Below are 143,317 nucleotides of genomic sequence, written 5' to 3'. Positions count from 1 at the left end.
GCTCTATTATAGCTTGAACTTCTTGTCCCCTGCAGTCCCTTGGGAGAGCTGTGTGATGCCCCTCAGGATGAAGGACTACCACATCCAGAGCCTGTCTTCGGTATGTGTCATAGAACAAGTGGCCAGGCCAGTCACGTGCTCCCCCAGGCCACCCTCAAAGACGGCGATGACTCTCATTCCTGCTTAGCTTCCACAGCTCCTGCGACAGAGACCTGTGACACAGAAAACCAGCCAGGACATCCAACTCCAGTCACTCCACCCGGGCCTTTACCACTGGACCCCTCCAATCTCTCCCCTAACCACTTTGCTCACTTGGAAAGCTGGCTTTCTTCCCTACCGCCAGAGGCAATGTCCTCCTTGAGAGCTAGATTTCAACAGGACCCTATCCCACCCCACACACTTACCTCTTTTACTCCTCCAACAGAGGGAGCAAGAGAGGCAGAAGTGGTCTACCCACTGGAAACCACTAGGTCTCCAGTCAGCGGCCCTAGTGAGGTATCTGTTAATGTCCCAGACACCAAAGGCACTGGCTATATAAGCCGGCCATTGCCAGACCCTTCCCGGCAGCAGCCTGCTGCCCACAACCTGTTATCTTCAGATTTGGCACATTCCATTAACCAACATCTCCCAGACCCCCATGCTTCTCAAGCCGCTTTGCAGGAGGACCTTCCAGAGCCTGGAAACCTCTTGCCTCCCAACTCTGATGCTCTGGTGCAACTCAAAAGGCAAGACAAAAAAGAGGGTGATTTCCTCACAAAGGATAAGGAGAAAAAAGAATATTTTATAAAGTCAGCCTATTCTTCGGAGAAGCTGTCCTCAGCAGAAACATTGGCTAAGTCACAGGAGCTGGCTGCCTCTCATTCAGCAAGCAGCAAAGGCAAACCCACGCACCAGCAGGCCCCTCACTCCAAGACCTCTGAAGATGATGCAGAAGCTAAACCCGCCCAGCTCTTCTGGGGTCTCCCCTCTCTGCACAGTGAGGCCTTGCACCCTGACACCACCACTGCTTCACATGACCATACCACAACATTTAACAGCATGGCTGAAGCCCCCACAGCTGACGATTCCCCATCTGTTACTCTCCCCACACCTCTGTCTGTGACTAAGAGTCAGCCGCAGACCCGGATCGAGACCCCGTCACAATCTCATTCCCAACGTGACCCTTCTGCTGAGTCTCAGGCTCAGGGTCAGAACACTTCCCCAGTCTCTGTCTTGACAATGTCTCCTCAGTCCCAGATTAGGATCTGTGGGGTGCATTTTCACAGACCCCAGGATGAAGCAAAGCCTCTTGGTCCATGTGAAACACAGCACCTGGAATACAATGTCTTGAAAAAAGAGCAGGAGAGAGTGTGGGGTTTACCCTCTGTGGTCCAAAAATCTCGGGACACATTTTGTCCTTCCCCTCCCAAGATCTCTCTGGTGAACCAGTCCTTCAAGGCCCACACTCCCAGGCCCATCCTTCTTGGAGACTTCCCCCTCACCGATGAGCTTCGGAAGAAACTTGAGCACCATCTCCGAAAGAGGCTCATCCAGCACCGCTGGGGGCTGCCGCACAGGATCAATGAGTCCTTGTCACTCATGTGTCCTCATTCAGAGCTGGTGGATTTCCCTGAGTCGGGGAGGAGTCACGGTCTCTCATGGCTCACACTCTTTAAGCTTCAGGGCAGCAAAGACTCACACTCCATTGTACTCAGCGGATCTGGAAAATTTAACAACGGGATCTGGGAGAAACGTGCCAGAGAAGAGACTGAGGTAAAAGCAAAGACGGACAGTCAAGGTATTGGCCAAAAACACCGTCTCCAGAGGGACCGGAAGGGCAGTCTGCAATCTGACTTGAAGACAGACCAGGAGCCTCAAGTAGCAAGTCAGTCAGGACAACTTTCAAGCCTCCCAAAGGTGAGCCCGTGTCAGAAAAAGATTGAAAATGAACTAGAGCAACACCTCAACAGGAAAATGAAGGAGATCCATGAGGGCCAGATCCCTAGCACTGTGGGGAGGTCATGGCATTCCATCAGCGAGCTTCAGCCCCCACCCCAGACACCGCACGGCCAGGTAAGACGTCTGGCCCCTTTGGCAGGTGAGAAGGACACATTGAAAACCCAACAGAGTTTATCACTCAGTCCTAGCAAAGAAAAGATGTTGGAAGAACACATTAAAACCTTTGGCAGGAGGTTGACATTTGGTCTTCCCCAAAGAGTTGAGGAATCCTTAGAGTCCTACAAGACAAAAGTGGAGCCATCACATTCTCTCTCTCAGTTCCGCCTTCCCCCGGACGCCGCCGTTTCTGCCGTGGATTCTGCCCAGCCCTCCAGGTTCCTGCAAAGCAACACTAGTAGAAACAGGATGGGGACACTGAATTTCATGCCCATCCAAGAAACGCCCCTCCCTGTTTCCAGGCCTGTGAGACAGATGAGGCCGGCCTCCAAGAACAAGCTGTTTGTAGACAAAGACCTTAGCACAGCTCAAAGTGGCAGAGAGCCTACCCAGCCCTGGACACCCGGTGTGGTGGACAAAGGCAGCCGGCAGCAGTCTGGATCAGACAATAGACATAGCTCAGAGCTGCCCATGAGGCCAGATGGGCCAACAGATGAGAGACTGGCTTCCAGAACCAGCACCCAGGGGCCTCAGGGGGAAAGGATAAGCAGGAAAGATGGTTCCATGGCTGAGGGGTCCACGGAGCTACTCAAGAGAGAGCAGCTCCGTGGTCTTCACCCACAGTCCACTGAGACCTTGACAGCCACCCAAGACACATGTCAACCCCTGCAGAGAATGTCAGTTCCCCACAACCCTGGAACATCTGTCTATAAAAGTCAGGTGTCCAGAGGAGCCGTATTGCGCTCAGAGAGCAGGCTACCCAGGCAGGCAGCAGGCCAGCCTGATGTGGCCCCAGCCTCAGGAGAAATGACTTCCAAACGCCAGGGCCCCTCCGGTGGGGACATGGTGTCTTCTCAGGTGCTGCGGGTGCACTTGCCCACTGCGGGAGTCAGCATGGAGCCAAGGCAGGGTCCCTGGCTCCCTGTACATGTGTCAGGCAAGTGTCAGAACAAGGAGTGTCCCCCGGCTGCCAGGAGAGTGTCTCCCCTGGCAGCTGAGGCAGGAAAATTTGGTGGAGGGGATGCAGGCTTAGGGACATCCCAAACCAGAGGGAAGAGGCACTCTGTTCAGGCCAGGGCACCAGAGGAAACACGTGGACACACATCTTCGCCGGCACTGTCACGTAAGGGGCAGCCTCCGCAGGACCAATTCAGCAGCCCGGCGAAGTGCTTCTTGCAGTGGATGTCCCCTGGAAGAAAACACAAAGGGCAGGAAAGGTCCCTGGCCAAGGCCAGCTCCCCCTCACCATCTGTGAAGGGCACAAGCCTCGTCAAAAAGAGATGTGAGTTTTATGGGAACATTGAAGCTTCAAAGAGTGTGAGAGACCCTGGGGTGATCCTCAGGAAACCACTGGGGCACAGGCATGGGACAGTCACCCCCTGTCCCCAGACACCTGTGCCTCCTCCCCTCCTGGGGTCTGCAGAAACTCAGCAGGAGGTGCAACAGCTGGCTCAGGTAAAGGCTGTCCAGAGGTATCACTCCCGCTGCCAATCTGCCCGCTCTCAAGTGCAAAGGGCTGAGTCCTGCAGCCCAGGACAAGGGCAGAGCGCCCCTAAGAGGTGTGGCGTTGCAGGAAGAGCGGAGATGATGGGGATCTCCCCCAGCGGTGCTTCACAGGGAGCCCGAGTCCCGCCCAAGTCCTATCTGTAGGCATCAAGCTGGCCAGGGTGTCCCAACTGCCCTTCTCTGTGTGGAAGGCAATGTTGGGAGATCTGTTTCCATTACCCATGCAAAACGCTTTTCTAGATTTCCTGCGGAATATGTTTTCTACCCAACAGTAATTTTCCTTTGCTGTCAGTATTGATTTACCCAATAAATTTACTTAAAGTGTGTGTGTGTGTGTGTGTGTGTGTGTGTGTGTGTGTGTGTGTGTGTGATGTGTGGCATGTGTTACTTCTAGAGAAAGGACCTAGTCAGTTAAGCTTTGCTCTCTGTGTCCTTCTTCTCAAAGATGAACTATTTCCCAATTCTTGTTAAAGGACGGATGCCATATATCTAAAGGATGGATGGTTTCATGTACCAAGAAGAGATTCTTCCCTCCCTCGTGATCAGGGAAGGTAGCTTTCCTTTCAACCCTGACCCTTAGCTTAGTCCTCATCTCAGACTGTCTATATTCTTGAGACCAGCTGTCCCTTAGCATGAAGTCATCATCATTTGACGTGGGCAGGTTAGTTTCTTAGGAGAGATGGACTTGGCCAAGCCCAAGAACCAGTTACCAGTGATCAGATGCCGTATGCGACTCTCCCTTCAACATCCGCATCCATTCCTGCAGAGCATCCTGCATTTATTGATTATTAGGTTGGAGTCCCGGAAGACTGTCTAGAGGTGCTTACACCAAGTCATGAGGTCACTGGATTACTGGCGGCCCAAGGAAAGGTGCTCTGAAAGGGATGGAGTGCGTTGCATAGGGCTGGGTAAAGAGAGGACATTTGGTTGAAGTAGATAAGGTAGGACACACGGACAACTGGAGGACCAGGGAGGACTGGGAGGCAGGAAGGAGTGTGTACCGGGGAGAGGTGAGTTTGCCATTCTGCGTGAACTATGGTAAGGTGCACAGGGTGGCCTGACACGATTGGCAGTGTACTGTAGGAAGGATCGAAGTGCTATTTGATGGCAGTCTAGAGTGAGCCCAGGCATGGCTTGGGCTGCCCCGGCCAGTAGTTAACAGACACGATTTGAGAAACACAGTAGACTGGTTACACGAGACTGAGTTAGGAGACTGCAGACAGGAGGCAGCCATGCTCTTCAAGATGGTAGAATTTCCACACGCTAATTGAAAGTAGCTTATCTGGAGAGGTTCAAACAGGAAAAAGGGACTAAAGCCGGTACGGGGGAGGTTAGCTCTTCCTCAGACCCTGTCTCTTACGACAGGACAAACTATCAAAGTGTGACCTCAGTAGGGTAAGTCCAAGGCCCGAAGGTATGCAGAAACTGGAGGCAGATGGGCGAGGGAGCAGGCGAGGCGGCTGGCAACCTTGCTGAAAGCAAGGGGCCGCCTTGGCCCAGCAGCCTCTTGTCGAGTTAAGCCCGAGTTCTGAGGCCAGCTGAGCCTGAGATCTCACAGAGGCCGTTCTGGGTCAGCCCTCTGCGTACACCCACGGCTGACACCTTCTGCCTCACTGTGCACAGGTGTGCGCTGAAGGCACCGCCACCTAGGGTGACATTTAATCAGCTGGGTGGGCTCAAGCCAAACCCTGCTCACTAGGAAAGTGGGCTCTGTCTGGAAGGGGACCAGGTCAGAGCCCGACTCTCCTGCAAAGCATCTGCGTCAAGACCTTTTCTCCAGAAGATGGATTGACAACCATTTTGGTTTTGAAAGTCATTTTAAGCTCAATGCTTCTGAGCTCTAGGTTTCCTGCATAGGGCTTCACAGGCCCATTTTCTTTCTCTCTCAGTTGTCTTGAGATGGTCTCACAAGGCAGCCCCAGCTGTCCTGGAACACTATGTAGACCAGGCTGGCCTCAAATCCTCAGACACCCACCCACCTCTGCCTCCTACGCTGAGATTAATGCGTGTGCCACCACCACCTGACAGGCCCATTTTTAGGGAAATGATCATGACTCAAATCTGACAATTCTTTGCTTTTTCTGCCAAAATAAATGGCTTTTAGGGCACTAGAAATAAAAGCTGATACATTGTGTGTGTGTGTGTGAAAGTGAGTTGGGTAACTGGTCTGGGTGTCAGTGTATACTACAGTCTGACAGGCCAGGTGGCTGTGGACTAGGGTAAGTTGGTAACCAGTCACTATGTTGTCACTAGTGGGAGACAGGAGACTAGACAGGTCAGCTGGCCCCAAATAGGGAATGTGAGCTTGGCTGTCAGGCTGCCATGAGCCAGGGAACATGGGGGGGGGGATGGGGATGGAGGAATGGCGGTTGACTGGGAAGAGTCTGGAGACAAGGGCTTCTGGGAGTCAAGCCAGCCAGGTACTAGAATCAACTGCAGGGCCAGCCAAGCGGGCTACTTTAGGGGAAGACAGGCAGCCACGCGAGCATGTGATGGATAGAACGGGACACATTTGGTGGAATAGGGTCAGGTAGGCAAATGGCAGGCTAATGGGCCCAAAGATGAGGAATAGGGTAAGCTGAGGAATGGAGGGGTCATAAGCCAAGCACTGCTGTGGATGGGGACACTCGTGGGCTGGAGGTCCTGGGTTCTGTAAGAGAGCAGGCTGGCCAAGTCATGAGGAGCAAGCCTGTGAGCGGTCCTGTGCGTGGGCTCCGCATCAGCTCCTGCCTCCCTCCAGGGTCCACTTGGTTTAAGTCCCAGGCTTGGCTTCCTGCACTGGGCTGTGGTTTGGAGTGTGTAAGCCAAATGAACACCGCCCTCCCCGGGCCGGCTTTGGCTGCTTTCATCCCGGCAATAGGAACCAGGACAATGGAGAATGGCGGTTAGTTGGGGAAAGGCTTGATAGGAAGGGCAGCACAAACCTCACGCAGCTCTAGGTGGCAACAGCTCGCATATTCCACACCCCAAGGGCAATGACTCACGTGCCGTGGAGAATGGGTGGGCGAAGGGAGGCAGCACGCCATGCCAGACAGCGATCTTACACACGGACCGTCATGTGTAAGCTCTAACATGACAGCAATGACCTACACGGTACCAAAATCAGCCCAAGATGGGCAGGGAGGTGCGCAACAGCAGAGGGATGTGGGGGCCATCGGGGTGTGACCCCCTTTGAGTAGTAGTCTTCATGTGTCGTATATTCCTAGAGAACTTGAAAGGAAGGCGACATCGCAGGACATGTTTCTAACACTGACAGCAGGGAGATGATTTCCTCGGAAAGCATCGCTCTAGACGGGCTAAAGAAACGGCCGGGGGAGGGGGAGAACTATTCCGCCGGGCGATTTTTCTAGTGGACACAACTCGGTGGCAAGAACAAAATGGCAAGGCATCTGACAGCCATTGAGAAGCACCTGTCAGAGCCTGTGTAAGCAGGGTCTACTGCTGTGAATACTTCCTGACCAGCCATTCGTAGCAAGAGCTCCACACATAGCTTACTGGAGACTGTCAAAAGTGCCCCGTCCTCATGGAATTAACTGTCCTTTGTAGGTAACACATCTTATGGTAAGGCGACCTCGGCTTTCAGGGACATAAAAGTGAGGGGCATGTGTGGGCTGCCCCACCCTGGCAACGTCTCAGTCGAGAGCTAAGCAGCACCCAAAGTTCTTTCTGAGGGACTCCACACCCATTCTTAAGAGCCAAGGGAGCCGGGCAGTGATGATGAATGCCCTTAATCCCAGCACTCAGGAGGCAGAGGCAGGCGGATGTCTGAGTCCAAGGCCAGCCTGGCCTACAGAGGGAGTTACAGGACAGCTAAGGCTACACAGAGAAACCCTGTCTCAGAAAACCAAAATACCAAATCAAAACAAACATACAAAAACAAGAGCCCAGAGAACCAGGTCACCTCTCAGAGCATACAGGAGCCTCAGTGCAAGTTGGATTAACGCAGCCATTTCCCTGAACACTAGGTGTCACCTAAAATCCTCACCATGCACACACACACAGACACGGCTTCATCAGAACATTTATTGGGGGCAATCAGTACCACTAATAAGAGATTATTTCTGGGGAAGAAAACTTTTTCCACTGCAATTCTGAGTCAGAATTTTCTGTTCACATAGTCGGGACAAGTCTGTCAACACAGTCCCAACAGCCAAGGATGGTACTGCCCGAGGAACCTGCCCAAATCTCGAGAGGAGGCTTCGGTGCACCTCCGGCCCTACACAGGATGCAGGTGGGCCAGGCTGTGAGACCACACCTTTGTGGGGCTGCCTGTCCCTGTCTTCCCCCTGTCTCCTTTGACCAACAAAAGTGGTGGACCGGCTGTAGGAGCTGGGACTTGGCACTTTAGGGTAGGCTACTTGGTGGTAGAGCGATCGCGCCTGGACCGGCTGTGCTGAGACCCGACTCTCTTTCTTTGGCTTAGTTTTCACAGGCTTGGTAGGGGGAGATAAGGGCACACGGGGGCGTGTGGTATCTGCTGCACCATACCTATGCCCCAGTTGTTCCCTGGAGACCTTTCTGGGGTCTCTCATGGGTTTCTGAGCTATGGTGTTCCCAGGAAAGATAACTCTCCCCTTAAGTAGCTCTGGGTCCTGCACTGGGGATGGGGGAGAGCCTTTTCTTAGCAACATTTCCGGCCCTTTGCATTTCCTGTCAGGCGAAAGCCGTTGCAGAAGTTGTTTGAAGTGCTTTCTGAACTGGTGTTCAGGGGGGCTCTGTGCCTTCGCTGGCAGGGGTTGGATGGCCTTCTCCCCATGATTCCCCTGGATTGGAGCGTCCTGTGCTTGGCGGCTCTTCCCGTTGGCCTGTAATGATGTCCCAGACGTTGCAACCCCTGCCCAAAGCTCTTCCGTTTTCCATGGTGGAGGCCGTATTTTCTTGGCAGGTGGAGGGATGTCCTTGTTGTGGTCTAAGACATGAGGAGCCATCCAGGTCTCCTGTCGCAGTCCCTGAGAAGCATTCATGGAGCCCCTCGAAGGGCTCTGGTCATGCACGGGGAAAGGTTTATAAGAGAATTCATCTGAGGCAGGGAGCTTGTCATTTGGGTGCCTTAGAACTTGGATGGGCAGCCTACTTTCTGACTTTAATTTCTGTTCCCTGGATACCTGACTATTACAGTCATATATCTGACTTTCCTGGGGACCTGATGTTTCTTTCAGGGCCCTTCCAGCTACCAGAGTACTTTGTACTTTTGTTATATTCCCATCTGCCCCTTGGGTACTCTTGCACCGGCTGGTATTCATGATCTTGGTAGGTTGTGGTTGAAGACCACTGAGCTGCCCTCCTTTGACTGTATTACTGACCTTGTTGGATACAAATATGTTTGTGTCATTCACCTTTGAGTCTTGAGTCCCCCGGACTGTTTTGCTGAAATACAGTCTCTTACTCCATGGCACAGGGTCAGGCTCATTGGATATTCTGGGCACATCTGGGCTGTGTTTATTGCTCTCTGACTCTTCCTGGCTGGTGTTGTCTAAGATAATGGGTGTCCGTTGCAGCATTTTATACTTGCTCATGACATGTCCATCCTTGTTATCAGAAGCCTCATGTTCTTTCTTGCCCATGCATGAGGTAGAAGGGAGAGGACAATGCCCTGATCTGGGCATAGCGCCAGATAGCTGGCCCTCCCTGGTTTCTTTGAGATGCCTGATCAAACGCTTTTTCAGGACAGTTTCAAGTTTTTTCTGACATTGGCTCACCTGCGAGCTCCCTGAAGGTTTGCCTGACAGACTGCCTGGGCGGCCCTGTGGGTTTGTCTCACAGTCAGACTGCAGGCCGTTATCTACAGCGCCCTCAGAGTTACCCCGCAGATGTCTGTGGACGGTCTCCGAGCTCTGTTCCAGCGTCTGTGCAACTGTTCCCTCTAGAGAGACTCTCTCTGGGCACCTCTCCTGGGAGCTTCCAGGTTGGTTCGACACAGAGTCGTGTGGGTCTTTGCTGTCCTGGTGCTGAAAGACAGAGACCCCTGAGAGCCTACAGTCGCCCATAGGTGACTCTGCAAGGTCAGGACTCACCCACGGCTGAGACTTGAAGACCCTGTGGGACAGGCCCTGGTGCTGCAGGATGAGCCTCTTTCGAAGGTGGTACTCGAGTTTCTTCCGGAACGCATCAGTCAAGGGGAAGTTTCCAGGAGGAACCGACTTGGGAGTGTGGGTCTTAGGGGACTGCCTGACAAATGAGGGTTTGGAAGGTGGGAGGCAAAACTTTTCCTGAGAATTTTGGACCGTCGAGGGTAAACCCCACACCCTCTCTGGTTCCTTTGTTAGGGCGCTGCAGTCTGCGGGGTGCACTTTAGGTTGCAGTAGAGCTCTTGTCTCGTCTTTGGGTCTATGAAAATACACCCCACAGATCCTGAGCGGGGACTGAGGGGAAGATGGTGGCACCGGGATCGGAGGTTGAAGCTGGTTCTGGGACGTGGCAAGCAGAAAACTCTGAGATTGACTCTCGGGCAAGGACAGAGGTCTGGGGCAAGTCAGGAGTGAGGAGTCTGGGACTCTGTTGAACCAGATGCATGCTGAGGAACAGTGGGTGGACAGTGTGGTGATGGTGTGCATGGACTCGCTGTGGAGATACGGGAGACCCCAGAAGTGCTGTATCAGTTTGGGTTCTGACTGGTCTTCAGATACTTGAGCCTGACCAAGCCCCTGGTGCTCAACCAGCTCACCGACCCTGCCTTTGATGTCCTCCAGAGGAAGGGAGCCTCCTGAGTCCTGCAACTTGGACTTGGGGATTCCCTCCCAAGCTGTCAGTAATCTTTGGAAAGATTCTGCGTTTCCTTTCCCATCCTCCAGTGTGAGGAAGTCAGCCTGACCTTTGCCTTGTCTCTCAAATGGTTCCAGGACTTGGGGACTGGGAAAAGAGGGTTTTCCAGGCACTGTGAAATAGACTGTGGTTGCCCCCCCCAAAAAAGCTTCAGAAGAGTGGGGGTTAACGACGCATCCCGACTGTGGCGTGGAGAGCCCTGATACGTCACCACGAGCTTCCTTGTGTGTTCTGGCATTGACGAACTGCGCACTCAGGCTGTCCACCATGGATGGGATGGTTGCCAGCTGTGAAGACCCTTCCGTTTGAGGAGCCGTGGGCTCTGCCTCAGAAGGAACTGTGGGAGGTGGGTGAGGTGGAATGTGGTCCAGTGGGAAGCCAGTGCTTTCGAGGACAGGCTCTGATGGCAGGGAGTCGCCTTGCGGTGTACACAAAAGTGTGTCTTCCAAGGGGGTGACCTCGTTAGTTGAGACAATGGAGGGAGGAGGAGGAGGGGGAGGGGGAGGGAGAGAAGGGGAAGGGGAAGGAGAGAGAGGAGGAAAAGGTGAAGGAGATGAAATCTGACATCCTGGAGGGCTTGGTGAGAGGGGAGGGGACAGAGTAAATGAGGTCTCAGTCGCAGAAGCCGTGGAAACCACGCTGGATGCAGACACAGCACCTTCTTCCAGGGTGGCCCGCAAGAGCAGACGACTGACCTTAGCCGTTGCTCCGTTGCACACATCGCAGCAGGGATCCGGGCAAAGCACTTGTCGAAAGTGGGAGGCGTCGTACAGCTGTCCAAAAGGGCTGCAGAAGGCAGTTCGGATGTGTGGTCAGGACCTGTGTTCTAGTTTGTGTCAGCTGTCAACACGGCACAATCTACTGTGGCCTGATAGGCCAGCCTCAGTGGAGGGATTGCCAGGAGGGAGGCCTGGAGCCATGCCTATAGAAAGCTGTCTTGGTTGTTAATTCACGTAGGAAGGCCCAGCCCAGCCCATTGAGAAGCACCACCCCTAGACAGATGGTCCAGACGTGTTAAAAAAAAAAAAAAAAACCCAACTGAACCCGAGGGTATTTACGCACTAGCTAGCAAGCAGCATTCTGCACAGTTACCACTTGCTTCTTGGCTATGAAGCGAGTTCCTTGGTTGGAGTCCCTGTCATGACTTCCCCTCAAAAACTAACTGTGATCTGAGGTCTGGGTGTATAGGCTCAAATAAACCCTGCTCCTTGAAGGCACTTTTGGATGTGCCGTTTTATCACAGCAACAGACACAAGACTAGGACAACCAGCACGCTTCGAAAGAGGGCTACAGGCCCATGTGGAGTGTGGGCACTCGAAGCCTGTGCACATATTCCTCTTGCTCTGTCCTTGGATACCAGAGAGGCTGCACCGTCTCCCCACAACTTCAGCCTACACACGTGTCCCTTTGGGTAACCCTCCCATGACAACCGCAGGCTATGCTAAGTTCCCAGGATGCATTGACCTTGGTGTGGGGGTGGGGACGGGACCTGAAAGAGAGGGAAAATTGTTACCTTTGCATAACAGACAGCAGCTTCCTCCTCTCCTGCACTTCTCTGTGGAAGACTCTAAATTCTGGAAGGCGTGGGGGGGGTTGTATGGAACAAAGGACACATGAGTGTCCCACAGTTCCTCTACGGGAAACACCTAGGCTATTGTAGTCCGAAATCATCAAGAAACAGCAGACGTGGTGAAGCTGCCTTCATTTATGAGGTCCCTTCCCATCATCGCACTATGTACACCACAGACGCTCAGTCTTGGCTTCCTGAGTGGTGTCTGAGCCGCAGGGGTTAAGTATGGACAATGACACCAGGAGGCAGGAGCTGTGGTTCTGAAACCCGCCCCCAGGACTCCTCCCACAATCCTCCCCGGACCCCTCCTGGGCTGGCTGTGAGTACTTCTGCAGGAGTGCAGGGCTGGTTCTGAGACTCCTATGAGGGAAGCAGTGTGTCTAGGGACATGATGTCCTCAGATCATGGACCCGGGCTCCTACGGGAATTACAGGAAGGAAAGATTGAGGGTTAGCGCCCTGGAGGTGGGAGCCTACCTTTCAGTGGAGCTCTCCTCCCTTTCTTAGCTTTGCCTTGTTGCTGTGAACAAAAAGAAAAAAAAAAAAAAAAAAAAAAAAAAAAACAAACAAACCAAAATGATGTCTTTTCTGTTGCTTTTTCCTTGAATGCCTAAGAATTCATTTAACCAAGAATATGGTGACTTCCAGTGACGTCAGATTAATTCCTATCTTCACTGTTTGCTTTCAAAAGTGATGGAGGATTTTCAGTCCTTCCTTCTTTGAGAAACCAGAGGAGGACTTTTGTCTGCAAGAGTCACAGCTAGGACTATCATAAAGGAGTTCCATGCTGAGCAGCACAGACAGAGACCGGAGCCACAGTGGAGCTCCCTCCCTCTGAGACGCTGTGTCCTGCAGACAGCTCTGCTGAGGATCTGCTCAGAGGCCATGCGTGGTCAGCGGTCAGCGCCGCTTGCCCCCAACACAAGGCTGAAGTGAAGCTGAGGGGACATGAAAGGTGGGGTAGGACCAAGTGTCAGGAGACACTGTCCTTCAGAACACCTGACGTCTGGAACTGAGCCCGTCAGACGAGGCCATGGACACCCAGGGAGGTAGGCTACAGATGCAGGTGGAAAGTTCAGTCCCCTCCACCTCAGGCTCAGGCGTTCTGTCCCCTCGCCACACCGCCTCACCTTTCCGGTGTCTTGGTTGCTCCATGTGGGTAGGAATGGTTTCAGTATCGGGTACCTCAGGTACAAAAGAAGCACCCCTACTGCACTCAGAAAGATGCACTTGGGGTAAATGTCTACGAAGGCTGAGGATAAACGTCCAAAGCTCAGCCAGGGTTCTGTAGCGCTACTCAGAAAGGAGAGGACCTTCTCCATACTGTGAATCGCACGGCTGCCTGAGGCAGCTGAGTCCTGAGGCTGCGTGGGCCTCGCTGTGGAGTCAGGCCTGCATCACAGAGCCAGGGAGAGTCATAGAGGGTTTGGGAGGGTGGGGAGGAGGATGAGCGCACCTCCACCCAGCAGATCTCTCTGCCGGAGCCTGCTTCCCAGTTCCCACGTAGCTGTCCTCACATCATGTTCTGCAGGGTTTATTCTGTGACCAACTTCGCCTCATTTACTGTTTGCAGCTCTCAACTTGGACCTTTGCAGTTCTCCTGTCTAGAGTTTGACTCGGCATCTTCCTGGAAATTTTTGCTGTTGTTTAGCTGGTCTCACCTGAACCAATGTCCTTCAACATATCTTATCCACAGGGCTCCATTTTCCCCTCTCACCAAATTAGCTAAGATGAAATTTCCTTTCCATGTAATTACTGTGTGAATGCCCACATGGCCCTTCTTAGTGTTCGAATCAGCTTGCAGGGTCTTCAGAGGCACAGACTAAAAACATAAAGCTATTGTAAATATGGCATGTACAACCTTTCTTTTGTGTGTGATTACACATTTTTTTTTTTTTTTTTTTTTTTTGGTGGTGATGTAGCTGGAAAGCCAGATGAGAAAGGGAGTAGGCTAGTCATGGAATGGAGTGTGCTTGGTGCTGTAGGGGAAAGTGGGTAACAATGGGCAGGCCAGTCATCTGGAAAATCTTGGGGAACCCAGCTGGCTGTGTGGTGTATGGATAGCTGGGAATTAAAATGTGCCACTGAGACCAGAACGAGGTAGGGACCCTGGTAGGCAAGCTGAATAGAAACTGGAGCCCTTGTGTGAGCTGCGGGGAGGGGTAGGCTGGGCAGTTGGTCGCACTGGTTAGAGCTGAGCAAAGTGCGGATGGAGATGGCCAGGTGGGAGGGAAGCTGAGGGACAGGGACAGTGTGGGTCAGATCCTGGAAGAGCACACAACTACCGGATGGCTGGGTGGGCTGGAGGCCAGCAGGAAGCAGACCAGGGTGAACGGGGAGCAGGCTCACCGTCACTAAGCTGAGTTGGGGTACTGGGTCGAACCGGGTGAGAGAGAAGCCAAGGCTGCTGGGAAGCATAGACCAGTGTGCGGAATGGCAGGGTAGGGAAGCAGGGCATGCTGGTAACGGGACACCCTGTGTGGAATAGGACAAGCTGGAGAGCACAGGCTGGCAAGCTAGGATGTGGCTGGTGCTCAGGTGGCAAAAGGTGCCATGGGTGTAGGTTTAGGGACAAGGTAGGGTGGCATTCGAGGGGCCATTGGGCAGGGTGAGTCGGGCGTGTAAGCATGCGGGGGCAGGCCTGACTTTCCTGGAAGGCTCAGTAGCACAGGGTGCATGTGAGGTGGGTTTGGCACTTGTGCACAGGTGGGTGGGGGGGTGGGGGCCGCTGGGCAGCCTGAGGTGAGGGGGGTAGCCGGCTGAGTTAGCGGCCACCGCGTAGCAGCACTGAACTGTGTCAGGGAACAGGGGAGGCTGTGGAGACCACAGAAGTATGTAGTGAGGGCAGAAACTGTTGCTAGAAGTCGAGGGACAGGGCAGGCAGGTGTCAGGGCTGCAGGAGGCATGCCACCGTGAGTCTGGGCATAGTGGGGGCCCCCTGTCCACGCAGCAGGGGCAATTACAGACCGGAATGAGGTTGGGAAAGGGGCTGCATGTGGCCTGACCATGGTTGGCTTAGGGTGCGTCGGGATTGGGGTGATCTGTGGAATCAGCAGGCACCCTGCGACATTAGGAAATTGAGGGTTGGTAGGTCTTGTGACATCATAATCAAGGAACTTTGACAAAAGCTCCATGGTGGGCTAGGCTGAGGTGGGAAGTGATAGGAGACAGGCCGGTCGGCAGCAGGCTGGGATGAGCTGTGGCAGCTGGCTGGCTGGCAGCTCAGGAGGGACAGAACTAGGCAGACACGGGGAGCAGTGGAGGCTGGGTGACCGGGGGATCACCACGCCCTGGGTGCCACAGGGTCAGACACAGAGCGGGTTGAATACTGTGCCGTGAGATAGTGGGGTGAACACTGGGGTACAAGGGGAATGGCCCACGTGGCACCCCTCTCACGGAGGGAACTGTGTGAGCCTGGACACTGGACAGACGCAAGGTCAGGGCACTGTGACACAAGGGACATACAAGTGCCCTGGGGTGACTGGACAGCAGCGCACAGCTTTGCTCTACAGTGAGTTGGGTTACTATGGAGTCGGCAGGCTGGGTAGCTGAGCTCACGGAGCTGGGACACAGCAGGCTGGGTGGCCACGGATGACTGGTCAGCTTTGCACACAGGGTGCACAGTTGGGTGAGATCGTGCCTGGCAAATACTCCCTCTCTGGAGAGCTCTCCCACTCTGGTCCTTACTGTCTTTCTACCCCTCTTCTGACATGATCTGAGTCTTGAGGGAGGAGCGGGTGCTCAGGACCCCACACTCTCTTCTTTTCCTGTTGGGCAGTTCCACCTCATTCGTTGGTGCTCTTTTGTTTTGGGACAGAGATGCCCCCCGTACCTCTAGCTGCCCTGGAATTCCTCATGTAGACCAGGCTGGCCTCCACTTCATTTTTTGAGACCGTTTCTCTCTGAACCTGGAGCTCATCAGTTTCGGTAGACTATCTGCTCAGCACACACCGGTTGTCACAGGCTCATGCCACTGCACCCAGCTTTTCATGTGGGAATCTGAATTCAGATCTTTGGGCTTCCATGACAAGGATGTTACCTGTGGGTGAGCGTGAAGACACAGGGCCATCAAGAGAGTTTGTTGCCACCTGACCAGCAGCTGCATGATGCTGCCTCATCCACAATTCTCTCAGGGCAGAGAAACAGCCACACGGAAGACTTTCCTCAGTAACTCGGGAAGCAAGCTGTGGCGTCCTTGCCCTGGAGTTTTGCGACTGTCTTGGATGCCAGGTGGTGGTGTGAGCCTCCAGCCTTTTTTCGGGGGCCTTTTCAGGTACCGCAGCCAGCAGGCTCTTGTCCTTAAATCAGCTGAATGGGGTGTAGTTACTCGTCTTGGTGTAGCAGGACTCTGCTCATGGCTTTCTGACCTTTGTAAACCTTCCTCTGTCACTGGGAAAACAATGACAGAGACATTCCAAAGCTCTGAAGAGATGGGATGAGGTATAAACATGACAACCCACCTGAAATCCCAGTGGTGGCGCATGACTGTAATGCCAGCACTCAGGAGGCAGAGAGGCAGGTGGATCTCTGTGAGTTCGAGGCCAGCCTGGTCTACAGAGTGAGTGCCAGGAGAGGCTCCAAAGCTACACAGAGGAACCCTGTCTGGAATGAAAAACCAAATCAAAAAAAAAAAAAAAAAAAAAAAAAAAAAAAAAAAAAAACAAAACCCACCTGCATTCAAACCTTGGAGTAAAACCAGCAGTACATAGTTCCTCTAAACTGAACTAAACTATTTAAGTCCCCATATTAAATGCAGAACAATCCAACACTGGTCTTTCCCGGTCTCTTCATTACTGCGTTCCTCTTTTACTGTTGAATCTCACTCAGGCCGCCACTGGACAATACATTGCTTTGTTTTTCTCCAGCTTCCAACATAACGGGGTTTCATGGTTGCCCATCTTGCAGACATCGTTTGACCCCGCCACAAATCTGGATGCTTCCTACAGGTGATCTGCACAAGACTACCTAATTTACAGCCAATTAGGATCTGCTGTAGCTCCAAACTCTTCTTCCCCAGGGACGCTCAGACACACTATGACCACTAAGAGCCTGGTGAACCGTTTATTCTGTGCCTTGTGTCTCCGAGCTTCTGTTGGTACTAGAAAATGTGAGAAACATCCACCAGGCACCAACTGGTCACAAGGGGATACCACCTAAAATTACCCAAGTAGAGCAGGACTCTCTAGGGGAGACGTCATCTTGTCATCTCGAATACAACCTCCCTGTCTCAGGGAAGTCTAGCACGTGGCTAATGGTCAGATGGGTGTCTCTTAAGATGATTCAGATAGTTTGCTTCCTAGATGCTCTGTGAGTGAGGGTTATGTCTCATTGCTACCCCGAGAGTTTTTCTGAATGGAGACGAGTAACTGGGTATTAAGCACAGCTTGCTTTGCTACCTCACGAGTCAGAGTCAGTGCACCCTCTCCTGGGTGTGTGAAAAGCGCCCCTGAGTTGGAGGCATAGGCTCTGGATCCCCGGAGATGGAGATGCTTTCCCACCAATGGTGTGGCCCCTTCTCTGCCTTCTCTCTGGCACCTGAGGTGATGAGCATGCCACACTGAATACATTCAGAGAAGCTCTATAGGCTTGAGTGTCTGTGAAGAAGGGCTTTACCATTTAGTCTGGGGTCTGAGAGGCGAAATAGAGATGGGCGGGGTGCGGATGAGCCCCGAAAGTACCTGCTCCCCGATACCTAGCGGGTGTGATAGTGTAAGAGCAGCGCCAGGCGGCACCGTGAGCGGCTTCACCGTGCGCGGCTTCACCACTGCCAGTGTCCCTTTCCTTTGGGCGACTCAAATTCATCTCCCTTTGCTTGTTCTACCCAGACCCAGTGCACTTGTGTTAAACGCTTTGCCATCGGAGTCACGCACGTGGGTGAGGACGAGGCTCTCCTTGTCACTGGTAAAAAGTGAGGAAATAAATTCTACAGAGGTGGCAACCGTCCCTGGCATCCACGCGCACGTGCCATTTCATCCGGAGTGAGGCCACCCTTACAGATTTGCTTCCAGCTGGTGAGATGGCAGGAAAGGCTGGCACACTACCTGGACTTCCGGTGTGCAACTCACGGGCGTGTCTGCACTTCTAGTAACTCACTGGTGTTTCCGTCTTACTAGCAAGATCTCCCACCCACCCCACCCCACCCCTGCCCCGGCTTCGATGAAGCAAGCTGCCACATGGGCAATGCCCACCAGCAAGAAAGAGGGAGGACCCTAGCCAACAACCAGCATGTGGTCAACAACCTTAGCCAAATGGCCTTGAGGAACCATGGCTGCCAGCAGTTGTATGGTGAACGTGGAAATGGGTTCTTCCCCTTCAAGCCTTCCAGTTCCAGCAGTGCCAAAGACCCCAAGGCAGAGAATGCAGGCAGGGAGTGGCCTGGACTCCTGAGTCAGAGACTGAGGCAATAAGTTAGGTTCTTAACCACTAAAATTGAAGGTACTCGCACCAGGAGGCGATTAGTGCACGCTGGAGTCATTTCGACTTTGGATGAGAAGTACTCGAGACTAACACAGAATGTGGCAGCGTTCCTCAAGGTCTGTGTTCCTGCTGAAAGACGCCCCACCTCCCCCGGCCCCCCCTCGATGCTGCCGTAAAGCAATAGCTGTGTGTGGTAAAAAGCCCATCCCGTCCTGCGGCTGGTCAAGGGCTGAGGTTGGACGGGAAGAGGTTGTGGGGGTGGGGTGGCTCCTCTTTCCATTGCTCTCTACTTTTCCTCTTCCCAATTCTGAGTTTCTGATTCCTCTCAAAAGTAATCCCCTTTATTCTCAATCTTACCTCTCAGGTGATTGCTAGCGTCATGAAGAATTTTCTGGGGTGGGAAAGACCTCTTCCTTTTCCTCAAAGTGCACATATGTGTAAAGATACCTCGTTTTCAAGTTAATAGCTAGGGATAGCAACACGCCACCATAAAAGCCAGTTGCTGGCCCCAAAGCAGCACAATCTATGGACACACAGCTGGTATCGTGCAGGTAGGTCTATTACACACACACACACACACACACACACACACACGGTGATATTTTGTTTGTACAAATAACGTTTGTCTGAGAGATCAGAGGATGGAGCTTGCCACTAGCTAACCACAGAGTTTTGGAGGTCTGTACAGACAGACAGGAAGTGAGATGGCTGAGCAGAGACAGGAAGTGAGAGAGATGGCTGGGTGTAAACAGGATATAAGCAGGGAGAAACAGGAACTCGCTCTCTTGTGAGCTGAGATGCTAAGGAGGTAAGGCTATGGCTCCTCTCTCAGCATTCCCCTCCCTGACTCTAGGCTTTCATTCTCTAGACCAATTAAGCACTCCATTTACAGACACACACACCTCACACGGGCTGTTCGGTTGTGAACCATTCAAGTCAGTATTCTTTAAGGACAGAAGGAACCCTCTTTTTCAGAAAAATATTGTTTTAGCCTGGGGCTCCTTTATAGCTGCAAGTTCTGTCTTCTCTGTGTCTGTGAAGAGATGGGGAGGGAGGGACGCCTGCCAAATGTCACTCCTTCCCCCAGGTCAGATCAAAGTGGGGAGCAGCCCCTCACCACGCCCTTCATGAGGGACAGGCAGATGGCTGTGAGCAGGAGCCTTCCCTCCATCACTGAGCCCACACCTGCTGGGACTGCAGGGGACATCTGTGTCAGAAGGTGCCCAGCTGGGAAGCTCTGTGTTCTGCAGGACTGCGAGGGTGCAAGAGGAATAGCCTTGCCTCTGGGTTTTGTAGGTTTTTCTTCACTTGAAGACGCCTGGAGAGATCTGGGAGACTGAGTGCTGCCGCTTACAGAGGTTCCCAGCACCTCACAGCCACCTACAGCCCCTCTGTAAGGGACTCTGTTGACTTCTTCTGACCTCCATGGGCGTGCAACACAATTTTAATCTCCCAAAAGGCACGCAGTTCTCTGTGAGTTTGATTCCCACATAGCATGTTCCATTCTAATCCGACTGGAGTCACATAGTGAGACCCTACCTGAAAATAACAAAACTTTAAAAAGAAAATGCCTGGAAATTTTCAGAATAAGTCTCTGTGTTAAAAACTCAAAATGGCACAAGCATAGATGTTTAAAAGGCTATTGCCCAGATGACCATTTAGCAGAATAAAAACAATATTCCTCCAGCCATGGGCTTTTGAACTGCATTACAGTACCTGATATGAAATCCCCTTCCATGGATCATGGCCAGCCAACAATATCCAGGCCCCACCCCTTACTGAGGGGCTCCTGGCAGTGGACAATTGCTGGGTTGTGGGGGGGGAGATCTGTCTTTTAAGAGGCTTATTATTTACACGTATGTATGTCTCCATGTCTGCCATGTGTAGGTGCCCACAAAAGCCAGAGTTACATGTGGTTTTAGGCTACCTGATGTTAGGGACCAAATTCAGGTCGTCCAGATAAACAAGCACTTTTAGCCAACAGAGTCATCCCTTTTTGAAGATATGGCCACCAGTAGGTTTCCCATGCTCCAGTGGATGTCCACATTGTGGGGAGGACGGGGGAATAGGTATATTTTACTATAGACATGTATGAAATTCTCAAAATTAAAAGCCAGTTAGATAGAAGGCTCCAGAATAAAGCTGGGAAGGCTCTTGTTAAGAAGGCCCACAAAACTCTCAGAAGAAATGTTTATTCTTGGTTTTGTTAAATAGATTATTCTCATAACAGGGTGTATTGCTCTGAAAATATTTTAATTTTTTTTTTAAACAAAGACTGGAAAGCTGGAAACTTTTTCCTTCACATAAACAGAAACATGTTCTGTTTCTGTGGAAGAGTCAGGTCCCGTAACGCAGTAGCTTTAGCAGATGTGAGAGCAAGGGGAAGGAATCACATGACACACCTTCGTGAAAATAAGGTTTGATGGGACTAGGGATTCCTGGACTTGGAGGAAGGCAAATAACTCCAGAATTGTGGCTGCTGCTTAAAAGACACATGAGGATGTCTCTGCCCAGAACTTAGCATATGGCTTGGACCGGGAACGATGGCTGTGTGGGGACAGTAGCAGTTACTTTTTCCTTCTCCGTGTTGGGCGTAGGTGGCCCCATAGTGGGCAGGTTGTCCCCTGGGCTCGGGCTGAGCCTGTAGGCACTTCTGGCTCCACTCCAAGAACCCAGATTTCCGCCCACACAGCAGTTTATCCTCCAGCAGCTTCCCAAGGGACGCCATGAGTTCATGGGCCTCGGGGGGCCCGCAGCTCATGAAGAGGGCCCTGTCCTTCTCAGCTCTCTGCCGCGTGTTGTCTTTGCTGGGGTAAAGCCACTGGAAAAACTGCCCTATCTTTTTCCTGAAGTAACTTTCCGGAGGATGCGGCTTCTTGTCTGGCTCTCTTTTAATAGGTTGCTCCTTCTCTCCTGCTTTGGATGTCTCCAAACTTGGGGTCTCACATCTATCATGTTCTTTCCCGGGTACTGGTGAGGCCAGTCTTTTCTCAGCCGGCGTTAAGTCCCTTGTGTGGTGTCTGAAGACTCTGGGCTCCGGATACGTATCCAGACTGATGCCTCTGTTACACAGATGGGGATGGAGGTCCCTGAAAACTGAGATGTCTACACTGGACACGCTGTTGGAAGACGACGGCGAGTAGCCAGTCAACGTGTTGGAGGTAAAGGACACGTCGCTCTCATAGCCTCCGCTCTGGCTCTGTGACTGGTTCTCCAACTTGAGCTTCAGTTCCTTAAATAACTGCTTCTTGAAGTCCGACACTGTCCGATCTTCAGCAGACGACATCCTTGATGGGTTGTGTTGTTCAGTGGCCACAACAGAGACTGATTCCCTCCTGTCTTCTTTCCTCTTGCTGCTTGGACCTGATCCTGACAGGACGCCGCTCCCTTCCCGGGCCCTGAGGATCTCACAGAGCATGTCAGGTGTTATCAGCATGTGTGAGGGGTGCTTTTCCCTACTCTGCCTGCCTCCAGGGACTTCTCGGTGAGAAGAAGAACTCGCCATCTCATTCTGTGATTTGGATCCAGCCACTTGTTCTTTTACGGGCTGCTCCTGCCTGGGTCTAATCTGTAGCTCAGCGTCATTCTGACTCATGTTGTCATTGCTGGGCCTGTGACCCTCAGCTGTCTGGATCTTCTCTGTAGCCTCGTAACCACTGCTAGAGTGCGGTTTCCCCTGTCCTCCCTCATCTGCACGTGAGATGCTGAGGGAGAGGTGATCTGTGACGGAGGCTGAGTTTGCTGTTCCCATCTTGTCTTCATGAGCAAGGTTAGAGTTTTCTCTGAGGGGGTGGGGGAAGCTACTCTTCAAATCCGTCCCAGAAGTGCTGCTTGAAGATGAGGGGAAGTCAGACTGCGGAAGGGGCCATGTTTTAGCTTCCCTCAACATGTAGAATTTTATGGATTCAGTAACTTTGATGGGGAGGCCCCACTTCTGACTCACTCGGTACCGTATAAGATGCGTTTCCAGCATCTTCTGTGTCTTGTGATCAAGAAAAGGTATCCTGGGGATAGCAGTATTGCAGTAAATGTTTCCCAGCGACGAGTTCCACACAGGCACGTCTGCAGCAAGCCACGAACAGCACACCGTGATTGGGATCCGACCCATTGCGATCTGCCAGAGCTTCCTGCCCACGTGTAACCTAAGAATGCTTCTTGCTTGCCTTTGGTCCAAGCTCTTCCTTGAGATCCTGAATTGTTCATCTTCCAAGCCAATCCCAGAGTGACACGCCCACTCCATCTCTGTCTCGGGTACAACCCTCAGATTGTTCAGTACGTAACATCCTGGGATCATTTGTGGGCTGCCTAACGGGAATTTCCCTAGGATGTGGCCAAGATTCTTGGCTACATTGTTTGTTAGCTGAGGTGCCATTGAGACCCTCTCACAGAAATTTGCAGAATGGCTCGATTCTCCAGGCCTAGGGACGCTGCAGCTCTGGTCCCAGTGTACGGTGCGCTGAGGTTTAGCACATTTGCAGCTGCAGGGAGATGCTTCTGTTGGTTTGTACCGAGGGACCATCACTTCCCCTACCCCTGTCTGATCACAGGGCTGGTAGCACCAGGGTGGAATTGGGTTGTTTGGTCTATAGGGCTCCAAGTTGTTCTGAAGTTCACTGCCGAATTGAAAATGGCCAGTCCTGGGGGCGGAGACATAGTTCTGTGAAGGCTGGCTGACCGTTGGAAATCTGGGAACTAGAAGACCAATGGGAGTTGCATATTGCTGACACCCGGGGACCAAACTCCACAAATTGTCTTGATTCTGTAACAAGTAGCACTGAAGATGTTCATTTCCATTTAAGGTGCCAGAGACAGTCTTACTCTGTGGCAGCATTTGGAGAGTACTTCCACAGGGCAGAGATGGAGATTGCATGTGTGGAGATCCCACGTGGACCTGGGGATAGACCTGCGTGAAAGGGCGAGTCTGAGCCTGGGGCTCTGTGTTAGGAAAGGGCTGGGGCTGTATGAAGGGGAGAGATAAAGTAAGGGGCTGGGGAAAGGCTGGAGAGCCCTGGTCCAACCCTGGAGCTGTGACGGCTCTATTGACCCCATTGAATAGCATAAGGGGAGGCTCTAGTGAGTAGCTGTTCATGGGCAGCACCAGGAGAGTGGCCACGATGGACTCGCTGTGCAGAGACGGGAGACCCCAGAAGAGCTGGCTGTACTTCTGCCCCAAGTCCCCCTCTAGAATCTTCATACGCAAGAGGTGTTCAGAAATTCCAAACTTCCCCAGTTTCCCTTTGAGATTCAAGTCGAGCTTTTGGACTGGGGTGTCCTGATCAATGACAGTAGGACCCAGCGAGTTCCAGGGGGCTATGAGTTGACACTCTGACATCTTGGGGGCTGACACTGTCTCTTCCTCCTTTTTAGTCCTCTCCAGAGTCTGGCAACTCATTGTCGTTTTCCTTTGCCTCTTCGAGCTCCTGTGTGTAAAAAACAAGTAAGGAGGGAGTTAGGGCTTGCTCCTGTTTGCAAGGCTCCAACCACCCCCAGCACAGGGAAGCTGTCTGCTGACAGCTTCAGTGGGGCAATCTTACCCGCTGTGTGCTGATGAGGAGCTCCCAACTGGAGACAAAGTGACCAGGTCCCCTAACAGGACCATCTTTATTCTTTTTTTGGAGGTTGGGGGGGCAGTCAGGGTTTCTCTGTATTGCTTTGGAGCCTGTGCTGGGACTAGCTCTTGTAGAGCAGGCTTGTCTAGAATTCACAGAGAGCTGCCTGCCTCTGCCCCCCCCCCAGTACAGAGACTAAAGGTGTGTGCCGCCACCAGGATTGTCTTTTTGCATGCGAAGCATTTCCAGTGAGGGAGGGTGTGCAGTTGGGGTAGGGAATGATCATTAGAAATTTCAAATCCAAGGGAGGAGGGTGCTCTGGTGTCAGAGGGATGCCCTGGTTAAGTGTCAGGATGGAGGAGGAAGTGGGAAGATTCCTGCAGATGGGCTAGCATTGATCCTAAGAGGGGCCAGTGAGGTCGAGAGCTAAGGAAGCCAAAGGGATTAGAGTTGGGGTGGTGGTGGTGTGTGCCGGGTGCTGTCATGATGCCCACCCATGGGGCTTCAGATAACAAGGCACAGCGGCTCTAAGGACCAACACAGGACAGAAGGCTATGGTGGATGGTCTCAGATGGAGTCTGTCACATCTCAAGAGACCACGTTTCTGCAGAGTTCCCACTCACTTGTGCTTTCCAGGACTAGGACCAGCTGCCCTGAGCTCCCATGGTGCACAGCCACGTTACAAAGGGAACAAGGATTTTTTTAAAAAATCACTTAAGTTACCTTCCAGAACAGACAGCTTCTTTCCTTCTGTTTCTCTCTGGAGAGTTTTCCAATCTGGAAAACAAAAACAGTAGTTTGAGTGCTCGGGAACAAAGCACTTGGTATGATTCCAGGAGGCAGAAGCTCAACAGGCAGGCAGGCCTTCTTAAACTTCTCTCGGCCGGGAGGGAGAAGGAAGGACCCTGTGCCCAGGCCCATCATACCAACTTCATACCGGTTTCTGACTTAGTGACTTTTCTGTTGCCCTGATAAAATTTCACCACCAAAGCAACTTACAGGAGACTGTATCCGGGTTTACGGTTCCAGAGGGGCAAGAGCCATGGCAGCGGGAACAGCTGAGGACTCACATCTGGATCCTCCAACAGGAAGCAGAGGGAGAAAACTTGACAGGAGCCTGCCCTCTCATAGCCTGTCCCCAGTGACACACTTGCCCCCAAGGGGCCACACCCACTAAGCCTCCCAAACAGTCCTGCCAACTGGGGACCAAACATGCAAATGCCTGAGACTATGGGATGGACCCAAGCAGGGCTCTGAGGAGTGCTCACACATGAATCTAAGTATTTTCTCTGAAAGAGGAACTGTGTCTAGCAAATGACACATCAGATCATAGGCCTAGAATCTCATGGAAGAACAGGACGGGGGGAGGGCGGGGGGGGGGCACCCACTTCAGGTGGAGCCTTGGCTTTAAATGCTACCCGTTTTTCGTCTTCCCTTGGTTCTGCTCTGGCATTAAGAATAAAAGAACATGGGTGGCATTAACTTTTCTTGGACATCTATTATTCAAGAATACTGACTTCAAATGACATTTTCCTTCCACTTACTAACTCGAAAGACGGTCATTTTCGATTGTTCTGTCTTCGGGAAACTAGAGGAGTTTGTGAGGGCCGTATGTCGTGCTCTGAGCTCTCTCTAGTCCTCTACTCCAGGCGCAGACTCAGTACTCTAAGGCCTTATGTCTCGGTGACAAAGCTCGGGCTCCGGGTTTTGCTCGGCAGCCCTCAGTCGCCTCGCCTGCAGCCCAGCTTAGGAAAGGCCTGTTGAAGGGCAATGAGAGGTAGGGACAGGCCAGACTAAATGACAGGAGGCATTACTTTTCAGAGTGTGTCAGTGAAGCCAGTGAGACACCGAATCATGCCCGGCCGGAACTGTCAGTTACATCCAGAGAGGCAGGCTGTGGGTTCAGATGAAAACCCTGATCCTCCTGGAACCCTGCCTGCCAGACTTTATGCCCTAGGGCACCCTCCTTCCGACATCTCTCTGGGACAGCCAAACTCTTTAAATTCATCCAATAAGGTGAGAATAGAAATGTGACTTGTCAATAATGACCCTGGGGGAGGGGGGGGGGCTCACCGTACTGCCTCACCTTTCTGAGGTCTTGGCACTTCCACAGTGATAAAATGAAGTCAGTATCAGGTATAACAGGCACGGGAGAAGAAGCCCCTGCACCCAGGAAGGTACAGTGGGTCAGTGTCTAAGAGCATTGAGCCAGATCCCAAGCATCCTTTAGTAGTGCTATTCCCAAAGGCCAGAGTCTCCTCCATGGCGTGACTGACTCAGCTGCCCGGGCAGCTGAGATGTGAGGCTGTGCAGGCCTCCCTGTGGGCCCAGGCCTGCATCACAGAGCAGGGAAGAGTCATAGAGGGTTTGGGAGAGTGGGGAGGAGGGTGGGGAGGAGGGTGAGCCTCAACACCGTCCTCCCCGCCAAGTCCCAGAGGGCCCTCTGCCCAAGTCTGTGGCTCTCTTTCCCGCACGCTTCCCTCACTCCCTGATGTCCCCACGGTCTGGCCTTTTGTTCCCACGGTGACCAGGGCTTCACCTTAGTCCCCTCTTGGTTTTGCAGCTCTCAATTCCAGCCGGCCGGGAACCCTTGCTTTGGGCTGGAGTTTTAGTCTCAGCGGCGCAAATGTACTCCAGTACACCTTATCTACAGAACTGCTTCCTTTTCACTCAAATTAGGGAGAAAATGTCTCTTGTACTTGCTTTTATAAAATGTTGACTAGGACGTTTTCATGTTCCAGTCGGTACCCTAATGTCTTTAACCAGGCTTAGACTCAAATCACCAAACTCAGGGGAATAGTAAAAATGCACTATACTAAATGCGTACAATTACATCTCTCAGCTTTCTCGGGTACAGTTTTATTCCGTTTATTTTTCTGAATCTCATGAAGCTTCAAGTGGACCAAAACTTTTAAGTTACATACACACACACACACACACACACACACAGCATACATACACAGACACACACATACACAGACACACACATGCCTGTGCACACACACAGACAAACACACACAGACAGACACACGCCTGTGCACACACACACACACAGAGACACACAGACACACACGCCTGTGCATATATACACACACATGCCTGTGCACACACACACATAGAGACACACACACACACACATAGACACACACACACAGAGACACACAGACACAGACACATGCCTGTGCGCACACACACACACGCGCACACACACGCACAGAGACACACAGACACACACACACACACGCCTGTGCACACACACACATAGAGAGACACACACACAAAGACATACACACAGACACACACAGCACACATGCACACACACGCATGTGCACACACACGCACATGCCTGTGCACACACAGACACACACGCTCATGCACACACACACAGCACAGACACACACAGCACACAGACACACGCACACACACGCCTGTGCGCGCGCACACTCACACTCACACGCCTGTGCACACACAGACACACATGCACACGCACACACACGCACACACACACGCACACACACGCACACACACCTATAAATCAGGGTGGTGTTCTCATGTCTGTGGAGCTCACCTTCCCTCCTGTCATTTCCCCTACGTCACTGTTATGACCCTGACGTCTCCCAACTCTACCTACAGAATAAACTTTCCCCAGCCACACCAGCCTTCCAGGATTCCCTCAGACAGGGTTGATTGACAATTGGCCCTGGGGGTGAGTCCCCAAGTCCTTGCTGACAGAGTGGGACCCAGGATTGTCAAAGCCAGGGAAGAACGTGGGTTGAGGACACTCACTGATTACCCCTAAAATATTCTTGCTGTAATCACCTGGTAATGTCCCAAACTGGAGTCTGACACTTGTTACACAAGTAGCATTTCTTCTCAGGTTTAAATAGACCCCAGATTTCATGTCCAGCTACCCCTGTTCTAGATGGTTCTCCTCTTGTCTGCTGTGTTCCAACCTGTCTGCTAGTTTCTCATGACTCCTTCAAACTCCAAACCCAGGCACTTCATACCACAGCCCGTGCCTCTTACTAGCCCTCCTGTGGGGGATCCACTCTGAGTTAGGTGGAACCCTGTTGGTTAAGTGTGCCCTGCCCAGAGGACAGCTCCTCTTCATTGCCCTTCAACTTCAGTCTTCATGTGTCACACCTAGGAGACACAGAGGCGCAGAGGTCACAGGCTCTGCATTGGGCTCAGGTAAGAGTGAAGGATGCTGTTCTGCAGGGGTCAAAGCTGCACCCCTAAGAGGAGAGTCCAGCCCCTCAGTAGCTGCAAACTGCCAGGTAACTCTTGGAGTAGATTAGGGTCATTGGGTCGACTCTGCCGGGACACTACTGCTTAGCTAGGCTTCCCTGCCTTTCTCCAGTTTTCTGCTATGAACTAACAGTCCTTTGGAAAAGATGACCAAACAACACTTGTCTTTTAGAATGGCATCACCGGCTAGATATTTTTCATGTATAGACTTGTGCCAAGAGTTCAAGCCTACATGAAGTTTTAGTAAAAAATTCTTTTCCCGAATCATAATTTGGTTCATTTTCAGTGCCTCCCAGATGTTCCCGCAAAGCTCAAAGGAGGGGGAGACTAAGGACAGGTGCCCCCTTGTAGATTGCCAAAGGAAACTTTGTTAAGGGGTAATTGGATGCTGTGAGGACATAGTTTGCATTGCCACCAATGACCTCCACTAACACCAAATGATGACCTATCCTAATGAGCATCCTTCCTACACCAGCTGCAACTATTTCAAACATAATTGCTACCCAGCTTCTGGAGCATCAACTTCCAATGCCCTCTCAACAACCCAGGGAAGTAAGCAGGGCAGGCACTGTGAGCATTTTCTCAATGAATAAAACCAAGCTCAGAGAGGTTAAGTAACTTCTCTAGGTGGCACAGTAAGCCTGACAAGTCCCTATGTTCTCGATGCATTATTTAAAAAGTGTTAGAAAGTGACTTCTTAGTGATTAGGTCTGTACGGGCTGGTTTTGTGTGTCACTGTGACACAAGGTAAGAGTCATCAGAGAGGAAGGAGCCTCGGCTGGGAAAATAACTCCAAAAGAGATCAAGCTCCATGAGAACAGCAATGTGAGAGTGTAAGCCAAATATACTCTTCCCTCCCAATTTGCTTTTTGGTCACAAAGGTCTGTCGGAAGCAATAGAAATCCCAGCTAGGACAGAAATTGGAACTGGAGGTGGGGTATTGCTGTGACAGACCTGGCCGTGTTTTGGGGAGGACTATGGAAGGATTTTGGAACCTTGGGGGCTAGAAAAGCCATTGAGTGTCGAGGACTCAGCAGGATGCTCTCCTGTGAGAGCCTGGAAGGTAAGAACACAGCACAGACGATGAGGGCCTGGCTTGTGAAGCTTCCGGGGGAGAATTAAAGACCGGGGCCGTTTGCTATTTTGATTTAAGATCCTGTGGTTCTGGGTAGCTGGGGCTGAAGAATCAGCTGTGATTAACAACATGTGAAGACGTCACATTAGACGCATCACCGGACAGTTAATGCTGGTTGACTGGAGCTAAGAAATTAGCAGTGATTGAGAAGAGGCCAGCATTGTTGAGGTGAAATCTTTTGGGAAGTGTTTCCTGAGAGCACAGAAGATATATTAGAGAGGCAGCCATGGTTATAACTCGTGTTGGAACCATGAGTTGGTAATGTGTAAGTGCCACCTGGGTAGCACGGGTTTTGTGTTATGAGCAGTTTCCTGCCAGCCTGGTCCCACAGCCTCGTCAGCCCCAAAATAACACACAGAGACTCTATTAGTTATAAAGCTGATGGCCAGTGGCTAGAGCTTCTTACTGGCTAGCTCTGTCTTAAATATTAACTCATTTCTATCAATCTAAGTGTTTCCACGTGGTCTTATTTTACCAGAGAGAGGGTCCAGACCTCTCTCATCCCTACATCTTGACTCCTCTCTACTACATCTCCCAGAATCCTCCTTGTCTCCTAGTCCTGCCTACCTTGCTTTCCTATTAGCCAATAGGGCTTTATTCATTAACAAATAAGAGAAACAGAATGACATTGTCCATCGGTTTTGTTGGAACTAGGAGTTAGTACTGTGTGTCACCTAGGTGGCACTGGTTCTGAAGGCATGAAGGTATCATGGAGAGTAGAGAGGCTGTTGTGAAGGGGCTGCCTCACTGCAGTTGAAGGCCCAGGACTGAAGGGGTCATGGCACCATGAGGAGAGCCTATGAGGGCCACTGGTGAAGGTGCAGTCCAGTTGCAGCAAGGGACCCCAGCATTTTGGAGATGCCAGTGCCGTGGGATGACCACCAAGAACAGCAGCAGCTGTGGAGAGGAGCCAGCTGGAGCCGGGAGGACAGCTGTGTGTGCTGCAGCGGGCGGAGCCGGAGAAGTGACCCAAGTCCTCTGCAGGAGTCTAGAAGATGATGAGTGAATCTCAGATAATTGGACACTGAGTTATTTATGCTGCTGGAGTTTGGTTTTCCTTGGTTCAGATTGTGACGATACCCTGGTTCTTCCCTCTTGAAGAAGGTATTTGATTTAACTTTGATTTTTAAAGGTGCCCACAGATGAAAAACTAGAACTTTTAAAAGAGTTTGGGTATTTTAATGTGTTTGAGTTTGTAGACTGTGAAACTTTTAAAATTACTTATGATTTTAATGTGAGATTTTGGGGATGAATAAGAAAGGAAGGGACATGGCTTAATAGCAAGGTGTTTGTGTATCAAGTTGATAAGGGGTCAGTTGTACTGGCTAGTTTTGTGTCAACTCGACACAAGTTAGAGTCATCAGAGAGGAAGGAGCCTCAGCTGGGGAAACGCCTCCATGAATCCAGCTGTAAGGCATTTTCTCAATTAGAGATTGTGGTGGTCTGAATGAAATTGGCCCCCATAAACTTATAGGGACTGGCACTATTAGGAGGTGTGGCCTTGTTGGAAGAAGTGTGCCATTGTGGGGGGGGGCTTTGAAGTTTGGTAGGCTCAGGACACCACCCAGGTCTCAGTTGACTTCCTGTTGCCTGAAAGACGTAGAACTCTCAGTTACCCCCCCCCCCCATCACTGTGTCTGACTGCCATGCTCTCTGCCATGATAATGGACTGAACCTCTGAAAATGTAAGCAAGCCCAACCAATTACATGCTTTCCTATAAGAGTTGCTGTGCTGGGTGGTGGTGGCACACACCTTTAATCCCACCCAGCAGCTGGGAGGCAAAGGCAGATGGATCTCAGTGAGTTTAAGGCTAGCCTGGTCTACAAAGCAAGTTCCAGGACAGCTAGGACTGTTAGACAGAGAAACCCTGTCTCCAAAAACCAAAAACAAACAAAGAGTTGCCACGGTCATGGTGTCTCTTCACAGCCATGGAAACCCTAACTAGGACAGTGATCAATGGTGGAGGGCCCAGACCAAGATAGTTGGGGTCATCCCTGGGCTGGTGGTCCTGGGTTCTAAAAGAGAGCAGGCTGAGCGAGCCATCTGAGCAGCCAGGGAGCAGCGCCCTCCATGGCTTCCGTACAAGCTCCGGTGTCCCTCTTCTGACTCCCTTCAGTGGTGAACAGCTGTGTGAAAATGTAAGCCTCATAAACCCTTTTCTCCTCAACTTGCCTTTTGGATTTGGCGTGATGAAAACCTTCTCTAAGACAAGGTCCAAGGCTTAAAATGCAAGCAGTTTCATAGCTGAGAATATGACTTTAACCTAAAATATTGGCCAGCTTGGAAGTAGAGTTGTTTTGTGTGCCTGGCCATCTGCTAGGTCCACAGTCCCAGCATCCCCTCTGTATCCCTGCTTTCTCTCCTGGAAACAACAGTATCAAATACTTCTGTTACAAGTAACATTTCTCTTGCCTTCTCACTTGACAGTCTTGTAATGAGAATGGAGTATAGGAAAACATTTTGAATGCCTAGTATATCAACATCAATAAGGGCAGTTAGTAGAAAACAGAACTTCCAAGTTTTGTATGAATTAAAAAGTACATGTATGCCATCCCCTCCCCTCAAGGCTCAGGCATCTGTGTGGAAGAATAAAGATTGTCAGAGCCCGAGGTGATGAATGACGCCAGAAGCTGACTTTCGAGGGATGTCTGGCTTGTACAAATGAAGCCTGGGAGGGTGGGAGGTTCAGAGGATGGAGTGTGCCATTAGCTAACCATAGAGGTCTGGAGGTCTGTACAGACAGACAGGAAGTGAGGTAGCTGGGCAGACACAGGATATAAGCAGGGAGAAACAGGAAATCTCGTCTGCTGAGACCCTGAGGAGGTGAGGTGTGGCTGTGGCTCGCTCCTTCTCCCTGATCTCTGGGCATTTCCCTCTCTATCTGACTCCGGCCTTTATTATGTAGACCAATTAAGAACTCTGTTTATACAACAGGACTGGTGCAGACATGAACTCATGAGCTGTGACATTATGCACAGGTTCAAATCAGAGACATCCCAGCACAGCAGAGATCTGGCTGTAGGCAAGCCTGTGGAGCATTTTCTTAAGTAGTGATTGCGGTGGGAGCGACCAGCCCATTGTGGGTGGCGTCAGCTGGGTTCTATAAGAAAGCAAGCCACAAGGCGTCTGCGCCAGCTCCTGCCTCCGGGTCCTGACCCTCCGGGGTCCTGACCTGCTTCCCTCAGTGGACTAGATTCGGGACATGTAAGCCAGGTAAACCATTTCTTCCCATAGTTGTTTTTGGTCATGGTGTTTTATCACAGCTATAGTAGCCCTAAGACAGAAATTGGTGCCCGGTCTGTGGGGCTATTGCTGTGAGGTCCCTGACTGTGTTTGGGGGAGGGTTGTGGAAGGACTTTGGAACTTTGTCTTTAGAAAAGCTGAGGACTTTTCAAAGCTTGATGTGAAACTGGAAGATGAGAGGGTAATGCTAGGAGCAACACCGTTGAGGGCACCTGGCTTGCAGTGTTGCAGGGGGAAGCTAAGGCTTCCATCGGGGCCACTTGACATTTTGAATTAAGGTCTGTGATTCTGGTCAGCTGGGGCCGAAGAATCAGCTGTGATTAACAAGAGACTAGAACCATGGGAGTAAAATCTTTGCTTTACTGTGACAGCTGATGCTGCTCAGTGTCAATGACAATGAAGACTTATTATTAATTATGCATACTTGATCTTAGCTTAGGCTTGTCCCACTACCTTTTATAACTTAAATTAACCTGTCCCTACTAATCTACATTCTGCTATGTGGCTCTTTACCTCTCCATAATGTATGTCTGACTTCCTTGGTGTCTCATGGGCTTCTCTTGCCAAGCCAAATTTATCCCAGTGAGTTCCTCTCTCTGACTGGAGGTCCTGCCCAACCTCCTGCCCAGCTACTGGTCCTTCATCTCTTTATTAAACCACTCACAGCAACACATTGATGGGAGATGCCATCCTGTAAATATGTTTCTCATACTGGTTAATGAATAAAGCACGGTTGGCCAATAGGAAAGGAAGATAGGCGGGACTAGGAGACAAGGAGGAGAGAGGAAGTAGGAGGGAAGAGATTCAAGATGGAGGACGGACAGAGTAGAACACCGGCCCCTCTCTCTGGTAAGATAAGACCTCATGGAAGTACTTAGATTAATAGAAATGGGTTAATATTTAAGACAGAGCCAGCTGATAAGAAATGCTAGTAACTGGCCAACAGAATTACATCTAATACAGAGTCTCTGTGTGTTATTTGGGGCTGGCAGGGCAGTGGGACCAGACTGGCAGGAAAAACTACTCATAACATAATGGCATCCAATGTGGACGGAAGAACTCCCACTTAAACACTTTTATAAGCTTTTGTCAAGTTTTTAGAAACAAAAGAAACAGAGACAAGCAAGGCTTCTTGGTAGCGGCATTTTTCTCAGTTGGGCTCTGCTTTGCTAGAGACAGAGATTTGTGAGACTCCTTTAAGGGAGGTTTCCTGACTCAGCATAAGCGGCAAAACGCCACAAGGCAAGAGCTCTGTTAACGATTCAATGGTGTGTACGAGAGCTGGCAATGGCAGTGACCACATCTCCAAGCCGGCAGCAGGCTGCTGGATGGCAGCGTAGACCAAGGCAGTGAGCGGTTCTCAGTTCTGGCGGTAAAAGTACCCGCCGCCATCTTGGATAAACCGAGGCTAATACAGCTGTGGTTTTCGTTTTAGCAATGTTGTTGTTTACCAGATAAAAGACCCGTGGCCACAAAAAGATAAAGATTTACAGTAAAGACAGACTCAGATTAAGAAAAACCTCTAAAGGTTTACAGTGTGTTTTAAAATATACATAGGCTTGGGAGAGAAAAGGAAACAGGATAAAATAGTTTTAAAAAGAATAATAAAAAGACAGTAGCTGCATGTGGTGGCACACACCTTTAATTCCAGCACTCGGAGACAGTGGCAAGCAGATCTCTGTGATTTCAAAGTAAACCTGGTATACAGAGTTAATTCTAGGACAGATAAAAGTTACACAGAGAAACCTGTCTCAAAAAAATGAAAAAATAGAAGAAGAACTAGAGTAATAAAAAAGCCATGTAAAGATGGAAAGCACAGAGAGAATCTGGATACTGTATGTATTGTCTTTGTATCGTTTGACTGCAGAGGAAATAACTGTTAAAAGAAATACTGCTGGATTAATTCAATTTATATATTTTAAAAATGCTTTGACTTCAAAATTTAAGTTCAAGGACAGATTACTGGGGAAAAGGTTTTTTAGTTGTTTCCACAGAAAACGAAAAGCTGTGGATTCCTTCCAGATTAATGTGGTTTGATCAAGCAAGACCCCCCCCCAAGCAGTATCTCAGGTGATCCAACATTCAAAACAGCTGGGACGAGGCAGCCTTACAGACTACAGCCAGAATTTGTGTCTTCTTAGGATCCCCCAAGACAGCGCCCCCTACCAGCAGGAAGCAGTTTGGAAAGAACGACGCCCAAATTCCCAAATAATGTCTAAAAATGTTTGTTTTCATTTAAATAGGCTTGGTTATACATGGTTAATGATTACAACCAATTTCTCTTTAAAGGTAAAAAGTGGATTATGGTATAGATATGGATACTTTGTTTTGGAATGGATTTTCATTTATTGATACAAATTTAAGGTCAATTTTGTGATATGTATATTTCTTCTTGTTTAGGTATTGTGTTTATATAGCTCATTTGGAAATATAATGTATAATGTAATACAGGTTATAGATAGTTATCTATAATGGTCAAAATTTTAGTTAGGTTTTCCCTATGATAGTCAAAACTTAAAGTTAAGTTAGGTTTTCAAGATACACAGAGATGTATTTGAGATGGATAGGCATTCTTCAAACCTTTTAAAGACCTACAGAATATGGCATTTAAAACGGTTTAGGGTTTTTCTTAACAGTGAGACATAACTGCTCCTGGCCACATCACCTGCATCAGAAAGGAAGATGGACATCAAAGAAACTCGTTATGGAGTTTGCTTTCAATATGGCAAGACTATCCATTTGGACAAGATACTGCTCTTGTCTGGACTGTTTGACTTTATGCTGTATAAACTGGACATGCAGGACCTATAGAAAAGTGACTGTGGATACAAGATGGACATTTGCTACAGAGTTCCTGCTTCATGGAAGAGTCTGCCAGACATTCTACAGGACACAGAGAAAAGTGACTGATAAACTGCCAATACAAGAAGACAGTTTAAAGTTTCCTGCTTTGTTGAGGAGTCTGCCAGACACACTATGGCCTATGGGCTGAATATGGAAGATTACAGAAGAACTTCAGGTGACTGACCAGGCAGTGAGTTGTCTCTGTCATTTATGGAGTTTATATATTATCCTTCTGTGTCTTTGAAGGAGTTGAAGACAGATGGTTATGGTTATAGTTTTCCTTAGGATTAAAGATAAGTTACATATAGGACTTTAGACTCACAGATAGGATAGATGATAGAATATTTTTTTTAATCTTGCTAAATGTTAATGAACTAAATATTGTTAACTGTGGTTCTTATTTGATAACTGTTTTGTTATATATTTTACTATGTTAAAGTTAAAACCCTTCTTTTTTAGACAGAAGAGATGATGGGAGATGTCATTCTGTAAATGTTTCTTGTATTGGTTAATGAATAAAACACTGTTGGCCAATAGGAAAGCAAGATAGGCGGGACTAGGAGACAAGGAGGAGAGAGGAAGTACAAGGGAATAGATTCAAGATGGAGGATGGAGAGAGTAGAATTCTGGCCCCTCTCTCCAATAAGATAAGACTATGTGGAAGTACTTAGATTAATAGAAATGGGTTAATATTGAAGACAGAGCTAGCCAACAAGAAATGCCAGTAACTGGCCAACAGAATTATATCTAATACAGCGTCTCTGTGTATTATTTGGGGCAGGCGTGGCAGTGGGACCAGACCGGCAGGAAAAACCTACTCATAACAAAACATATTCACAGTGTACAAAAAGATTACCTCACATTTCCCCCTTTTTTGTCTAAATAAAACGGAAAGGTTTTAACAATAAGAAAAATTAACAGGTAAGGATTACATTCACAATGTCCAGTCAATTTGTATTTGGCAAATTCGGAGAAATTATCCCATTATCTATTCTATCTTGATAAGTCCAAAGATTTTTTTTATCACAAATTGTATGACTGTCTTAAAAATACCTTCTTAGACCTTTAAACATTTTATTAAGTAAGCAGCTTGTTTTTATGTCTCTCAACATTATAAACTCTACATCTTTTTTAACTTTCTTTCCCAAATTTGGGAACAAAGAAAATGGTGTAACTATCTAGTGTTCAATTCCCGTCAAAGATCCAAGACTGATAAAATATTATCTGAGTAAACAGAAGTACAGAGTAAGCAACTTCCAAAACTGTAGAAACAACAAAGACATCGGGGTGCCTAGGTTCCTCTGCAAAGTTGGGGCGTCCATCTTTGGCCTACAGGCTGAGAATTTCTGACAGACTTTTTTGTAAAGCAGGAATTTTGAAGGACTGTCCTACTTTGTCTTGGCACAGTTTGGGAGTCACCTTTTGTGCCCTGCTTTGTGCAGTTTGAACAGCATATTGTCAACAGTCAAGGCAAAAGTAGTGTCTTACTCAGTGGCTTGCTTTGCCACAGATAAAAGCAAACTCCTTCTATGCTCATTATCTCATCTGAAGTAGATTGGTGCTGCCTGGACCAGCTATATCTCTCATGGTCATGAAAAGCCTTATGCTACTAAAACATATTAAATGCCATATTCTGCATATCTCTGAAGTGTTTGAAGACAGTCTGTCTATAATATAGCTGTTTGATCTTGAAAACATACCTGACGACAAGTTTGTTATAGATGACCAAGAACTAACCTGTATTTAACTACCCTTAAATAGTAAAGTCTTTCAAGAGATACATAGGTAGAATACTTTAAACAAGAGTAGAAACATATACATATATATGTGTATATGTATACATATATACACACATATATCTCAAAAACAACCTAAAATTTGTATCAATATTCAAAAATTCATATGAATATAAATGTTTAGGATTAGTACTTTTTAGTTTAAAAATAGATTTAATAATCTACCCTTTTATCCAATCATTCCTGTATCAGCCCTTTTTTCTATTCAGAAAGAGATTCCTGAATCCTTTGCCTTGTTTTTTCCTTAACTATGAACTTCTAACCAACCCCCTAAGCAATGATAACACCCACAACCCACTGAATGACCAACAACCGCCTATTCCAGCTCTGGGGAATGTGGGTGTCTTGTTCTCAAAATTACTTCCCGTTGTCTGGGGTGGGCCCTGAGAAAATTGGGATAATGGTCAAGTCGTGGGAGAGCTGGCTGTATCATTTGTTGTCCAGTCTCTGTGCACTGGGAAAGTGCACAGCTTATCTGAAGTCCTGGCTGGAGCATCACAGCCAGCAGCTTTGAATCTGTTCTGGATGCAGAATTTTGAGGAAACTCTAACAGAGGTATCCTGAAGGGCTGGATCACCTGGGCTAATTGTCTTTCATTGGTGTCTGGTCCTTCCCCCCCCCCCCCTTAAAACACACAAACCTTTAAAGGTAACATAGATCTCTCTACATTAACACAAGTATGGATTGTGCAGTGTGCACAAGTCAGCTAAAGACGAGTTTCTGTTCTATGTTTGAGTAGGTAACAGGCTTCTGTCTGCTTTATAAGTCTGTTTGGGCTGCACAACCAGACTAATACCAATCTCCAACCATGCCGAATGAAAGGATGGCGTGTAATAATAAGTCATGAGGACTCCGTAGCCAGCAAGATTCATCCCATCTCAGAGCTGTTCCCACGTCAAGGAATCAGCCTGTGTGTCACCTGTGTGGTTTTTCTTGGCTTGTTTCTTCATGTCTGTAGCCAAGGTTTTCAGGAGTCTCCCCTGATCAAATCTGGTCTTCTTTCATTTTAAAGGAGTCCATAGCTTTTTGTTTCCTGGGGGAAATAAAGGCACAACCTTTCCCCCAACACATTTCCTGACATCCTTAAAATGTATAGGCTGGCTTAATTCAGCAGTTGTTTCCACAATCCAGAATCTCTCAGCAGCCACTGGTTTCTGTGTGTTAGCATTTAAAATTAACAAAGCACAAGGCTGGAGAGATGGCTCAATGGTTAAGAGCACTGGCTGCTCTTCAGAGGTCCTGCCTTCACTTCCCGGCAACCACATGGTGGCTCACAACCATCTGTACCGAGATCTGGTGCCCTCTCCTGGCCTGCAGGCATACATGCAGACACATTGTATACATAATAAATCTAAAAATTAAAAAAAAAGTTAATAAAGTATTATATAGCACCCAAGCTCCCTGTGTTATTTCCTATCTTTATGTGGCTTATTCTTTTCACATTTCTTTACTCTCTTTAAAGACCCCCTCCTTTATTATAGTTTAAACTATTTGTTTTCTATGACTATCATACCCATTTTCTTTCTTCAGCGCCTAAGCTTTCTAACCACACTGTACCTGTTTCAGAAGTCGTCTTGGTTTGGCTCTGGCTTTACTGCATGCCTACAGCCTCTTCTGACTGCATGAGCCAAACCTCAAACTGTTGGGCTGTGGCTGTGGCTGGGCTACCTGCTGAGCAGCTCTGCTTAGCAGCCGGTTAGTGGTTGGCTCTGCTCCTTTCAGGTTGGTGAGAGCCAAGACTCATGGCTGTAGGCCTGGCGCCTCTTCTATCCACCCCAGCTTTGGAAAGTTTCTGGGCCCGCGCTGGGGCAGGCATTTCTAACAACTAGTTTCCCACTGGTAGTGTGGCGCTTGGGTGCTCTGCAGGGCTTATTAGAGGAGCCGCGCCTCTATAGGCCTCTAGCAGTGGGTTCCAGTTATATGCCTTACATTGGGCGCTAAGTGCAGCTAGTGTTTCTTATCAAACTGTCTTTGGCCCTCCAGCCCCCAGATAATGTCATGGAGACTTTACTATGACAGCTTGGCCTTAGCTTAGGCTTGTCCCATTAGCTCTTACAACTTAACCCATTTCTATTAATCTACATTCTGCCATGTGGCTCTTTACCTCTCCTCCATAATGTGACTTCCTCGGCATCTCTCAGGGGTCTCTTGGCATGCCAGATTCATCCCCCTGAGTTCCCTCTCTCTGCCCAGAAGTCCTGCCTTACATCTCCTAGCTAACTATTGGCCATTCAGCTCTTTATTAAACCAAGCACAATGACATACCTTCACACAGTGTACAAAAAGATTATCCCACAACAGGAATGCTTCGGGTTTTTAGGCCACTTTGGATAGGATGGCCGCTTTCTTCTTGTCCATGAGTGTGGGAGGTCTTTCCACCTTTTAGTGTCCTCTTGACTTCTTCAGTGTTAAAGTTTTCATCGGACAGGTCTTCCAGTTATGTTTATCCCAAGAAACACTGTCTGATTACTATGAATAATGCTATTATTTGCTATATTTGGCATATTTGATAGGCGTGGAGAGAACGGATTCCCTCATGTTCCTGATCTTACTCTAGAAACTGTATTTAGTTTACCATGGCCCGGTGCAACCCTGACCTCACGAAGATCTTATTTCTGGGAGGCTGATTCATGGAACCCACTGAAATACAAAGTATGGGTGAACAGAGCGTGGCCTTCAGGACAGAGGAACTCACTTCCCAACACGTCAGGCTTTCCCCGAGAGGTCATGAGGTCACAGGGTCTTAGGGATTAGGGAGGAAGGACCACTTTTGTCCATCAAGAGACTGGTTATGTGAGAGTCTTAATATGGATTCTGCAAACACAAAATGATGTTCCTTCCTGATAGAGAGCTGACTTGGTTCTGACTCCAGCATGCGAGTGTATGTGAGTGTGAGTCCGTGTGTGTGCATGTATCTATGATTGTATGTACATGCCTGCACACGTGCGTGTATGTGTGTGTGCACTTGCCCCATGGGCTATTTCAAAGATGTAGTTGATAAACTTCTTAAACTTTTTTTTTTTTTTTTGCCTTCCGTTAGATATTTGTAAGCTCAGACGAGAGTCAAGAGTCCCTTAAAGCCCATGTCAGGATCGTCTCAAAGCAAAACTTCAACCATGATGCATGATGACACAACTTTGCTGAGCACAGGAAGTAGGCACTGAAATGAACTTTGACAGCGTCCCAAACCCTCGGGAAATTACTGTTTCAGTTCCAAGAGTCATGGACACCAGCTGTCCATGCCTTACAATTTTACCACAATTTTGAATTACTGTGAGCTTTGCAATGGATGAGGCTGAGGCAGCTTCTAAGAGTGCACACTCATAGGCTCTCTCTCAGTTGGCAGATCATGAACCTTCAGATCAAGAGTCTGAAGTGTCCCTCTCTGTGGTGGTTTGAGACTGGCCCCCACAGGCTCATAGATTTGCATGCTTAGTCCCTAGCTGATGAGTTATCCGGGAAGGATTATTAGAAGGCATGGGCTGTGGGTATGGCCACATCGGAGGAGATGTGGGTTTGTTCTAGATGTGCCCCTGGGGATGGGCTTTGAGTTTTCAAAATTCCATAATAGGCCCAGTGTCTGTCTCTCTCAGTGGATCAGGACATAGATCAGCTCCTTCTCCAGCACTGCCCGCCTGCTGCCTGCCGCCTGCCCGCTGCCTGCCTGCCACCATGATGATGTGATAGACTCACCCTCTGAAACTGTAAGAAAACCCCCAATTACATGCTGTCTTTTTTAAGGTGCCTTGGTCATCATGTCTCTTCACAGCAATAGAACCATTTCAGCGCCACCCATGCCAAAAACCGAGTATACTCCCTCCCTCCCCAAGCAAAAGTAGACAGTGGAACCAGTCATGCTTGGCCTGTGTGTGTCCCCATAGAAAACGTAAACTCACCGACATCACTCTGCGTCACTAACGGCTTGGTGCTGTATCTGAGCAGGCCTGTGGGACACCCCATCACTCTTCACCACAGGTAAGTGATTTTCTCCACTCACATGCTTCGGATATAATGAGGGTTGCCTAGGTATTTTTCTAATCGAATAGATCAATAAATAACCAGTTTCCACGCGATGAATGCCCTAGGAAAAATGCACAAGCATACGCAGCAAGATGGTGTTGAGAAACATCCTGCAGCTGTAATTATTATATGATGTTGGCAATATGTAGCAACTAATAATAATAAAGTAACAACCCTAAGGAACTTTCCAGGCAGAGTGGTGTTTTTCAAAGTGGCTCCAGGCCTCTTGCATCCATTTATTTGGGTGAAAGTTGATATCTGCTTCCTGAGGCTCATTTGATTTTTGGCAAGTGAAACCTAGGAATGTGGGCCTGGAGACATGGCTCATTGGTTCAGAGCACTGGCTGCTCTTCCAGAGGTCCTGAGTTCAATTCCCAGCAACCATCTGTAATGAGATCTGGCTCCCTCTTCTGGCCTGCAGGGATACATGCAGACAGAACACTGTACACACAATAAATAAATAAATCTTTAAAGAAGCCTGAGGATATGTTTTATACTATTATTTTCTTAAGTCAGGATCTGTTTTGCCCGGATTAGTCTGGGATTCTCACCTTGAACTCACAGAGAACAACCTGCCTCTGCCTCCCAAGTGCTGAGATTAAAGGTGTGCCCTACTACATTCTGCTAGGATATGCATTTTATCAAATTTCTTTGGGTAATTAAACTTTTTAAAAATGTTATTTTTTTATATGTGTTTTGCCTGCATGTTATCCACACACCACACGTGCAGTGCCCTTGGCAGCCAGGAGAGGGCATCCGTTCCTCTGGAACTGGGATTACAGATGATTGTGAGCTGCCAGGTGAGTGAACCAAAGCTAGGACTCTTCCCTGCTGAGATGCCTCTGTGACCCCACACCTTAGGTGATTTTCAGTTCACTGAGTTTGAAAATCCCTGGCATGGTGCAGTTAGGAAAACTGCCACCAGAACCCCAGGTCCCCCATTTATGGGCAAACTAACCTGTCTGGAGTGTCCCTGAGAGGCTCATGTGTTGATTAATGAAGGCTGACTCCTGGGTGAAAGGTGGTAGGAAGTTTAAGAGGCAGGGCTAATGGAAATCCTGTCAGGGCGCCTCTGAAGACAACTTAGCCCATGCTTTTTTCTCTTTCATCCCGTCTCTCCAGCTGGATGGGTCCTCACTGTTTCCTTCCTCTATTAAGCTTGGTTTAAAATCATATATTAGCCAAGTGGTGGTAGCATACTTCTTTAATCCCAGCACTCAGAAGGCAGGGGTGGATGGACCTCTGTGAGTTCGAGGCCAGCCTGGTATATAGAGTGAGTTCCAGGATAGACAAGGCTACACATTGAAACCCAAACCACCAGAACAACAACAAAATCTCCCAAAACAAAACAAATAAACAATCGACCGTGTTCTTTGAGAGTTTTGTATGTGTTTTGATCTCTTCTGCACCCATCCAGTTTTGTATTCTTAACAACAAACAAACAAACCATCAGGATCAATTTGTGCAGCCGGAATGTTCTGGGTGTGTGACCTCTACTGCAACATGGCTGACTTTCTCTAGGAGGTCTGGCTCTTAGAGAAAATGTTCTCCCTCTCCCAAAAGCAAACAGTTGCCAGTACCTCCACAGATGGGTAGGGTTTCCTGCTTGAGTCCCATCTCCATGCTGGGATTTGGTCTGGCTTGGATTTGCTCCACTGTGAGCTAAGTGGAGCTGCCTCACGGCATCTTAATTCTATAGTTTTGTTCTGCCTCACAACAGGCCCTGCAGCTCTTAAAGCTGAGGGACTCGAACTCCTCAACCTGTGAGTCTCAAGTCTATTTCTGTAGTAGAGTGTTTTATAGAAAACAGACGTGGCACCCACGTGTAGCTCGTGAATCTGGGAAGGGCCAGCACTGCTGAGCTGGTTGTGATGCTAAGTGAGTTTTACTGTGCACAGGTCTTTATAGGGCTGTAAGTGCTTGGTTTGGGGATGCAGCTCAGCAGTGCACGGGGAGAGGCGTAGGGTGCTCGCTCAGCAGGTGTAAGGTCCCAGGCTTGCTCTTCGTAACTTAGTCATAAAGTAAGGTAGCAAGCACCCAGTAAATGTTGGGATTGTTTTCTATACCCAGTTTATAGGAAACGGAGTGTTGTAAATCACTTACGAAAAATTCCAATTGCTAAGATGTTTTGAATCTTGTTCTTTTGACATTTCGGTACATTAATATAACCTCTCTGGATAACTACCTCCCACGACCCTCTATCCCTGTCCCACTGCATAGCTCATCTTGTATGGGTCCTGAGTGCTACAGCCTTGCCACATCCAGGAGGCGGTGTTTACGGTGCTCTCCTCCAGCTTTTACCTTGTGGCCCTCAGCCTTGGATGGGGGTTTATCGGTATCGATAAAGATGTCTCATACAGGGCAGAACATTCAACAGTCACTTGTCACAGCCCTTGACCGGTTACGACTCATTTTTCAGGTGCCGGGGAGGAGGTTTCGAGGTCCGTTCTGGCTTTCTGTGTTGCAAATGTGTCTCGCCATCTAGTTGTGTGTGTCATCACTAAGTCTCACCATCTAGTCGTGGTGGGCGACTGAGAGCAATGGTAGTCAGTAGCCTATATTATTTTAGGGGGCTCTGGCCCTCTGACTAGTTTCTCTGGGATTTTCATTTAATACCCCATGTCTTCTAGGGAGGCACCCCTGTCTACCATGCAGAGTTCCTGTGTTCAGACTTTTAAAAAAATTCTTATTTCTAAGGAGGTGATTTCTGCCGGGTGGTGGGGGCGCACGCCTTCAATCCCAGGCAGAGGCAGGTGGGTTCAAGGCCAGTCTGGTCTATAGAGGGAGTTCTAGGACAGGCTCCAAAGCTACAGAGAGAAACCCTGCCTCCACAACAACAACAAAGGTGGATTTCTTGTTTGTTTTTTGTTTTGAAACGGTTTCTCTGTGTAGCTTTGGAGCCTATCGTAGAACTAGCTCTTGTAGACCAGGCTGGTCTTGAACTCAAGAGTTCTGCCTGCCTCTGTCTCCCAAGTGCTGGGATTAAAGGCATGTGCCACCACCGCCCAGTTAAAAGGTGGATTTCTAGAAGGGAATTGTATCTATCTGCAGTTTGGTTAACCCACACCATTAACTCCTCTCCTCCATCCCCTGCCTTAACATCCACTTAACCCTTCAGCCCCCAGTGCCCCCTGCTTTCATAGCCACGGAGTCGTACTCACTCTTCAACCCTAAGGCCCCGTCCCTCTCCCCTTCCGGCCTCTTTCGCCTTCTCTAGCATCCTGCCCTTCTCCAGACACTCCAAATGAACCAGACAACCCTGGAGACTCAAAGCTGGGATCCACTTGAGAACACACAGGGTTCATCTTGCTGGCTTGGACTACCTTAGTGTAGTATCATTCGGTCCATTTCCCTGTAGGTTACTTAATTTCATTTTTCTTCATGGCAGAGTAAAATTCCATTCTATCATTTCCACTATTCCTCAGTCAGTTTATGGGCTTCTAGGCTGTGGTTTTTTGAGGCGGGGTTTCTCTGTGGCTTTGGAACCTGTCCTGAAACTTGCTCTTGTAGACCAGGCTCGTCTCAAACTCACAGAGATCCACCAGCCTCTGCCTCCTGGATGCTGGGATTAAAGGTGTGTACCACCACCGCCCAGCAAGCAAGTATTTCTGTAGGACGGAATGAGTCTTTTCGTATATGCCCAGGATCGGGATAGTTGGACTGTGTTGCAGGATTTTGAGAAGCCTTTACGCTGATTTCCACAGTGGCTGCAGCAATCTACACACACGTGTTCTCTCCCACATCCTTCCCACCCACCATTGTTGAGTTGTTTTTGTTCTTTCAAGACAGGGTTTCTCTGTGTAGCTTTGTAGAGCAGGCTGGCCTCGAACTCATCTGCCTGCCTCTGTCTCCCGAGTGCTGGGATTAAAGGCATGAGCCACCACCACAGCCCAGCTCATTGCTATTTTGCATTTCCTTGATGGCTAATAATTTGAACACGTTACAAACTGTATTAACCATTTTGTATTTCTTTTGACGATTCTGTGTAGTCCTGGGGCCCATTTTCTAATTGGATTGCTTTCTCAATGTCTAGTTTTTTGAGTTCTTTGTACATTTTAGGTATTACCCCTATGTTGGATATATTGCTGGCCAGGATTTTCTACCTGCCAGTCTCGTCTTTTGGCTGGATGTCTTTGTTGTGCAGATGCTTCTGAGAGATCCCGCATGCTGAGCACTGCTTCCTTTCAGGAGCCATCTGAACCCTAGACAGGAAGCATTCAGTTCTGAGAACCTATTGAAAGAACTGAAGTATTGATTCATGTATTTCACCAAAGAAACTAGTCTCACTCAGACGGTGAGGATTTGTGCGTATGATGAAATGGATGGCATTAGCCGAGTGACGAACACTAAACGAGGGAGCTGTATTATTTCCACAGGCCTGAGAGGCTAGGCCTCTCTGCATGCCTGTGGGTTTTCCCAATGTTGAGGCATAATGCCTGCATCCTTACAAAGACCAAACCTCAAAAAGTCATAAGTGAGGGCTTTAGGGACACATGTTCAACTGTGCTAAGATAGCCCAAGAGGGGTGGGGCATTTGAGTTCTGACATTTGGCAAACAGCATGTACTACAAACCTCTGCAAGCCAGGCACCTTAACAGGAATCCATTCTGCATGTGTCTGCAGAGTAGACATTTGAGAAGGTGTAAGCCTGCATTTCCCCAAAGGCTGCTGGGAAAGACCCTTTGTATGCTTCTCTTGTAGCTCTGCCAACCCTGGCACCCTGGGCTACTGGCTCAGCATGTCTGTGTAGAGGCAAGGCTGACCCTGTTCCCTGTGTTCTCTTCTGAGAACACCACTTGAGGCCAAAGGTAGACGGTTTCTCCTTTCTTCCATGGGGTCAAACCTATGTCAGCTTTCCTCCCGAGACTGGCTGCTTGCTGATTCTGGGCTGATCCTGTCTCTGGCCCATGACGGTCTGTTGCTCAGCTGAACACCACAGACATGTGTTTCCTGACTGCTCACACATCAGAACATGACAAAGGCTATTTTTTTGAGGTTATTTCCTGCTGAATCAATCCTAGGAAGTACTGAGTATCTTAGGAACCCCAATCTTGTGGGTTTCCCCCCAATCTCTACTCCCCTTCCTGCTGGAGGGAAAAAAACATTCTTGTGGTGCAGAAAGGGGGTTTGGGAGACAATGAAACACAGCAGGATGGCCTTCTGAAATGCATGGAGTATTTTTAACCACAGCAGCCCTGGCCCATTCAGTCCAGAGCTTCCTGACTGGGACAGTCAAGTTTGTTTTAACTGAGGTTATATGAAGACATTTGCCACCTCCTGAGGCTCCCAGCACATCTGATGCCCCCCCATACATCACTTGGGGTGCCACAGGGTTTGTGTGGATATGTGAGAACCTCCCTGGTTGGGGCTGTGGCTCAAGTGACGTGGCTGTTAGGATTACAGGTTGAGCCATTCTGTCCGGATGCACTTGTGGAGCCAGGCCAGACCAGCCGAGCAGCTGAGTCCCTGTCTTCACCATGTTAAAATTGGGTAAGAAAACGCCAAGCCCAAACTGTAAGTATTGCTGTACCCACATGAGCTGAGTCACACTGGTCATTATCTGTCCCTCCAGGGTTTTGGTAGCAGCCCAGTTCTACCTTCTCCTAGCCCACTTTGCATATAAACACAGGATTGACACTTCTTCCATCTGAATTTAAGGCGGGGGTCTTGCTACACACACACACACACCCTCAAATTTGGTCTTGAATGTTCACTCCTGACTTGGCTTCCCAATGCTATGCTTGTAGGCTTGTACCTTGTCTGGTGGGATGCAGTTGTATTCTGAGACTCCCTTGTACAGACTGATAACCTTGCAGAGCTAAGAGTCTGTTTCAAGGGCCCCACCTTGTCCTTCCTGTTCCTTGGTCTTTTCAGGGCATAGCTTTCCTCTACATTTTCCCCCAAACCAATTAGTTTTGTTCAGTCTTCCCTTTCCTCTGCATTTTTTGTCTTTAAAACTTAGCTCAGAGGACATAACCTTGAAGCCAACTTCCATCTGCCTCCCATCCCTGGAGGTCATCAAAATATTCAGTATATGATGTACTTGTTCCAAGCACAGGGGGTTAATGCTGATTGGGTCATATATAATGCAATTAGTGCTGCTTGGTTCATTTGTCAGCTCTCGGCTCTGTAAGTCCAGGACAGTCTCACTGGGTCTGAACTGCTAAGACCCTTCTGGAAGGAAGAGAACCTGAAACTTAGGTATCGAAGGAAAACGCTTGCAGAGTGTGCATGGCATTCTCTCCTGAGGATGACTGGAGGTTTGCATGTGTGTCTGTACCACAGGCAGGCAGCAAAGCAGGACAGCAGCACAAGAAGTTGTCTGTGTCGTTAGCAGCGGACCACCCCAAATGCTCTCCCACAACAAAAGACAGCGCTAGGGTCACAAAGTGGTGCTTTTTAATCGATATCAATTGCTACATACAATATTGCACGAATTAAAGATGTATCAACAATTTATGATACAGACTCATCAACAATTATATAAAACTACATGGTGCATTTTGGTGGTAGGTACTTTAGTAAATAGCAAATATTAACCCCAGCTACTTCATAAAAATCAGCCTTTCATAAAAGAACTCACAGGTCACTCAAGATGTCAACACTAGTCAAGACAGCTCTGAAGAAAAGCCTGGCATGTCTCAAAGCTGAAGCAGGATGGTAGAGAGTGAGGCTGGCCTGTACTCCATAGCAAAATCACAACTCAAAAGACGAGTGAGAAACATACTAAAAGTTCAGCTATTTCATGTAGGAACCAGAGAGTATGTGCGCATTGGGAATTAGAATGAGATACTTCCATGTTCTGCTCCAGAGGTCCTGTGCTCCAAGAGTCATTCCACTGCTGCAGGGTCTCTGTAAGAAACTACTGTGTCAAAGTTCTAAACAAACAAGATGGCAATTCATACAAAGGGTTTAAATGAGACTTTTCCATTCAAAACTAATGCAATCTCCATAAATTAAGACAGTCTTCTGAAAATGCCGCCCAGGCACGGCCCCAGGCCCCCACTCGCCCCCACTGAGTGTCACACAGCACTGGTGTCATCCCTGAGGAAAGGAGAGCTGGGTACCGTCTAGCTCTTCTAACTTGTCCTCAGATCTAGTCTCCACACACACAGGGTGAAGTGCAGTGAGCTAGCTGGCTGCTTGTCACAACAGCTTCCAACTGAAAGGTCTAAGCAAACCATTGCAAAACTCGTCCTAGGAGGTGGACTGAGACCAGGCCTGGCAGCTCCCACCTCTGATACCATCACTCAGAAGTCGAACTGTTGAGGGGCAGGCAAACGAGGCACCTGATAACCACATTTCTAATAAAAATGTAAAAGGCCATGGCAAATGTGAGGAAATGAGCTACCACTATGCTGTCCCGCCTGGATCTATGGGTGCACACTTGTTATCCGTGGTCACAAAGCACACTGCAGTGTTAAGAGAGGGGTAGGAGTTTCTGTACAGAAGGCGACCCAAAGAAACCAATGGTCTCTCAGATACAGATTCCAAGACAACAGATACCAGGTTTTTGGGATTCTTAGCACACTGGTTTGATTTCCAAAATGCATCACTTTATTTTCCCCTTGAGATGGCACACATTATTAAACTCTGAGCACGTGACGACCACATGATTTCTTCAGTAAGCTCCCAGGTAGATCCCGGCTCTCCTGGAGCTTGGAGTCCTGAGGTTTCAAATGTTGAAGCTTTCACCACAGCCACAAGTTCCTTTGATGTTGGGGTTATTGAAAACAAACTCACTGGACAGTTTGTCCTCCACATAGTCCATTTCGGTTCCTAAAAGTGTTAACTGTGCTTTCTTTTCGATGAACACTCTGACCCCTTGGGGAAAAGAAAACACATGTCACATAAAGCCTACAGTGTAGAGAACCTGCCAGTGAATTTCTGGTGGGCACCATCCATAGGCTACAGCTTCTGGGCATGTCCAGGGTTTCTTTACAGGGAGGAAGCTCACAGCTTCCCACCAGCCCAGTCTGCCCAGCCAATTATAACAGGGAAGACCCATTTATACATGGAAGTCCCATGGCATTCATGCAAAAACTGTGGTTTGCCTTTCACTCTATTTTACTTACTCCCCATCTCCCCAATCTGCTGTAGGAAAATGTGTAATTTTATGAGTTTTTAAATGATGGTGTTAATGAGTTTTCTGGGGAACATCTGTATCTGACCCTGTCAGGTAAAAACATCCACAGTACTGTTGCTCCATAGTGCATTTTTTAAAGCAGACCACACAATGAGACATGGACCTCAGAGAACACCCATGCGACCCAGAGTTGTAATCTGCTGATGGCCTTAAAAATGAGTAACATTCCTTTGCCACTGTGCAGGAGAAACAACCTCTTGAAAATAAAAGAACGTGTTTTCCTTACAAGATGTCACTTAAACATGAACATACACTATAGGTCCTGTTCTTTGTAGGAGAGCAACTGAGGCTTGCATTTTTGAACTGATTTTTTTTTTTTCAAAGATTTTTAATGTGTGTGGTTGTTTGCCTGTGGAAGCCAGTAACCAGCAGCCAAAAGAGGGTGTCGGACCAAAAGTTACAGATGGGCGTGAGGCATTATATGGTTGCTGGGAACTGAACCCAAGTCCTCTGGAAGAGTCGCAGTACTTAACCTCTGAGCATCTCTCCAGCTCCAATTTTTTATAATCTAAAAAGGCCTTTATTGGTTAATTATTTCAGTTAAATATGATGGAAGCACATCTGGGAATATAATTCCTGTTTGTCTCATACAAAAAGGGCTGCAAGCCACTAACAATACATCGCAGCACACAAACCCTTTCTTTCCCTTTCTCCAGGGTTGTAGTCTTACTAATAATTAATAATGTCTTATACAGGATCTTGCTAGCCCAGGCTGGACTGACCTTATCTTGAACCTAAAACATAAGATCCCCATCGCCAATGGTGGGAGTATTAAGCCTGAGCCACCGTACCTCACTCCTTGGTAGACTTTGCAAGAAGACAGGGGCTGGTATCAAAAGCAGTACCTAATAAAAGTTAAGCTGTGGCTGGAAAGCATGTGCTGCTCCTGCAGAGGACCAAGTCGGGTTCCCAGCACCCACCCTAGGCAGCTCACAACTGCGTCCTGGCCCCCACAGGAATCTGCACTAACACACACCCATGTAAAACTGTTTCAACAGAATGGTCTTAGAGTCTGTGTGTGGTGAGAAGTTCCGGCTCCTCGAGGAGCTTGCTTTGCAACCCTGATTACCAGAGTTTTGATACCCAGAACCTACGGTGAAGGAAGAGAACCAACTCTCAAAAGTTGACCTCTGACCTCAATACCAATACAACTTTTAAAAATCTGTGAGGATGAACTTGACCTTCAGCAATTACAGCAACTGTCTGTGACTCCTGCACTCAGGATTTATGGGAAGAAGAACCAAGAGTCTGAAACTGGGCCATATAGTGAAGACTGTCAGAATAAAAAACCAAAAGTAAACCAAACCAAACCACCAAAAAAAAAAAAAAAAAAAAAAAAAAAAAAGCCAAACCTTTCACAGTGATGACTATTTAGAGCTGAAACAAAACACAACTTCTCCAAACCCTCAGAGAGCTGTGTTTGTAGCTTCACTAGGTTCTTTTGCTGGGAGACCCTGGGCTTTCCAGTTTGTGAGCCTCTCCTTGCACCAGGAAAAATGTTACTTCTCCTTTTAGATAATGAAACCTGTGTGTCAATGGCAGGCGAGTGGCAGGCACCACTCAGCAGACTATTCCTAACACAGGCGGCAGTTTTGTACAAGGATAAAGTGTCAGAACAATGTGCCCATAAAATGTTAATGAACCAAAACAAAATCACCCCATACCTTACCAGAGCCAAGTGTGGGGTACACACTTAAACCCCATCACCGGGAGGTGGAATAGGAATTAAGGAGTTTAGGGCTAGCCTGGGCTACAAAAGAACCCATCTCAAAAAGACAAGAGAGCTCACCATCTTGAACAACTTCTTCATCAGAGTCTCCTTTTGTCTTTGTATACTCCAGGGTGTAAGAGAGGCCGTTACAGCCCCTGGTTCGCACACCAACTTTCAGACCCACCTGAAAAGAATTGAGAATATCAACTGTGTGATGACTGACACCCTGGAGCCAGGCCAGGCCAGGCCAGAGACAAGGGCCCCATTACAACAATAGAGGGCACCAGAGGCCACGCGATCTCCAGAACCCAGATAAAAGGCTTGGCTGCACCTGAGTTGGGGAGGAGCCTCTGGGGACAGGAGCACAGACAGCTCAGGCTGCAGCTGGCAAAGAGTGACACACAGAGCCCTGGCTGTCTGGGGTTTGAGCAGTGACCAGCTGTTTTGCATGGAAAGCCCCCCACGTGACTCAAGAGTTTGGGTGCAGCTCCCTGTGCTTGCCTGGCAGCAAATACACTTGTCCTGAGAACAGAACTTCAGCTCTGCCAACCCCTCTCAGACCCAACTTACGTGCTCTGGTTTGTCTTTGAGAAGCTGTTTTATCTTGTTCACAGCCGAGGGAGTCTGGAAAAACAGAAACCGTTATGAAGCTCGTCCTCTGAAGGGCCTGTTGTAGCACACCTGTGCACTGCTTGTCAGGACCTGTGGATCCCATCCAGCAAAGGAAGCCACAGCCAAGGCACTCGCCCACACTGACAGAAACCACTTCTCCTGGAAGACTAGAACTCGTGTATCTACTACCTGCCCTGTAACAAGCCCAGAGCCAGACAGATGCTCACAACAGCCTATCAGCAGAAAAGCCAAAACTCCGGGTTCAATCCCCTTCAGATCCATCTCAATGCATGGCTAGAGCTGCTTCTAGGCACACATTTCCAGGGTGGGCCAACGACATACCAGGGTATCTGGGTGAGCAGTCATGCTCCTCAGTGACAGGACTATGTATGAGCTATGTGTAGCTAAGAATGCAGTTCAGCCTAGCCACCTTCTTGTGGAGGATTGCTGGGTACCTAGTCTCATCTGAAACATTCCTGGACTACTTCCTGGGTATGTTGCAAAGGCAGACACACCTTAAACAGTTTTTCTAACATTTAGCTTCCTACATGGGGTAACAGGGTCAACCCCATTCCCTAGAATTCCCGTGAAGACTAAACCCTGAACTGCAGCCCGACCAGCCTAGAGTGTGACATTCTGGGTCCAGGAGAGGATGGGGCACAGAGCAAAGTGGCAGCTACACTAACAAATGTGAGAGAAACCCTACTCGGGTCCATTAGCTATTCCAGCTGGCAGGGAACAGATCAGAGGCCTGGACAGATGATGAAGTACAAATACAGTGTGGGACCAAACCAAGGGCCTCAGAACCAATCAACTTAGAAAATACAGCGTCAACCATGAAAACGACGTGGAATAATAAGCTGTGTGTTCCAGGCTGGGAAGACAGTGGAGCCGGTGAAGCACTTGTTTCAATCCCCATAAAGCAAAACAACAAACCATGAGCTGGCCAGGTGCGGTAGAGGGTGATGAGGATGGGGAGGGAGGGAGAGGGAGTCAGCAGACAACCGCCTAGCCTAGCCTAGCCTACTTGGGGGTTAGTTCCAGGTCTCCGAGAAACCCTGTCTCAAAGAAAAGAAAGGTAGGGGGCTCCTGAGGAATGAATAATTTTAGAGGTTGCCTCCAGTCTCCATACTATACCATACATGTACCAACACCCCCTCACATACCCACACACAAAAAGAAAACAATACAGCATGTCTGATACAAATGGATGCTGTTTAGAGCACGATTTAAGTCACTCAATGTGAGCGTAGTGTGTAAAGTCCTGACCCTCAGTCGCAGTATGGACACTGAAGTGACACACAGGCAAACATGGAGGACATAAGACAAGGAATAACAGATACTCAAAGTAACAAGCCGGGCATGGTGGCCCACACCTTTAACTCCAGAACTCAGGAGGCTGAGACAGGTGAATCCCTGAGTTCAAGGCCAGCACAGTCTACAGAGTGAGTTCTGTGGCCAGGACCAAAGCCCAGAATACAGGTGCATGTCAAAAAAGAAAACAAACTGCCAAAGAAAACACACACGTCTAACTTGTGATGCTCAGGCGACTGAGTTATAACAACACTTTGAACTTTTCTCTGGTTATTTGGCAGCCTTTAATTATCACCAATCAAGCTAATTACAGGTGATTTTTTATTATATCTTACCATTATTTGTACTTCTCATAAAATAAGGTTACAGCAATAAGACATTTAGAGATAAAACCAAATAAAAGCACTAAAATAATTAAGCGCACAAGGCAACTAGACAGACTGGTAGACGAGCTCTCGCTTCTTAGTCCTTGGGAAGCGAGCATCTTCGGAAAAAGCTGCAGCTGCAGTGCAGCAACAGGAAGGCAAGCCCTTGCCACGGCCCCTGGCTGTGTGTGCTTCAACAGCCAGGCTGCTTTCTCAGGAAGGGATGCAGTGTCAAGCTGAGCATCAACCTAGGGTACGGCTACCAGTGACATCAAATGCCAGCCACCCCAATCCTCGCTGCTTCACATCCCAAGTGGTTGCTCTATATACAATATGGCCCCAGGAAAAGAAATAACCTTTAAATGTGAACATATGTGGGAAGGAATTAAACAGATGTGCAGATTTTAAAGATTCTAATAGATTTTTAATCATCTAAAGTTAATTTCAGAAAGAAATGTGCTTATTTATTACACTTCCAAGTGACTGCCCATAAGCCCTTCCTTCCCGGTCTCCCAGCTATGCATTTTTATGAGCATATGTCCTATGAAAGTGCCCAGGAAATAAACCTATTCTTTGTCAGCAGAATACAACTTCTGAAAACAATTTACAAGACAAGCTACAGAGGTGGCTCTATGGCTCAGAGCACGCAGTGGCTGTCCACACAGAGAACTGACTGAAGCAGCAACCACAGGGCAGGCAGGGCAGGCCACCACCGGCTGTAACTTCAGTTTTAGCAACTCCAAAGGCCTCTTCGACACCAGGGACTCATGGTACATACACATACAAGCAAACCACTCATAAAGCAAAAAGCTTAGAAGAAAAGTGTTTGCTGGTGCAGGAATCTGAAGGAGAGCCTGGGTTTCCAGTGCACAGGTCAAAGGTGAAGATGAGAACACATGATTCTCTTTGATTAACTGGGCCTGAGTTTTATCCCCATAAGGTTTTCTACGTTACCCAATTTGATTTTTAAAAGTCAGCAGGTTTCCTTCTTTTCTCAAGTCTTAAAAACATTGAAACAGCAGCTGCCCATACTCCTGGCTACCGGGAAGCTGAAGGCAGCAGGAATATCATGAATTTGAGGTCAGCCTAATTAATCTACAGCCAGGTTTTCCTCAAAACACCAGTTCAACACAGCCAAGTAAAAACAAGGAATGTAGAACCATCCTCACCCACACAGGCACTGGGCGGATAATGTTGACATCTCCTAAACAGTAACAGGACCTCAATGTCTTTGAGCAGCTGTCAAAGGAGCAAATCAAACCTTAACTTTGCTATGCTCCTCTCGGGGAGCTGTTACTAAGGAGCTGGAACCGGCTAAGTGACTGGCTGACTTTACCTTGTTTTAGAAACAGACACTCTGTATTCCAGGCTGGTCCTAACCCTTGGCCTCCATGCCTCCCTGAGTGAATGAAATGCCATTGCTGAGCTGAAGGAACTGTTCTTGTAAGTTGAAGGAACAGAATGGGGCTATCTCCTATTCTAGGTTAGCACTGTGTTTGGTTCTAGACAGAAGGTAAGTGGCCCCCTTGACGCCAGGCCTGTGCATACACCATGGTCATGAAAAAAGAAAAAATAGTCTTCTACTGTGTCTGCAACCCCTTAGACTAGCTCAACCCGAATCTTCCCAAGAAACTTACCAACAAGTAGGACTCAATTCAAGAATTCTGATTATCGAAACACATGAAAATCTAACAATGCCTTTTAATTAGCTCCTGTGCAAACCATAGAAACTCAGTTTTATGCTTAAAGGGAGAACACTTTGAAGAAGTTTTAAAGAATTATTAAAGAGCTGCTGAGACGGTTCATCAGGTAAATGAACTTGCCTTCAAGCTTGAGGACCAGAGTTGATCCCTGGGACCCACATGCTGGAAGGTGAGAAATGACTCCTCTTACCATACCACCCTAAGGCACATATGTCCGAATACATGCACACATATTAAATACATGTAAATTTAAAATATTCACAGCCACAGACCAAAACTTATTTCAGGGCCTTTTTTGCTGGGAAATGCACCCCAAGTGAATGTTTCAGAATGAGGCATCACAGGGCCAGGGCTTGTCCAGCAGGGTCACTGGCTGGCCACTGGAGCCCAGGCCTAGCCTGCTCCAGTCCCAGCACTGGGATTACAAGTATGCAGCACCCCCACCCCCAGCTGTTTTGATCTGGGAACTGAGGAAACTGGGCCTCCTGCCTCACAGCACGTCCTCTGCCAGCTGGGCCCCTCCCCCACCCCAACCCCTGGGGTTGGCTACTCTGGTTTAGGTACAATCGCAAGGGCTACAAAACTGATGACAAAGAGTTAACAACTGTAAAGCTTAAAAGAATAAACCGCAGGATCCTTTGCTAAAGGCTCCCTCCCTCCTCACACCCTAACTGCACCAGAACCAGCTGTACTCTGTATACTTTTCCTGGTAATAGCTTCTGAGCTGACACGTGCCAGTCGCTGTCCCAAAGGTCCTACTCCAACCAAGTAACAAGTCCTCACGAGTCCGTCAGCCCCTGCGTCAGGCAGCACGGGGAGGTGCCTCCTCCACCCCCTACAGTGAACTAGCGCCTCTGTACACACCCACACGGACGGCTGGCCCTGTCATTTACTCAAGCCACAAACGAGAGCTGCACAGACTGCCTGGTACAAGGATGGAGACAAAGCGGCCTGTCACATTTCTCTCTGCTCCCTACAAACTCAATGCTACTACTAACCCTGGCGACATGGGGGCGGGAAGGAGCCCATTCTCCTTGGGTGTCCAAAGGTACTTCCAGTAACGTGGTTACTGAGCCGTAGCCATTCCTGGTTTGTAGACATTGCCAGTCCAACCCTCACCCCACCACTGCCCATCAAGTCTCTGCAGGACTGACCACCGCCCATCAAGTCTCTGCAGGACTGACCACTGCCCATCAAGTCTCTGCAGGACTGACCACTGCCCATCAAGTCTCTGCAGGACTGACATCAGCTAGAGAGATGGCTGGCGCTCCTATTTTCATGGTACACCTTTCCTTGCCATGGCTCACTTCTACTAGACTCTAGAGCACTCCAGCGGTTCCAATGTGTCAAATTCCCACTGTCAGACCCATGTGGCCAGGCAAAAATATTTAAATTTGCATCAGTTTGTTTCCTAGTCTCCTCTACCCTCCCCCCCAAAGCATTTGATTATCTGCATTTGTTACAGGCCAGGTCACAATGTTTACCAAACAGCCTCCAGCAGGCTACCACGAGAATCACAGGGAAAGGCGACACTTGAAGGATGAGTTCAGATGACAGAGTCAGCAGCCGGGGCAGGGGACACCGAGTCTGTGAAGTGAGACCCGCTGTGACAGCGCATAACGAGGCGTACGGTTACAAAGCACGGGCAGGGAGGGACCGGGTCCGTGCAAGGCAGGCGTTACTTCTGGTAAACACGACGGCAGGGGTGGGGGCAGGTAGCTCGCTCACTTATCGCTTGTCACAAAACATAGCAAGTCTTGATAACGTATGCCGAAAACAACAACGTAGGGACGGGGAAGAAAGGGGCAGCTCGAGAAAACCCCAAATGGTGACACTTAGGGGAAAAAAGAAGAAACACGCGGGCAAAGCACAGAGAGCCCGAGCGCTGTGCCCGATGCTCCCGAGGGCTCTCTGTGCCTTCGCGAGGACGCAACACAGCCAGCCAGGCCACACAATTCCAGATCCCACGGCCGGCCCGGGGCAGCGCCGGAGCGCACGCGGTGGGCACCCGACGGCGGCGGCTCCGGGGCGGCGGGGGCGGCGGGCCGGGGCGGGGTGGGAGCGCTGGCGGCCCGGCTCGCCCTCCGCGGCCCGGCTCGCCCTCCGCGGCCCGGCTCGCCCTCCGCGGCCCGGCCCGCCCGCCCTTCCTCCCAGGACGCCGTGACCCCGGCGGCTGCCCGGTCCCCCCCTCCGGAGCCCCGGTCGGCGGCGGCCAGGCCCGCCCGGCTGACTCACCAGCGTGAGCGCCGCCCGCGTGGGCTGCAGCTTGCGCTTGCTCACGGCCCGCACCGTGGCGCGGACCAACGACGCCGACATGGCCAGGTCGCGGCGCCCGCAGCCTCGCTCGGGCCGAAGGCTCGGGGCGGCCTCAGCCTCTCTCCATGGACACGGCGGGCGCCTCGACGCCGCCCGCAACGGCGCATGCGCCGCAGGCCCCGGCCCGCCCGCGGGCCCCGCCCCCTCCCCGCGCCCCCATTGGACAGCCGGGCGAGTGACGGGCCGGGCCGCGCGGGCGTCAGCGCTGACGGCGCGCGCGCAGTGGTGACCTGTGACCTTGCGGGCTTCGCCGTCGCGGCGCTACCGGAAGTGCAGTGGCTGCCTCCGCTCGGCGCCCCCTGGCGGCAGGCGCCGGGACTGAAGGCGGCCGGCCGGGGCTCCAGCGCGGGCCGCAGCCGCTCGGACGCTGAGCGGCTCCCACCGGGCCAGCTGCACGCACCCGTGACGCTGCAGAGCGGGAGCCGCTTATCGGCCAGCGGCAGCTGCCCGGGCGCGGGCGCCGGATGGGCGCGGGGGGGGGGCAGCAGGAGAAACTCCCAGCGAGGCCGGGAGCAAAGAGCGGGCACACCGTGTTTCAGCTGGAGTTTGTGTGTGCAACACTTGTGAAGGACACACACTCAGGGATCTGTGTTGTGAGGGTTTTCCGCTTGGGAACCCCCCCCCCCCCCACTTACGTAGAAGCCACCTTTGAAGTAAAAGACAAAATAGACTGATTTTTTTTAAAGAGCACTGAAAAACGACCACAAAGCTCGCCACGAGACTGCTTAAAGAGGGAACATGGGAGTTTCCACGACTCCTGCAGTAAAAACTGGGGAATGGATCTCTGTGGTTTTAGCAAGAACACGGGCTGCAGACACTGCAGTCCTACGTGAAGACAGCTTTCACGGGGCTGTGGGGAGCTGGTGCCCGCACAAAGGCCGTGTCCTGGGCACTCCACTCCCTCATCTGCTGGCAAACACGCCTCACTATCTCAGTCTCACTGTAAGCCATCAAACCCCCAGCCCGTTGCACAGAATTTCTTTTAAGAATCAAAACAAAATGTAGAAAACTTGTGCAAGGGTAGAAGAAAACACAGCAATTCTGTTTCTTAATGTTAGGGATAAGTAAAACACATACATCCTCCAAACCAACAAAAGACCCAAGTAGAAAATAACTACCTGGGATAAACATTAGTCTGGTGGGGTATTTCTAAGGGCAGAGGGGCAACACAGGGCCTTTGCAGGAAGGTGTGGCATGCTGCCATTTCACAGCCAGAGAAGAGGAGCAGCAGCTGAGCAGTCATTGGTCCCATTTTTATTTAGCATGATTCCCAAATTCTCCAAGACTTTGTGTGGCTAGAATAGCAGCAGAAGTGCACATACATGCGTGGCCCAAGACCTCCCATTTCTAGGAATGTCCTGGGCAAGCTCTCAGGCCCCATCTCCTGCAGCTCAGACCCAGCACACAGCTAGTACATGTCAAAGGGGCACCTCATAGGCATCAAGATTAGGGACATTTGTCCTGTCCCAGATCCTTGACTGATTTTTCTAATGAGGCTTCTTTTATAAGAAAATAATGTGGATAAAGTTACAGGTTGAAAGTTCGATTTTATTTTAAAATGATAAATAAACCGAGGCATAGTTCTGACTATGTACTATTTCAGAAAGGCTTGTGAAGTTGAGAAACAGTTCAGAAATGGCTCCAGTCAGATCCAGAAGGACGCCAATCAAGCTTGTGAGTGGCAGACAACAACGGCCTCTTTGATCTTCAGAGGTGTGTAAGAGCTCTCCACCCTAATTTCCAAGTATCATAAAAAGTAAAAAGCACTTTTATTCTCTCATTTCCCCCTTGAAATTTTCTTTAAGCCAGCAAATAGGACTACTTGTTTTCATGACTTCATTTTTATGAGCACAACACTTCTGTCATTTAGAGAAGGGAGCCCCAGAGGTGTGTCTGTCAATGGTGCTGTAGGCCGCAGAGGCACACATCCACAGGTGCCTGCATTCTGTGCTCCCACTTCTACAAAGAACCATGGAGAATGCTCGGTGAAGGTACAGCACCACAGTCCACAAGTGTCTGATGTGTGTCCACACCAGGGTCCGGCAACACACAGAATCCCCTCTTGAAAATCAGAAAGGGATGCAGAGGTGAAGAAGGGTTAATTCCTCCGTGAGCAGCACACTGTTTTTAGTGTGCTTTGAAAGAATTAAAAAACCAAGACACCGTTGTCACGGAATACTGGCCCACAGTTACACTTGTTTCTTTTAAGTTGGTTTAAATACATCATGGCTTTCTTTTAAATTCTTCCAATCTGTGGGGATTGATGTTGACTGTATTAAAATCTTACTTTTCCTCATTAACAATTTCATTAAAATTTTAAAAATTCCGACATCTCCCTCAACTGTTCCGTTGAAGCCGGATCTGTGAAGTGAACCTAATTTTCCAAGTGGATAGGGAAGCCTGAGTGGCCATTTCCAGGGCTGCGTTTCCTTCCCTCATGATTCTTGCTGGGTCCTCCTCACTGAGGCTTTCCCCTGAGTCATATATTTACTGGAAAGGCTACCTAGGAGGGAAAACAAATTCCGACATAAGAACATGGCCTTACTTGGTCAAAGTCATAAAACAGTTACTGTCAGTCACTCGCTCACGGAGGTGTGTCCCACTAGGAAGGGTACTTGTCGTGGGTCAAGTGGGTAAGCTAGAAAGGAACAGGTAAGTGCACAGGCAGGCATTACACAGCGCTGGCAAGTCCTGCAGGGAGGCTGTTTATGCAGCTGCAGGCTGTGTTCCCAGGCGGGTGCTGAGGCTGGAGGGCACCAATGCTTTGAGACTTCCTTACAAAAGTCATTCTTTTCGTCTGCAACCAAACAGATGGCAGAGAGTTCTTTGGCCAGAGTTAGAATCTCCCACCATTACCTTTCAGAAGTCTAGTAATACCTTATGGACATAGGAGAAAATAAAATGCACTGTACTTAGAGGTGAAGGACAGGAATGAGAACTCATTAGCATCGCAGCAAGCCACGCCTTACAACAGGAGTCTGAACACATATGTGAACTAGGCTAGAAAGCGAGAACTCCAGAGGACCTGCACAACTACTACTATATAATGAGGGCTCTATTCAAACCAGAGAGAGTACAAAGTATTTAGTGACTGGTATCATGCCAACTACTTTTACTTTGGTTTGTTTTTGTGATGGCCTGGAACTCAGGGAGATCTGGCTGCCTCTGAGTGCTGAGATTAAAGAACTATGTCACTACCACATCTTGCTCAAATACATAATTTTTGAATCGTAGAAGGAAGTTGTCCCCCCCCCCCCCGTCACTCATTTCTAAATGGATTGCAGAATGTCATTCAAAGAAAGTCAAAGTACAAGTAGTAATGCTTATTTTCAAAGGCACGGACAGTTTTCCTATAGAAAAATCAATTTATAAAGATGACACACCTCTGTGGTGCTTACCCTTTACCCCCACTGTCAACTTGACAGGGTTTAGAAGCTCTCGGGAGAAACACCTTGGGTGTGTTTGTAAGGCAGGCTTACCTTAAGGGAGCCCACCTTAAACACTGGCTCTACTGCAGTTTACACACACTTCTTGAAGATGGAAGTGAGACCGTCTCTTAAGACATAGCTTTGCACACCGTTCCTACAATGAGCTCAATGCTGTGGACAGGACTGTGACCACGCTTCCTGTCCAACTTCTCATGGCTCTCGGGGCAACGGGGGAAGCGAACAAAATGCTGACAACTGTGGCAATGTGAATGTCTAAATCCCATTTTTTTTTTTTTTAAACTTTTGAAAAATTTCAAATGATATGTAAGTAATCCTTAAAAACAATTTTCTATGACATGCCGTTATTCAATTTTGGGTCACATCATTGACAGTGAATTTAGGTAAGTGAGTGGCAGGCACTGCTGTAAAAAGTCTATCTTCTGCCTGTGGTAGTGGCGTTCACCTTTAATCACAGCAATAGAAGGCAGGGGCAGGTAGAATTCTTGAGTTCGAGGCCAGCCTGGTCTTCAGAGTGAGTTTCAGGACAGCCAGGGCCACACAGAGAAACCCTGTTTCAGAAAGCCAGGAAGAAAACTTTTGCTAACCTCTTACACAGTGGTTTTCAACCTGTGCATCCCTACCCCTTGGTGGTAGTGGGGTATCCAAACAACCCTTTCACAGGAGTCAACTAAGACCATCAGAAAACACAGATACCTATATGATTCATACAGTAGCAAAATGAGTTATGAAGTAGCAACAAAACAAGTCTATGGCTGGGGATCACAACAACTTTGGTGACCGCATTAAAAGGGTCACAGGCAGCGTCAGGAAGGCGGCGGACCAGTGCTCCTAAGTGTTTTTATTACTTCTCATTTGCTGACGTGAAGACTACTGGAATTTCTCAGTGTTTACACTCCAAAGACATAAGGAATACTACACCTACACACACACACGCGCGCACACACACACACACACACACACACACACACACACACACACACGCACACACAAGTAATCCTTATTCAAAGGTAAGAGGAAGTATCCTATCTCATTATTGTAAGTTGTTTTTAGTCAATTAAGTGCATAAAATGTACCTCTTTATCAAATTTTATAGGATTTTGACCATTTGCACAGTCAAAATAAAAAAGAATAGAGGAATTTTTATAGCTTGAGATTTAATAAAATGTTTTAAAATCTAATTTATAAATGTTTTTGTTGTAGTCAAGTACGTCAAGATAGTCAGTTGATGAATAATATATTCATACAAGACGTCTGCAAGAGATATATATATAAAGAACAACCTACCACAAGCCTTTCTTATATTCCATTTTAATTCCATGGCCTGAAGCTTTAAAATTTAGAGCTACTTTAAGAGACTGATAGTTATCTTTCCTCCTTCATGTTAATTTATATTCATAAAGTAACTTTATCACTGACCAGGATTTTAAAGCCCAATGGAAACAAACAAACTCTGTGTTGCCTTACCCCCACGTGTATGATAATTTCATGTTTACCTATGTTCACAGGTTTGGACACACTGTGTGTGTGTGTCCACATATGGAGACAAGCTGACAATGAGCGCCTCCCTCATGGTTTTTCTCCTTACACACTGAGGCAGGGTTACTTAGCTCTCCAGCCTGCTCTGGGGTTTCCCTCCCTCTCTACCTCTCATGTGATGGATTACAAGCAGGCTGCCATACCCACCTAGCATTTACCTAGGATCCAAACTCTGGTCCTCATATTTGAACGCAAGCATTTTACTCACTGTACCATCCCCAGCCCCGCAAGTGGTCTTCACAATTTAAAATAACAGCATTTGCCGAGACATGACATGTGAAGCAGAAACTTGTCTGTTTCCCAAGACCAACAGAGTCAAAGGGTAAGCGCACAGGCTGTCCATCAGCATGTGCTGGCTCAGCAAGCAAACTACACGTGGGTCTCAGTTTGTAACTAAATAAATGCCAGTTGGCCATGCCATTTCTAGACATATAACCAACATCTGCAGTTTTCTTCTACTGTTTTAACACTTGCAAAATTATACTAAAATTCCACTTTTAAAACATGTAAACTTCACTTGGGAGGCAGGGGCAGGAGGATCTCTGAGTTTGAGGCCATCCTGGTCTACAGAGCTAGTTCCAGGTCAGGTCCCAAATCAATACAGAGAAACTCTGTCTCAAATACAAAACAAAGCAAAAACAAAAAAGACATGTAAACGTGTAAGTTGAGCAATGCTGATCTGTGTAGACTTGGGGACAGTGGGGGAATAAAACCAGGGAAACCCACCACTAGGAACCTTCTCTCTGACTCACACACACAGCTGCTCTGGGGTTTGACACAGGCTCCTTAGCAGCCTTAGCAGCCAGCCATTAGCCTCCTAGCTTATAGCTGAGACCTCGGGTGTGTGTAGGACACGCGGCATCCCCCAAATAAAGGGAAACCATATCTATGTGACAAACTACACAACGGATGCTTATGCTCTGTGCTCCTGTATAAGCCTGGCATCAGGAATATCAGTATTTTAACAATGTAAAATGTTTTGGGAGTATCTGTTCAGGGTCAAATAACATTCTTTTGGTCTGTTTACACATGGTACAGCTGTGATTTTCAAATTCCCAGATCTATGAGGAAAAATATCCCTTTAACTAACTGGTGGCGTCTGAGGTCCATGCCCTTCCAGAATGCTGGGGTTTGGGAGTCGGCCCATTTCCTCTCCCCGCCCACCATCAGCTTGACCCCTGGGTGCCGCCACTCCTCTCCTCTCCCACTTCTGTGTGGTGGACCTGGAGGAACCCACACAAAGTATTCTGAAGTGGTGTGTCTCATGAGAACAATCACTGATCTTCCTGAGAACTACTGCAACTCTGCTCTATCAAGCGCCCTTTGCCTATCTGTCACCATGGCTGGGGATGTCACACAGAGAGCAGACTGCTTTTCTACCACACATGAAGTGTTGACTGGCATAGCTTACCCTCAGCCACACAATAAAGTTAAAGCCAGTCTTGGCCACATGAGATACTGAATTTAAAAAAAAAAAAAAAAAAAAAGAGGATCTGAAATGATTTCACTGTTCTCTCAGTCTCTAAAGAAAAAGTAAAATAATTACAAATGTTTGAGATAACACCTCTTGGTACTGAAAACAAAAAAACCGAAAAACCAAAAGACAAAAAACTTGAGTCAAATACATTAACTCAGTAACAGCATTCATAGTGGAGACAAATAGACATTCTTAGCCCACAGCATCAACTTTCCCAGAGTGTGGTCACTGTTCTTGCCTTAACAGAAGAGGCTGGGAAGACCAGGACAGACAGACAGCTCATGCTTCTGAGGAGCCAGGGAATCTGTCATGGTCTGAGCTCGGCTACGACTTCATGTTCTACCACGGTTTCTCCAAGCTAAAAAAGTCAATACTTTGTTCCTAGCATTAGGATGCCATTCCAAGACTCCTCAGTGGATGTCTGAAATTGCAGTTAACTGTTCTACAGGTCCTGAGCTCGTTCTTACATACCCACACTGTGACAGAGTCTAATGCATAAAAGAGATTACTGCTAACTGACACACTGCTGTAGTAAAAGTTATGTGCCATCTTTAAAAATTTCATTTTCTAGAGATGGCTCAGCATTAAGAGCATTTGCTGCTCCAGCAGGAGACCAGGTTTAATTCCCAGCATTCACAAGGTAGCCTAGAACTGTCTGTAACTCTAGTTGCAGGGGATTCGGCATCTTCTGGCCTCCACAGGCACCATGCACAAACAAGGCATATGCAGGCACAACACTCATATACATAAAAGACTGAGGGGGTGGCCTTCTGTGTATAGGTTTCCCTTATTGGTTAATGAACAAAACACTGTTGGCCAATAAGGCAGGACTAGGAGAAGCGTTGGATTCTGGGAAGAGCAGGCAGAGAGGACTCGCCATGTGGAGACCGGGAGGACAGGATGCACCAGACCCTTCTCTGGTAAGATGAGACCACACGGAAATACTGAGATTAATAGAAATGGATTGCAGAACTAGCTGGGACAAACACCCCCCCTTCTTTAATAAAAAATGCAAGAACATAAAAGGACTGACTGTGCATGCTCTTGGTTCTTAACTCCCTCCTTCAGCCTCCTTAAGTGTAAAGAGGTAAAGGGACCAGGATGGACTGATGAGGCAAAGCTACTCAGGTTATCTACTGACCAGGACTCTGGCTTTGTTATCTCCTGTAATAATGCTGAAAGAGTAATTTTCTTTTCCTCTACCTCAATTCTGTCCTGTCTTTTTCAAGACTCAGAAGAACACCTGAGACACCAGGAAAAGCCCTTCTTGCCCTGGTAGTCCACCGTGTTCTCTTTAGCATCCCTCCACAGTCTTGGGCTGAAGAGCAGCCCTCACTTCCTGTGACTTGGCTGACTTGAGATGAAGCTTTATTAGAGGTGATACTGCTATACTCAGCACCCTTTCGCAATTCCCCTGCTTAAAGCACCTGTCACCCTACGGTTGTCCCTGACTGCTTGTCTGCTCCTGAGAAGACTGTAGAGGAGGACACTTTGCTACTCATTGGGGTGTATTTAGCGCGGAGGCGGTGCTTTGCAGTTAGTCTCAATAGCCATTTACCGAAAGGATAAATAAACGAAGTAATGTCTGGCTGCAGAGTGGAGGGTTCCGGTGGAGGGACTTTCCTTCTTCTGGAATATGGCAGATAATCTCCACAAGGAGACTACACTACGGGCAAGACAATGGCATTTCCACAGCAGTCACAAAGTGCACATGGAAGGGTTCCACGGTTGAGGGTAGCAGTTCTACCCCGGGGCAGGGCGGGGGCGGGGGGGGGGGAGGAGGGATTACCCGAATACCCGGCTCTGAACACCCAGATTAAGGGTGTACGGTGGAAGCATTCCCTTGAGAGGCTCTGACATCCCTCTGCGAGAACCACACGATAAAGAAGAATCTCAAAAGGCATGTGGTAAAGTATTCACAGAAGAAAAACAACACATATCTAACCACATACCTGACTGGGGACTCAAAAATATGGTTGTTTTTTGTTTCTTTTTGTCTTCATGTAAAAGCACTGCCTAAAAAATGAAATAGACTGGTTTACAAAAGCTGAAGGTAAAAGTAACAAAAACAGCCTCAAAATGTATCCAAGTGCTGGGATTAGGCTAGTGGGTGGCAGATGTGTGCACATTAGTCATCCAGCAAGCCCCTTGCTACCAGGGCCCAGAAAAGCCTCACCACATAGTGCATGGGCACAGAAGGAGTAAGCACCCAGGCCAGCCAGGAAGCCCAGCACACAGCACCAAGCATTCCAGAAGCCTGGGGGGTGGGGTGGGGTGGTGCGCAGGCACAGTGAACAGGGCTCCCTTTTCAGGTTTGGGCTGGCTTTTACCTGAGCAACTGGTCTCAAAGGGCTAGGTGAAGGGTATCCAGACACATAATCTGACTTACACAAACCTACAGAAAGAAAGGCACACTTTTCGTTCCTATTTTGAATAGAAAGCAACAGCTCTGTTTGCAAAATGTTTTAAGAAATTCCTGTTGATGTGATGGAATTCCACACAGTCCACTGAAGGAATGAAGGAATGACAGGGAAGGGCTGAACTCTGGGGACTGAGACACCAATTATTTACCACCGAGCAGCATTTGTCAAACTCTAGCTGGCTGCTGATATTAGCTGTATACACACATAGGTCTCTATCTAGACTAGGGCTTTTCCTTAACGCTGCCAGAACTGCCATTCTCACACTTGTGTGTGTGTATGCATGTGCACATGCTCATGTGTGGGTATGTGTGTATGCATCTGAGTTCATTCAAGAGCAGTCCATTCTGGTTTGGGGGGCAGGGTGTCTCGCTGGGACTCCCTTAGTTAAGCTAAGCTATCTGGTTAGAGAGCCCAAGGATCTGCCTGTTTCTGCCTCCCCAGCACAGGGCTAAGAGCATCAACTACAACACCTTGCTTTTCATGTTCACACTGTGAAAAGAACGCAGGTTTTTGTGCAAGTACTTTGTTGACTGAGCCATCTACTTAGGCCCCACTCAAACTGTTCTGAGATATACTGGTCAGTAACTTAAAGCTTGTTACTAGACAAAGGAATACATTTGGGGGGGGGATGGTTGCAGGAAGACTACACTGGAGGAAGAGGAGAAGGGGACCACAGAGATCTGCTTTATGCTGTTTGTAAACACAGGCTTGAGTCTTTAACCAATACAGAGTACAAGATGAGAAAACTGTTAAAGTATATCGATATTGTCTAGTTCCAACTAGTTTTAAGGAGGGTGTTGTCTGAGCTAAGTAAGGTCACCTTTAACTATACTTAACTTTGAAACAGTGCCTAATTGATCCTCAGCAGCATGCTGACTGAATGTTAACATGTCATTATTTTAATTTCTTTAAATCACATCTCCTTCTCATAAAGGGAAATCAAGGCAAATATTGGGGTTAAGTTCCAACCTCCTTAGAAGAACAAGGCCAACTCAGGCCAAGGGAGCAGTATCATTAAATATCATCAATATTTAAGCTTACTTAAAAGAAAATGTCAAAACAAATTCTTTCTATATAAAGCCCCTTAAAAAATAAATAAGGATGAGTTGGGCATCCTCAGGAGGCAGGGGGATTCTAAGTTAAAGTCAGCTGAGACTACATAGCAAATTCTAGGATGGCTTTGACTATAATAGTGAATTTCTGTCTCCAAAACCCAAACAAACAAACAAACAAACAAACAAACAAATAAGCAAGTAAGCAAGCCATCTAAAAGTTTGAGGATTAAACACCGAGAGAATCAACATGGAAGAGCTTGTCAGAGCTCCCAGCACTCAGGATGTCTGGAGGGAAGAGCTGCCCTAATTAACATGCTTAGCAAATGGACAGTAGCAATCACCCTCTAGGGTTCCTTGTCTACGCTCATTGAATTTCACCCAGGCGACATGAAGATTCAATATGTGGGGGTGGTTTGATTTTAGGCTCAAGACAGGGTCACACTATGTTGTCCAGGTTGGTGTCATTTTCCTGCACTAAGGTGGCCTTCTGTGCAGCCTCTTAAGTAGCTCCAGAAGATCTGTGGGTGACTCCAAACTGTGGGCTGTTTTCCCCCCTCATCCTAAGAACGACTATCTGTGGTCACTTACAGAAAGGTATTTGAATAGGGCTAAAGATGAAACCCGCCCACATTTCTCTACACAGCCTTCTATTCCCTTTGCTACGCAGCTGCTTAGAGTATACAAACGAAAATGTGAGCAGCTCATCGGTGCATGGTGGCATCTTGAGATAAGCTGCCTCCCAGTGACTAGGCAGTGCACACGGTGGCTCTTGCTGTAACTTTGAGACTACACTTATAAGGACTGGAGATGAGATGAGCAAACTGCCACTTCACTGATAACCTCACCCTTTCCTAAGACTAAGGAGTAAGAAAGTTATACAGAGGGTGAGCATTAAAGGTGTGTGTCAGGGGAGATGTCATTCCCTTATAGCATGATCTTGGCTGAGTACATAGATTCCTTAAAAAAACAAATACAAAGTGTTAAAAACTCTGAAAGGTTAACATCCCTTGAGCACAGACATCAAGGTCTCCAGAGAGGTGCCTGTACCTGGAGAGCCTCTGAACTGTGGACATTCCTTTTTAATGTGTCCTTCTCTTCCACAGATGAAACAACGTTTTTCTCTTAAGTCTTTGTCGTCTTGTCTCTTCCATTTCTCCACAGGTGTCCTGAGAATCTTCTCGCGCCCCGGGTCGACAGCCGCCCTCGATGGCTTTGCTTTTGAAGCTGCGCACTGTGTGGGCTTATCTTCTTTTGCTGGCGCTTCCTTTTCTGTACACTTGTTCTGGGTTTCTTTGTCCTCTTTACTCCTTTTTTCTTTACTCTCAGAGTATCTTTGGTTTGGGGTATCTTCCTGGTCTCGCCGTCGCCTCACTCTATCGAAGATAAAAGACTAATAGGAAAAGGATCTACAGAAACGTAACAATATCAAGTTATGTCCAAACGTAGAGATAACCAGGACCAGAGAGCACAGAGCCTGTCTGTCACAGTGCTGTGAAGCCGGCACTCACGGCAGACTCTTGAGCCAATGCCTGCTTTGATGACCTGTGCGATGAATCATCACGTTTTGTGTTTATCAGCCTTTCTGATGTATTTATTACTTTCACTAGGCAGTGAAAAGCTGAACTGTAAAACTTGAACTTTACAGAAAAATTTTAACAATGGTTTTGAGGTTTACCTTAATGATTTTATTTTATGTATATGTGTGTGTACCATCCACACAAATGTAAATGTCCACAGAAGTTTACCTTAATTATTTTATGTATATGTGTGTGTATCACACATAACACACATATGTAAATGTCCTCCGAGGTTTGCCTTAATAAATGATTTTATTTTATGTATATGTGTGTATACCATACATATGTAAATGTCCACTGACTGAGGCCCTGGAGTTGGAGTTACAGGTGGTTATGAGACACCAGATGCAGGTGCTAGAATGGAACTCGGGTCCTCTGTATGAGCAGTGAGTGCTCTTAACTACTGAGCCCTCTCTTCAGTTTCATTTATTTTATTTTTTGAGAGAATGTGACATAGCCTATGATGGCTTCATGTTCCCTTGGTAGCCGAGGCTGGTCTTGAACTCAGGATTCTCCTGCCTCAACCTCCCAAGCGCATAGAGTACTGGTAAATGGCACCTAGGTATCAAGATCATTTCTTTCTGTTCTTCTGATCACTAGTCCTTAATTCCAGATTGTGTCCTACTTTGCCAAAGTGCATTTTGAAATAAGAATAGCACTACCCAGTTAACACCAACACCACCGTCAGTCAGGAAAACTATGGTCCAAGAATTTCTTGCCTCTCACAAACACCATCCGGAGACAGCACGGTGCCTAAGCACTTGATTGCTGAAAGTAATCATTAATGACTATGCTAACTTAAAACAGAAAGCCACGCCTCAAATCAGGGCCAAGCACCTGGCCTGGAAGATGGCCACCTTCACATGAGCCAGCCCTCAGCATCTGCATCTGCAGCCGCAGGTGATTACTTCATTTTTACTTTTTAGAAGCTATATATAATTATCTGAAAATGCTCCATTTGAGGCTTTATTTTCCCCTGTATCGACAGACCCACATTTAGAAACCACTACAACAAAGAGATAAAAACAAGGCTACTCCTTCTGAATATGTGCTTACTTTCTCCTCATGGGACAGTCCTTCATGAAGTGTCCGATTTTTCCACAAATTCGGCAACACCTGTCATTTGGAGCCAGTTCTCCCTCAGTTAGGACATCTGGATCAAAAAAGTATTCCTACAAGAACAGAGCTGTGTAAAAGAACAGCGGACAAGACCACAGCACACCACATAGCCAGTGTGAGAACAGGTTGGTATTTAGTATTTGTATTGTTCATCCCAAACAAGGTCTTAAAAGCGAGAGGCATATATGATAGACAGATATAAACCTATTTCTTTAATTTCCTAAGTTGTGGGAAACTGACAATACACACGCACGTGCACACACACACACACACAGGCAGGCACACACGCACGCAGGCACAGGCACTCAGGCACGCAGGCACGCACACAGACTCACAATATAAGAGGAGGACACAAGGCCATGTAGAGGTGTCAAGAAACAAAATGGCCCAAATCTATCAACTGCAATGAACCGAGAAACATAATCTACATCGTGCAAATTCTACGCTAAGGCAAAATAAAGAGCCACACGCCAGTACTGGTGCTCTTATGTAGCTTCTTAACAAAAAGAAAGAGCAGGGCCACTTCAGTGTCTGCTGTAGGAGTCTGTGGGCCGCTGCATCCCGCCTGCACACTCATGGAAGAAAGTGCTCATTTTAACAGACGGTGCACGGTGCAGGGGAGTTGTTCTGGAACGAGCATGAGAAGCGCCACGGGAGATGTCCAGAGTAGTCTGACAGGAGCGCAACGGTGCTATGCTAAGAGCGCCTACACGCCCACATGTAGGAGCTGCAGCGGTCTTCCTGGGTGGAGGAAGGGAATGGGGAGCTGTTGTTCAAAGGGGACAAAGTTCTAGACAAAAGGAAGAAATAGATTTGGAGAGACCTATTGCCAAGTGGGGGCCACAGTCAGTAATACATATTTCAAAATAACTGCAGACATTTCAAATACCACGCCACAAAGGGACACAGGCAAAGATGATATGTCAATCAGCTTTACTGAACCATCCATGATTGCCTATTTATGGGTGGTTACAATGGGCACCTCAGTTGCTTTCTGGAATTTCTAACAGAAACTCACCATTTTTGAAGGGTAGTCCTTTGGAAATCCTTTGACTGGAATTCCAAATACTCTTCTACCATTGATAAAAGCTTTCATTATAAAATTTGTCACTGTAAAGGAGAAAGTAGGAATTCAATTGCATGCATCACAGGAACAGAAGATTGCACGGAGTTTACCAACAAAAGCAACTTACTTTTCCTTGATAATCCAGCACCAAGATTGTGGTTCAAATCAAAGGGATCTGAGCGAGGGAATGAAAGAGACAAGATAACAAGTAGGACATGAGGTCACCATCCATCCACAACCCAGGTCCATACAGTAAGAAGTGCCGCCTCTTTGCTGACTGGTAAGAGTTATGCACAGCTAAGCAACAGGCAAAGCTAAATATAAGGCAAGGTTTCCCAAGAGCTTTACTCAAAAAAGAGCATCCTGTCATCTTTATAGTGTTCATACAGTCTTTCATGTTACACAAACAGGTTACATACTTCTGGAAAACATACTGAGGAAGACTCATTACCCAGGTGACTTAATGATGTCCATTTTGTGTTCATATTAGAAATCACAATGTAAATAAATAAACCAACCAGGAGCGGCAGTTCCTGCCTAGAATCTCAGCACATGGGAGGCAGAAGCAGGAAGACCAGGAATTGGAGGCACCCCTGGGCTGAATAATGCAAGCCAGACCCATCCAAGCTACAGAGTGACTCTGAGAAGGTAAATATTGATTATCAATGGCCAGGGAGATGGATCAGTGTGCAAAGCGCTTGTTACACACTTGTCAAGACCCGCAACTGAATCGTGAGAACCATGAACAGGCAGACGCAAGGGAGGGCTGCCGAAAGGAGCTGAGCACGACGGACGTAGCCGTGAGGGAACTGTCCCATCAGACAGCGCTGTCACGCACTCCTACTAAACCAAGGGTTAGTTTATAGATGATTTAAAATACTATGTACACATTACTAATGACCTGGTCATCATGAAGATAAGTATCACTTTCTTCCTGTCCAAGACAGTTCTGTAAACAGCAAAGGAAAAGCCACGGTGCCTCTTTCTGAGCCCTCCACAGCGACATGAAGGCCCATACGCACAGCAGCACAGAAGGAAACGGGGAGTGAAGCTAGGCATCAGGATTTTGCTAGCTAAGCGGCCGGTGGGCAAGCACCAAGCTGGGGGATGAACATCAGACATTACCATTACCATCAGGAGGGGCACAAAACCCTTCCTTCGTTGCTGCTTGTAATAAGTGTGATGAGACTATCGTCCCAGTCAGACCAGTCTTGCTCTCTTTTGTTGGTGTGTGTGTGTGTGTGTGTGTGTGTGTGGCAGACTGTGAGCAGGCCTGGTGTGCACGCCTGAGGCTCCAGCGCTTGGGAAGCCGCAGCAGGGCAGCTCTGAGTTACGGGTCTCTGCCTCTCAGTGCTGAGATCACACTCTCAGCTCACTTAGTGTGTGAACAACAACAAAACACATGGTAATGGGAGAAGACCCCTCCCCGCTGATTCTGCTTTGACAGAAGCATCCAAAATGCTAAAGCTCCACCCACAGCCCAGACTGGAGCTCACAGCCCTGAATCCAACACTATCCAAAGAAATGAAGTAATCATAAAGTCCATGCACATCTAGACACCAGTGCATTATAAGAAAATGGTTCCTATGAGACCAAGAAGACATTTCCTCAGGTACTTCCCAGCTCATTGAAACACTGAACCTTCATTTTGTCTTTTTAAAAGAACACCTACCAGTTAGGAACAACTAACTCTAAACATCAATGCTCAAATGGACCCTTAAATTCAGTAGGGTGACCTGATCCATCTGCCTCAGTCTCTCAGGTGCTGGAGTCATGGATTTGAACACCAGGCCCAGCTAGAAGCAGCCTTTCCCTATGGTCAGCAGTGAAAAACTGTTACAGTAAGAAATGGTCCTAAAAATTCATTTCTAAGGGTAGTCTCCACCCTTCAGTAAAGTTTTATTTTAGTTTTAAATTATTTTAAGTTTTGTTACGAGTGGCTTTTTTTCTCCCCTGCCAGCCTGGCCCCACCGCCATGCCAGTCCCAAACAATACAGAGAGAGACGCTGAATTAGATAGAATTCTATTGGCCAGTTACTAGTTTCTTATTGGCTAGCTCTGTCTTAAATATTAACCCATTTCTATTATTCTAAGTATTTCCACGTGGTCTTATCTTACCGGAGAGTGGGCCCTGACCTCTGTTCTGTCAAGTCTCTACATATTGACTCCTCCCTACTACTTCCTCTCTCCTCCTAGTCACCTAGTCCCACCTATCTTGCTTTCCTATTGGCCAACAGTACTTTATTCATTAACCAATAAGAGAAACATATTTACAGAATGACATCTCCCATCAAACTTTCTTATAAGAAAGACCCTTGCAAATACATAAAAACATCACACACCAAAACTAATCAGACCCCAAGTCCATACAATTCAATGAGTCTCTACACAGTTACAACAGGCTCTCAAATAGGAAGCTGTGGACTAATTCCACAGTTATCGTCACACATTCAGTTTTGAATAGTTTCACGCACTCACCCATGACCAAAAACAAAACAAAAGAAATCCACGACAGACTTAAGAATGAGAAAACCAATTCTCTCTAGGCTTTAATCATCCCACTGTCTAGAAGCTGCCTCATGTCTACGCTGCCCTTTTCCCCCACCTGGGTTCTGCCGAATAAAAATTTCTGGACTCATGAGACCCGACCTGGAGGCATCAGTTATACCAGTTATTCAAGATGAATTTGAGGTCACAACAGAGAGGGCTACACGCAAGCTCTGGGTAGCAGTTCGGTAATGGGATCACAAAAACCATCTGGCTGGAAAAGCCCGGGGTGGGGTGGGGCTCTCATGGTCTAGACTTAGCGTTCAACTTAAAGGCTCTGCATATTACCCCCTTACATTAGCTAGGCCAACACATCACTTCTAATTTGACTTAATTCATACCTTCAATAACGATGTATTTTGAGGTCCACTGTTTCTTAAACGTCGTAAGCAGACTTCTTCTTCTGATGCTGATTACATGCTCCTTAAAATCAAACTCCTCTGTATAGAAGCGGAGAAGTCCCAACCATAGCTGCCCAACAGATTCTGTATTTTTTCCATATTCTGGCCAACAAGTGGGCTAGAGACAGAAGGGAACATGAGATGTCATTCCATCGTAAAATGTTAGCAGCAGTATACATCTGCACCTAGGAGGAAAACCTGAACTAATCAACTGGCTCATAAACACAAAAAACGTAATCGCGTAAGTTCTCACTTATTTTTTTTTTTTTGGAGACAGGGTCTCACTATGTCACCCTGGCTGTCCTGGAACTTTCTCTGTACGTCAGGCTGGCCTTGTATGTTTTAAAGCAGCATTTCCATGAGCATATTTATCTCCGCTGGAGGTATCCAAGAGAGATGGCGGGAAACCCCGTGAAGAAGCCTGGGAGCTGAGTACTCAGCAGCCCAGAACTCAGTGCAAATCTACACAAAGTCTTAGTAAAGAGAATCATGCTGCAAAGATGTGTTACTACCAAGAACCAGTTGACACAGACAAAACCCCAGGTATAGTGCCTAAAAACACACTTAGGTTAAGGAAAGGGACACTCGTGAATGCCAGTCTTCACTCAACAGACAGATGTGACAACTCTACACCATGGTAGTCTACAGCACAGAACAGGACAGCTTTTAGGCAAGGCTTAGAAAAATCTTTACCTTAAAATACTTACCAATTCATCTATTTGATCAAAAAAGTAAATATTCCAGCCATCAACGAGTATTTCTGGTTTCTTTTCACCTTTGTATATCTGAAATTAATTTTAAAAGCATTAGTATAGATGTCTAGGTGAAGTTGAAAACTTAACTACAGAGCTACAGCAAACTAGCAGAGGAGAGGCTCAGAGACAGCCCAGTTGTGCAGGGGACACAGGCCCCTGTGGGTACCTCTTGGAGTACAGGGATGACAGGCGGAGATCTTTGCTGAAGGAAATATAGCACCATAAGAGTGTACGCATAGGATGACAAGCTGCCTCGAGACGCGTCACCGATGTCACACATCTAGAGGAAGAAGACAACACTGTGAAGACCACCATTTCTACTCACTTGAGGAACTAATACAAAATCACATTTTTGAAAATGAAAATACGTCAACTAAAGCAACCAACCCACCCTAAATCAAACTGAACTCAAGAGAGTGGTGTCTGTTAGTCACAGCAGGGCTATCATGAAAAACTAAAACATCAAGCCAGGTGTGGTGGTGCTTGCCTTTAAGCCTGTCACTTGGTAGGCAGAGGCACTCTGTGAGTTCAAGGCCAGCCTGTTCTATATAGCAAGTTCCAAGCCAACCTACGGTGTGTATAGGGTGGTAGTGTCAAACTTATGCTTTCAGAGGTTTGCAAATACAGAACAATTTCACAATTTCCCGAGAATCCACAGGCAGGAGTGTACCCACCTTTGTGAACACTTTCATGGTGTAGCACAAATATTTCACTCTGGGGTCAATGGCTGAGTATGCAGATAGGAGTCTTGTGTTATGGAGAGCCTATTGAAAAGGAAAGGACACCATGAGGCTTTGAAAACATTTGGACCTAGAAAGGTTGGCACCACAGCACATTTTAGAGAGCCTTTTTTCCCTTTCTTTCTGAGATAAGCTGTGTTAATCTAAGAGATAATGACAAATACATGCAACTTCTGATTTCATTAATAAATCTTTAGTCTGAGAAATTAAAAAAGCCATTAAAATAAGCAAGCGTGTTATGAGGTACGGTAACACAGCCTGTCATCATAGGGGAGGTGGAGGCAGAGATACAGTAAGGAGTTTTTCTTTAAGTAGAACTAACACCACCCCTTTCCCTGAGGCATCATCTGGGTAGCATGTTCTCACGCTGTGCCCTCACATCTGGAAGCAATCGCAAGTGAGACCAAAAAGGAGGGGCGGAGAACGCAAACCAAAGTGCAGTCAAGTTCAAGCCAGGGAGACAGACAACCCTGCGGCTATGACCTCATCTGAAATGAACCTTTACGTGGGCTCATGTGCGCATGATCTCTCTCTCCTCCCCCCCCCCCACGCACACATACAAACTCTCATACTTAAACTGATGAGCAAATATTTACCAACTCACTGACAAGGGTGGGGACTGAATGCTAGGCAAATACCCTTCCACTGAGCTACTCTCTTAGCCCCCGTGGATATGAATAGCTACTCAATTTTCCACAGTCCCAGCCTCAGGACACTACAAGGTATACACCACGCACCCAATACTCCCCGGAGAGGGAAAGGAAAGCGAGGGCAGAGAGATGCCCCAGTCACGTGGGTCTAAGGCTGATGCCCCAGTCACGTGGGTCTAAGGCCGAGCAGCTGGAATGACAGGGTAAGAAGGGCAAAATAAATGCCTCATTTCACTGATTTTTAAAGAGACATCCACTCCCAAAGAAAATGCCCGAAGCACCAGGCACTTGCCGGGTGGAGCCAGGAGCTGCACAGGTCACAGCCAACCACGGCAACCCCCACTCCCAGCCCCTGAGGACAGACCGGATGTAAGGAAGCAAGCAAACAGGAAGATTTTAAAAAAAGAAAAAAAGCACTCAAGAGCCAAAATAGGAGGGTAGTTTTTGAGACCCTTAACAGGCTGGCCAAACCCTCGAGACCTTACCAGTGTGTTATACAGGCTGATGTCTACCTCTAGACCACTCCTCAGATGGAAGAACTTCACAATGGGCACCTTTGCTGTTGTGATGGGAAGGATGTTCCTCAACCCTAGGAGGGAAGGAAGACATGACTGAACAAACAAGCGGGCAGAGATGGTTCTATGCTAAGGCCCCACGATAAGCAGAGCCTAACTTTAGCTGTCTCATTGTACTCAGTACCAGTAATCAACACTGCCTGCTATTAAGTAACCAGGACGACAGCTGGCAGAGTCTGATCTATTCAACACACGTTTGATAGTTGAATCACAAGCTCAAAAGGCCCACGGTCCTCATAAACCAACTGCTCATGCAAAGCTGCAGGTGAGCGTGTGAGGGGGCGGGGCACGGATGGAACGGCTGGACCTGGCACACGCGCTGAGCTCCACTGCCCTCCCCTTGACCAATGGCCCATGGAGCCATCACACCAACGCTTGGCACAATGCTCACCACAGAGCTAGAACAATGGATGGAAGAGGAAGGAACGGCCTGCGGAGGGCGAGGACACTGCCTGAGCTACTCTGAACATGCTGGAGTAGTGCCAGTGGAGGGCATTTACCTGGCAAGGAAAATGTCACAGAAAGGCTTCAGGGCCCTTACATGACACTATGCAGGCTGGAAAATGGACTTGAGGGGAAGAAAAAATGTGTTATAAGAACCAGGAGAAAAGCTGAAAAGAATTATCCTTGAGGACAAAGAAGCTGGTGTAAGTACCGGGGAACCGTGGACCCGGAGTTGAACCATGTTTCTGGCACAGGGATAGAAGCAGCGTGGGCCACTCCTGATGTCATGGTGGCCTGAGAATGCAAAGATGAAGGAAAGGAATGCATGCTTCAGATTGCCTATATGTGAACAAGAAGACTGTTCTTAATTCCTGTGGGTCTACATGTAATGGGGGTACGCAGGGGACCCTCCACTACCAGGCTTTCAGCTTCACCTCGCGTAAGGGAGAGCAGAGACCACAGACATCCTGCAGGAACATGCAAGCAATAAGCTGTGGAACAGGGTCTCGGATTAAAGCCCGAACAACTCCAACTTCACTGGCCTCTGCACAGATTAGGCTAGCAGTCATTTTCCTATTTTGCTGACTGCACAGATGTCAGTGCTCAAGTCTAGGAGGGATTTAGAGTAAGAGCAGATAGAGGCAGTGGAATGGCAATGTAAAAACAAAGAAACAAAAACCAAACCAAACCACAACAAACGAACCTGAATTCACATGCCAGCACAGAGCCAGGGGGAAGTCTTTTGATACTCACAAACTTGTCCTCTGAGACTCACCTCTGCACAGGACCCTCCCTCCTTTTATAATTCCAAAGGCTTCTGTTTCTACCCACTGCAATAAGGGTTTATGCCCAACTTCAGCTCCCCCAAACACCACCAGAGGAGAGACTCCGGTCCTTTAACTTTCCTGCTGTCCTTAAATATCCAGCACTTGTAATTATGTAGCAGGCATCGTGAGTGGAGGAGTGGACCCTCCCCCCCAGTTTCTAATACATTCTCCACATTCTACTTCTGTCACATGATTTTCTAAGTGACCACACAACAATTTCCATCCTAAAAATAACCAGTGGACACAGTTTGTCTTCTGAACTCTACACTGAGGATGCTTAGGACAAGGGCTGTCTATCCCAGCCTAGTGGTCCAGAGAAAGACCCAGGGCAAGCAAGGATGAGGTATAGTGTCAGAGTCCAGCTCAGTCCTAAGCGCTAAAGACTCCCAAATCTAGGAACTTCAGTTTCTTTGCATAATCTGAGAATCCAAACAAAACATAACTTTAGAGATGGACTCTTACTAGAGGAAACTATCTTCTCAATATACAAAGGAAATTATACCACTATGCGCGTGTGTGTGCGTGTGCGTGCGTGTGCATGCGTGTGCCCACAAGAACAGGGGCCATGTTGCTCACCTTCACCTTTTTTCTCAGAACTCAAGTTTAAGAAATTAATGTGTTTAAGGCTGCATAGCGGGCATGATGGCACAGATCCATCATCCCAGAAACTGAAGGCACAGAGTGAGATTGAGGCTAGCCTGTGTTACATGTTTAAGTCAGAGCTAGGATTGGACTTCAGTGGTAGAGTGCTTGTCTTTGACGAGCAAGGCCCCAGACTCTACACCCCCCCCCCACCAGCAACAGACATGCATTTTCACTATTTTGGTCCATTTGCAGGACCTATACACTATATAGCTCCAAATACCTCAGCAACTACCTAGATGAGCCCCCTGGATCTGCAGCGAGGACGGATCAAGCCATGCTAAGCATCCTGCGTATGGCTCAGTGTGTTGTAAGAAGGGATGCCAACACACTTTACCAGATCTGTGTGCTCTCCACCCTCTCAGCAATGTCTACAGCTGCATTCACACACGAGGAAACCTGACTTACATCTCACAGAAACAAAACAGCCAGCACTGACCACACAGGCACTACTACCAATTCTCTTCCATAACAGACTGCAGAACATTTTAATGACACCAATATTACATGCATATTACATGTATTTATAAATGAGAAGGCATACTTCCTCACTGGCATGAATTATATATAAAGTAAAGAGTACTTTTAAGGAAATGTAAAGAGGTACCTGAATGCTTTCTGAGGACTCTTGCCAGCTCCTCAATAGTCCTTACGCAGTCCAACCCCTGCAGCAAAGGCACAAGAGGGGGGGGGGGGAAGGAAGCTAAATCAGAAAACCATCTGGGCCTGTTGGCACACACCTGTCATCTTAGCTACTCGGGAGACTGAGAGAAGACAGTCAACAATTAAAGGGCTGTCTGGGCCGCACAGTAAGTTCAAAGCCAGCCTGGGTGACTTAGTGAGATGCAGGACTAGAGTGAGCTCGTCTGGCTGGTGAGACTCTGGGTCAGACCCAAAGCAGGAGGTTCTACACTGTGACAGCTCTGTCACCTTCACAGATGCTGAGGTTCACGTCAGCCATTTTTCTTCTCATGTCTACGTGTGGGTGTGTGTGACTGAGTATGTCGGGGCACCTGTTACATGTGTGAAAGAGAGCCTGCTCGGATCCACACTGCAGCACTTTAACCTGCAGGGCTGTCTCTTCAAGCCCAATTTCACAGGTTTCTATGTCCCTTTCAGCGGAGTGTCAGTTACAATATAGACAAAACACCCTAAAGATATGTAAACCTCGAAACACGTAGTAAAAGCTAAAATCAGAGCTTGCGAAAAGGTCTTGAGTCATGAGAACCAAATCATTTGGAAGAATACCCTAAATACGGACATGTGGGCGGGCTTCTATACTTGACTGTCTCAATTGTGCTAGGCAGATCTGCACAGTTTAGTTAGAATTGATGGCTTGCTGTGGAAAGTAACCCAACTCGGCCATTTCCCTGTGGGACTAGCCAAAACTAAAGTCACACAGTAATTCGGAAGAGTATTTTGGCCAAGTTGTTCTTCATGTTTTTGCTGTTGTCCAGACCAAGTCTCTGTGCAGCCCAGGCTGGCCTCAGATTCAAGGCCCTCTTGCCCGTGACTCCCAAGTTTTGGGAGTCAAGCACATCCCACTGTGCCTTGGCACGTAAACAGGTGTGTGTGATCCATCTGCGTAAGTCCTTGTGATGGTTACGTAGACCCTACAGCACATTCAGAATTTCACTTTAGAAGTTTTTAACCCACACCACTGAGAACTGACCTTGAGGAGACACAGTGGGTCATGCCATACGGCATCCCTAATCCCATCACACCATTCACCAAATTCCAGGTACATCTAACATCCTCATTCCCAAAAAGGGTGGGTCCCTTAGTGACAGGTGTGACTCAGCACATGGCAAGCATGAGGCTCTTCTCAGACTTACTGTCATCAGAGAGTGAGAGCAGCTATAGAGAACACACACAGCACTGGGTGTGGCATTATGCTAATAAAGGTCTGAAAATAGGCTGAGGCCCAAGGGCACAGGCCATAAACACAGGGTTCAGAGGCCGAGGCAGGAAGATCAGGAGTTCTAGACTGGCCTGGACTATACAGCAGACCCCATCTTCAAGAAGGGGTTAAAAAAAAAAAAAAAAATCAAAACACCACCAACGAACTGGGCTCTAAGCTGCACTTCAGCATAAGGCGTGCACTTGCACACACAGGATCCAAACCACCCAAGAGAGAGTGCTCCCCAGAGCAACAAGGGGAACAGAAGTAATTACTTATCTTCCAAAATGCATGCTTTGGACTGGTAAGACCAAGTCTGTCTCAAACCTAGGTCCTGAACTATAAAGTAAATACTCACCATGTATGAGCAAACCAACATCACAGATAACTGGGAGGGCGTGTGTTCTGGTCTAGTGGCTAAGCCAATGGGCACGGCTTCACAGCACCCAATGTAACGTGCAGTGCACTTGAACACACTCAAAGCCACCTAGCCAGTGTGTGCTGTTTCCTCTCCCTTTTCCCTTGAGACAGGCTCTCGCTACGCAGCCCAGGCTGACCTTGAACATCTAGCAAGGCTCTTTCATCAGGCTCCCAGGTGCTGGGATCACAGGTGTGCACCACCCATGCCCAGACAGAGCTTTCTACTCTTCACATCCCCTCCAAGCGGGTCAACGCAGGTGTCAGGCTGTGCTTCGTGGTGTACTGCATGTGGAATGCCCCGGCACATTCCAGATGCCTCACAATTCTGCCAGTGAGGACGGCGATAACCACATGTTCACAGCACATGTGTGTTCACGTGGCAACCGTACCTCAGCAGTCTCATGTCCGTTAATTGTCATACAGACGTCAAGGTCACTCTGTTTGAACCCAAATCCATTTTTGGAGGAGCCAAACAAGCTCAATTTAGTTCCTGTTAGGGACAGATGACAAGTAATAGCTCATTACCTGAGTACATTTAATTGTTGTTTTAATGAATCCAAAATACCAATTGCTAATTATCCAATCTCATAATTAATGTCTTTAAATGTTCTTATTACATTTATTTATTAACGGTGTCTGTGTGCACGTGGGGAGGGCAGAGGGCAAGGTGCAGGAGCGGTTTTTCCTCCCACCATGTGGGTCCTGGACTCAGGTCATCAGGCTTGGCGTCAAGGTCATTTCCTGTTGAGCCATCTTGCCAGGCCCAACATCATTTTAACTACACATTTACTCTTACTGCTTCCCTGGATTTAATACACGTGCTGTATATGAACTACGAGATTAGTGAATACTGTTGTATACCAAAATGAAGAATGTCTCAAGGAAAAATGCAGACCATTTAATAATGGAACAGCAGTGCTTGCAATGTGCTCTAAAATACTGACTCACTTCTGTGTCTGCACACATCAGTGCATATACCCACAGAGCCCGAGGTGTCAGATCCCCTCGAGTATATCTGCAAGGACAGGACGCACTCTTAATCAATACACCACTTCTCTAGCTCCTGTAAATGAAGCAGACTCAGCTCATGTGTGCTGGGTGACCCTACACTGTTACCCAGACGTGGTGGACCAAAGCCCATCCCGATATATAAGCCACCTCAACACTCATCTTAACTCTCACCACATGGATCTCCCAGTGCCGCTAAAGCTAACGTGCCTGAAATACACACAGTCTCTCATTTCCTTTCTTTTCCTAAGGGTAATAAAGTTACTTACCTGGAAAGTCCTGTCTTATGAAACTCTCTAGATTCTGCCGGATATGTTCACGAGCCTGATCTTCTATAAGAGTTGGAGAAAAATCCTCTGTTTAAAAACAAAGAGATATAATGAATAGGGAAGTGGTTTTAAAAAAAAGGAGTTGAAACTGAAAAAATAGTTTTGAGAAAAAGAAAACTTACAAGCTTCAAAAACTAGATTTTTATACCTTCTTAGCAGACAGTGCTAGCAACCAACAAATAGAAAGCAGCATCTGTCAAGCTAGTCTTGTGGGACACAGGCGCGATGCCAGCAGTGTGTGTGTCTGTGTGTGTGTGTGTGTGTGTGTGTGTGTGTGTGTGAGGGGGGGGAGGGGGAAGGCGGGGTCACTTCGAGGCATCTGCCAGTCAGGGCTACACAGGGAGGAGCCTGACTCAGTGAGTTCCCTAAACACTGCCCTCGAGATGGAGGCTGATGGGGATGAGTGAGGGCTCTAAACCTGGGCTGACAGAATCCTCTTGAATTCCAACAGAAATGTCTGTGTGCAGTTTTGTTTTTTACTGGGAGCTTTTTTTAATGGTTTTCTTTTTTAATATCTGAAAAAGTTTGGCAAAACAAAAATGTCAGTGGTAGCTGGACACTCCTGGCTATCTGTGAGGGTAAGGCAGAGAAGGATTGCTTGAATCCAACGACTGAATAATTCAGTGAGATCCTATCAGAGAGAGGGAAGGAGGGATTAACCTGGCCGTGACAGTCCTACCTAGAATCCCAGCGCCCAGCAAAGACAGGGGTCCCCAAGCTCAGTGGCAGCTCCAGTTACAGACAGGCAGAGAGCCTGTTGGGTGGCGCCTGAGCACATAGATCTAAGCAGCAGCAGGCTCCTTTTGGAAATAGAAGCTGAACTTTCTCTCAATACCCATGCTCCTTAAAGAGCTTGCATGTGGTCTGCCATTAGTGTTCACTGAAAAGCATTCTTTCCCCCAGGGCTCAGGGACCATCAGAAGGAAGGATCTTGTGGACCCAACAGGACACACTCAGGGACTCTGAGCAGCTGAGCTTGCCTTCACAGGACCAAGCCAGCCACTCCGCATTCCAGCATTGAGTGGTCAGGGAGCCCTCATGCCTAACCGAGGATCTGTGAGAGTTGACTGCTTCTGGGAGAAGGGGAGTTAGTTTTCTCTAAGGGCGTGGCCCCAGTGGAGTCTATGGGAAGTAGGGACTGCAGTCAGCAGGACATGAGTGGAGCTGGCGACAAGAAGGGAGTGGGCTGAGGAGGAGCTGCGGGAGGAGGGGGAGGGGGAGGGGCAGGTGAGGGGGAGGGGCAGGTAAGCATGACCGTGACACACTGTATGCAACTGGCAGAGGACTAACTGTAATGTAAGGCTGACTGAGGAGAGCACACAAGACTTACTGTAACACTGGATGCAAACTTGATCCAGGATATTTGAGAACTTGGGTGTCAGCGGCGGCAAAGGCTCCAGCTGGATCCTCCTGAAGTCCTCTGGGCAATCCCTCTTTAGATGCCCCTCTCGCTTACACAGGCCACACACTACGGTGGGGGACTGCAGGGTACGGTGAACAACAGTCAATCTGACTCTGCTAAACGAATAAAAAACTAACTACAACACATGCACCCCGAAGGCCTGACAGGTGGACACGCCTCTGGTGCTGTCAGGGGAAGAGAGGTCAACTGTCTATAGCCCATGCACATCTGGACACGGATCACGTGGTTACACACCAGATCATGTTAAACCCTGTTCTAGTACCCAGAAATGGGAGTCAGGCTGACTAATGGCCCGGCTGGTAAACGGTACTTGCTGTCAAGCCTGGTGACCTGAGTTCAATTCCCGTGGCCCACAGAGTGAGAGGAGAGAACTGACCCCCACGTTGGCCTCAGACTTCCACATACATGCAAATGGCACACATGCCTATCCCTCACAGGTGATAAATGGATAAACGTAATAAAAGAAACCCAGAAACAGTCTCCCTCAGACTTGTTTATGTAGCGGCCCCCAGACCTCAGACCATTACCTTGCCTCTGGTGAAGGTCAGTTTCCTAAACTCATAGAAGAAGTCGGACTGGCCCCTGGCTGAGTTTTCCTCAGGAAAGCGTTCTTCATTAAGACTTATTTTGTTTAGGTCTACGAGCAGAGTCCCGCCCATGTGTTCTCCGCACTCCTCCACATCTTCACCCTTCGGCGGCTCAGCGAAGGCATCCTCCTCAGAGGCAGCACCCTCCTCACCTGACCCAGTGTACCTGCTGTCCCCCTCACGCCCCCTAACAACGTCCTCCTCATCTTCTGTGTGGTTAATGCATAGTCTGGGCTCCTCCTCGTCGTCGTCGTCGTCGTCGTCATCGTCGTCGTCATCATCAAAGTGCATGGCTGCTGACGCCTGGCCCTGGACTAAAGGGGAGAAGCAATTCCGAGAGCCTTCCACCCCATCGGCGCCTTCTGTGTTCCCTGCACTTCCATCAGCCTTGTCACCCACAGAGGCACAGCTGTCACACTCTTCAGCTCCAGGGTTCCGGAGCCCGACTAACTCCAGAGTGTTGTCAGCCTGCAGACCACACAGGCTGCTGCAGTTCTGAAGTTCCGGATGCTGCCTGATGCTTGAACCTTGGTCATCGGTGCTCAAAAGATGCCCCGCCTCCCTCCCCGCTTGCTCCTCGTCACTTCCTGTGTCTTGATGCTGTGCTGTAGCATCCTCACAAGCCTCGCAAATGACCTCTGCCTGGACACAGCCAGAGCCTTCGTGGTGCACACTTCCGGTCTCCTCCTCTGGTGGGCTTCCCAACTGCTCGGTGGCATTTTTAAGAGTAAGAGGTTGCGCCTTGAGGTCACCTGAGATGGGAACATCAGGACCTTGAGCCTGAGCTGCTTTTCCCAGTTTATCAGCATCCGCTGCTTGGAGCTTTGGGCCACAACGTCTTGCTTCTTTATATGGTTCTGGTTCTGAAACACGGGAAACAGGGCTAGGAGGCTTTGCGAGGTTGGGTTTTGAAACTCTGTGCGGAAGAGCGAAATATTTGTATGTTGTCCTCAAACAATGAAGTATATACTCAAACACAGGTTGGTTGTTCAGGGTCCGTGCAACATTTCTTTTGACAGAATAGGGGTCTGTAACAAAAACAGAGAGGAAAAAAGAGAAAGCCATACTTCATACCTTTTCTTTCATCATGCTGAAAACGAGACTTTCAAAGGTGAAGCAGGTCACAAAGAGACGTCACCAGGCTCATGCACCTCACATGCTTTAAGTACATTAACACGGCTCGGGTGGAAGTGGGGGCAGCGGTTTCGGAGCCGAAGCAATGCTCCCGAGTCCCCTGCTCTCCAGAGAGGACCCGGAGGACCGATCCCCTTCCCTAGCTCAGTGCCTGGACGCGGGAAAGATACCATCAGTGAGTCTGGCTGGAGCCCTGGGGAACTTAAGACCTCCGCCAGGCTCTGTGGCTGAGTGCTCTGCCGGCTTACCTCCACTCTTCCGCCCTGGGAGGCCCCGTCACGGGAGTGGCTGGCCTGAGTGGCAGGGGCGAGAGGGAGCCGCAGGAGGACACACCATTCTCTCAATCTTTTCCTCCCCTAGAACTCCAGCAGGCTAGGCAATTGGCCAGAAGAGCTGAGCCAGAGAAACTGCAGGGGAGGGTTTAAAACGTGAGATTCCCCAAGACTGCACATAGAATTTATGCAAAAAGAAAAAAATATCTTATGCAACATAAAGCTTGAAAAAAAAAAAAAATCAAGCAAAACCAAGATTTCCATGTAGGAATTTTGCTGTTGTTCTTAAGTGAAAAGGAGGAGAGATAAGATTTCTGGAAGGTTTCAACCTCCTGTCTTTGCAAAGCTGAGGGGGTCACCCGTTCCGCGACAGCAGCAGGCTATCCCTGCCTGAAAGCTGACTCTGCAAAGACACCCTTCTCTACAACATGTTTTCATGCTTTAAAAACAACTCTGTCTCCTCTACAGGAGTCAACCAACATCAGGAACAGCATTTTTTCACAAGAAAAATATTTCACTCATCTTTGTAAAACTAACCCTCAACAGGGATTCCTGAGGGCAGGCTTTGAAAACCAAAGAGTGAGGACAGGAAGAAGGCGTAAGAAAGAACCTACAGACCACAGGGAAGCTGAGGAGGCGCCCAAGTTTCTAAGCACCTCACGAAGCAGCGACTCAGGTACCTTTAACCAGTCACTTGACAATGAAGACACTGTACCTTAGGGGTAAGCCCTTGATCCCTTACAACCCAACACACTGCATGCAGGAGTCTAGTGTCTATTTTACCGTCTGACCAGGCCTACCTCCAGTAGGAACTGTAAAGAGAAATGTGTTAAAAATGAAAAATAATCAAACAGTATTTATTACCTTCAATGGCGATGCGCTTTTTGGGCCAGTCCTTTGATTCCCGGGATATCGATTCTTTGACACGAATACTGATCACTAAATCAGCCAGATTAAACTCTAAAGCATAGAACCGCAGCAATTCCACCCAGAGCTGCCCAACTGGCACTGAAGGCTGGTGTTTTACATTAAATGTCAATGGCACCTACGGATGACAAGGGCACAGAGGTTATTTCAGATGCCAGCTCAGCCTGAGAAGTTAGAGACCACTCAAACCTAAGGGACAAATCTGAAGACTTCGGAAAACCATGAACTGGACAATCCATCTACATAAACTAATTGTAGGTTCTATTTGGTAAGGGGTGAACAGCATGCTAACCCTCAGCCACTGCCTCAGGAATTTCGTCACAGCAGCGGACTCAGCAGTAGGTGGCGAGGCCCCTGTGGAAGGCTGTGCTCAGGAAAGGCCTCGTGGCCCTGGCGTGGGTACGCAGAACTGGTACTGCGAGGCGAGGAGGAGAGAGACGCTCACTGTCACTGCCCCGACACACTACATCCGCCATGTGGCACTGAATCTTAAAGCCAAACGATACTTAATATCAGAAGCTGACACGAGTGTGTCAGTCAGACTTCTGACAATTCAAACATGCGTGACATAAAGAAAGGACATAGGACGTGAGATGGAAAGGAATGGGACATGGGCCATCCCATCGTGACGCTGCCAGCTCACAGCCTTTAGCTACTCTGCAATTTAGGTTCCCCACTCTATGACTGGCAGTGCAGGCAGGGCAATGGCTGTGTGACGAGCTTAGTCTAAAATCCACACTCTGCCAGGTGCTAGCTGTGATGACCTTGGTCAAGGTCTGTGACCTGTCTCACCTGGAAAATGGGGATAACAGTACCCACCTCATAGGGTTGTTGGGAGGACTGAGTGAGATAGTGTCTGTAAAGTGCTTAGCACAGTGCCTGGCAGACAGTGTTCAAAAAATGGTCGCTATCTTTATCTGCAGAGTAGGGATGATACACCTATAACACAGGACAGCGACGAGCATTAAATCAGAAGCAAGGGAAAGCAGGTGTGGCTGCTCTCTGCACTTTCTCTCAGGTACTATCTTTCGAAGAAATGCAAACGTCACTGAAACCCAATGTCACACCTTTAGATGCTCTTTAGAATTCAGTTCAACTCCCATATGCTATGTATGAGAAGGAACCGAAAGTCCGAGCAGTTTCGAGACTCTTCAGTGACGCTGCTTAGCAGGAAGAATCGGCAGAGGTTAAGCATACTGCCACTCTGAAGTTAAGTATGATCTAGAGGTTGCTTAACCTCTCCAAATAACAAATTTAAAATAAAGCATTAAATGGACACATAACAATGACTTTTTCTTCACATTTTCTCTAATAAACAATGAATAAAAAAAAAACATTTTTCACCTAAAGTAAATAAATTTGTCTATAATCACCATTCTAATATCACACTTCAAAATCAGTGGTATGATACTTCATTAATTAGTAAACCTCAGGCACATGGGTTCTGGCAGCCATGAACGTCACTTGGTGGGATTACAAGGCAGCGCTCAGGCTCCTGACTGGAATGGACATGGGCTCAATCCTTGTTGAGCTTCACCTCTTTACCCACAGCCATTCGTAGGCTTATGAAGGGTTGTAAGTCTCTCCTATTGCCCTCAGTGCTTATACAAGGGACTTCAGACGACTGAGTACCTGCCCCTCTGGCTTTAACTCTTCTTTTCCAAGTAAAGTAAGAATGTCAGCTAGTGCTGACCAAGTGCTCACCACATGCCTGGCACTGAGTCCAATAAGCTCTCTAGGAGACAGTGAATGTTAGGAGAGGGCACCAGGACCATTTGTGAGGAGGAAGCTGGAGCACAGGGACATTAAGTGACCTGCCTTAGGACACACAGCTAGCAAGCAAAGGCTGGGACACAAATTCACACTTACTACCTCAAGAGTCTAGGCTGCTGCCCACACAGAAAACAGACTGGTGCTGTCTTTATACAGCACACTCAGGGATGTCTCCTCTATCCTCCCAGTTCTAGGAAACTGGAGTCCACAGTTCACCACTGTTCCATACACCACGGACTAAAGAAGTAGTATGACTTATTAGTGTACACTGGCTTAGAAACATGAAGTATTAATGGATAGTACAGTCATCTTACATCAAAGGAGTCTACTCAGTATCTTTAAAAGGCCTCTGCTCATAGAAGAGGCATATCAATAAGTGGATTAGTGATGACAATTTTTTCAGCCTTTCTCATTACTTGTTTATTCGAGACGCTGAATAGACAAGGAAATGAAAGAGCCATAAGCATGGGAGTTCCTTAAGAAATAAACTGGAACAACCGCATGGCCCAGTCCTGTTCTAGAGAAGCCTGCACACCCATGTTTACTCACATCCGTCATGCTACGGAGTTAGCCTAGGAACCCATAAATGGATGGAAAATGGTCTCTCTAAATAAATGAAATTTTATTTGTTGCTGGCATGAAAATGTTATGAAATATTATTAAAATAAAGCAGTCCCACAAATATGAGCATCCCACATTTTGCCTCACATGCCGAATGGAAGATCCGGGTGAGGTGGGACAGTGAAAAAGGGTCTGTCAGGGCCATGGACAAGGAAGCGTGGCTGGGGACGGGTGGGCCAAGAAAGGGCGACAGGAATGTACGAGATCAGACATTATAACCACGCAGAGAAAGGCTGTATTGCAGTAAGACCCACTCCTTCGTACTACATCTCAAAATCAGTTAAGATAAAGCCACGGTGGCAGTTTACACCCACAATCCCAGGCGTCTGAGAGGCTGAGGCTGGAAGTCTGCCATGGATCCCAGACCACATAGTAAGATGGGCTACATAGTAAGATGCAGGGGCAGCCTGGGAAACAGCGTTAAGACTCAGTTTATAAACCCCAAACCAATGTACACCGAAGGGTAGTGAAGGCAAAGACGACAGGGGACAGACTGGTGCATAAACGCCTCGGTAAGACGAGGGGAACCCAGGGGTGTGACTAGGAGGGAGAGAACACACCTGCCCCTTCTTTGCTGCAGTCTCCTTGGGTACCTCCTCTTTTGTAGAGCTCGCACCCCCTGTGGGGTCATCAGTGTACTCCCAGACCACAGAGTCTTTCTCAATGTCTTTGAGGCTGAAATTCCCTAATTTACTTAATGAGAATTCTTCAATCTGGAAAATATAATCAGACATATCTTACTATACAGTATCAACAACTCTGTGACAGAGGATATTAAAATGCTCATAAGAATACAAACTTAACACACACTATAGTTTACCAAAGACATGAATTAGGGGACAGTAAGATGGCTCAAAGGGTAATGGCCTGAAGACCTGAGTTCAATCCCAAGGCGGAAGGAAGCAGGGGATTCTTGAACATTGTTCTCTGACTTGCACATGGCCACATACAGTAATCAAATTACAAAAGTAAAAAATACAAAACAGTTCACCAACTATCTTTGACATTTGGTAGTTTAAGTATCTTCTCAGGGTAAAGAACAAGGTTCTGAATTGCAAAAGCCATGGTGACTTTGCAAAGTAAATTTGCAGTATCCTGGGATGGAGCACCATCCTAGAGTATTTGCTTGCCTGGCATGTCTGAGACCTGTCACAAAACTGGAAGCAAGCAAACAAACAAACCAAAATAAAACCCTAAGAGAAAACAAAACAGCCTGATCTGAAGTTGTTGGGTCTAAAGTAGAACAGACTGGTACTTAAGCCATAGCTCCCTCTCGTTATGTGCCCTTGAGAGCCTGGGGCCCTAGGTCTCAGCATCCTGGGCTGTGGAGTCCCAGTACAGGAGTGGTGGGGCCATAATGTATCTGCTCACGGCAGACAGGGTTTAAATCTTCTCAAAGGACGCCAGGACTTGCTCCTATCAGCACTGTGAAGAGAGGCAACTATCATCTAGATCCTCCTCACTACCGATCAGATTTCATGGGGGGGGGGGAGGAGGAGGGGACGGACCCCTGGAATCCAAGCTGCTCAGGAGGAGCAGGAGTTCAAGGACACCCTGGCCAACTTGGCAAGATTGTCTTAAAGGAAAACGGGGATGGAGAGATGGCTCATCAGTCATGGTGTCTGCGCTACTGCAAGAAGCGGTGTGAGAGACAAGTTTATTCTAGCTCATAGTCCACCATGGCTATCAAGCTGACAACCTGCCCAGAAGCTTTCTTTCTTCCAGTCAAGCTGGCAACGCAACCATCACATGTAATTCAACAGTTAACGAACATCTGTGGGAACTGGCTGTCACCGGCTCAGACAGCAATCCCACAAGTGTGCCAGCTCGTGGCTCCCCTGAAGTCATGCTTCCCTTTTACACAGGAGGCCAGTCTTTTCCGGCCTTCCCAACGCCACAGAATCCACTCCTTTTCTCTACATGCTTCCCCTTGCCACTCTTCTCCTTTCCCCAGACACCCAACCTGACACACATGTACAAGTGCATGAGGAAGGCCTCACCCTGGCTGGTACACATGTTTATGACATGCATGTTGTCTGTTGTTCTAACATAGCACCCAGAATAGCTGGAGAGGACAGTGATCTGTAACATCTGTCCTAAGGATACTGTGGAAGATGGAGACACTGGAAGATAGAGACATTGGAAGACAGAGAGACACTGGAAGACAGAGACACTGGAAGACAGAGACACTGGAAGACAGAGACACTGGAAGACAGAGACACTGGAAGATGGATACACTGGAAGATAGAGAGACACTGGAAGACAGAGATACTGGAAGACAGATACTGGAAGAGAGACACTGGAAGACAGAGAGATACTGGAAGACAGAGAGACACTGGAAGATGGATACACTGGAAGATAGAGAGACACTGGAAGACAGAGATACTGGAAGACAGAGAGACACTGGAAGACAGACACTCTTTTTTATTTATTTTGCATTTTAATTTCAACTTTCTCTCTTTAAGTAAATTGAACCTACAAATGTCTTTGTGAACATTTCAGTTGTAGCTCAACAATTTGACAGCTTGTACTTCTTTTTTCATTTTTGAGCCAGCCCTGGCTGTCCTGGAACTTGCTCTGTAGACCAGGCTGGTCTTGAACTCACAGAAATCCTCCTGCCTCTGCCTCCTGAGTGCCAGGCTCTGACAGCTTGTTCTTCCTTAACCATTTAGTTAAGAATGTTTTCTATGGTCTCCTCCATGGAGTCTTACTAATCCCAGTTACCTCCAATCTCTTGATACTTTAAAAACCATTTGTTTATTTTACGTGTGTGGATATTTTTCCTGTAATATGACTGTGTATGACATGTGCCGGTACTAAGAGTCCAGAAGGTGCCAAATCTCCTGGGACCGGATTTACAGATGGCCGTGAGCCACCATGTGGATGCTGAGAATCAAGCCTGGGTCCTCTGGAAGAGCATCCAGTGATTTAACGATAAAGCCCTCTCTCCAGCTCCCTCAGCCTTCTTGCTTCAGCCTCCTGACTGCTGGCTGGGATTACAAATGTATACCATCTATGTTTCTATGCTTTCTACAATAGGGTCGTCTAACAACCCACTCATATTTCAGATCATTACTGCTATTACTTGCTGTGTGTAAAATAGAATATTTGTTTAACTATTTGTTTATGCTGCATTTGTTTAATTATGTAAAGATGTGTTGCTGTTTTACTTTGCCTGCCTAAGGCACCTGACTGACCTAATACAAAGCTGAATGGCCAATAGCTAGGCAGGGGAGGGACACACAGGGCTGGTGTGCAGAAAAAGTAAGTAGTAGGAGGAAGCTAGGCTGGAGAAAGCATGAGGGAGAAAGAAAGGGAGATGCCCAGGCCAGACAGACAGACATGAAGCAGGAGAGTAGGACATATAGAATGAAAAAAAAGGTAAAAAGCCTCGAGGCAAAACATGAATAAAGAGACACAGGTGAAGCTGAGTTGTAAGAGCTGGTGGGACAAGCATAAAATAAGGATGAACACTCATAATTGATAACAAGTCCCCATGTCATGGTGTGGGGGCTGGTAGTCTGAGAAAGCAAGCCCGCTGAGGCCACTGGCTCCAGGCTAACCTCTCCTTCACTCTCTTATATACTTTGTGTGTTTCTCAAGCAGGTGTCTCTTGCCTTTCATTTATTCTAAGTGTATTTTTTCTATCTTCAGATGCAAAGTTATCAAAGCTGGGCTCAAGTCTTTGACAGCTGTCACTTCTGGGCAGCTTTGGAATCAACAGTATGGTCTGGAATTTAAATGCCCCCCAGAGGGCCATGCACTATGGTGCTTTTGGGAGATGGCAGACATCTGGCCTCATGGAAAGAAGTTGGGTCATAGGAGACTCTGGGACCTCATGCATTTCTCTCCTGTGTGTGCTTGGGATGGTGTAGGAGCACATCTGTGCATACACGTGGAAGCCAAAGGACCACCTTCAATGGTGTTACTCAGGAGGTGTCTACCCTGATTTTGGAGACAGGGTCTCTCATTTGGTCTGACATCCACCAAATTAAATTAGGCTAGGCTGGCTGGCGAGACTGCGTCAGGGACCCACCTGAGCTGGTTTCCCCAGAACTGGACTTACGAATATACAACACAATATCTGCGTTTTACAAATGTCTAGGGCACTCACATTCACTTTACTAACAAAAGTACCTCCAAGGCATGCCCCCACCTCTCTCTCTTTGCTTGTGGCCGCTCAGATGTGAACAGTCGTTCATGCTGAATGTTCCTACTGCAATGATGTCCATATAGGATGACCAAAGACCAAAGCATCAGAGCCATTGGTACAAATGCATCTTTCTTTAAGTTGATCTCTCACGTATACCACTGCAGCAAACAAAAGCCAACTAATACGCAGGAAACCTGCTCTTTTCCAGGCTCCCTGGCTCTTTGTACACTGAGTAATTTTTTATTGCATCCTAGACACTATTAAACACTATTCTATATTGTGAAAAATCTGGATCCTTTATGCTTTAACCAAACAAATACTGACAGCTTTGTTTGCTTTACCAGGTAGTTAATTTTGTTAGAAGTTGCAGACTGTAATCCTTTCATCAAATACTGCTTAGAGCCCCCTTTTTTATGAGGGAGGGGTATTGCTACACAGCCCAGGCTATCCTGGAATTCACCATCCTCATGCATCAGCTTGAGGAGTGCCAGGTTTACAGCACGTACACTACACCTAGCCTGGAGAAGGTCTTTACTCCTCAGCTCCCAGTGTCAGAGTGTGAACCTACAGGGACCCCTTAGGCCAAGGGTCCAACATTTCAACCACATCCTCAGCTCACAGATTTATTTGTTCAACCCACTCCTGGCTACGTCGCCTAAGGGAACTGATTCTGAACTCACTTTAGCCCAGGTAAGGTTAGACCTTGTGGTCCTGAGCCTTGGCTTCCTGCAGGGGCTGGACCTGTACCCCCAGGCCAGACCCAAGTGTTCCATTGCTAAAGACAACCGCCACAAGAGGACATAAAATGTCACACTGCATCTCATGATCGAGGCAAAACCAGTTTGTTTTCTTTGGTTTTATAGGCTATGGGGAAGCCAGAGACACAAAGTGCTATGGTCCCAGACACTCAGAAAGCTGAGACAAGAGGGTAAGCTGAGCCCAGATGTTTGAGGTAACATGGGCAGCAACGCAACTCAGTCTCAAAAGCATCAAAAAAGTAAGGCAAAAGTCCTGGTGGTTTCTTAACAGCATGGAGATGCTACATGAAATCAAGTGTCATAGCAGAAAATTCAAACTTAGAGTTGTTTCAAAATTAAGATTAGGTACTCTTAGGTGCAGAGTAACACATTGCCACGTACTACTCATATTTCAGTAATGAAAGTGTGGCAGAATAATTAGATACTTCAAGTCTGGCTGAGTGCTTAGACTTTTTCACAAGGAACTTATTAAATCACTATCAAACAAAGGTGTCATACCCATGATCCTAGGTAAACTGGCAAGAGGGGCTCCTCCCTTTGCTGGAGAAAGAAAACAGCCATGAGAGCAAACACGTATGGCGGCAGGCCTCCTTCCTCAGGGCGATCGATGCTACAAAGCTGTAAAAGACCAAGCCCACATCAGTGACATCAGTTTGGGGTGGCGGGACACTAAAGCCACAGCCTCACTTGTAGTCAGAAACTCACTGTCACCGACGCATACCTGCAGCTCCCGTAAAGTTTTCCCCATTCACCAAGTTACCTCAGGTTCAAGAAGTGGAATCTTCTAGTGCAGCTATGCCTGAATCAGTAAAGCTCTGCTTATGAACCCCCTATGTTTAACTGGATGTTTTATTCCTAGAGCTGTTTTTGTTGAGACAGGATCTTAGCTGTCGTAGCTCAGGCTGCCCTGGAACTTGAGAGCTTCTGTTCTCAGCCTCCTTAGCTCTGGGACTATCAATGTGTGCCGCTGTCAATCTTATCATGATGTGATTTTCATTTGGGACTGCTTACCTTGACACTGCAACTCAACAGCTCATCTAGAGCACCATGTAAGACAGTCACGGTATTTTTCGTCTTCCTAAGTCTCTGAATATGTTACTGAATGGTGTAAAAAGTTTTACCACAAACATGGCCACGCCTCAGAAAAGTCTTCACAAAGAAGTTAAAATAGAACTTCTTGGGTCATATTCTACAAGTTTGACTCAAATTTGATTTTTAAAAAGCATTGTAACTCATTTTATCTTCTGAGGAATAATGTCACACTGAAATGTAAACTTCTGTGTATTTTAAAGTTTCGAGTCCACTATCTGACATCCACTGTCATGATGCCTATAGACACACATCTGTAACTTCAGCACTGAGGAGGCAGAGGCAGGGAGATAAGCTGCAAATTTGGGGACAGCCAGGCTGCCAAAACAAAACAAAAAGCCCAAAACAACAACAACAACAAACCCAAGAAAATCCAAACAAACAAAAACAAAGACAAAAATTCACCCCCAAGTCCCCCTCAATCCTACCTTTGCCCAGTATCTAAATGCAATCACCAGAGGAACCAGCCTCGGCTCTAGTTTTCCAAGAGCTGTTAAGTGCTTCGTGGTCAGACAAGCGTTTTCGTTCCCTGCACTCACTTTACAAAGAAGACCACTGGTGGGGGAAGGGTATGGATGAGAGGGAAAAGAGAAAAACTGTGTTAGACAGGGACTGGCTTTCTCCATCAGCAAGTTTATACCAACAGTAAAACTTAAACAAGAGCTTACACTCACGAGCGCTCACCAAGATGCTGGATTTCAAAAAGAGATTGATTGATTTTATGTGTGTGACTGTTTTGTCTAAATGAAGCATGTTGTGTAGCGTGTACATGCATGGTCCCCTAGACGGTCAGAAGAGGGCATCTGACCCCTGCATCTGGAGTCCCAGGTGGCTGTGGGCCACCAAATGGGCGCTGGGAACCAAACCCAGATCCTCTATGGGAGCAGCCAGTGCTCTTAACCTTTGAGCATCTCTCCAGCCCCAAAACTAAAAAAAAAATTTTTTTTTAAAAAGATGGCAGCTATTTATGAGCATTAAAAATATTTTAGAAAGAGCACAAGAACAGAAATGTATTATCACAGGTCTGCTTTGGTCATCCTAATGATACAAGAGTTTTCTCCTGAGAGTCAAAGGCATTTGCTTTATGAAGAGCTGTCACAATGTACAAAGCTCCCAATAGGTGGCTGTGGCGCTGCTTTCCAAGGGAAACAAGCTGATACATGAGATCACACTATCTCAGACGCCACAAAGACCACCGAAAACAGAGGGAAAAGATGCTGAGAGGAAGCAAGTACGCAATCAGGCCAGTTCAGTTGAAATCTGTTAACATACTTCCAACACTTCATTTTCCTTTTCTTCTTCTTAAATACAAGTACAGGAAACATGCCAGCAAGAAGTACAAGTAATAGCCCAATTAGAAACTTACAATTCTACAAGTTAAACTTGAGATTTAACGAAGTACTTGTGACTTTGGTAATCTGATAAGCTGGGCATGGTGGTACAGCCCTGTGATCCCCAGCCATCCTGGGCTACATAGTAATTATTAGAGTTTTATCTCACAATAAACCCAAGCAAAATAAACCACACAAAACAACAACTCAAAGACATGGAGACCTTTGCTTATCTCTGCACACCACCACGGGCACTCGGGCATGGAAGTCAGCATCAACATCAATGAAGGCGTCTGAGGAAAGAGGAAAAACAATCAAACCGGTTAATTGATTGAAACCTCTCTGGAAGCAGAGCGGGGAAAGCCCAAGTGCAGTTGTGGGTCTGAGAGGTCACTACCACAGACACCCCTCAGGTGACTCAGGAAGAGAGAACACTGCGTCCAAGACTCAAACCATCACAGTGCACGTCCTGCTCTTTCAAATCTAGTGGTTGATGAGAAAGACTGCAGTGCTCTATGGACAACAGGACTAGAAGTGTGCACAGGACACTGAAGATAAAGTGACGCAAAAGCTACTGAACGACAGTGTCAAAATACACACTGGCTGAAACGAGGTGAAATGTCTGAATGTTTCTTAAAACAAAAGAATAAGAATGCCTAACTCAAGGGAAGGCGCCATCTGATAAGGCCTAGCTACTGAGAAAAAGCCATAATCCCCCTTAATCCCCAAGAGGAACTTTGTATTGGACAAGACAACTGATGAGCCCATTTGGGAACAGTTGTCTTTGAGTTCATTAATTAGGGTAGGGCCACACCTATTTTCCACTTGTAATGCTGACTTCAACCACACGATAAAGCAAATCACCAAGAGACTACCCCCAAGAGCAAATATCACATACTTTGCAATTTTCACTCATAGTCTAGGGCTCATTAATTCTGAATGCTGTCAAACTAACAGCTGTCTGACTGCTGGTCCTGCAGAGTGCTAGCTCAAGTTTACTTAATAATTCAAGGGCATTTAGTTTTATTTTTTCTTTGGATTTTACACATATTAGTAATTTTAAAAAGTGAACTTCCTACTTGTAGTTTGATAGTAAGATATATTTAAATTTATAGACAGAAGACAAAATCAGAAGCAAAATGTGGAAGAATTTGCCTTACCACTGTTCTTTAAACATTCTTGAACAAGTAAGAGGACATCTGGCTGAGACATCTAGGAAATAAATGAATGAATACATGAAATAATCCCTAAACATTTTTGTTTTTCTGGTATAATACAGTCTGAAGTTCCCCAAATTACTTTTCAAGTAAGAAATGCACATCGCTACAGGCGAAGAAAACAGTCTAATGTCTGTGTATAAGGCTAATGAAGAGCCCATAAAGAGGCATGTGTGTGAGTAAAAGACTTGCTAACTGCATACAAACTCATTCTTGAGGTAGTAATTCCTCAATGGTGGTGGGAAGGTACTCTATTGCAACAGGGTTCATCTCACTCTGAAACACTGTTGCAACACAGCTGTATGGTTCCATCATCAATATCCCTTATTCCAATCTTCCCTCTACAATGGGCCAAAACCCTTTAAAAGTCTCCAATGGATTCCTAAATCTGTTTATGTTTTTTTGTTTGAGGTGTTTTATTTACAGGTTTATTTGTGTGTGTGTCCCTGAAGAGACTGGAAAAGAGTATTAGAGTATTAAATCCTCAGAACAGGAGGTATGGGCAGTTGTAAACCACTCTGATATGAGAGCTGGGACAAACTCAGGTCCACTGAACTGTTGAACCATCACTCTAGCTTTTTTTTTTTTTTTTTTTGAGACAGGGAACTTGTTCTATTCCTAAGGCTGGCCTCAAAGCTCACAATAATCCTACCACTGCCTCTCAAACTCTGGCATTCAAATGTAAGCCACCTCCAATCCCCCACCAAAGGTCCTGAAAATTCTTGCTGATACCATATTATTTTCAGGTCAAAGTCTTACCACTACACAGCCTTCAAGACCTCTACAAGTGACCCAAGTCTCACATCCTACTTGGACTCCTGTAGAACTCATCACTCAGCCTTGCTTCTCTGCATAGCTGTCACTGTAATTAGTAACTGAGGAAACAGTTTACCTCCTGACTAGCTACAAGTGCCATCAGAGAGTCAGGCCTACCCTTGTCCTTTGCAAGCTAGCACAGTGCCTACCTGCATACAACAGGGGCTTAGCAAAAATTTGCTACATTAATGATACCAGATCAAAATAACTACTATGAATTTATTCTGATAAATCACTTACCAGAATCTGAAACTTAAAAAAAATATTAAGATTGGCTGGAGATGGCTCAGCAGTTAAGAGCAGTTAAGACCTGAGTTTAGTTCCTAGCACCCACATTGGGCAGCTCACAAGCACTTGTGACTTCAGCTCCTCGGGGAACCTAACCCTGTGGCGTCTGAAGGGACACCTACATTCACACCCATAGGCCTGCATGAAGACAGATCAGGTGGTTATAGCATCGAGCACAACAAGAAATGAGAGGCTATGAGCAAGACCATCAAGGAGCCCAACCCCAGAATGGTTGTTGCTTCAAAGTCAGGGCCTTAATAAGTACCCTGGTTGATCTGGAACTTTATTATGTAGACCAGGCTGGCCTCAAAGTCAGACCCACCTGCCTCTAGAATCACAGGCATGTGCACCATGCCAGGCCTCAGAATCTGTATTTTTAACAGACAACTAAACTAAGCATAGACCAACTATAAAAAAGCCAGTGGGAACCAGAGTAGGTAAATGGATAATCTAAGTTTCTTCTGGCTTTAAGTTCTGGTTTATCCATGTCTTTGGTAATCATATTTCACCAAAATGTAGGCTTGTGTAGCTGGTGTGTATGTTAGGGTGTGGTGTGGTGTATGTTAGGGTGTGCGCGTGTGTGGTGTGGTGTATGTTAGGGTGTGCGCGTGTGTGGTGTTGTGTGGTGTATGTTAGGGTGTGCGCGTGTGTGGTATGTGTGTGTGGTGTGGTGTGGTGTTGTGTGGTGTATGTTAGGGTGTGCGCGTGTGTGGTGTGGTGTATGTTAGGGTGTGCGCGTGTGTGGTGTGGTGTATGTTAGGGTGTGCGCGTGTGTGGTATGTGTGTGGTGTATGTTAGGGTGTGCGCGTGTGTGGTATGTGTGTGGTGTATGTTAGGGTGTGCGCGTGTGTGGTGGTATGTGTGTGGTGTATGTTAGGGTGTGCGCGTGTGTGGTATGTGTGTGGTGTATGTTAGGGTGTGCGCGTGTGTGGTGTATGTTAGGGTGTGCGCGTGTGTGGTATGTGTGTGGTGTATGTTAGGGTGTGCGCGTGTGTGGTATGTGTGTGGTGTATGTTAGGGTGTGCGCGTGTGTGGTATGTGTGTGGTGTATGTTAGGGTGTGCGCGTGTGTGGTATGTGTGTGGTGTATGTTAGGGTGTGCGCGTGTGTGGTATGTGTGTGGTGTATGTTAGGGTGTGCGCGTGTGTGGTATGTGTGTGGTGTATGTTAGGGTGTGCGCGTGTGTGGTATGTGTGTGGTGTATGTTAGGGTGTGCGCGTGTGTGGTGTATGTTAGGGTGTGCGTGTGTGTGGTGTATGTTAGGGTGTGGTGTGGTATGTGTGTGGTGTATGTTAGGGTGTGCGCGTGTGTGGTATGTGTGTGGTGTATGTTAGGGTGTGCACGTGTGTGGTATGTGTGTGGTGTATGTTAGGGTGTGCGCGTGTGTGGTATGTGTGTGGTGTATGTTAGGGTGTGCGCGTGTGTGGTGTATGTTAGGGTGTGGTGTGGTGTGGTATGTGTGTGGTGTGGTGTGGTGTTGTGTGGTGTATGTTAGGGTGTGCGCGTGTGTGGTATGTGTGTGGTGTATGTTAGGGTGTGCGCGTGTGTGGTATGTGTGTGGTGTATGTTAGGGTGTGCGCGTGTGTGGTATGTGTGTGGTGTGGTGTTGTGTGGTGTATGTTAGGGTGTGCGCGTGTGTGGTGTATGTTAGGGTGTGCGCGTGTGTGGTATGTGTGTGGTGTATGTTAGGGTGTGCGCGTGTGTGGTATGTGTGTGGTGTATGTTAGGGTGTGCGCGTGTGTGGTGTGGTGTATGTTAGGGTGTGCGCGTGTGTGGTATGTGTGTGGTGTATGTTAGGGTGTGCGCGTGTGTGGTATGTGTGTGGTGTATGTTAGGGTGTGGTATGTGTGTGGTGTATGTTAGGGTGTGCGCGTGTGTGGTATGTGTGTGGTGTATGTTAGGGTGTGCGCGTGTGTGGTGTATGTTAGGGTGTGCGCGTGTGTGGTGTGGTATGTGTGTGGTGTATGTTAGGGTGTGCGCGTGTGTGGTGTATGTTAGGGTGTGGTGTGGTGTGGTGTGTGTGTGGGGAGGTTCCTCACTTTATGCTTGCCTCAAGCTTGCTTTGTCTAAGTTATCCTCAACGTCCTGATCTTCCTGCCTCCAGCTCTCTAGTATTGGGGGTTTAAAAATTCTTACTTTTAAATTTACATGTATTCATTGTGCATATGTGAGAGTGTACATATGATGTATTCATTGTACGTGTGTGAGTGAACATATATGCACAATGTACTCATTGTGCATGTGTGGAGGCGTACATATGGCCAGAGGACAGTTCATAGCATGAGACTGAACTTAAGTCATCAGGCTTGGGCGCAAGTACCTTTACCCTCTGGTCCATCACTATTATTATCATTATCATTATTATTATTATTAACATATAAGAGGGGCACTTGGTAATTAATTAGGTTTCCAGATCATGAATCTTTTCAAATGTACACTATTTGAACATTTGCCTTCCTGTCATAGAAAGTTGGGTTTTATGAAGAGAATTTAAACTTTCTGAATTCATGGACATATACACACCCTCACAAGAGCCACAGGTCTAGAAAACCACCATTACAAGTAAGCAGGAAAGATCTGTACCACAATAAGCATGAAACGCTGTAAAGTTAAATAAATAAATAAATTCTGAAGCTTCAGAAGACATAAACATAAAAATCCTCAGGGAAATGTTAAGTCTCAAAAACTGTTCACATCCAGGTCACACTGAAAAGCATTTCTGAGCTGGGTGGTGGTGACGCACACCTTTAATCCCAGCACTTGTGAAGCAGAGGCAGACAAATCTCTGTGAGTTCGGGGCTAGCCTGGTCTACAGAGGGAGTTCCAGGGCAGGCTCCAAAGCTACAGAGAAACCCTGTCTCGAAAAACAAAACAAAACAAAACAATAAATAAATAAATAAATAAATAAAAAGCCATCTTACAGCCACAAGTCAGGAAAATCCTGTGCCAGTATGAACTACAGCAGCCTGGTCTCAGACAGGAGCCTGGCTTCCTCACTATCACATGATCACAAGGGATGCATATTTATGTTTGCTGATCAGCAACCAAATCCTGAGACTTCTCAAGTCTAAAAGCCGAGCCCTCGTGTCCCGAGTCTCCACCACTCCTTGAAGAGAGTGGCTGCTGGGTATATTTTTGAGAGGGACAGGAAAGATAAGGACACCAAGATCTGTATGTTTCTGATGAGCCAAATCTAGTTGATATTCTAAGGCCAAGAATGCCTGCCCAGCCAACTGGAAATACACATAATTGGCCCATATACCCAGCAAGAAAATAAACTCAAATAAAGACAGGGGTTCAGGAGTTAAGAGCACTTGTTCTTCTGGAAGACTGCGCTCAGATCCCAGAACCCACATCATGTGGTCCACAAGCTCCAGATCTGATGTCCTCTCTGGCTCCGTGGGCATCTACACACACCTAGCACATGCACACATGCACACAGTAGGAAGGGCACGAGTTCACACAAGCATGTAAATATACAACTTTTCTTAAAAGTTAAATAAATAAAAGGGTTCTGTGACGGCAGAGTCCAGCACATTGTGTTGCACTTACGATAGCTGGGAACTGAACGTCAATGTTCACATCTGAGTCTCTGAAGCCGAGTCTGCTGCAGGAAGATCCGTACAGTCTAAGAGAACAGTCTAGAAACAAGCAAGCACATGGGAGTCACAAACAGTACAATCTCTCACAAGCTATAACCAAACACCCTTACTTAAACCACAAATCCATCCATCAAAGCCGTGCACACTGAGACTGGGCATTCAAAAGAGAGGACTGCGAAGCCCTTTGCTCAGCTTTTCACGGGACTGCAGCCACCCTACCATGAGCTGAGAAGCAACTGAAGACCCTGACACGGTCACACGCACACTCTGTTAGAAAACTGTAATGAGTTTTAAAACTCTGATGCTGAATGTTGAAAAGGACAGACACCTGGTTTTAAAGCCTACAGTATATTCCTAAGGTTAGAATGTACACATAGCTCTAGCTTATCAAGAGTAGGTTTCACTAAAAAATAAGGATTTTTTGCTGTTGTTCAGATTTGCCTTGATCCTGGGTCAATCATTCTGCATCATCCTTCCCGAAGCTGGAATTACAGACTTGTCTACTGCACTCAGCTAACATTATCATCTCTGTGAGAGGACAGGTCTTTGGAGTAACTGGACCTCAGATGACTCTGCCTCCACCTCCTCCTAGGTGTTAGAACTGCCCCGTATGTATGAGGCTCTAACTTGCTTTTTAGTAGGAATCACCAAAGCACGAACAAAAAGTCTTTAACAAAGCACAGCCACTTCTGGAAACCATCTGCAAAAGTATTACAGGATAACTTAAAATGTGACAAGTTGGATGTGTGAGGCTCACACCCAAGCCCACAGCTGAGAGGCTGAGGGGAGCGGACTCCCATGAGGATGAGACAGATTCTATTCATCCCCTTATAAAGGTGCCACTTGGTCACTTGTAACTCCAGTGAATTCTGCTTGTAAAACAGAATATACTTTGTTATGGAAAAATGTTAAAACCCAAGAAGTCACTTAAATCTTTTTTTTTTTTTTTTTTTTTAAAGAAGTTCCCCTTGCCAGTGAAGGTCTTTTTGGGCACAATGGAAGTAGGCATTGAAATTGAATGTTATTAATACACACAGGTGACACACATCTGCACCCATACGTTGCTTAAAGAGATGGTGCTGCCAGGTGGGGTAGTTCCAGCACCTAGGAGGAAGGAAGGAGCAGCCTGGTCCACATAGTGTTTCAATCCAAACAGGGCTATACAGTGAGATCTTGTCTCAAGGGGAAAACAAAAGAGGAATGTTTTTAGTTTTGGTTGCTTGTCACAGAACATCATGTGCATGGCTCCTGTTTGAGTAATTTAGAGTTGTAATGGAAAGTAATTAAGCAACGATACCCCCAGCCCTTGACCTCCCTCCTCATCTCACTGAGTGGCCCCAGGTAGCTTTGAACTCATGATCCTCCCGCAGCCATCTCCCAAGTGCTGGGGCTTTGTAGGGTTTTGGGAAGGGGTTGTCCGCTGTTCACTGGCAGTTCTGCCACACAGGAAAGACTCAAAATCTACTTCAGTCATTTGCCTGCAGAGGCCCAGCCAGTGTGTGTGCTGCTCTGTGCAGGGCTGGTCAGTGACTGTCAGGCACTAACTGCCCCCAGCCTTAGGTGTTAACAGACAGCATGCCTCCACAAAGTTACCCACAACTGAAAGGGGCAAAAGACAGGAGTAACTTGGAAAATCACTGCAAGAGTAAACAAAACAAGAGCACATAATATACACTAGGCTCAAAAATTCAGTTTCAACACAGTTCTTTTATGTACATTTAAATAGATTTTTATATTGACACAAATAATCTAAAGATTACTTTAGGATACCTATCTTCATTTAACTGGACTAGGGCTTGGTATAGAGCAATTTCCTAGTAGGTTCAAGGTCCTAGATTTAATCTCTAGTGCTATTTTTAAAAAGTCTAATAAATAAGCCTAGTTTAAAAAAAAAAAAAAAAGGCAGGGATAAGGCTCAGCTAATATGTCTGATATTTATAAAGGGTCTGGATTTGCTTTCAGTACTACAAAACAAACAAACAAACAAACAAACAAACAGAAAACCTGGGTTAATTCAGATAAAAAAGTAACCCAAATACATGGTAACTTCATAGTGTCTCACTATAACTTCATAGCACATACGAGGTGTACCTGCCTATAATCCCAACACACAAGAAAACTAAGGGGGGGAGGGGACTCATGAGCTCAAGATCACCCTGGACTACATAGCAAACTCCAGGCCAGCCTAGACCCCTGGGAGAAAGGAAACAAAGCAAAATGAACACCCCCGAACACTAAAAATAGGCATTATCTGATACAGCAAAAAGTCCTAGTGATGCCTTGTTTCTTGAGACAGGGTCTGCTATTTGGCCCAGGCTGGCCTCAAGCTTGGGACCCCCGCCCCACCCCACCTCTGTAAGCCCATATTACAGGCAGCAGCCCTGTGCTCAGGCCGTAAGTTAATTCTTACTAGGTGAAAGTAGCATGAACTATGAAGCACTCTTAGATGCTGAACAGGAAACAGATGTGGAGAATACCTGGTAGTCTGTGCTGGAACACTCTCTCCATGGCATGCTTAATTCCCAGCCTCTGATCCAAGTTCTCCCCGCGTAAACCAAACTCCTGCACCACTTTTTCAATGGCGCTGCCAACTGCACTTATCTGGGAGGGTACCGGCGGGGGCAGCGTGGTGAGCAACTCTTCCTCCTGCTTTTCCTTGTAAGATCAATGATGAGATGAAAAACGACGCATATGCAGTAGCACCTGTCACTTCAATGACACGGTACCCTATAGAATTTTCTACTCTTTCCTCACAGCCCCCCTTACTCTAGACATGGTGGCCTCTGTTCTGTCGCACACTCGCTCACTCTGGGTACTGGGCGTGGGTGGTGAGGAGCAGGCAGGCGTGAGGAGACATGGTGGCCTCTGTTCTGTCGCACACTCGCTCACTCTGGGTACTGGGCGTGGGTGGTGAGGAGCAGGCAGGCGTGAGGAGATGGGAACAAGGACACTGACCTTCAGGTTCTTCTTGTGTCTCTTCTCCTTCATGTGCTTGTGAGCGAATGGGATGGAGTCCATCACAGCATCACACAGCTTGCAGGCATACTTCGCTGTAGGGCAATTTCGTGGTCGCTACAGTTTGAGAAGATTGACAAAAAGATGTATCTCCAGTCATTTAGAGAAACAAACTTAGCCAGAATAATGGCTCCCCCGTCACTTTCAAAACTGACGGCCATTCTTATTTACCTACAATGGCAGTCATTCTTCATTTCCTTAACTCACACTGAGAACCCTTAACATGCACACTTATACAGGGATAAAGGAGTAGGAAGCCTAATAACCCACCGAGGCAAACGTTGCAATTATTAACACAGTGCAATCCAGCAAGTGTATATATACATAAAAACTTACCCTTTTTAGCCTGTCAATGCAGTCTCTCTTTAGTCGTTCCTCAGCCTGATGTAAGCCCAGAAGCTCCTTGGTTGAAAGTACAGACTCATCGATCACAGGACCTTCCAACTCTCCATCCTGCTCACCCTCCTCATCTCTAGGCCTCCGTGGCTTCCGAGGTCTGGACCGTTGTTTCTTGTTTTCTTAAAGGAGGGGACAATATTGGCAGTGTTGAATACCATCCCTCCCAGTAAGAAGCAGAACTTTCTTCCTTTAAATCCACTTCCTTACACACAGCACTAGGGATTGAACCCAGGTCCTCACATACGCTGGCAAGTGCTAAATAAACCCTGTGCCCAAGTCCAAGCCCAAGCCCATAGGAACTTATTTCAGTAACAGGATAAGTGATGTCTGAACACTGAACAATGGGGGAAAGTAATTCTCCACATTCACACGTCCATATAAATCATTACAATTAAAAGGGATTGTACTTTCCATACAATTTGCCTCTGCCTCCCTAGAGTGCTGGGATTAAAGTTATTAAAGTTGTGCGCCACCACCGCCTGGCTTGTCTTGATTTTTTTAAGTGAAGAATCCCAGTAGGGAAGAATGGACAATATTGCACACACCTAGAAATCTTAGAAATTAATCACTTTTTATGTGATTCAAATAAAATCATTTGCCTGCAAATTTAGCCTTCAATCATAACTGAGTCCCTTCACTAAGAAGAAAAAACTCAGGCCAAACTTTACTTACTGAGAACACAGTTTCCACTTTTGTTTTTAAACATACCAGGACAGACTGAGTGCATGTCACAGGGGAAAAAAACAACTGGCAGTTAAAAATCAAAGTTTACCCCAAGTAAGTTATGAATTGTTACTTCTCTAACCTTTAGAATGAGTAAATAAATTCAAGCTAACTACTTTTCAACATATGAAGCATTGTAACAATTGTGAGACTGCACTTTAAAAACTGCAGTAAGCAGCCCTGGGACTCCTACCAGGTTCTAAAAGACAGGGATGCCAATTGCAACTCAGGGCTAAAATAATACTTATTCCCAAACTAAAATCCCGAATGAGGGTCTAGAGAGATGGCTCAGTGGAGTTAGCTGTTGCAGAGGACCTGGATTCTGTTCCCACCACCTATGTATGGTATGGTATGTAGCCTCTGCAGGCACCCACACATGCATACACCCACACAAATTAAAATAACAAATCTTTTTTTAAAAAAAAATTCCAATTAAATGGATGAAATCATTTTCAGTGGCTTGCCACAAATCAGTGCTTGGAAAAGATCTGGCACAGAGCAACCTCTCCCCAGCTTTCAGAGGATCTGGTCACCCGGACAGCAACTGCAAAGCACTGGCTAAGTACAGAAAAGAGTTCTGGGTAGAAAAGGAAATACAGGACTTGCAGTTTTAAAGAATATTACTTTGAGGGATGGAGATGGCTCAGCAGTTAGGGAGGCTCACAACCATCTGTTACTCTAGTTCCAGAGGACCTGATGCCCTCTCTGCCACCATGGGCTCCTATATATGGATGGTACACAGACATCCATCCAGATGTGCAAACACATACACAGAAAAATAGTAAGTAAATAAATGCTTACTAAAATAAAGAATGCCGTTGCTGGACTGGGAACTTGACTAGAAGGCAGAACATTTACCCAGCATGCACACGGGCACTAAGGCTGATCTCCAGCCTGGTAAAAACAATCCATCAAACAGTGGCTGTGATCAGCAGTGGCTGTGATCAGTGGCACACTCTTGCTACCACACTGGGACACTAAGGCAAGAGAGCCGAGACCACGACTTACTCCTTTTGGCAGGGGACAGCAGAAGAAAGTGCTGGTAATGTCAACAGCAAGCATCACTATCTCATCCCACAACATTAGGAAGCAAGTGCTTTTTTATGTGCCCTGCCTCCTCTGACCCTATAGTAATCCCACATCAATGCTAAGATTAACCACATTGCACACGAACATGCGAGCACGCGCACATGCACACAGACACACAGACACACACACACACACAGACACACAGACACACAGACACACACACACACACACACACACACACACACACACACGGTTGACAACAGCAGCCTCAGAGAACTAAGTGACTTGCCTAAGGTCACAGGACCAATGTAAAATAAAGATCTAAGCTGCATTTTAAAATGTGGCAGAAAATTAGCCTTGTACTTCTAAGTATTCAAAGTGAAAAGAAGTCCCTTCCAAGCCCCTGTGGCACAGGGACACACAGAACTGACAGGGTTACTCAGTCCTGCAGGTACCAACTGTGAGAAAAGCTCCCTGAGCAGCGCTGGGGCAGCAAAACAGACCCAAAAGGCTTCATAACCACTGATGGGGAGATTCAGGCTCCCTGGCCTGTCAAACCCCAGCAGTCTGTGAGCATTCCAAGGCCCTCACATCTTATTTGCATATGGTACATCACTCTAGTCACAGAGGACATTTGAATGGATATGTATTTGAATGTACATTTCCAGCCAGCCTATTAATGACACTGCCCCCAAATACTTTACATTGCCAATTAAGGCATTTGAGAGCTAAGAGAGGGTCAATAATATAGACTTGAAAAAAATAAATCAGTACTTAAAAAGTTTTAAAAAAATCAACTCTAATACAATTTTTTTATCACATAGTTTTATGATTTGATTAATTCTTACTAATGTAGGCCATAGTGGCACACCCCTTTAATCCTAGAACAAGGGAGTCAGAGGAAGGTGGATCTCTGAGTATGAGGTGGACTTATCTACATAGAGAGTTTCAGGCCCACCAGAGCTACATAGGAGACCCAATCGCAAAAAAGAAAAAAAGAAAAAAAAAAAAAAAAAAAAAAAAGCCATTTTAGTTCCTTTAATGATCTTTCTTGGGATCATTTCCATACACTGCTAATTCATAAAATTAAACTCCTCACTACTGAATGTATTCTTACACAAATCCTTTATGTTTCTTTTATGAAGATCTTCAAGGGAAGTTATCAACTTTTTCACTTGGCAACTTGAAACTTATGTCTGTACTTTATACAGACATACTTCTGCAATGAGCTTCTGCAAATACAGGGACAACGCACTCCCGTCCACACCTGCTGAGCCACCTCCCTAGCTAATCCTAAAACATTCTAGCTGCAAAACACCAACCTACAAACCATTATTAGGAGTGGTAATTTTAGACAGGGCCTCACTAAGTAGCCCTGGCTGTCCTGAAGATCACTAAGCAGACCGGGCTGACCACGGATTCACACACCCGTTGGCCTCTGCCTCTACCACTCTAGGCTAGAGTGTGTAGGCTCAGCCTGCTCAGTCAGGGGAGCATGAGACTCCGAAAGGCCCCTTCCCCCATCCCTTTTCCATTTGTGTGTTGTATTTTGTTCTTGAATCCTACCTAGACTGGCCTGGAACTCACTCAGGCCGGCAAGACTGAACTTCAGCTCCTGCAGCCTCCACCTCCCAAATGTTATCATTGTATGAGTGGGCCACCACACCTGGCCTAAAAATGATTCTCAAAAATCATTCCCTCTCCAAGGTCAAGCAGGCTGGCCTCATCTTACCCATCTTACCTTCTCTAGTTCTGAGACTGCAGGCGTGTAACACACACATTATCTTAATTTTTTAATTTCTGTAGGATAAATGTAATTTAGTGTTCACACCTACATGGATGCTATAATATTAGAAATACTTAAAGTATGCCCAAAACCTTTTTATGAATAAGAAAAAACAGGGCTGGAGAGATGGCTCAGAGGTTAAGAGCACTGGCTGCTCTTCCAGAGGTCCTAATTCTATTCCCAGCAACCACATGGTGGCTCACAACCATCTGTAATGAGATCTGGTGCCCTCTTCTGGCCTGCAGGCAGAACACTGTATACAGAATAAATAAATCTTTAAAAAAAAAAAAAAAAAAAAAAAGGAAAAGAAAAAACAAATCAAAAGCCCAGAAACTGCCAATATTAGGATTCCAGGTTCTATAAGAGTGAGGTAATGGCCAGAGAGACAGAACGAACCCCAATTTCTGTTTCAATTTTAGTACCACTTTTTCATCCAGCACTGCATAAACAAGTCTGGACAATTTTTAATCTCTGCAAACTGCAGCTACCCAGTTTGTAGAGCTGTGGCTCTGCGCCACAGTCATCCTACACAGCCTTCACAGCCTGCCCAGCTCAAAGATTTGGGGTTTGTTTCTGCCTTTTTTTTTTTTTTTTTTTTTTTTTTGAGGCAAGGTTCTTTAAATCCTAGTGCAGGAAGAAGCAGGGTGACCACTGTGAGGCCTGGTCTGCACAGTAAGTTCCAGGCCAGCAGGCCAGTCCGCTCTACACATTAAGACATTGTCTTAAAAAAAAAAAAAAAAAAAAAAAAAGCACCTTTTAAATCCAATTGCATACTATAAACAGTTTTCACTTTTCCTCTTCTTTTTTTTTTTTGCACCCAATTCACAACTTTTATTTCACTTCAGTAAATACATCAATTAGACAGAAATAACTTTCTTGTTTTGAGGAATAATTGCTATACAACATCTACTTGCACCTTTTAGGGAAATTCACAACCACTTTGTATAATTATTAGAAATGAAGTTTAGCCCTGGACACATGAAACTGTGTCTCAGAAAAAGAAACGGATTCTGATTCTCCCAAAAAGGGTCAGCATGGCTTCCATCTGCATTCAGGGTGTCTAAAAACATGTTCCCAATTGCTGCTGTGGGGCTTGTGTCCAACTGCCCCAGCCCGGGGTGAATTTGGTTAAACAGCAACTCAACTTCCCCTCTTCTCAAGCTTCCTCTTCCCCAGCTGCCACCTTCCTCCCCCCTCTCTCTGGAATAGCCGCAGCCTATAGTCTGTCTTCACATTAAATACTTTTAGTTTTAAATTGCCGTGTTCACTATAAACACATTTTAAAGTTAAAACTATGAACATAAATATAATACACATTACTCAGAAATTATGATATGACTTCCAAAGGTATAGGACCACCCTCTTTTATAAAGTGTTTACTAATGTAAAAGCTTTCCTTTTTTTGTTTTTTGAGGGGGACAGTACCCTACTCTGAGGCCCAGCCTGGCTTTGAGCTTGTGACAGTCCAATGTCTGAAATATGATAAAATCATCAACTGTAACACTATAAACCCTCACATAATCACATTAAATAGCTCATTACTGAAAATAACAAAACAGATATGTAACCGAGAGACGTGAAGCATACCGGGACTTCCTGCTTCCATTTCTGAAGCGGCTTCCAGGCTGGTGAGGTCCTTCTGAAACAGCCGTCTGACTGCTCGGCACCCTCTCCCACTCTGCCACCTGTAGCCATCTTCATTTTCTTGCAGGGTTTCCTTCCTCGACCGGCTTACGGTAGGGATCCTAGGTCCAGGCTTGAACTCTCTCCAGCTGTCTGCATTACCAGTAAGTTCATCGGGCAGCCACCTCTTATTTTGATCTTTGTGGTTATCATTCATCCAAGCAGGCTGACTGTAAATTGGGTTTTTAAATGCATACGGATTGCTGGAAACCGCATACGGTCCTTTCCTGGGGGTGTTCCCATAGTTCCCGGGCGCTATCTTTTTTTTGGGAAGGCCTTTTTCCATTTTACTGCTATGGCCTTTAGCATAATCATCCATTATTAAATAATCTTGTTGGGGATGACCCCTTCTGAAATCATCATCATCAGTAATTCCACGATCTTTTGTGCGCTTCACAAAGTAAGGTTTCGCTGTATCTCCCATGGTCTTTGACTTCAACTTTCTTACTTTGAACCTGGAAGAAGGCATTTTGGGAGAAACAAAACCATTAAATGATATCATACCAAATAATCAAAGTAACCCACTGATGCCCAGAAGCCTTAACCCCTCCCCCCATTTAAAAAATAAAATTGCTCAAGCCGGGCGGTGGTGGCCCACGTCTTTAATCCCAGCGCTAGGGAGGGGAGGCAGAGGCAGGCAGATCTCTGTGAGTTCCAGACCAGCCTGGTCTACAGGAGCTAGCTCCAGGGCAGGGTCCAAAGCTACACAGAGAAACCCTGCCTTGAAAAACCAAATAAATAAACAAACAAATGAATGCATAAATGAAACAAAATTGCCGTCATGTTACTGATAATTGGTGCACTCCAGCAGTTAGGAGGCTTAGCCGTACTACCTCGTTCGTAAAAATTAGTCCTTATTTCATATTCCGAGTAAATCTGAAGACGCCGCCTCCACTCGGTGAGCTTCCATGTAACAAAAACGCCCCTCCTCAAAGTAAACACCCTAAGTCAACAAGCACTGTTGCAAAACTCCAAGTCTATTTTTTTGCTTTGCTTTGCTTTTGTTTTAAAGTCTGCAATTTCTTCCGAGCAGCGTTAACTCGTGAGCAGATTTCGGGTCGCCCGAGCGCCGTGTCTGCTGTGCCCTCACTGCGGCCCCGGCGCGGCCGCGGGGCGGAGGGGCCCACGGTGCGGGGCGTGCGGGCGGCACTCACCCCGGGGCCCGGGCTGCGCACAGGGCCGGGCAGCGCCGGCGGACTTACCCGGCTTCTCAGTCAGTCCCCAGCCCCAGACACAATCGGCGGCAGAACGGCACTCGGCTTCCTTCCCCATTCGGCGGCCCCACCCCTGCGCTGCGTGCCTCAGTTTCCACAAGTTCCCAGGCGGCGGCGGCGGCGGCAGCGGCGGCGGCGGCGGCGGCCGCGCACCCCGGGCAGCGCCCGGCCATGGACGGCGTCCCGGGGTCGCCCGGGCCCGGGCCGGAGCCGGAGGGAGCCGGGGCCCCGACACAAAGTGAAGACGCGGACTCGAACCCCGGGCTCCGGGCGCGCAGCCGCGCCGAGGCGGCCCGACAAGGGCGGCGCCAACGTATTCGGGGCCGGGGCGGCCCACGGGCCCAGCCCGGACGCGAGTCCGGGAGGGACGCGGCGCGACGGCGCCCGGGAGCACTCACCAGCGGCGCTGCGGTCCCCCGCCGCTTCCTGTCCGGCCCGGCTCCTCTCCGTGTTTTCCTTCGGCCCCACTTCCGGCGCCCGGCGCCGTCTCATTGTGCGCGATTGGAAGCCCGCGGTGCCCCCGCCCCGCGCTCCGCCGCCGGCCGGAAGCAAGCGCGCACCGGAAGCGCGCGCCGCCCAGGTTCCGCCCGGCGTCGGGCGCGCGCGGCGGGTGCGGTCCGGGGGGAGGGGAGGGGAGGGTTGGGGCGCAGGGGGCGCTCGGCGGCGGCGGCGGCGGCTCCTTTGCTTTGCGGCCCAGCGCTTTCCGACTCCGAGTGAGTGGCTCAAGGTTGCAGCGAGGGCTTCGTGGCCGGCCGAAGAAAGCCCAGCGGCCTAAGCTCAGCTCTCACGCCCAAGCGGCAAGCTCGTCCTCTCGTCTGTAGCTTGCAAGTGATGAGAGTGTGGCTCCTCAGGGAGAGAAGTCAGGTTTTGGCGGAGCGCGCTGGTGCACGCCTTTAATGCCAGGATCCGGCAGGCAGAGGCAGGAGGATCTCTGAGCTCCAGGCCACACCTGGAAACCTTGTTTCAGAAAAACAAACAAGAACGGTTGTACTTTGAGGAGCACACGTATTGGTAAATTTGTTTTCTAACTGAGGATTCATTGTTAACTGGAGTTTTCTAAATGCTTCGAAAACATCAAACAACTACTAAATAGGAAGTGTTGGGGGGGGGAAATAAGGCAGTTTTTATTTCTATGTCTACCACATACAAATTCAAATCCTTTGGTTATGTGGCCAACAGTCTTAAAATGAGCCCTGTAAGGAAATATTAACTCAATCCTAATAATTTAGGGAGAAAGGAATACAATAAAATTAAACAAACAAAGGAGACCTAGCTAAATGGCAAGCGTTCCACAAACAATTTTTCAGAGTTGGTTTTCTCCTTCCGCCTTCTGGGTGTCGGGAATCATCTGTGGCTCACCTGAGCCATCTCAAGGGTCTTGTGATGTCAGTAGTTGCGCTAACATAAATTGAGCATTCCTGTCGCTAGCAATAAAAGTTACAGGCAGTGGAATGTGACTACTAAGCAATGTACCTTATCCCTCTATAGGTAAGTTTAAGGAATGAAGGGGCTGAGGGAATGAGTGAGGGCATTTGCTATTTTTGCAGAGGGCCAAAGTTCACTTCCCATCCCCCATGATGGGTGACTCACAGCCATCTATAACTATTCCGATGCTCTACTGGGCTCAATCAACACCTACATGCCTGAACACACACACACACCTTTTAAAAATGAGGAAAGTATGTTAGGGACCACTCTAGGGGAAACATGATTATTCACATTTTTGAGATGGCAAAGCTTAACCCTTAAGGAGACCTGACTGAAATCCAAACCTTCATCAGCTGGAAACTTTTATGTAGCTGTGTGTGACTTGAAATGCACTCTTAAAAATTTGCGATGGTCTCTTATGTAGATGTTTTAGTTCTGAAAATTCATGGGAGCCAAACTAATAATCTGTTTGTGAGGAAGACAGAGGCATTTCATAGAGTCCAAAGGGAGTTGGCGATACATCATTATATTTATTATGGGCCACTGTGGCGTCACCACACCCAGGTGAGTAATCCCTGTACCAAAGTCCTGGGTTAGGTAAGACAGCCTCTGTTCCTAGAATCCTAAAGGAGAAACACAGCATACACTGTTTTAAGGACTTGAAATATTTTTATTTGCACTTACTTCAATATGTTTCCCATAGTCTTTCCCTATTCTAAATAGTTGCTTTTAAGATCCCTAGTGCTGGAGAGATGGCTCCGTGGTTAAGAGAATTCCTTACTCTGTCAGAAGCCCAAGTTCCATTCCCACCACCCACCTGGCAGTTTCCACTGTCCATAACTTCTGTTTCATGGCCTCCAAGACCCTCTTCTGACCTCCATGGGCACCAGACACACATGTGTATAGACAGACATACACAAGAGCAAGACACTCAAGCACATAGAAATGAAATCTTAACAGAAGGGAAGTGTCATCTTCAGGAGCTGGAGAAGTGACTTAGTGTTAAAAGGAGTGGCTGTTCTCGCAGAGGACTCAACTTCACTTCCCATCACCCATGTTGGGAGGCTCACACCATCTGTAACTCCAGCTCCAGAGGGAGCCAATGCCTCTGGACACCTAGGGCAACCTCACTCACATGCGCAAACATGCACACACATAATAAAAATAAATTCCTAAAAGCATCACTCATTTGAGGATGCAGCTCAGTTGGAAGAATGTGTTTGATTCCTTCGCATCACTCAAAAAATATGGAGGATCTAGTACTAATCAAAAATACCAAAATAAACCTGTCAGAATATATTGGAGATTTATGTTGATCATGAAAATTCTAATGCAGTTGAAACGTTTGGTTTGGGTTTTCTTTGGAAGTCCTTGGAGGAAGACTGGATTTCTTGGAATGTTTGTGGCATTGTTTCAATAACCTGGAGCAGAAACGGAGACAGTAGATTATTCCAGAATTGTTCTAAGAATAGTGACACTGCTCTTCATAATACAATGTATCTTCTGTGGATAATGACCTGCTCTTCATAATACAATGTATCTTCTGTAGGTAATGACACTGATCTTCATATTACAATGTATCTTCTGTAGGGAATGGGAGTCATTTACTGTGATACATCTGTAACAAACTCAGTGTCCTTTGCTCTGTAGGTCCATGGCATCAGAAGTATAGGGATTATCTTTATTGTTTTATCAGGTAGGTTATAGTCTCTTTCCGGCAAGATGCTTAGTCTACTTTGTTAGCAAATTATGTCAACTCTTCCTTAAATACACCTAGGAAAAGAAAACAAAAGAAAGGTAAACATGCCCAGAGTCCAGCAACTTCTTGCCACATCTCCAGCCTAGAACCTGGAGTGAGTCTGTCAGTCACCAGCCTGGCTTGGCTGGCTTCCAGAAAATTAGGCTTGTGTTAAGTTCTTGTTGCTTCTGAGAATAAACAAAGGTTCTTAAAATGTCCTCACAGCTCCATTTGCCTTCAGATACACATTTACTACTCTCATGAAGATAAAACGTGACCTGTGTTTGACTTTTGTTTCCTTCCTTGTTTTGCTTTTCTTTACAGGTTGATAAGATGAAAACAAGTCAAAAAGGTCAAAAAGATTTTTAATACACGTAAGTCATGTGGAGATTAAGACATTTCAAGCCAGGTTTCATGGTGCATACCTATATTCTCAGCACTCAGAAAGCAGAGGCAGGAGAATTCTGTGAGTTTGAGGACACACACACACACACACACACACACACACACACACACACACACCTACCTGTAATTGTAATTACAGCACTTGAGACAGGAAGATCACCACAAGCTCATGGACAGTTTGGTCTGCACAGCCAGTATCAGGTCAAAAAGAAAGTTAAAAAGAAGATGGCTTGATTGTAAATTTGGTTTATAATTTTGTTACCACAAGTGCTTCATTGGTATTTACAAAATCACAAAAAAGTTTTCGTTAGTTGTATTAAAGTTACTGACTTTTGGCCACCAAGCTGTTTCCTTCCCATAAGGTCCCATCATTCTCTCCTGTATCACTCAGTCTTCCTTTGGGTATTTAGTTCATATCCTCTTGGCCTTTTATTTCTGCTCAAAGGTCATGTTTCATTGCAGCCCATCTACCCTCTCTCTCTCTTTCTCTATCCTTCTTTTCTCCTCCCTCCCTCCCTTTCTCTCTCTCTCTGGCTGTGTTGGGAGGTACAGAACTCAGGTGAGCCAGAATTCTTACCACCTAGCTACACTTTTAACCCATGACTATCCAATTTTTATTTGAGACAGGGTCTCACTATAGCTCTGGCTGGCCTGGGACTCACTATGTGGCCCGGGCAGGGACTCCAACTCCCAGTAGCCCCCCTGCCTCAAGCTGCCTGAGTGCTGAGACTGGGGCTTGGAATCAAACTCATGGTGTGTTAGGTATTGAGAGTACAGGGTGAATTTGGCTGCCACTGCTCTCCTCTGCTGCTTCCCTGATGTCGCCCCCATGTGCCTCCTCTTGTAGCCCTTTGTGTACTTATTGAACTCCAATTAGTCATTAAATTTATTCGCTGTCATCTTCCTCAAATAGAACATAAATCTTGAAATGCCAGAGACTTGCCTATTTTGTTTATAGATAGATACACCCTCTAGGACCTAGGTCTTTAACTGGGTCATATCACACACTGGGAAGATTTGTACAATAAATGGAAGTTATGGAACAAGTCGGTTTCTGGCAAGCAGCTTCCATGAACATTTGTGTGGTGGTCTGAATGCAATCGCCCCCCTTAAGTTCAGAGGGAGTGACACTATTAAGAGGTGTAGCTTGATTAGAGTGGGCCTGGCCATGTTGGAGGAAGTGTGTCACTGTGGAGGCAGGCTTTGAGGTCTCATATGCTCAAGCTACACCCAGTATCTCAGACCACTTCCTGTTGTCTACAAGTCAAGATGTGGGACTCTCAGTTACTTCTCCAACACCATGTCTACCTGCACACCACCATGTTGAACCATGATGATAATAAGTAAACCTCTGAAAATGTAAGCCACCCCAAGTAAATGTGTTTCTTTTGTAAGAGTTGCTATGGCCTGTAGGGCCCTACATGGACCCCCCGAGGCACCTTGAGCAAGCCTGAAGCTGCTGGCTGGAACTCCTTGTCCCAAGACTGTTGTTGGTACTCTTCCTGTTTTGATAACACACCTCGTGACAACACACACCTCGTGGGGAGGAGCTAATCCTAAAAGTCCTATAATTTTCCACTGTGCTGTAAGTCAGTATTTAAGCCTGTTCCATCCCCTCAATAAACAGCATTCTGCATTTGGTATTCCAACATTGCCATTGAACGAATGACCCCCTGTGTAAGAAGTACGGTTTTTCCTCCTGCGGCCCAGTCTTGTCCCGCCGCCGCGCCAGCCCCAAATAACACACTGAGACTCTGTATTAGATATAATTCTGTTGGCCCGGTTACTTGTTTCTTATCAGCTAGCTCTTCCTTAATTATTAACCCATTTCTGCTGATCTATGTATTTCTCTTACTGGGGAGCAGGCCGGCATATTGCTTTCTCCCGACTCTCCATTTTGGCTCCTCCTTCCTACTTCCTCTTTCTCCTTGTCTCCTAGTCCCTCCTATCTTCCTTTCCTATTGGCCAACAGTGCTTTATTTATTAACTAGTATGAGAAACATATACAGAATGACATCTCCCATCATCTCCTCTTTTCTGTCTAAATAAAAAGAAGGGTTTTAACCTTAACATAGCAAAATATATCACATAACAGTTATCAAATAAGAATCACAGTTAACACTATTTAGTCCATTAACATTTAGCAAGATTTGAAGAAAATATTCCATCATCTATTTTATCTTTGTGAGTTAAAGTCCTATATGTCTTTAAGTTTAACTAAGGAAAACTATAACCATAACTATCTGTCTTCAACTCCATCAAAGACCACAGAAGGTTAGTATATAAACTCTAGAAATGACAGAGACAACTCACTGCCTGGTCATCCAAAATTCGTTTGTAATCTTCCATCTTCAACCCATAGGACATAGTGTGTCTGGCAGACTCTTCAGCAAAGCAGGAAACTTTAAACTGTCTTCTTGTATTGGCAGTTTGTCCGTCACTTTCCTCTGTGTCCTGCAGACTGTCTGGCAGACTCTTCCATGAAGCAGGAACTCTGTAGCAATGTCTATCTTCAATCAGCAGTCACTTTTCTGTGGGTCCTGCATGTTCAGTTTATACAGCATAAAGTCAAACAGTCCAGACAAGAGCAGTATCTTGTCCAAATGGCTGGTCTTGCCATATTGGAGGCAAACTCCATATGTGTTTCTTCGATGTCCATCTTCCTTTCAGACGCAGGTAGTGTTGCCAGGAGCATTTATGTCTCACTGTCACGAAAACCCTAAACCATTTTAAATGCCATATTCTGTAGGTCTTTGAAAGGTTTGAAGAATGCCTATCTCAAATACATCTCTGTGTATCTTGAAAACCTAGCTAACTTAACTCTAAGCTTTGACTATCATAGGTAATTATCTATAATCTGTACTACATTATACATTTCTGAATGAACTATATAAACACAATACCTAAACAAAAGGAGAAATATACACATCACAAAATTAACCTTAAATTGTATCAATAAATGAAAATCCATTCCAAAACAAAGTATTCATATCTATATCATAATCCCTTTTTAACCTTTTTAAAAAGAGATTGGTTGTGGTCATTAACCATTTATAACCAAGCCCACTTAAATGAAAACAAACATTCATAAACAATATTTGGGAATTTGGGCATTGTTCTTTCCAAACTACTTCCTGCTGATAGGGGGCGCTGTCATGGGGATCCTAAGAACATGCAGAAATCCTGGCTGTAGTCTGCAAGGCTGCCTTGTTCAAGCTGTTTTGAATGTTGGATCACCAGGAACACTGTTTCAGGGGATCTGGCTTGCTCAAACCACATTAGTCTGGAAGGAATCCACAGCTTTTTATTTTCTGTGGAAACAAAAATAGAAATCCTTTTCCCCAGTAACTTGTCAAAGCATTTTTAAAATATATAAATTGAATTAATCCAGCAGCATTTGTTTTAACAATTGTTTCCTCAGCAGTCAAACAATGCAAAGACAATATAACACCATACAGTAACCAGATTCTCTCTGAGCTTTTCATCTTTATGTGGCTTTATTATTACTCTGTTTATTTTACTTTTTATTTTTTGAGACAGGGTTTCTCTGTGTAACTTTTATCTGTCCTGGAATTCATTCTGCATACCAGGTTTACTTTGCAAATCACAGAGATCTGCTTGCCTCTGTCTCCCGAGTGCTGGGATTAAAGGTGTGTGCCACCACACCCAGTTCCTGTCTTTTTAAAACCATTTTTAATTCTCTCCCAAGCCTATGTATTTTTTAAAACACACTGTAAACTTTTAGCACTTTTTCTTAATGTGAATCTGTCTTTACTGTAAATCTTTTTCTTTTTCTGGCCACGAGTCTTTTATCTGGTAAACAACAACATGGCTAAAATGAAAGTCTTTGTTGTTTCTGCCACGGTTTATCAAAGATGGTGGCGGCTATTTTACCTCCAGCAATGAGAGCTGTGGTCACTGCCTTAGTCTACAGCAGCAAGCAGCAGGTTGCCGGCTTGGAGATGTGGTCACTGCCATTGCCAGCTCTGATACACATCAATAAACTGTTAGCAGTGCTTTTTTAAAGCCCTGCGGTTTTTTGCCGCTTATGCTGAGTCAGGAATCTTCCCTTAAAGGAGCCGCAGAAATTTTTGCTTGTCTCACACAAAACAGAATCCAACCAAGAAAAATGCTACTACCAAGAAACCTTGCTTGTCTCTGTTCTTTTGTTTCTAAAACCCTTTTTTAAGCTTTTGTTAAATTTTAAGTGGAACTTCTTATTAGCCACGTGGGTGCCACTTGTAACGAGTACGGTTTTTCCTCCTGCAGCCCGGTCTTGTCCTGCCGCCGTGCCAGCCCCAAATAACACACTGAGAATCTGTATTAGATGTAATTCTGTTGGCCCGGTTACTTGTTTCTTATCAGCTAGCTCTGCCTTAATTATTAACCCATTTCTGCTGATCTATGTATTTCTCTTACTGGGGAGCAGGCCGGCATATTGCTTTCTCCCGACTCTACATCTTGGCTCCTCCTTCCTCCTTCCTCTTCCTCCTTGTCTCCTAGTCCCTCCTATCTTCCTTTCCTATTGGCCAACAGTGCTTTATTTATTAACCAGTATGAGAAACATATTTACAGAATGACATCTCCCATCACCCCTGTCTTGTTTTTATTTCAATCTCTAGGGTATTGTGGAACAGACGGTAGCGCAGGTGTTACCAGTGGAGGTCCCACCGAGACCGGGAAAGAAAGAATCACCTAAGAGATCACCCTCGAAGGCTGGCCAGCAAAGTAAGTGAATGAGGGTGTATTGAAGGATGGGTTCCAGTAACTGTAAGGAAAAGCTCAGTGGGCAATTAGTGGCCCTATTGAAAAGGCAGGGCACCTGGATTAAAACAAGACAGCTAAAGAATTCATTGCCATAAAGTAAAAGAAAAAAATGGCAAAGATGATTAGGACTTCTGAGGAAGTAAAAGATTTAGAATCTGTGAATTCTATCAGGGAACAAGAGGGATCCCAATTAGGAGATGATAGTCCTACCATAACTGATGAGGAGGATACATCGGAATCAGAAACTGAAGACGATGAGGAGCTCATATGCCGTCCGCCACGGCACAACCCCTTTTGTGATTCCGATTCCTTTAGTAGGATCTCTACACCTTGAGTGTTATAGGAAGAGGTTAAAGATTTAATAACCAAGGCAGAAGTGTTAGAAAAGGAAAGACAACTGTTTCCAGTGATTGAGATCCTGAGTGGATCCTCAGGATAACAGGGTTAGGGAGCATAGCCGTTATATAAAACAGCTAAAGAGGCTGTCACTGCTTATGGGCCCCATGCACCTTTACTCAGACAATTTTTGGGTCTTTCACAGCGTTAAATTGCACCCCTAGTGATTGGATGCAGCTCTGTAGAGCCGTGCTGAGTGGGGATGACTATTTGCTCTGGAGAGGCGAATTTCAAGAGTTTTGCAAGGAAATCGCTCAAAGTAATGCTGCTGCCGGATTTCCTGCTAGGAATTTAGATATGCTCACGAGCACTACAAGTGGAGGTCAATGTGTCACCATTGCAGCTCAAATCCTTTTTGACCCAGCAGTCTATGCACAAATTGCTGTTGCTGCTACTAGAGCTTGGAAAGCCCTGCCTAATAAGGCTGCAGGAGATCAACTATCTAAGATATTGCAGGGACTGTCTGAGCCCTATTCAGAATTTGCAGACCGCCTCCTACAGCTGGCAGGCCGCATTTTTGGTGATGTTGAAAATGCCATGCCTATAGTTAAACAATTGGCATTCAAAAATGCAAACAAGCATTGTAAAGAGGCTTTATGTCCCCATAAGTCCAAAAGTCTTAATGACTATATACACATATATCGGAACATAGATGGTCATCACATTATGGGCCAGGTTACAGCTTCAGTTATGAAAAGAGGTGGGAACAATGGAGGAGCCAGGCCAAAGACTTGCTTTGGGTGTGGACAACCAGGACATTTCAAAAGGAACTGCTGTAGCTCCAGAATAAGTACTCAAGTTTCTTAAATGGTCAGATGATGAAGGACATACAGGACTTTTTCAGCCTTTTGTGTTAAGTCGTATCTCTGTTAATCTTTGGGAAAGAGGTGCTTCAGGCCATGGGAGCGGTCCTTACTACTGAGCCTGTTAAAAATATGCTGGCTGACCAAGGCTATGTACAAGGAAGAGGACTGGGTAAATTCCTACAATGTGACCCTCAGTCTGTTGCATCCAAAAATTTAATTATCAAAAGAGCCGGAGGTCGCTCTGGGCTGGGAAATTTTCCCTAGGGGCTATTGCTGGGCAGCCTGTTCCCATTCCTATTATCTGGAAAACTGATAACCCAGTATGGGTGGAGCAATGGCCCTTATCTATTGAGAAATTACAGGCTGCACGTCAACTTGTAAAGGAACAATTAGAGGCAGGACATATTGTTCCTTCCACTTCCCCATGGGATACCCCAATCTTTGTTATAAAGAAAAAATCTGGAAAATGGGGACTCCTACAAGATCTCTGAGCTGTTAATGATTGTATGCAAATTATGGGAGCCACACAACCTGGCTTACCTTCCCCTCAAGGCTATCATTTATTAGTTATAGTTCTAAAAGATTGCATTTTTAGCATTCCCTTGCATCCTTAGGATAGTGAGCAATTTGCATTTAGCATTCCTTCTATTAATTTGAAAGAGCCCTATAAGAGATATCAATGGGTGGTGTTGCCTCAAGGAACGGCCAATAGTCCCACTATTTGTCAAATTTACGTATCTTTGGCCATTGCCCCCATTAGAGAGAAATCTCAATTCCTGTATATTATACGTGACATGGATGATATTCTTTTAGCCGGCCTGGATCCTAAGGAAGTGAATGAGGCTTTTGGGGAATTACAACATAATCTCCAACTAGCTGGCTTAAGAATAGCCCCAGAAAAGGTGCAACAAGAATTTCCCTATCAATACCTGGGTCATCAATTGTTATATTTTGGTATCCGTCCTCAAAAGATTACTTTAAGTCTGGATAAACTGACCACCCTTAATGATTTTCAAACATTATTGGGAGATATAAATTGGGTTCAATCTAGTTTGACCCTAACCACTGGGTAGCTTAGACCATTATTGGTATTTTACAAGGAGATTCTGATCCTACTTCTCTGAGCACCTTAACACCTGCTGCTCGAGAATGTGTACAGCTTGTGCAAAAATGCCTCCAATCTGCACATTTAAATTATATCGACTATTCTCAGAACTTGATGTTATTAGTTTTTGCTTCAGCGTATTCCCCTACCGTGGTGTTTTGGCAAACTGGTCCTATATTGTGGGTGAATGAACATGCATCCCCAGGGAAGACAATTAGATCTTATCCCCAGGCAATGCTTTGTATTATTCAAAAGGCATACAAAATGAGTCTTCCAGTTTTTGGTAAGATGCCAGATGTAATTGTTACCCCCTAAGCTCAACAACAGATACAATGGCTTCAACAGTTTGATGAGGACTGGACACATTTCTTGTGTTCCACACCCTGCCACTTTGATAGTCATTTTCCTTCCAGTAAGTTAGCTCATTTTTTTTTTAAATCATCCTGTGTTTTTCCCCAAGGTTATTTCCCAAAATCCTTTGAGGGGGGCCCTCAATGTATTTACAGACGGCTCTTCAAATGGTTGTGCAGTAGTTGTTTCCTTTCCCATTATCAAACGCTCTATACTTAAAGTGAAGTCTGCACAATTTGTGGATCTAGCTGCAGTACAATTAGCCCTTCAACATTTTTCTAATGAGCCATTTAACTTATACACTGAGAGTAAATATGTGTATCATATATTGGCTCCCTTAGAAACTGCTGCTTATATAGCTCCAGTGTCTCGTGTACAAGAACATTTACTAGCCGTACAAAGCCTACTATGGAGGCGCTCTCATCCAATTTTTGAAGGACATCTCCGTTCTGATTTGCTCAGCCCTTTAAGTGAAGGAAATGCCGTTGCTGATTTTAATACTAAAACAGATAGTGCCATCATGATAATGAGAGAGTCTGGGTATGAAGCAGCCTGTAAAGCTCATACAACCTTCCACCTTAATGCAGGGTCATTCAAATGCCATTTTAAAATTACTAGAGACCAAGCTCTTGATATAGTTAAAAATTGTCCCCTATGTACAGAGTTCTTACCTGTTCCACACCTTGGAGTTAACCCCTGTGGTGTCACACCTAATGATATCTGGCAGATGGATGTTACTCATGTTCCTTCCTTTGGTCGCCTACAATTTGTTCATGTATCTGTGGATACCCATTCTCATCTCATATTTGCCTCTGCTCATACTGGAGAAAGGCTTAAGGATGTTAAGAGCCATTGTTTACAAGCCTTTGCTTATATGTGACTGCCCGGACAATTAAAAACTGATAACGGCCATGCTTATACTAGTCAGGGTTTCAACTCCTTTTGCAAAATTTTTATCTCTCATAAGACTGGCATCCCTTATAATCCTCAGGGTCAGGCCATGATGAAGCTCACACCTAAAGCCTATCTTCATAAAACAAAAAAGGGGGAGTTTACAGGGTCTCCTCATAATCACCTTTCTCTTGTCCTTTATATTTTAAAATTTTAAACTATTGATAGTGCTGCTTGATCTGCAGCCGACAGGCATTGACACCCTCGGCCATCTGACTATGGCTCAGTTATGTGGAAGAATGTCACTACTGGACAGTGGTGCGGCCCCGACCCAGTTCTAGTATGGGCCCGAGGGTCAGTTTGTGTCTTTCCACAAGACGCGGATAACCCTGTTTGGGTGCCTGAGCATCTGATTCGCCATATGGAGAGGGACAGTGATTGTAGCATCCAGAAAGAAGGTCCCATGGGTCTTTAAGAATCTACCCATTCTGATGCCTGTGGGTCTGGGTAGCCATATGTGGCCCTTTTTCCTGACTACTAATTATAGTTTGGATCAAGCAGTTATAAATTTATACTTTGAATCAAAGGACTAGAATTTCACCTTCATCTCAGGCATTTGTATTCTGGTTCCCTTCTTTTTGTTGTAACCAATGTTACTAATTTTGGAGAAAGTTTCAATTGTTCTCAGCAGGTCTGCCACTGGTTAACTTCTGCACATGTGACTGGTTAGCTTCTGCACATGTGAAGTAACAATGTTGTGGGCCACGTACCCCAGGTGTGCAGCAGAGAGGAAAGGAGATTCCAGGATCGAGGCTGCCAGTGCCTTCTCTGCCACTGAAGCAACAGTTTCTACAATAGCCTTCTCCCAATCTGTAAATACTGCAAGCACAGTGGATCAACTATCAGGTGATTTGGCTGTAGCCTTAGCCACCCAAAACACACTTGATTATCTAGTACAAATTGGCATTTTTAAACTAAATTTACAAACTATCCTCCTATATGAACACTTCAATTTTTGTGAGAAGCTCATATGGCTTCTTGTTCTCTGTCTTTCACACATATCTGTGTTAATGCATCATTTTTCTCCAGAAATCCTGGAGTGATCAGTTTTTAAATTATACACATGCTTTAACCATTAACATCAATGAAATCTGAGTGCCACTTGCCAGTGCAGAAGACCTTTTACAAGGACTTCAACTCGTGGGCAGATTATTTAGAGATTGGGCAATCTCTCTCACTGGGGTTTGTAGCCCTTGCAGTTGGTGCTACTTCACAGCATTAGACAGGCCCAGGCCAACTTTCAAACAAGACAGAATCTACTGTCTTTGGCTCAAGAGAAAATGCCTCTGCCCTCATGTGGCTGACAAACTATTCACCAGTGAAGGGAAATTCAGAGGGGGCAGATATCCAACCTAAGACAGAAAGGTTACGGGCCTGGGTGACCTCTCCAATGACAGGTAAGGAATTATGCTGATGTCCTCTGCCACCTAAGGCAGGTGTTAGTTTATATTAAAAGAAAGGGGGACCGGTAGGACCCTGAGGCACCTTGAGCAAGCCTGAAGCTGCTGGCTGGAACTCCTTGCCCCAAGGCTGTTGTTGGTACGCTTCCTGTTTTGATAACACACACCTCGTAGGGAAGAGCTAAGCCTAAAATTCCTGTAATTTTCCACTGTGCTGTAGTCAGTATTTAAGCCCGTTCCATCCCCTCAATAAACGGCATTCGGCATTTGGCGTTCCGACTTTGCCATTGAACGAATGACCCGCTGTCTTATCTTTATTTCAATCTGTAGGCCTTCACCCGATTCGTGGATCAGATGGTGGCGCGGGCGCTACAATGGCCATGGTGTCTTTTCACAGCAATAAAAACCCTAAGACAGTCTGGTTCCTTTTTAAATGTTTTTCTTTGTGATATGGTCATAAAGAAAAGAAAAACGGAGATGAGCCTCCAATTTCTCCTTCTCAAACACTGCTTGCTGGGTCTTCCCTTTTGTTTTTATTGTTTGTAGAGGCTGAGTTTTCTTGAGAAGGTTTCCTATAGCCCAGGCCAGCTTTGGATCGGCCCTGCAGCTAAGGATGACCTAAAACTGCTGATCCTCCTTTTACCTTGCATGTTCTGGGAGTACATACATGTGCCTGTGCACCTCTGGTTCCTCTCTTTCGTTAAGGTATGAAAGCACAAAGACATAACTAACATACAATAGATTTTACATGATTTTAGGGGCAGAGTATGGTGGCACACACAGATGCCAGCACTGCAGATAGGTAACTGTGAGTTCCAGGCCAGCAAGGTGTACGTAGTGAGACACTGCTTCAAACAGCAGCAGAAGAAAATTATCCTAGGAATTTTAATCTGAAAACAGTTACTAACTCCTCCCCCTACCCTCCTGCCAGCCTGGAGTTTTCAACAGGCACAAAAGTTGTAGCTTTTGGACGTTTGCTATTTGCTTTGTTTTCTCAGCACTGGAGACAGTGAGCACCCTGCCACCAAGGCTATGCCCACGACTTACAGGAGACAACCCAGAAGGCCTTCATAAGCTTCTTAAGCAGGCCTTTAGCTGACAGATCCCCTGCCTTAATCTCCCCACACAACAGACCCATGCTACCATGCTCAGTTACATAGCTGCTTGCCCCCAAGTTCTCTTGTAGCCCAGACTAACCCTGAACTCATAATTTTTAAGGCCCTTCTTTGCAAACACAGTTTTTCTAGTCTCTGCCACCACCCCAGGCTAGCATATTTTTCACAGGGTGTAGTTGTACTCATCTTTAATCGCAGTGTTCGGGAGGCAGAAGCAGAAGGGTCTTTGTGAGTTTGAGGCCAGACTGTTTCCATAGCCAGTCCCAGGCCAGCCAGGAAAACACAGAGAGACGTGAAACCCTGTTGGCTTCTGTTTCTTGTGTGTGTGTTTGTGTGTGCATGCGTGCGTGCGTGCGTGCGTGCGTGCGTGCGTGCGTGCGTGCGTGCGTGTGTGTGTGTGTGTGTGTGTGTGTGTGTGTAGGGGGAATGGTGGAAAACTTTTTCAGGCTGGTTATAGTGGAATACATATGTAATCCCAGTATTCAGAAGGGGCTGAGGCAGGAGGATCATGACTCTGAGTCTAGTCTGGGCTACAGAGTGAAGTACTGTCTCAAAAAGAAAACCCTAAATAAATATTTAGGTTTATTTATTTCATTTTATGGGTATGAGTATTTTTGCTTGCATATGTGTATGTTAGTAACCATGGATATTGGAAGAGGCCATCTGATTCCCCTGAAAGTAGAGTTACAGACAATTGTGAACCTTCCTGTGGATGCTGGGAACTGAACCAGGCTTCTCTACAAGAGCAGCAAGTGCTCTTCTCCACAGAACCATCACCTCAGCCCCTCAAACCCTTTCTTCCCATTGACAGAGTTGTCTCCCAACAACCCATTCAGGTTTCCCCTCCACTGTACACTTAGGGATAGATCATATGGACCCATAATTAGCAACCAGAGAGACAGACAGACAGACAGACACACACACACACACACACACACACACACACACGAAGAGAGACAGACCACACATACACACACACACACACACACACACACACACACGAGAGAGAGACAGACACACACACACACACACACACACACACACACGAGAGAGAGAGACAGACACACAGACACACACACACATACGAGAGAGAGACAGACACACACAGAGCACACATTAGAGACACACAGGCACACACACCAGACAGACAGACAGACACACACACACACAGAGACTTACAGGCACAAACACACACACACACACACTGACACACACAGACACACACAGCTGTTTGAGTGACACCCTTGCCTCTCAGGTCTTTGCAGTGTCCTGGAGGCCACTGGAGCAGCCAGACAGCAGGTGGGACATCAGCAGCCGTCAGCTGAGGTGCCATTGCACAGAACAGAAACCCAAATGGGAGGTAACAGCCATGTCCCAAACCAGGTTAGTTTCAGCTGATGTGGTCATGGATGTCCCCTCTGCTCCAGCCTTTACACAAAGAGATAATAAGCCTGGGTGACCCAGTGCTGGACATCTGCTAAGTTCTCTGTCCTGTCTGTACTTTGAAAGTGGCCCTGAAGTGAGTAGGCACTTGGCTTTCTCCATGAGAAATTTCTCTTGTTCATTCCCACTGGAATATTTTCTTTCTTTTTAAATTCTGAGTTCATTCATCCATTCGTGTTTTGAGTGCGTGTCTGTTAGTGCATGTGTGTGGAGCTTAGAGGACAACTCTCAGGATTTTCTCATCTCCGTGGGGCCCTGGGGTTGCCAGGCCTAGCAGCAAGACCCTTTACTGACTGAGTCATCTTGTCAGCCCTGAAACAGTTTTTTTTTTTTTCCAATTTGGTGGAATGTAACAATTAAAAGTAAAGCCAGCTAAAATGGCTAAGCCACATATTTATGGCTTTATATTTTACTAATTTGGGATGGTTTTGTTTGTTTTGGAAATGGGGGATGTCTTATTTTGTAGTATAGGCTAGCCTGGAATTCACTATGCCATCAAGGCTGTGATCACACTGCCTTAGCCTCTTGAGTAGTTAGGATTACAGGTCTGTGTTACCTGGCCCTGCTGATGTGTTCTCTTTAACTTTTATGTTTTAATTTGTAGATATTTGTCCTCAACATGATGAAGCTTACAACATCATGAATGTAAAGAGAAGAAATGTGGCTGCATAAGCCATAACAGAAAGTCAAGACCAGGAGAGAAGTCCTGCTTGGTTATGGAGCCTTGTGTTGGGCAGGGGACTCTAGAGGAACAGAATTTATACACATCATAGCAGGGATTTAACAGAATGGCTCACTCCATACGGCTGAGGAGTAGCTGGCTTTTAGACACATTCCTAGGGGAAGGGGGGAGGGCTGGAACAGCATAGAGGATGGCAGCCCGATAGCTGTCATTCTAGGAGACTTTGGCAGTCCCCATCTGCCATCCGAAACCTGGAAGGACCCAGGAGAGTCGTGGGTCTTCAGCCCACCTGGAAAGCCTAAAAACACTGGGGACTGATGCCAGCAGGGGTTGGCAGCAGCAGCAGCAGGAGAGAGATGCATTCCTGGAGGTGCAGGCAGTGGACTGGCCAGTGCATTTCCAGACTACCAGCTGGGATGCGCTGCCCACATGGGAAGAGTCCTCCGGCCTCAGAGAGAGACGGGACTGTCAGTTAACTCCAGACCCCGCTTAGTCGCTAATCAAGATTATCCACGATGACCATCTGTTTCATTTTTCTTCCTGTAGCGGTGGCGCTCACACTCAGGGCTGCTCACACTCTTCCACTGAGCTACAACCTGGTTCATTTGATGTTTTGATACTTGAAATAATTTTATTTATTTATTAGTATTTCAAATGTAAGCTAAAAATGGATTTTACCCTGTGGCCTCTGCTTTTATTGCTTTGTGTTTTGGGACAAGGTCTCACTGGGGTTGCGTTGCGTCGATGCTCAAGTAGCCCTCGCGCTGCCGTTCTTTAGTACTTGGGGCTCGAGGTGCAGGCCTCTCCCAGTGAGCTCTGCTGCCATCACAGTTGTGCTCTAGCTTTCTTCTGAAATAACATGGGTTCCAAAACAGGCTTGGTATCCTCCGGGCCCCAGGCATGCATGTGTCGCACACATATACTGCAGACGAAACGCCAGTGCACAGAAAATAGAAATAAACAATTAATTAAATAATTATTCTGAAGGAAACAAACGTGTGAGGGTGTTAGGGAGGGAGGAGAAAATGCTTGGGAGTCAATAGCGAGGCTTTCCATACTTCAGACACGAAGAAAGGCAAGAGATGGCAGCTGAGCCACACAGTAGGGAGACTGGATGGTGAGAGAGAGGGCGTGATATGGGGCCAGAGAGACGGCTCAGCGGTTAGAAGTACTTGATGCTCTTGTAGAGAACCCTGGCTCGGTTTGCCGCACCCACACAATAGCTCATGCATCTGTAGGTGCATACGTGGTGCGTCATACATGCACATAAAATAAATGTAAAATGGAGGAGTACCAAGTGAGGCCTTTGCCCTCAGCTGCTCTGAACTGCTGTTGGTGGTCTGGTATACTCAGTGCTGTGTCAAGACACCCTTGACGGGAAGCAGGTGCTGACCAGCCCGGTCAGAGTGTTTTCTCTAATGACACCGGGCAGAGTTAACACAGTGACTCTTAGTTCACAAGCAATCTAGACTGCAGCCTTTGAGAGCTACCTCCTAGGCCTGAGTGGTGGAGGGAAAGGTTGTGAATGGGGCGGGAAAGGAGTATCTGGAAGTTAAAGGTGACTGGTAAAAGGGGCTTCATAATTTGCTAAGAAAAAGATAAGCCTTAACGAGAGCTACATGTCTGCCGTGGAGAAGACATCTGTCTTGGACTCTGCTCTAGGGAACATAGAGTTTAACTAACTAAAAATAGTAAAGTACAGACAGCCCTACCTTAAACTGTCACTGCTGACATGCTCGAGATCAACTTCCCCTTGCCGCCTGAGACACACACTTCTCCTACTAGGCCTGGGGAACAGGACCCTCCCATGTTGCTTTCCAGCCTCCCCCCCCCCCCCGCCCCCCACACAGGCCACTTTTACTCCAGAGAAAACGGTGGAAGAGATTACATGCGCAAACAGTCCTGTTAGGATCCTTGTACAAAGCCAAGTGGCGCGCAGGCGGCTTAAACACATTTTCAGGGTTCCGTGGAAAGGCCCTCTGCCAGTTCCCGGTGTCTTCATGGTTAAGCCAACTTCCCTCATCAGCTGCAGGTTTTCCTTAGTGGGGGTGCCACGCCCTCCCTCCGTGCTGCTGTGTGAGCATATCAGGAGTGCTACACTGTTACTCGTTACTGTCACTCAGGCTTTGAGAGTTTGGTTTGCTTTATTTTTTTTTTTTTTAACTTATTTTTACTGTCCTGATCCCAGAGCCTTGTCCACGCTGAGCAAGTGCAACACCTTTGAGCCACACCCACAGCCTAGAGTCTGAAGCTCCTTCTAGTTATTCTTTGAAAATCCCTTGCGTGTATACACTGTATTTTATTATATCCATCCTGACTCCTGTCCTCCTCCAGACACCTGAACTCCTCAAGTCAACTTCACGTCCTTTTAAGTAATCCATTGAGTCCAATTTGGGCTGCCCAGATGCGCATGGGTGTGGGGACATCCACAGCAGTGAAGGCTAATGTCCCAAAGAAAATGTCTCTTGTTCCCTGGCTGGCCTAGAATTCACTGTGCAGTCTGCCTGTCTCTGCCTCCTGACTGACTGCTGGGATTAAAGGCGTGCCCTGCTTTATCTGGTCCTTCCCCATGTTTTTGTTTGCGTGCTTGTTTTTTTTTTTTTTTTTTTTTTTTTGTGACAGGCTTTCTCTGTGTAGCCACCCTGGCTGTTCTGGAATCACTTTGTAGACAAGGTTGGCTTTGAACTCACAGAGATCCACATGCCTCTGCCTCCCTAGTGCTGGGGTGGTGGCACACGCCTTTAGTCCCAGCACTGGGGAGGCAGAGGCAGGTAGATCTCTTTGAGTTCAAGGCCAACCTAGCCTACAGAGCAAGTTCCAGGACAGGCTCCAAAGCAATACATAGAAAGCCTGTCTTGAAAAACAAAAATAAAAACAAAAACAAAAATAATTATGTGACGCTCAGATGGCCTTTCCTCTACTTAATCCAGTCTATATCCAGGATTTTCTGGAGAGATTTTTATTTGACTTTCTATGTTTTTTAAAAATATTTAATTTTTTTTAGTGTGTGTATGTGTCTGAGCACATGCTATATGTATGTGGATGCCTTCAGAAGCCAGGTATGGGATTTCTCCTAGAACTGGAGTTCAGGAAGTTGTGAGCAGCCTATGGGTGCTGGGAATCAAACTTGGGTCCTTTGCAAGAGAAAACTTATAACCACTGAGCCACCTCTACATCCCCATTACTGTTTTGTGTTTGTTTGTTTGTTTGATTGATTGATTTCCAGTGTAAGGATGGAAAAATTTAGCCTAATTTTCCCTAGACTCTGCTCCCTAGCAGTGAGAAGGCAAAAGGTCATTCTTGACTGTTTACAACAGGGCGGGTCACTGACAGCACCTGTGAGTGAATGTGAACAGGAAATGAGCTGTGCCACACTACCCAGAAGCCCTAGCGAAAGCAGACTTCCTGGGCAAAGCGCGGGCTTGGATAGTTCAAATTGATTGGTCCACACTGGATGCTATGAGATGATTGGTTTGTATTGCTCGGGCTTTGTTGTAACCCTATAAAAGCTGTCTGAACCCTGTACCCAGGGTCCCCAGTCCTCTACCCCACGTGGAGTATGGCTGTGGACCCCAGTGCACTGGAATATAACAGACCTCATTCTTTTGCATCAAGACCACTTCTCGTGAGTGATTTGGGGGGGTGCCTTTCCTGAGTCGGGGCATGAGGGTTCGGGCCCTCCGAGGGTCTTTCACCAGCATTTCAGATAGGTTTTCCTTCAGCATTCCTATCTCTTTGTAGAATTATTCTTTCACATCTCCTATCACCTTCCTTTGTCTGTTTGTCTTTGAATTTAGAATTGTCATCTGAGCTCTCCGCCTGGGATTTTGTCTAACTTACTCTCACTGGACGCCATTACTGCAAGAGAGATTAGTGATTTTTCCAGGACTTGCGTTGTCTTGTTTTTTCTATGTTTCTTATGTTACTGTGCTGAGGCATGTGTATCTGGTGTTATTTCGTTGCTTTGCTTACTTTTTTCATCTGCCATATTCTTTCAGTTGCAGTGTTTGCAATGTTTAAGTGGGACTTGGATGTGGTAGGGTTGAGTGTAGAGTTAAGACGACAATCCCTTAGTCAAGGTCTCAGACTGCCTAGGGTAGATTATTCCCACCGCATGTTAACTGTGAGAGCAGCCACAGTTGCTGCATATCTGCTTGGTGCTTAAATCACACACCAAACCTCCATTATAGATAGTGGAAGATTTCAATACCCCACTCTCACCAACAGACAGGCCACTCCGGCCTAAACGAAACAGGGAAGTATTGCAGCTAACGGACTTTACGAACCCAATGGGCCTAACAGATATCTTCAGAGCATTTCACCCAAACACAAAAGAGTATACCATCTTCTCAGCACCTTGTGGAACATTCTCCAAAACTGACCACATACTCAGTCACAAAGTGAGTCTTAGCAGATGCAAAGGGAGATGAAAATAACCTCCTGCACCCTTTCAGACTACCACAGACTAAAGGTGGATTTCAACAATGACGGAAAGACTACAAGCTCATGGAAACTGAAGAACTCTCTAGTGAATTACCACTGGATCAAGGTAGAAGTAAAGAAAGAAATTAAAGACTTCCTAGAATTCTATGGAAAAGAACGAACAACATGCCCAAACCCATGGGACACGATGAAAGCAGAGCTAAGAGGAAAGTCTATGGCACCAAGGACCTTCGTAAAGAATCTGGAGAGAACGCATACTAGCAATGGCAGCACACCTGAAAGCTCTGGAACAATAAGAAGGAAACGCAGCCAAGAGGGGTAAATGGCAGAAAATAGTCAAACTGAGGATGGAAATCAATAAAACAGAAACAAAGAGAACAATACGAAGGATCAGTGAAGCAATGAGTTGGTTCTTTGAGGCAATCAGCAAGATAGACAAACTCCTATCCAAATGAACAACAACAAAACAGAGATAGAACAGCCAGATTATCAAAATCAGAAATGAAAAGGGGGCATAACAGATGCTGATGAAATCCAGAGAATCATTATGTCATACTTCAAAAACCTGTACTACCCAAGATACAAATTCTAAAAGAAATAGGCAGATTTTTTGATAGATACCACTTACCAAAGTTAAATCTAGATCAGATAAACAATTTAAATAGACATATAGAAACAGTCATTAAAAGTCTCTCTCCTGCCCCACTCCCAAAAAAAGCTCAGGATCAGAAGGTTTTAGCACAGAATTCTACCACTTTCAAAGAAGAACTAATACCGATATTCTTCAAGTTATTTCAGAAAGTAGAAACAGAAGGAACATTGTCAAATTCATTGTATGAGGCCACATTCACCCTGATATCCAAACCAGACGAAGATTCAACAAAGAAAAATAATTATAGAGGGATATCTCTTATGAGCATTGGTGCAAAAATACTCAATAAAACACATGCAAACCAAATCCAAGAACAAATTAAAAAGACCATCCATTGTGATTAAGTAGGCTTCACTCCAGAGATGCAGGGTGGTGGTTCAAATTTTGAAAATTTGTCAGTGTAATCCACATATAAACAAACTGAAAGAAAAAAATTCCACATACCTGATGGGAGATGTCATTCTGTATGTTTCTCATACTGGTTAATAATAAAGCACTGTTGGCCAATAGGAAAGGAAGATAGGAGGGACTAGGAGACAAGGAGGAAATAGGAAGTAGTAAGAAGGAGCCAAGATGGAGAGTCTGGAGAAAGCAGTATGCCGCCGGCTCCCCGGTAAGAGAAATACATAGATCAGCAGAAATGGGTTAATAATTAAGGCAGAGCTAGCCGATAAGAAACAAGTAACCGGGCCAACAGTATTGTATCAAATACAGAGTCTCTGTGTATTATTTGGGGCTGGCGCAGCAGCAGGACAAGACCAGGCGGCGGGCAGAAAAACTGTACTCGTTACACATACCAATCTCATTAGATGCTGAAAAAAACTTGACAAAGTTCAGCACTCCTTCATTATAAGGATCTTGGAGAGATCAGGGACACAAGGGGCACACCTAAACATAATAAAAGCACCACATACCAAGGGGATAACCAACATCAAATTAATGGAGAGATACTCCAACCTTAATACGAGGCCTTGTGTTCCTATAACTTGATATGCCATATTGGTGGGTACCCATGGGAAGCCTGCTCTTATCTGGATAGAAATGGAGGAGGAGTATATGGGTGGGGGGCACAGAGGAGGTGGGGGATGCACTAGGAGGAGAGGAGGGAGGGGAAACTGTGGTAGGGACCAAACCAATACTTAGGGAGTGAATTTGGCCACAACTGTGCTCAGTTCAAAGGCGAAGTCCACAGAGTCTTCAGCTCTACAAGGTTCCACCTGATGCGGGTGAGGAGGGGCTTGTTTGATTTCTCTTTCTTTTTCTTTTTTTGTTTTTTTAAGACAGGGTTTCTCTGTGGCTTTGGAGCCTGTCCTGGAACTAGCTCTTGTAGACCAGGCTGGTCTTGAACTCACAGAAATCCACCTGCCTCTGCCTCCCAAGTGCTAGGACTAAAGGCTGGGACTGCCCAGCTTTTGTTTTAAAAAAAGTTAGGTTTATTTATTGTATGTATTTAAGTCAGTGGTTCTTAACCTGTGGGTTGTGACTCCTTGCGGGGGTGGGGGGGATTTGTCAAATGACCCTTTCACAGAGGTTGCCTAAGACCATGGGAAAACAGATATGTACGTTATGGTTCTTAACTGTAGCACAATTAGTTATGAAGTAGCAGTGAAAATAATTTTATGGCTGGGGGTCATCAATACATGAGGAACTGTATTACAGGGTTGCAGCATTAGAAAGTTGAAGTGTTTTGTCTACATGCAGGTGTATGCACCACCTGTGTGCAGTACCCTTGGAGGCCAGGAGAGGGCATCAGACCTTCTGGTACTGGAATTACAGATGCTTTGTGAGCCTCTGTAGGTGCTGGGAACCACACCCAGGTCCTCTGGAGGAACAGACAGTGCTCCTAACTGCTGAGCCATCTCCAGCTCCTTGTTAATAGTCAGTCTCACTTAGCCCACGCCGGCCTCGAATTCACCATTTAGTTGAGTATGACCTTGAACTCCTCCTCCCTCTCTTCCGAGAGCTGGGATTGGCCACCAACCTTGGTCTGCTGCCTTATTTGGAAATAGGGTTTTACTAGATAGCCAGGCTGGCTTTGAACTTGAGACTCTCCTGTACCAGTCAGGAGTTCAAGACTTTCTCTGGGTATAGGTTGAGTTTGAGGCCAGGTTGGTGACAGGTCAGTGGAAGAATACTTGCCTGCCTAACAGGCACAAGATTCTAGGTTCAATAATCAAGGGGAAAAAGATACAAAATGTGCAAAGTCTCCATACGCAGCAGGTAGTCAATAATTAAAGAGACTGAGAGACGATGCTGAGCTGTGTGAGTGGAGGTGAGGCTGGGTGGAGCCCTCTGTGGACCATTTCTGAATGCAGACTACAGGGGTCTAGCCAAGGGGAGGGGGGATTAATGATATCCTCTCTTCTAGAAAACTGGAGTGACTCAGAATACAGCTATTCTTGAGTTGCCTGGGGTCAATGCCCAGGGAGGGTTAGAATCCTCTGTTCCCATGTTTTCTTCAGCTGCTTTTTAAAAAAAGGACAATCTAGGACACGTCAGCTGAAAAATACACCTGCTGCTGGAGACAAAGTGTGTGCTCTCTCTCTCCCTTTGCATAGGAATACAGGCTGGAGAGGAATACAGGGAGGGGAATACAGGAGGGGGTGGGCACAGAGGGGGTACAGGCAGGGGGAAGAATACAGGGAAGGAAATACAGAAGGAGGGTGGGTAAAGGCGGGTAGGGGGTATAGCCAGGAGAATGAGCTAGTGAGAAACAGGGACCTGATGAATGCAGATACTTAGCATAATTGCAGGCTTAACGCTAACCTTGGAGGATATAAAATGAGCCTGTGAACTTCAGGAAGATATGATAATTTCAATTTTAATAACCTTAGTAAACACATACCAACACAAAAGGAGATGAACCAGAGAAACCTGAATTTGTTGGCAGCCTCATGAATAAGGTGTGACCACTTGCACAACCATTTTTGGTGGAGAGCGCCCTCGGGACATGCCACTCCTTGTAGTTTGTTTTTTTTTTTTTTTTTTTTTTCCCATTTGCAAGTATCCCGGTATAGCAGACTAGATTCAAAATGCATAATCCCCGTGCCTCAGCGTCTCTAGTACTGTAACACAGGCATGCTGGAATTGCCGTTATGGACGGCCACACCCATCAGCGTCTTTGCTTTGGACGGACACACAGGCCATGCTGAGTCCTGTTTGTTCACGCCATGTCTAGCACTGCATGCTTCCTGTGAGATCTCTGTCCGGGATAGACAGAAGAAATGTTTATTCAGTGGAGAGATAGCAACGATTGCTAGGTATCCACACTGTACTTAGGAAAACAGCAGGAGTCAAAGGTCAGGGAATATGTGCAAATGAAAATGTGTCCTGCCCACGAGGAAGGGTGTCAGTCATGAAGCAGGACAAGCCACACAGAGGCACTCGTTTAGTTCTAGAGCTGACTCTGACATTGCTTCATTTATAACGTTTGTTCCTGTATCTCACAAATACCTACCAAGGGCTTGCCATGCCTGTGCTGGGATTTACTCTGTTAGTGGCCAGAACAGGAAGGAAAAAATAAAAATGGTCAAAGCCTCTGCCTTCCTGTGCTCCTGCTCTAGCAGGAAGGGCAAGCATGAAGATAATCCAGTTATCCTAGGAAAGAGGGTGGCTGGGAATGAGCAGAGGGAAGGGGCCCAGCATGAAGAGCACAGAGCATCAAGCATGAAGAGCATCAGCCCTGGGAATGCATGGTGCAGTTGTAAGGTGGGGGCGTGCGTGGAATGGGGGACTTAGGGGTGAACACTCTACTGTTGGCCCATAGTCCCAGGCCCCTAAGCTTCTTATATTTCTCCATCTTTATAGCTTTCTAGGATTCTTAATTTTTTTATTTTATTAAACATTTAAAAGTATTTTTATGGGTGTAGGCGTTTTTGCCTGCATCTGTCTAAAATGTGGATGCAGTGCTGGGGGAGACCTGAAGAGGGCAGCAGATCTCCAGGGACTGGAGTGATCGCCGGTTGTGAGCTGCCACCTGGCTGCTAGAAACCAAGCTCTGGACTCCTGGAAGAGCATCCAGTGTTCTTAGCTGTTGGGCCATCTCTCCAGCCCCTAATGTTTGAGACAGGGTCTCATTCTGTATCCCAGGCTGGTCTGGAACTTCCTCTGTCATACAGCCTGCTCTGAATTTTCCCTCATCCCCCCCCCCACCATTAGAGCTGAGTGCTGGGGCCCCAGGGCTTGATTTATATGTATTTCCGTGTGTAAAAAACACCCGTGGCTGAGTTACATAAAGCAATGCTTTTTAGCCCACGGTTCTGGTGGCCTCAGTCTGTAGCCAGGCGGGCATCACACCCTCACCAGGAGCCCTTGGCTGTGCCACACACGGAAATTCAGAAAGGATATTAGCCAACTGCAGAGGCGATCACGTGGTACCAAGGACGTTAGATCGATTCAGGACTCAGATTTTCTCTTTTACTAACGACTTGGTATCATCTGAGAATTATGTTAAGCTCTTCCAAGGGCGATGTTTCAGTCTCCCATCAGCCCCCTCCCTCCTCTTAAAGGTCCCACAGCCGCCACCCTGGGGACCAGCCTTCCAGCATGTGACTCTTTGGGGAACATAGGCAAACATCCGTGTCGGTACTGCCCAGCTCTCCTCCTCTTTTTTATTCTTACCTCACTTTGCTCTGAATGTCTCCCTGCCATCCCTTTCCTTTCCTTCCTGCTCTTTCTGGCTTCCCCTTCTCAGCTGATCACACTGGGAAGTAGGAACAGAAGCTGGACCACGTTATGAGAATACAGTCGCGGCCCCTTTGAGAGAGAGGTCAAAGGTTGGGAAACCCAAACCTTATTGTGTCTATTGTTTTCGGAACGATGTGAACTACAGCACACGTTTTGAAGTGCCGCTTTATTATAAACTTTAGTTAATCCAAAGCAAAGCAAGAGGACGTGGTAGTTACAAGTTTATTTTGAAGTAAAGCACAAGTTTTGCATTTCGGATATTCTTCTTTTTTTTTTTTAAAGCAGATGTCAGGATTATTTTTTTGTTGTCCACAAGGTGGCAGTAAAAGAAACAAAACAAAAACAAAATACAAAAAAGCAAACACAACCAAAATCTGTGCCCCTCAGCAGTCATTCCAGAAGCCTTAGGGAACCAAATAACAAACCCCAGTATCAGGTGTGTTGAGCCTTCCCTGGGGTAGGTCAGAAGTAGCCCAGAGACTAACAATATAGTCTATTACTATAGCTCTTGGCTGCCCACCAGAACTTGGTGGCAAGATCCCATTGCTAAAGACACCATACACAATGGTCTGGGACAGCTTTCCCCTGCTGGCCAGATTTATAGCACCAGAAGGCATTGTGCAGGCTGCTGGGAGATAAAACCCAGCAACAGCCTTACCCAGCTGTGAATTCTGTCATCTGCAATAATGATTACCATGGAAAGACATGTTTGTGGGTGTAGTAGTGGCACAGGTGTTACTCAGGTAACCAGCTGTCTCCTGATTGGACTTAAGGCCTGCTGCACAGCAGGAAACACAAGTCTAGTATTGTAAGTCTGCCTAAAAACCCATGATCGGGGAGCTCAAAGGCCCCAGGGATTCTCTTAAATGAACAGAGCCTCAAGATGCCCTCTAAATTAATGTATTTCTACTCATAGATTAGTTCTGCCATCAACTCTAATCAGGGGTGTCTTTGTTCAGTGAATGCTGATTAACACAGAAACCCATAACTTGTTAAATGCCGAGAATAGGTATTTGTGGACTGCTCAGCCATACACGTGATGTCATTACCACCGCACACCCGCAGTGGACTGCTCAACCCCAAATATGACATCTGTTACCATCCCGTAGCCCCAGGATGAGGGATTATCATGGAAGAAGGAGTGGAAAGATGCTGTGAAGACCAGAGTGAAACATTCTCTTCTGGAAGTCACGGGAGCTCTGCGCTTAGGCACTCAGGAACTTACAGCAGCTGTGGTTGCCTGTATAGGACCTGTACAAGATCAAGGCAGCCACCATTCTAGCCTGGAGGGAAAAAGGATGTACACACATTGGGTAGCTTTTCAGACAGACAGACACACAGACACACACACACACACAGAGTCCATTTTCTTTAGGGTGTGATCCCTGGTAGCTCAGCTATGTTCCAGTGGATAGCTCCCACACAGGAATACCTGAGCAGCACAAATTGGACTCCATGGATTATTAAAATTAAAAGGTTGGGGGAGGGATAAAGGGGGAGGACTTGGGAGAAGTTAGGAGAAGATTTGGTGGTGAATATGATTAAAATACATTAATCAAAGAATTAGTAGCAGTACTTAAAAACAAAGCTGAACAAGAAAAGCATTCAAAGCCACGCCCTGCAGGGATCTGGTGATCTTTCCCATGGCGTTGCAATGAGGATGGGTCCCAGAAGCATCTGGGGTGGAGGAGGAGAGATTAAGAGTTCAAGGTCATCATGAATATGGAGCAAATGTGAGGCCAGCCTGAGCTATGTGAGACTCCAAAAAAGGAAAAGAAGCTGGGTGTGGTGGCGCACACCTTTAATCCCAGCACTCAAAGGCAGGTGGATCTCTAAGTTAGAGGCCAGCCAGGTCTACAGAGCAAGTTCTAAGACAGCCAGAACCACACACACACACACACACACACACACACACACACACACACACACACACACACCATGTGTTGAAAAACAAAAACAAAGCAAAACAAAATTACAGTGGATGCACAACAATGTCACTCAACCATGACATGACACTCTAATATGTCACATGCTTATTTTGGCACAACATATTCTTGAAGAAAAATTCTTCCTCTCTTTGTCTATGTGTTTTAAAAGAATTATTACTTTTAGTTATGTGCATGTGTCTGTGTGATTATGTGCAAATGAGGGTAGTTGCCATGGGAGGCCAGAAGAGGGTGCCAGATCTCCTAACATTACAATGACAGGCAGTTGTGAGCCACCTAATGTGGGTGCTGGGAATTGAACTTGTATCTTCTGGAAGAGCAGCAAGAGCTCTTAACTGGTGGAACCCTCAATGCATGTTTTTAATAAGGTGGCTGCATTTAATACCAGACAACCATCCCTCACTCAGGATGCCAGCTTGGGTTGGCAAAATCATCATTACCCTTAAAGAAACTCCTGCTTTAGTTGTTTTCTTTTTCTTTTCTTTGTGTGGCGTCGGACATTGGGCACAAGTCATTGCACCTGCTGGGTGTAAGCTCTATTGTTGACTGACATTGCAGTCCTGCTGCCTTCTTTGGCGATGCTTAACTGATTCGTTTGAGGCCACTGAAGTCTCAGAGGCAATTTAATGCGAAAACTGGTGTCTCCTAGGAAGTCAGATGGAAGTCAGATCTTTAGGATTTTGGATGTTTAGCAAGAAATTCAAGAGGAGATGTTGACTACTGATGAGTCTGGGGAGGCAGCACAGATTTATTGAGCTACTAAGCGACGTGCAACTCCCCATGGGTATGGAGGCGATGGGCATCACAAGGATTGTCTCTGCATTCCTGGTCTATACAAGAAAGAGCGAAATAGGAAGCCAGGATTGTGAGTGGAGGAGTGTTGTGGTTTCTGTTGGAGTTTTGAGGGAGAGCGATAGGCTGTCCTCTTCAGGTAAAAGATCTCTAATAACTGGCCACACTGAGCCGGGTGAGGAAGTCTCAGGCCCAAGGGACAATACACGATATCCTCTTCCTTAGGCCCTTTGGGGAGGAAGGGAGTGGGGAGGTCTAGCATCCTGAGGAAGCTTAGTGATCATGTGATCTGTGCCGTGAGTCATAGTAATTCGGACGATGTGGCAGGGTCACATGGATAGATAGGGAAGTGTAGCAGCTGGTAAATGTGTGGTGTGGCTGCAGTCAAACTCCCTTGGACTCCAGCAAGGAGGAGCTTGAGTTTGTTCTCCGCTCTGCTTATAGCTTTATCTGCCCAAGGGCTTGCTTACCTGGAAGGTCCGTGCTTTCTCGGAACTACCTTAAGTTGGATGGTCAGTGTGTTATTGAACTTGGGAGTTAAAGTCTGTGCCACGTTTAGCCGCCCAGCCCCAGTAAGGCATTAAGAGTCAAATTAATAGTGAAAGCAAGATAAAGACCTTGATTAAATGTGGCCACACCAGGAAGATAAAGATCCAATGAACCACCCTTCCCCAGGTTCATCTTTGGGGATCCTGCAGTGAGATCAGCATTTAAATACAGATCTGATCCAAGGACGCTATATGGAAGCAGAGCCAGTCAAGGTGTGGTCCCGCCCACACTGACCCATCAGTGTCGGGGCTTCTGTCTCCCAGCACAAGACTCTGGGGAAAGTCCTACTTCTTTGGGATACATTGTTTCAATAGTCTAATAGTCAGATAGAGAGGCAAATGTCTCTTTAGAATATCTTTAGTTCAGGCTGGTTACAGTGACATTGGCTGTATCCAGAAGTCCACTGTGGGGCCTGTGTGTATCTTGGGAAGACTTGAGGCGGAGGACATGTGCCCGGTGTGTCACAGCCAACCTGACCTGAGGAAGTGAGGGACAAGGTGTCCACATCACAGTTTGTTACCCTGAGGGAGCATGTGAACACCGGTGAAACAAATTATTCACGCCCAGTTTCTGTTACCAAATATCTTTGTTGAAAGAGAAAAATTAATGGTTCCTCAAAAAGTTAAATAGGGAATGATCCCATGGCCTGGTAATTACATTTCTAGATCTATACCCCAGAAAGGCAGAAGACAGAGCCCCAAAGAAGCCTTTGTGTGTTCACAGTAGCATTACTCACAGCAGCCACGAGGTGGTAGCAAACCATGCCAACTGACAAACCCCGTTAGGTATGCATTCAGTGTCCCTGAGGCTTAAGGAGGAGCCCTGAGAGTTTCACTCATGCTAACTAAGGGCTTTGGACAAAAAGAATCAATACTGTATGACCCGATACGAGGCTAAACAGGCGGGTTTCCGAGCACAGAATGTGGAACAAATGTTACCAATGGCCGAAGAAAGGGAGAATGTGGAGTTGGTTTTATTTTTAAATTACTTTTTTTAGTATGTAGGAGGGTTTTGTCTGCATGTAAGCCTGTGCACCACAGGGCATTCGATGTCCTGGAACTTGAGTTACAGGTGGTTGTGAGCCACCATGTAGGTGTTGGGTACTGAACCCAGCTCCTCTGCAAGGGCACCGGGTGGTCTTAACCACTGAGCCATATTTCCAGCCCTGTGAACTTTTTTTTTTTTTAGAGACTATGAAAAGGTTCTGGAAAGGGCTAGCAGTAATGGTTGCAGAACATTGTGAACGTGCTTACTGTTACCGTTGCTGTTTCAAATGGTATGTTTAGATAAGGCATGTTGTTACCACAGTTAAAAACCTTTCTTCCATTTTATTATCCTTATTATTCACTTTATCCTTTCCAAGTAATGGTTTACAAGACTCTAAGAGGAGGAATGCTGGACTGGAGTGGGTTATAAGCACTGGCTGCTCTTTCAGAGGACCCAGTTTTGTTCCCAGCACCCACATCAGGAGCTTACACTGTCCTGGAACTTCAGCTCCAGGGGTCTGACACTCTGTTCTGGCCTCTGAGGAC

The 143,317-nt window shown here is 46.8% G+C and overlaps 4 protein-coding genes across 6 annotated transcripts in view; 1 reads left to right on the top strand and 3 right to left on the bottom strand.

Annotated features, from left to right (window-relative positions):
• LOC127229407 (spermatogenesis-associated protein 31D1) overlaps nucleotides 1-3,744 on the top strand; it is a 5,664-nt gene extending 1,920 nt beyond the window's left edge. Inside the window, exon 4 of the mRNA XM_051194537.1 lies at nucleotides 36-3,744. Within this exon, the coding sequence (XP_051050494.1) occupies nucleotides 36-3,744 (3,709 nt within the window). The remainder of the gene's footprint in view (nucleotides 1-35) is intronic.
• A 3,911-nt stretch (nucleotides 3,745-7,655) lies between these two features.
• On the bottom strand, nucleotides 7,656-13,253 carry LOC127229406 (spermatogenesis-associated protein 31D1). The gene is made up of 4 exons (XM_051194536.1): nucleotides 13,062-13,253; nucleotides 12,111-12,261; nucleotides 11,876-11,936; nucleotides 7,656-11,148 (listed from the first exon to the last, which is right to left on the bottom strand). Exons 1-4 carry the CDS (start codon nucleotides 13,251-13,253, stop codon nucleotides 7,656-7,658), a joined length of 3,897 nt encoding a protein of 1,298 aa, XP_051050493.1.
• Nucleotides 13,254-48,369: 35,116 nt separating this feature from the next.
• Nucleotides 48,370-57,464, bottom strand: Isca1 (iron-sulfur cluster assembly 1). Its single transcript, XM_051194159.1, has 4 exons — nucleotides 57,271-57,464; nucleotides 51,612-51,665; nucleotides 51,120-51,225; nucleotides 48,370-49,008 (listed from the first exon to the last, which is right to left on the bottom strand). Exons 1-4 carry the CDS (start codon nucleotides 57,349-57,351, stop codon nucleotides 48,860-48,862), a joined length of 390 nt encoding a protein of 129 aa, XP_051050116.1. The 5' UTR covers nucleotides 57,352-57,464; the 3' UTR covers nucleotides 48,370-48,859.
• Nucleotides 57,465-58,878: 1,414 nt separating this feature from the next.
• Tut7 (terminal uridylyl transferase 7) lies at nucleotides 58,879-112,674 on the bottom strand. Of its 3 annotated transcripts, XM_051194142.1 has the most exons (29): nucleotides 112,529-112,674; nucleotides 110,821-111,371; nucleotides 105,633-105,814; nucleotides 105,237-105,353; nucleotides 104,759-104,936; nucleotides 102,232-102,320; nucleotides 97,520-97,571; nucleotides 96,583-96,652; nucleotides 95,457-95,583; nucleotides 94,438-94,557; nucleotides 89,589-89,741; nucleotides 86,572-86,752; nucleotides 84,242-85,329; nucleotides 83,622-83,772; nucleotides 82,232-82,318; nucleotides 81,344-81,444; nucleotides 79,242-79,299; nucleotides 76,632-76,735; nucleotides 75,431-75,520; nucleotides 74,923-75,036; nucleotides 74,709-74,786; nucleotides 73,942-74,119; nucleotides 71,181-71,228; nucleotides 71,006-71,097; nucleotides 69,925-70,040; nucleotides 68,339-68,664; nucleotides 66,144-66,208; nucleotides 65,766-65,829; nucleotides 58,879-59,854 (listed from the first exon to the last, which is right to left on the bottom strand). In XM_051194142.1, exons 2-29 carry the CDS (start codon nucleotides 111,338-111,340, stop codon nucleotides 59,787-59,789), a joined length of 4,617 nt encoding a protein of 1,538 aa, XP_051050099.1. In that variant the 5' UTR covers nucleotides 111,341-111,371; nucleotides 112,529-112,674; the 3' UTR covers nucleotides 58,879-59,786. The 3 variants fall into 3 exon arrangements, with proteins under 3 accessions (XP_051050099.1, XP_051050101.1, XP_051050100.1); XM_051194144.1 differs by lacking the exon at nucleotides 66,144-66,208; XM_051194143.1 differs by lacking the exons at nucleotides 65,766-65,829; nucleotides 66,144-66,208.
• Between the last annotated feature and the right edge of the window lie 30,643 nt (nucleotides 112,675-143,317).

The sequence above is a fragment of the Phodopus roborovskii genome, unplaced genomic scaffold (genome assembly GCF_943737965.1).
Source record: "Phodopus roborovskii unplaced genomic scaffold, PHOROB, whole genome shotgun sequence".
In the NCBI taxonomy this organism is placed as follows: domain Eukaryota; kingdom Metazoa; phylum Chordata; class Mammalia; order Rodentia; family Cricetidae; genus Phodopus; species Phodopus roborovskii.
This window is presented reverse-complemented; position numbering and strand designations above follow the sequence as displayed.

Bases quoted from the DNA above. Each gene is read 5' to 3' on its own strand.
- Isca1 (XM_051194159.1), bottom strand. From the start codon at position 57,351: ATGTCGGCGTCGTTGGTCCGCGCCACGGTGCGGGCCGTGAGCAAGCGC. The intron at 51,226-51,611 runs GTAAGTTGGGTC...AATTCTTTTCAG, and splicing joins TCAAAGACAAACCAGAGCAC to GTGGGTCTGAAAGTTGGTGT. The intron at 49,009-51,119 runs GTGAGCTCTCTT...CTTTTCCCCAAG, and splicing joins TGAAGAAGTTGTTCAAGATG to GGGTCAGAGTGTTCATCGAA.
- LOC127229406 (XM_051194536.1), bottom strand. From the start codon at position 13,253: ATGGAGAAGGTCCTCTCCTTTCTGAGTAGCGCTACAGAACCCTGGCTG. The intron at 12,262-13,061 runs GTGAGGCGGTGT...GCACTCCTGCAG, and splicing joins GCAACCAAGACACCGGAAAG to AAGTACTCACAGCCAGCCCA. The intron at 11,937-12,110 runs GTCTGTGGTGTA...CACGCCTTCCAG, and splicing joins TCAGGAAGCCAAGACTGAGC to AATTTAGAGTCTTCCACAGA.
- Tut7 (XM_051194142.1), bottom strand. From the start codon at position 111,340: ATGGGAGATACAGCGAAACCTTACTTTGTGAAGCGCACAAAAGATCGT. The intron at 102,321-104,758 runs GTATTCTCCACA...GCTTGTTTCTAG, and splicing joins GTTCCAGCACAGACTACCAG to ACTGTTCTCTTAGACTGTAC. The intron at 86,753-89,588 runs GTGTGTTCTCTC...TGTCATCCGTAG, and splicing joins CTGCAGCAAAGAAGGGGCAG to GTGCCATTGACATTTAATGT.